We start from the raw sequence: 104,814 nt of genomic DNA, 5'->3' as shown, positions 1-104,814 counted from the left end.
ATGGTAGTGTTATGGTCTGGGGCTGCTTTGCGGCTTCAGGACATGGATTACTTGCCATAATTGATGGAACCATGAATTCTGCTCTCCACAAGAAAATCCTGAAGGACAATGTCCGGCCATCAGTTCGTGAACTCAAGCTCAAGTGCACTTGGTATATACGCAGCAGGACAATGGTCCGAAACACACCAGCAACCTCTGAATGGCAAAAAAATATTTAGTCCGGACCTAAATCCTATTGTAATGCTGTGGCATGAACATAAACAAGCCGTTTATGCTCGAAAACCATCCAATGTGGCTGAATTAAAACAATTCTGCAAAGAAGAGTCGGCCAAAATTCTCCTCCACAGCGATGTGAAAGACTCATTGCCAGTTATCGTATAAGTTTGATTGCAGTTGTTGCCGCCAATGGTGGCACAACCAGTTATTAGGTTTAGGGGGCAATTACTTTTTCACATAGGGCCAGGTAGGTTTGGATAGCTTTTTCCCCTTATTACATTAAATCATCATTTACAAACTGCAATTTGTATTTACGCAAGTTTTATTTGTCAAATATTATAATTTGTTTGATGATCTGAATCATTTAGGTGTGACAAATATGAAAAAAATCAGGAAGGGGCCAAATACTTTTTCACAGCACTGTACATTTGCCTGCTTCCTAAATAAATTTTAGGAAGTGACTTTTTTCTCTTCTGTTTTTAGAAGGTTTGCAAGGCAATGCCAACAGAGGGAGAGGGTTTCCTCTTTAGGCATGGCCCAAAACCTGTTCTGGCCCTGAGGATCGTGGTACAAGTCGTGACGTCAGCATTAATCAATGCACACCTCAGCCAGGTGTCTTCTGCCCTTTAAATGGCTTAGCAACGTTCATGCCTGGTCTCCTGCACTCTCTGTGGGACGAGGTTGGCTCCCTGACTCCTGACTGCAGCATCCTTTTCTGTTTTGTTCTTGGACACATGTTGTCAATTATAATTGATTTTGTTATTAAATATCTGAAAGAGCAATAGTTAACTCGGTCATCTCCCTACTTGTCACAATCTTTGAGCCGGGCTGTGACAATACTGAAGTCACTCATCACTCACTCATCGTCATCCGCTTATCCGGGGTCGGGTCGCGGGGGGAGCAGCTCAAGCAGGGGGCCCCAGACTTCCCTTTCCCAGGCCACATTGACCAGCTCTGACGGGGGGATCCCGAGGCGTTCCCAGGCCAGTGTTGAGATATAATCTCTCCACCTAGTCCTGGGTCTTCCCCGAGGTCTCCTCCCCACTGGACGTGCCTGAAAAACCTCCCTGAACAATACTGAAGTGTCTTTGGGAATTATACTAAACCTCAGTAAATTGCCCCACATAGAGGTTGAGTACACTAATTTGTTAGTCGCTTTGGATAAAAGCTTCCACTAAATGACATGAAAAGGTGATGAAAAGATCTGCATTGGGCTGAAACGAGGAAGAACAGGCTTAAAACGCATTTCGAATTTTGACTGCAGAACCAATTTCAAATGGTTGTTAGTATTAAATATACTCTGTTAAATCCTCCAATTTAAGAAGTAGAGCGAAAAACCAACAAACTGAAAACTACATCTCATTCAAAAAGTAGGAGTAAATAAAGAGTTTCAAATGGTTGCACTTCACAACTTGTGTTGAAAAGTGCATGATGATAATAATTATATTTCATAATATTCTTTTGATGACAGGAAAAAGTAAATGAAACATATTAGAAGATCATTTTAGCTGCCATTCTTCTGCTTAGTTCTAACCCTCTTCTGACTCTACAAAGCAAACACATACCATGTCAAACAAAACAAGTTATTTATCTCCTACAATCATGTGAGGGGCATCCTCACTCAATATAAAGTTAACCACCTTTGGTAAATCATGATGTGCTTTATGGTAGAGGTATCAGGTCAAAGTCTTGGCAGTGAGTAGCTCAAAAGGGCTTAGGAAAGCCTTTTGAGTGTCCAGGCAACACATCTCTTTTCGATGGCTGGGACACGGCAACTATCATGGCTGTTCTACATTCTTCTTTTTCTTCTTGTGGAACTACAAGGAGAGCCAAGGGAGACAGCACATCGACGAAACAAAATGAACCTCAGCAATGAGCAGTGAGTGGGGCTAGCAGAGCACATGTAGGATGTATTAGTATAGAAATGAATCAAAATTACTGTTACTCATCTTAAATATGTGGGTTTGTTATGTTTAAACTTCAGATGTGCTTTGGTTTATAAGCAGCTCTTTAGTATATAAAGTGAGTAACACTGATACCTAAGGCAGGCTCCTTTGACTCTGTAGACCACGCATGCTGTCGGATAACGGTCACCTTGTCTTCATCGCTGGGGACAATAAAGAGATCCGCTTCCAGACAGGCCAGGTTAAAGTGGGTGATGAAGACCTCACCCTACTTTTGAGTCAGGTAAGCTATGACTTTTTACATTATATGACAGAGGACACTCTAATAGCGATAAGCTTAACGCAATAGTGCAGTGGGTCACATGATCAAACACTGCAGCTCCCATTTCCATTAAGGATATTTTAGTAATAATGACTAAATAAATACAGTGTACAGCTTAAACACAGTGTACAGCTTTGTCATAAACAGAAATAGATTTGGATCTAAAGGGAAGTTTGCATAATGAAAAATGGTGTACAACTGGTCACTAACCACTCAATGAAATGAGCATGCGCTTGCGTGGAGAGACAAGAGGAGCGAGGTAAGCAGGAAAAGCTGATATGTTGTATAAATGTAAATATGACAAAAGCAGCACATCACAGCACAAATTTCAGGATATAAGTTTAGTTGTGCGAACAAAGATTGTCATTCTACATGTTTTTTTTATCTTAAAGTACTAAGTATAAAAGATATACAATTTCCTAGGGAATTTCCACTGGCCAATGTTGTTGCTTTGACAATGACCTCATTTGCCGGCGCAGAGAAATGCACAGAGTTGTGTCCCAGAGCGTTGTTTTCTTTTCCTGATGAGCTCACCATATAATTCTCTATATAGAAGTCAGGTGGGGAATAGTTAATGAGAGGCTAATTTCGGACACAGCCGTGTTTCCTTTGTCAGTTTCTCTTGTTCCAATGACTTGTGCTTTCAAGGCTTTTCTTGTTCCCCTCCTGTTTTCCTTTGGCTCAATCTGCAATATAGAACATTTTTGTTATTTTCACCTGAACCTGGTTGTTGTCCTTGGGTCCTCCACCACCACATTGTGACAGAAGCATTAAATCACAGAGGTTTCTTCCTCCATGAATAAAAACACTGAGTGAAATTTAGAACCACTCCTCTAAATTTAGATTGTCCAGACAAACATGTGGTATTTCAGACTTTCTTAATCCTTACTCCTTGTCGGTTTAATGTGTAAATAAAAAAAAAATGCAAATTATAGTTTTGTTTTCCTTCTTGATGCATCTGAGCTTTAACAAGTTATTCATAACATGCTTTCTCAGCCCTGCCACTTAAACAATTTTCTAAGACCTCCAAAAAATGTATGTAAATAATAAAATTTGTATAACATGCATACAAATGATTGCAAGTGGAACTAGGAGACTCTTTGATTGGGACAGGCTATCTCAAATGCTGGGGTCTTGGTATGTTTAGTTATGTTGATGCTCTTATTGTAATCTATACAGTTTAATTTTACTTGTCGAAACACAATCTGGTTGTTCTTCTCAAGATCACCATCATAAAAACTGTAAAACAATTATCTTGTCAAAACAAGCTGGAAATATTCACTACTGGTCACAACTATTTATGAGTTTTTACACAGGTCAGAGCCTGCTGCTCCTCATGTGAGACAATGAATGATTAACATGTGTGGAAGCGGACCCAGCAGTTTGGACAGAAGTGCAATAGATGTCTCGTGTAAAGGAGAGCATCAGAAGGATAAGGTTATTTACAGCATTGGTTAGAATAAAGCCTTTGTAGCATAATGGAAGATCAATTAGTTGATGGATTATTGTCAGTAATGGTTGAGGATCTGAGGAGACATATATTTGATTGTATATCAAGCAGTCTTGTTGTAATCATAGTCCATGGACGGCAGCCACCACAATCGTGATCCACCATCAAAATTGTATGCCACTAAAGTCCAGAGTCATTGTCCACTGCTGCCATCAGGATCCTCCATTATTATCACAATCAGCCAGCACGATACAGAATCCACAATACAGGATCCACTATTACAATCACCACCTCCGGGGAGAGGCGGTGGTCTAGTGGCAGAAATGGGCTATGGGACTATGGGCATAGAAGGTCTCTGGTTCGTCTCTGGTTCGACTCCACAGATAGACAACAAAAGACGAACCTGGATTGATCTGTCCAAAAATCCAAGAGTCTCCATACCCTATCTAGTGGCCCTATCTGGGCCACTCACGCCGCCACGCACCCCTGCCCTGGAGCGGACTGTTGACTGTGCGCCTCGCAGGGGGGCATGGCGGCTTTCTGAGGGACAGCTGGCAGGTCAGGGGTGAGTTGGGCGCCACCTAGTGTCTAAACTGAGAAATGCACTACAGTGGGCCATAGTTTATTACATTACATTACATTTAGCTGACTTTTTTATCCAGAGCGACTTACAATAAGTGCATTCAACCCCGAGGGTACAAACCCAGATCAACAAGAATCAAGAAAGTGAAAAAAAAAAAAAAAAAAATAAAGCTAAACTACAAAGTGCTATAAGTAAGTGCCAAGTGCTACTCAATTTTTTGGGGGGGCTGTAGTTTGGACACCCCTGTTCTAGACCTATAGCAACATAGATAAGAGCAGGTCTAAGTCAAACCTGGACCGGCTCTAACTATACGCTTTATCGTAAAGGAAGGTTTAAGCCTACTCTTATACACATGGTGTCTGCCTCCTGAACTGAAAGTGGGAGATGATTCCACAGCAGAGGATCTTGATGGCTGAAAGCTCTGGCTCCTACTCTACTTTTAGAGACTTTAGAGACGACAAGTAATCCTGAATTCTGGGAGCGCTGTGCTCTATTTGGATGATATGTTACTATCAGGTCTCCCCATATTATTTTGGGCCAAATATACAATTGCTTAATCTGAAACCATTAAAAGCATTGAAACCATTAATCTGAATCAAATTACAATAAAGTTGCACACGATTCACCACGTAAATGACAAAGAGTGGCACATGCATAGCATCAGAAACAGATGTGGATAAAAAAGATGATCCATTTTCAAGAGCAGCGCAGGTGGCTCAGCGCCTGCAGCAGGAGAGACGGAGAGAGGGAGAGGGAGGGGGAGGGAGCACCATTAAATTGTTCCTCTCGCGCACCCCCTAGAGGCAGCTCGCGCACGCACCACACTTTGTGAATCCCTGCATTAAATGAAAGCAATTGGATGGTAATTATAGAGACAGCTGACAACGGGCTTTTTTGGCACAGTAATGATGTGGCAAACTTTTCAGAGAGGATGGGATAGTAGACCTAGACAGGAAGAGTCAAAAGACCTCAGCGAGCTGGTCTGTGCATTCTGTCAGCACTTGTCATGCTACACCATCAATAGATGTATTGTATTTATTGCTTCAGGCACATGCCTCATGCTATTGCACAGTCAAGATGTGTCTGGGAATTTCCGTGGCTGCACTAATTTCTGTGAATGCTTTGATTTCAGATCAAAACTAACAAAGAGGACATTTATAACATTAAGTCTCATGGAGGTGGAGTTCCCCCTTATGTCACCAACAAACTAAACCACCTCAATATTACGGTAAGACATTAATAGCTATATGTATGTATGTATGTATGTATGTATGTATGTATGCATGAATATGTGTCGATTTCCCCTCCATTTCTATAAGTGTGGATTTTATTGATTGACAAAACATTATATATGTTGACAAAGCATTAAAACACATTTTCCGTGCTTCTTTCCATGCTTTCCAGGTGTCCACACTTGAGAACAAAGTAGCTGCACTTGAATCGGTGAGACATTTTGAACTCTTTGTGGTAATGGCTTGAACTGTACCACATATGTCTCATGTTTTCTCTCCTCTTTTCTCACCCAGGCAGTGCAGAGGGTGTCTTGCAACAGTAATCCCTGTCAAAATGGAGGGTCATGTTTGAATCTTTTCAACTCATACCACTGTTTGTGTCCTGAAAACTGGGCAGTGAGTTCCATCCTGTTTTGTTACATTATCGGACTGTTTATTTAAATTGGCTCTCTTTGTGTGACAAATCATGAAGAAAAATCAATGGATGGAGCACAAAGCAAATAAGACACTTCATTCCATCAATCACACATCAATTATAACTACACCCACAATTATGGAATCTTTCTGAGGAGTACAGAGGGAGTCTCCTGCTTGGCCAAACACCCTTGATCAAAACGATTTGAAATTAATGCAGATTAAGAACATTTTGCTGCTTTTTTTTTTCTGGTTTTGTATCGAGCATGTACAAGAAAATATGTGCATTATATAGATATAACTACTTTTTGTTAATTTCATGCTTAACCCACTGTCTGTGTTTTTCTCTCTCTCTCTCTCTCTCTCTCTCTCTCTCTCTCTCTCTCTCTCTGTCTCTCTCTCTCTCCCCTTCACTCTTTGTATATGTGTATCAGGGTCCTAACTGTGCAACAGATCTGAATGAATGTCAGATGCATTCAGGGACATTTCAGGGTTGTCAGAATGGAGCAACATGTGTCAACACCCCTGGATCTTTTACGTATGTATTAAGTTTTTCATTATACTCTAATTTCATTAAAAAAATATATTGTATGTAGCAGCAGGAAAATCAAAAGTATGAGATAATTTCCATCGTTTCAAATACATTTTCTTCTGGCCATTCTGCTTGCGGTGAGTGGATACAATTTTGTGGCGCTTTGTGTCGCTTCCGGGTCCACAAACACGCAAACATCACTAGGATGATTTTAAATTCAACTTCTGCCAATAGATCCCTTTCACCTAAATCTTACACTCTTAAAACTTTTAATAAATTACTGCTGGCTAAATCAACAATTATTGAAATTGATTAATATTTCGGTGTCTTTGCAGTTGTAACTGTTCTCCAGAGTGGTCCGGGGTTCTCTGCTCTGTGCGTTATGATGATTGCAGAAATGCAGGCCAGGACTTATGTGAGCGTGGCATATGTATTGATGCAGACCGGATTATCGCTGGAGAGGTAACTAGACATTATACAAAAGAAATATAAAAAAGAAACCACTATACGAATTGAACAGAGTTTGTTTTATCTCGCAATAATTTCCACTGCAAAAATATGACACAAATAAAACTCAGTAGACGTGCTCACTCAGAATAATGGATGCTATTACAATGGTTAATGAATGCTGGTCTGTAAGGGTATAAGATATATAACTACCAGATTTCTTATGAGCAGAGATCCAAAGAGAAGATATACTGTTCAATGTTTATAGGATTGGAATGGAGCGTTTTTTTTTGCCGTGGACGATGGAGACCTGATATTGAGTTCTCCATCGTCCATGGTTATGAGTACTAACAAGCAGACTGAACAGTATTCCTGTAATTAAATAATTTTAGTCTAGTAGTGTTTTACAGAAAACGAGTGTTTTAAATATTAACATACCTTTTGACACACCTTCTTAGATTGTGATGCCGATTGGGCAATATCAGTCAGCAAAAACTTAGTCATTTGGACATTAGTTCTCATATTGTCATGATTTTACTGTAGATAGATTGATTTAGATTGAGTTTTCTCACTCTGACTGTGTTATCCTGAATAAACAGCCTAGATACCAGTGCATCTGTGAAAGTGGCTGGGAAGCTCCAGCTGGGAACCCAGCCTGTGTAGCTGATGTTAATGAGTGTAACCTACCCATCAAGCCTTGCTCCACCAACCCAGCAGTTACCTGCTACAACACTCAAGGCTCCTTCTACTGCGGATCCTGTCCTGCTGGTAATATGCAATAACACCACTCATTCTGTTCTCTAATTTAAACAGGCCACTGTGTGAACTGCAGGAGTTAACTATTAATTGTGATTAAGCTAATGTCTTAAGACAGTTTGGGGAAATTTGGAAAATCTGGATAGAGCAGGAGCAATTAAGGACTACACCTACTAATCAGGTGTATGGTCACTATTAGACATATTTAATATTAACATTGATTTGAAAGCTAAATATATTTCCATCTTTGACTAAGCCTTTGTCTCTACAATTGAAAAATATCAGTTGCACAGGAAGTGTAAGAGAGTTTAAAATAATTGCAATAATAAATGTTATGAAGATCAACTGACTGAGCAAAAATAATCAGAAAGTGGCCACTGTGCAAATATTTATGGATTAACAACCAGCCACACCCTTTGTTGACCTTATCATGTTGCATAAATCCTTCTCTGAAACATCACATTACTTTTTTGTTTTGGGATATTCAGTTTTTAGGTTCATAGTGGTCCCAGATATATAATCAGACGTTAGTGAAAACTGCTGGTGGGACACTAACATCCTTACATTGCACTTGACCAGCCTGTAACTGTCTTTTCTTCAGTCCATTTTGACTTTGATAACCTGGGACAGGTTAATTTGTAATCAGGGACAGCTGTATTATGCTTTAAAAAAACGTAAAAAATCACCGTGCTTTATGCATACCAAGCTCAATATTACCAATTTCCCAAAAAGCAGTATGGAAGAAGGACAGAGACCTGAATAACAAAATGTATATTTTTCATAAAATGTAATCAATTCATATGAACAGCTCAATTTTTTTCATAAAGAACCCCAGTCTAAATAAAGAAACTATGAGATGTATTTAAAACATTCTATTAAAGGTGTGTCACATAAAAAAAAAGTGAAAAAATCTATTAAATTTCGATCAACAGCCAACTACAACAACAAATTATTAATTCGATAATTCACTATTGTATTGGGACCACTCTGGAAACAAACAGTCCTTGCAGGTGAGAGACAATCATCATCCATCAGCCCATTGTCTTCTCCACATATTTAGTGAAACCAGAGGCTGAAGACCACAGGAGAGTGTGCTTTTTGGATCAGCTAACTCAGGGGTTTTCTACTGGTTTTGTCCCAGGGACCACCATTCTGACTAGAAAGTAATCCGCGACCCACTGGTGTGTGTGTGTGTGTGTGTGTGTTTGTGTGTGTGTGTGTGTGGAAGTTTTAACATTTGGTTTTCCATGTTGGATTTATTTAAAAACCTTAAACAAATCTGAAAAAAATTGTAAAAAACAACAAACATGGTTGATTTTCAGTGCTTAAGAATTGAAAACAAACTTAAAATGCAGTTTGTAGTTGTACTGTGTCTAGAGCTCTCCTAAGAAATTGTTTCTCAACCAGCTAACGTGGTAAAGTTGACTGTTATTGCAATTAATTGTTCTGGCTATTATGCCAATTTATTTTTCTTATTACAAGTATTTGTTTTTCCCTCTTTTGTTTTATTTAATATTTTCATTATTAATTCTTCCCTTTTGGGCCTACTTTTTGGGGGAAAAAAATTTCCCTCATACAAACTACATCTCCAAGACCTCCTCAGAGTTTTTCTACCTAGCTCAACAGCTCTTCTACAGCTACCTTTAACACACATGCACAGGGGAAAACTACTGTTAGTTTGTAGCCCCAAGCCGGTTTTAATTCCAAATACTACGTCATTGACCTTGTCGTGCAATTCCAAGGGGAAGGCCTCTGATCGACATTCCCCCGCCCCCTTCTGTGATATCAACACCATGACGTTATGTGATTGCCTCACCTTTCTTTTAGCCAAATTACAGGTTTCCACCTTAGCAAAATCAATTTCTAATTAACGTATTTTGTATTTTAGTCAGCTAAACCCTTCTCAGCCAAAACAATTACATATTTTTCTGATTCTGAATATGATATATTAAAAAAATTACACCCTACCTCTCTTCTCTCACCATAATTTCTCCTTAAATATTTTTATAGATTTTCATTGAGAGATGTCTTTCCTCCTCACTTCTCACCTTATTACCATCATTATTATTCTTTCATTCATAACCTTTCTTTGGTCTGTCCATGAAGCAGTTAATCAACAGAGTGTTATTATTGCAAATTGCTCTGGATGTGTTTACAATTTAGCAGAGTGCCCATTCCAGGTAGCGACTTTCTGTCCAGCACAAAGTTGTCACGACAACTAAGCAGCAATAGTCACACATAAGAAATGTTTATGTTCTCATGTGTAGCCTGAACAAGTTTTTTTTAAATCTTTTACTATTACTTTTTCTCAGGCTGGCAAGGCAATGGTTACAGCTGTCGGGATGTGGATGAATGTTTGACCAATAATGCCGGCTGCTCCACCACTCCGGTGGTGCAATGCCTGAACACCATGGGATCCTTCCACTGTGGTTCCTGCCCTCAAGGTATTAGGGGCAGAAAACCAGAAAATGTATGCCACTACAATTCTATGAACTGTGGAAAACCGTAGTGCAGTAATACCTTGATATCCATCATGTGCATGCAAAGAAGTTTACATATTAAATCAGCTTGGGTTACAGGGCGCAAGAAACTTAACACACCCATCCCATAGTGATTAATACAATTACATTACTTGACTAGACAATATAAAATACATAAAATATATCTAAGTAAATCGATAAAATCGGAAATTGTGTCGAAGTGCCAACAACCATCTCCACAATCAGCCAAGGGTGAGAGAGGATTCACTGCCATGAACCATGGTTAATGTTTAAAAACTGCTGGATATTTTAACACAATACAACAAATAAAGTTTTCAGAAAGAGTGTTACGAGAATTAATTAACCTAGTGTGATAGCGTGTTTATTGTATAATTTCTGATGATCAACTTCAAAATGCAGGTTACGAGGGGGATGGGAGAACATGCACCCAGACCAGTATCTGTGCCACCAACAATGGCGGATGTTACCCATTAGCTACATGCACCTCCAACCCAGGTAAAACAAAGATTGTATGTCCACCATCAAGAGGAATATTGAAAATAGTATTTGAGATTTTTTTTGTGGAAAACCTGCCTTTCTGTCTCCCATGGTGTAAAGTATATATATATATATATATATATATATTTTTTTTTTTTTTTTTTTTTTTTCATTTTCTATTCAGCCCTAGTTCCATAATGTATTTTTGATAGAATTATTTACCATAACCTCTTTCTACTTATTCTGCTGCAAACTCATAAACTAATATTATATAAAATGTTAAGCAATTTAAATTAGTATGACTTAAATGATAGTAAGTACAATAACTATGAGACACCAAAAACCCAAATTAATGTTCATTCCCATTATGCTAGACCATACATTTGATTGACAATTAAGTGTGCATTTCATTTTGACTAAGGATTCCTTTGGCCGCAGAATTTTGTATGTCAGACCAAATTGGTAATTTTGTTCAGCAGCCGATAGGCAATGCTTCCAATTCTTTATGCTTTTCCTCTGTTCTCTTTCAGTCAAATCCTTTATTTGCTTTATTTTTCTCTACTAACTCTTTGCCTCCATCTCTGTCTATCCCGTCTTAGAAATTTCTCTTTTAATTCTGGCTGTGCACCGATTCTCGATCTCCACTTTTTGGACACTCCCTTTTTCTTCTTCTACATTCCTCCAGTGACAGATGTGGCCTAGCCATGTTAGACCAAACATGTGTTTAGTCCCATGTCTCAAGAATCAGTGAAATAGAGGGGTGAAAACCGAGGGGCAACATCCTGGGCTGAGCGATGAGGCTGATACGGAAGTGTAAAAAGCTGCAGTTCACTGGGTGGCCACAGAGGGCCGGCTCCAAGAAACAGAAAGTCCCATTGACTCACATGTTAAAAAGGCAGACTTTAGAGCGGAATAAAACCTGTTAACAGCATGGTATAAACATTGGTTTTAGTCTCAATCGCGAGGTTCTTCCTTCATGACAACTCTGAGGGGGGTGAATTTGAAGGTGTTCATCAAAATTTTTGGTGATTTCTCAGAAAAATAATTAATGGAAATTTATGAAAAATCTCCTAGCTTTATGGGACTGAGATCTATGAACGAGTGCAATTTGTTGCAGATCCAAATAAAGATTCAGATCAATTGAATTTAAGTGTTTTTTCATAAGAACACTGTGCGGCCTTAGCAGAAGTAGCCTTTTCGAAATCCAAGTGCGGTTTTAGTAATCTGAAGACATGACCTTCAGGTAAAATCTGGAAAATTGGCTTCAGATATATCTGTAGTTTGCCTTTTACACATGCACAACGCATCAGACGGTTTTCTGCGGAGTCAACAGCATCAATCCATGTGTGTGTTTATATATTATTAAACGTCTACCCACCCTCCCGGCCCAATAATATTGTGTGTAAAGTACCTTGTCTCATCAGGATTGATCAGTATTGCACAAATTCATTAGCTCTACTTTGTTCAAGGAGATTTCTTTTAACCCTGATGTCAGATAGTAGTTTCAGAGTTTTTTTTTTGTGATTTTTTTCAAAAGTGAGATTTAAGAATGATTGTTTCAGTGACCATGTATTCTTCTTTTTACCCAACCCTCACACATCCACCAGATTCAAGCTTCCCGATATGTAACTGTCCTTCGGGTTACACAGGCAATGGTTATGGACCAACAGGTTGCACCCAGACCAGCAAAATATGTCAGACCAACAACCCTTGTGTCAATGGACAGTGTGTGGTGAGTGTTTAGTCTATTTATGTCTGTTTAGTCGGGTTTGTTATTGGCCATAATGTCTTTATCTACAATTATCATGTTAATTGATAAGGCAACAATTAATTTAGCCTATGTTGTGTTTATCCAGGAATATAGAAGATACCTTATTTTTTCAATTGTCAATGAGCAACTGCACTGGGTGACTTTCACAATTTTGTTTTGATTCCCACAAACATTGTCCTGCTACCAGGCAGATTTCAAGCAGCTTTTTCTCTTCTTGGATAAAGCTTAGCCTTGTACAAGCCATGAATAAAACATTTTATTTGTGAGGCAGACTATCCAGTAAATTATCATATAGAACAGAAGCGAACAGAACTGAGGCTTAACTTGATAAGACCAAGGAGAGTAAAAACATTTTCTATTACACTCATACAAAATTATGGTTGTAATAAACAGTTGTTAATCAACTGAACAGGAAAAAAAATTACACAAACACTTAAAAAGCATTTTTTTATGGTTTGAAGGAGACTTGGTTTAATTTTTTGTAAAAGATACTCTCCAAATTTGAAAATGCTGAATCAGAGCCCTTAAATACAAGAAGTTCTGACTAGTTAACTGTTGTTCTCAAAGGCCACCACCTCGGCTCCTGGCTACATCTGCAATTGCAACTCGGGCTGGCAAGGAGCTAACTGTGACCAGAACATCAATGAATGCTCAAGCAATCCCTGTCAAAACGGAGGAACCTGCACTGATGGCACAAATGGATTCACATGCACTTGCACTGCCCAATGGACTGGCCCAAACTGCCAGACCTCGCAGCAAGGTATTGGCAGGACAAAAATATCCTGTATGTAGGGGCAGGGAAAATTAAATAATGGTTGGGGGTTGAAGAGGTGGGGCTACAAGAACATGCCACCAGCTTCCTTTGGTCCATTCTGATGAACCTGAAGACCCACACACTGCCAGTGCCATAAATATTCACTTTAGGTTCCAAAAAGTGCAGAAGACTGACTCAAAGGCAGTTTTACGTGGATGAGGAGAAGAACAAGTAAAGAGTCTCTGAATTTCACTGGGGTAACGGAGGGTGAGGGAGAGAGCAGGGCAGGCGATGAGATGAGGATCGAAAAAGGTTAAGAAGCTGAACATGGCAGAGCAGAGACAGAGAACCAGGCACATATGGACCATAGGAAAACTCAAGATTCAAAAACAACTCCAGTACAGACTAGAGATAGTGAAAGCTTTCACCCATTCACACATTCATGCAATGCCTCTATAATTAGCACATATATACATAGTAGAACACAGACGAAAGTGGCAGGCAGATTGTTACTAACCCTAACCCTAACCAATGACAATCAGTGTCTTATACTCTCATAATTTTTTCTTTTATTCTATAAAATTACTTCATAATAGATACCCCTTAGTGAGTAAAAGAAGGAGTGTGCAGGATTTCTGGTTCATTTTAAGTGTTTTTATACTACAAAACTATAGTCAAAGATATATGATACATAATATGAGACACAACAATCTGATGTTCAATTTTGTGTTTGTGATTGTGAGTTTATTCTTTGTGCAATCTCTGTAACAGGTCTTACTTCTCCTAACTTGTTCTGATGTGTTCCAGATTGTGGAGGATACCTGACTGGCCCTGCAGGCTCCTTCAGTTATCCCAACACTCCAGGTCATGAGGAATACGATCACCAAGTCAGTTGTGCCTGGGTGATCCGCACTGACCCAGATCAGGTCCGTTGTTTTCTTTCTTACTATGCAGAACTTGTCTTTGCCTGTCATTTGTTAATGTTGTCTCTCGACAGGTAGTGTACACTTGGCTTTTTTGAGCTCCTCAGATAAAAAAATACTCACCAGCATCAGTTCTCTTAATGGTACAAATGAGTCTTCCTTCAGTCTCACTTTGTATCTCTCTTCAATCATAGGGCCATAAATAATGGTCTAGAAAACAACCTCATATCCTGAGCATTGCTGAGATCACATTACCTTTGTCAATAACTGGAGGTATCTCATCTAGTAGGGAGCAAGATAACCAACCCACTGAACACCTTTTTCTGATCCTCAGATTATACTGGCCTTTTAATTGGTTATTTAACATCTCTGGGGTCGCATTTATAAAAGGTTGGATAGGTAGGATTCATACTAAAAGTGATGTTGCGCACATAAGCCGAAAAAAGGGCAACACTATTTGATAGAAAGAGAGAGAGCAACAACTGAAATACAAATAGAAAACAAACTTCTCAGGATGAAAAACCGGTGGCATACACATAAAACATGCTGACAAGAAATCAAGATAGCTTTAGGTCATAAGGGTTGATGCTTGAGTTGATGTGCTGTAGACTAAACAAACACACGTGAACTCTGCAGCAACTTTATATGATAAAGTTTATCTTAGGTCACCACCTCATATCTGCACTACTTATTACACATGGGTCACAGTTTGCACACTTCCTGTCAAGTTTGTTTGTAAAGATCCAAGCTCTTGCCTGGGAAAGTATGCTTTTTTCAGAGCCCATTTTGTCCTAACGCAATGGTTATAAATGAGGGCCCTAGACAGGTAGTGAATAGGCACTTGTGACTTGCTGAAAATGTCTGCTCCAATACCAAAACAACAAAGAAATAATAATTCCTGGCATGTGATAATTTTCCAAGTATGACTGAGATGCTTATTCTGTGTACTCTCTTTTTATTAGATTCTGCGAATTACCTTTCCTTTCTTTCATCTGGAGAGTAGTGCCAACTGCATCTTTGACTTCCTTCAGATTCATGATGGGGACAGTGCCTCTGCTTACATAATTGGCAAATACTGTGGCCAAAATAATCCACAGGAGGTTTACAGTTCCCACAATTCCTTGTATTTCTGGTTTCGCTCTGACCACTCTGTCAGTGCTGGTGGCTTCACAATTACTTGGCAGTCTCATGAACCAGGTAAGGTTTTACCAATTGTTTTGGGTTGATTAATAAGTAATCCTTGATTTTTGGACTGATAGACACATGAAAGAATGATCAAATCTATAAACATCTTCAGGACGTATTCACACAGTGTTTTGTCTACTTTGGGTTGTAGATTTAATTTTAAATTGGTACATTCACCTAAACTTAGACTTCTCTCACTCACTCATAATGATAACGTTAAATCATGGTTTAAGAAGGTTGAAAATATTGAAAACATGTTTTATCAAATCAATCAAATATTATTTGTACAGCCCATAAAGGCAAATCCAAATTTGTTTCATAAGGCTTAAACAAATATTACATCCTCTGCCTGTAACCAACAGCAAGAGTAAGGAAGAACTACCAAAAGAAAATCCAGAGTAACATGGTAGAAACATGTTAGCAGTAGCAGAGCACATGAACATAATAATAACAATACAACAACATTGATGAGTAAAGTCGGCGTCTAATGTAAATGGAGAGCTTCAGCCATTTGTATGATATGCATATTAGAGAATGTCTGATAGAGATGAATGGAGCAGTAATAATCAGCTGCCACCATGATCCACCATCATTAACCAAAATCGAGATCCACCACTACAATCAGCTGCCACCACGATTAGTGTTATTACATTTTTGTATGTAAGGAGGATAATTAAAAATTATATCCGAAAGTTAAGAAGAAGCCAGTGTAGCGAAGCTTATATTGTTGAAATGTGATCCCTTTTCCAGTTCTTGTCAGTGAATATGCTGCAGCATTTTGGACAAGATGGAGAGTCTTTAAAGACTTACCAGTAGATCCTGATAATAAGGATAACACTAATAAAGTCTGCATATTACAAAGGTGCTGACACATTTTTCCGCATCTTTTTGTGAGAGGACATTTTAAGTAGGTGAAAGAATGCAGTCCTAGAAATTAGTTTTAAATCAGAATCATAGAAGAACTAAGGATTCATGACAACTCCTAGATTCCTAAAGGTTTTACTGGAAACAAGGCCAATGCCATTCAGAGTTGCTACATTTTTGATAATGCATATCTGAGGTTTCTAGGGTCAAGTGAAAAGATTATACAGGTTTGTATGTCCTTGAAATATTTTAGTAAATTGTCTACTCTGTTCTGGTTTTATTAATGAGTATAACCTGATATCATCCGCATAGCAGTAAAAATTGTTTACTGATAATTTTTCCTAATCCTAAAGTAGTAAAATTAGTTCAGGAGATTTGAGGTGGATTTAAAAGGTTGTACATATCAGCATTTTGTTGATTTTGGGAGAAACAGAATCTCAGATTTGGATCAGTTTACGTGGTCAAAGACATGATCAAGTTAGAGAACAACAAGATTAATCAACTGTGCTGTTAAGGCTGTGGAAGAATAGAGCAATGTGTCTGTGCCAGTCATTGCTCAGGAGCTTACTATTGAAATACTCTAATAGTGTTGAAGCTTGACAAGGTTTTTCAAGCTTTAAATGTGAAATAATTGTTCCCTGAAATATCATTCTCATCTTAGTGTGTGGAAGTGAACTAACTTCTCCCTATGGCAACCTTAACTCACCTGGTTACCCTGGAAACTACCCACTGAGCCGGGACTGCTATTGGACGGTGACAGTGGAGCCCAATAAGCTGATTACTTTTGCATTTGGGACTCTCAGTCTAGAACATCACCCTGACTGCAACTATGACTTCTTAGAGGTGAGAAAGACGACCATACCCCAATATCTTTTTAATTCAGTCAAATCAATCATTAAAATCCCCAGGAATAAAATAGATTACAGTAGTTCAAGTTTTTACCATATTTCCTCACCAAATACAACATTTACTTTACAAAATATCCATATCAATGGGAAGGTGGCTTAGTACTGCCTACTGAAACGCTGTCACTGTTGTTTTGTATGACTGCTAGTTCTATTATGTCAGGCTTGTGCACTGTGGTCTACCCAATCCTCTATCAAATCAAATGCCCCCAGTACATACAAAAAGCATAGTGTAGGCTACATCTACAACTCTTTGCAGATGTTCTATTTTTTCTTACTGTTATTATTGTCTATATTATTATGTCTTATTGTGGTTAAACATTATAGATCCGGGACGGTATTCTACCTGAAGACCCAGTTTTGGGGAAATATTGCAGCACTGCATCACCTCAACCCCTGCAGACAACAGGTCCAGCTGCATGGATCCACTTCCACTCCGACTTTAGTGTCTCTGACAGAGGCTTCCACATCACATACACAACATCGCCAAGTAAGAAAGAATGCATCCTAAATATGACAAGGGTAATATGTGTATGAAATATTACTTTATTCTGCTCATAGGTGAAATGGCTGGCTATCAGCTCAACTGTCTGCACATTGTCTGCTATATAGCCAGCTTGGCATTCATTTTCCGTGCATTACATCCCTCAAGGAGCAGGCATTTTGTTTTGTTTGGCAGGATTCAACAAAGGAAAGTATGTAATCTTTTAAGATTTTTTTTTTGTTAATACCAACTAATCAGTACAGAAAAGATCAGCTATATAAACCAATGCGGATAGGTGCTTTAATGGGATAAATGCAGAGAGAACAGTTGCGTTACCATCATATATAAGCTCTGTAAAACTGGTAATAATTGCAATATTCAGAGGTGGTATTTATGATAGCAACACCAGTTAATAATAACAATAATAGTTGACTCATTTCAGATCTGGATCCTGCAGACCGATCAGTAAACAAACCATCTTAAAATGACAGTATTCAAACCCATATAAACATGTTCAGTACTATTCAGTTCCTTTAACAAACATCTTCAAGCCTTTATCCCCGCAGGTGATCTCTCTCTCTCTCTCTCTCTCTCTCTCTCTCTCTCTCTCTCTCTCTCTCTCTCGCTCTCTCTCTCTCTCTCTCACACACACACAGACACACAACCAGTCAGTCACAGTCAGACTCACCTGACCGCAATAAGAGAAATCAGCCCATGTCTGTGTCCATTAATAACCTACAAAAAGTTATCTTTACCTTTAAATACTTAACTTATAGTAGCAAGACACTTTCCTGAGCATAGATGCCCTGCCTAATGGAGTGAGCTGCACAAGTAATAGAACTGCTTATCATGGTGTGTGTTTTTAGGTGACCCCGGATGTGGTGGTACCTTCACCGACAGTGAGGGTATCATCATCTCCCCCAACTGGCCAAACGACTATGCCCATAACCGCCAGTGTATCTATTTGATAAGGTTGCCACTTGGTGAGAGGGTGGCTCTCAACTTCACTCACATGAACCTGGAGAGTCACAGTGGATGTGCTTTTGACTATGTGGAGGTATGCTATGTTTTGGTGTTACAATCAAGGTAAAAATATACATTGAGATAGACAACTATTTTGGTTTATCACAGGGGAAACCTCTGTAAACAACCGTTTTCAAAATCCACTCACCAATTTGTGAGTCACTTCACTTTAAAATTGTTACTTAAAACACTTTAACCCAAAGTTAAAGCAGAGTCGGTTTAACAACTACTCTAGAGCAGACTAATAGTCAGAATAAATGAATGTTATCGTAGTGACCCCAGAAAGAATTAAATCACCTTTGTAGATATAAATACCGTAAAACCTGAATTTACCTCAATTCAGTATGTGATACATTATAGAGAAGGGGATTCTGATGATGATTAGTGGCATCTGCATGTTTTATGTTAGACAATGTGATTCGAGAGGTTTAGTTGGAAATGGTTAAGAATTGAAAACATGTTAAGTCAAAGTGAAAGAAAAGCCAGAAATTAAATGCATTCAGGAGACATGGTTAAAACCAAGATTAAATGTTTAATTTAACTCAATTAGTCTACCTTCCATTACGCTACAATTGTTTATTCTAACCAATGCAATACTCATAGATCTCCATTACACGAGACATCTATTGCAGTTCTGTCCATCCTGGGAGAGGGATCCCTCACATGTGTCTCTCTCTGAGGTTTCTACGTTCTTTTTTCCCCGTTAAAAGTTTATTTTTTCTTTTGTTGAGGGTTAAGGGCAGAGGATGTCACACCTTGTTTAGCCCTCAAATTGGGATTTGTGAAAATGGGCTATACAAATACAATTTGACTTATTAGTTGAAGTTATTATCAGGATAATATGTATATGGTTAGAATATTGGTGGTTTGGGTAGGGAATTTTTTTATGCAAACAATGAAATCCTCTGTTGATATAACAAAACGTCAGCAAACACATCTAAATTATTCACAGTCAGTGTTTCTAGTTTGATCTAACTTCTGTCCTGAATTAGCCAACTCAGATCAGCTTGTAGCCTTGAATTATGTTGTATGGAAGATGTGGTAACTTAGCTGCTGATGAGACGATCCGACATGATCTACCAGTTTAGCTGGCTACAATGGAATGCAAAGTGCATTAGCTGTATAGCCTACAACCTTTTCTCATATCTGGTCTCAAATGCACAGGCCAGGCAACACCCATGTTTCATTGATATTGAATTATTCCCCCTAACAATCCTTCTCCTTCGTCCCTTTTCTTCCCAGGTTCGTGATGGCAGGATGGAGACTGATCCTCTGATAGGGAGGTACTGTGGGAGCACCCTGCCGGCTCCAATGGTCTCATCCTCCAACTTTCTGTGGATTCGCTTAAGGTCTGACAGTTCAGTCAGCCGAGCTGGTTTCAGGGCTGTCTATACCGTTGGTGAGGTTTCACACATTGATAAACCTGATAGGACATTATGTTAAAGTGTTATTTGCTTTGTGATGCATGTTTTTTGTAATGTATTGTACTTTATGTCTAAAATTTAGCCTTCATTAATGTTTTGGTTACTCATGTTTTGTTCAACAATGAATGGGAAATAATATTCAAAAACTAATATCAGAGTACCCCAAATTCCCTTAAGGTTAATCATATCCATGAGTGTACTTCAATGACTTTGCCTAATAGCTCTTTTCTTTTGTAAATTGGCATAACATCTGACAATGCCACTCACTCACTCACTCACTCACTCAAAAACTCATGAGTTGCAACACCCAAAGCATTCACTGTATTACGCTGACATTAGAAAATACATCAAATGCATCAAAAGGATCAGTTGTAAACACCAATGTAGCCACAAAACATTTGCAAAACCAAACATGGTTAATCATGAGTATATTTCACAGTTTATTTCTGTAGTGAACAGTTGACTGGAAACAGGAAGAGCACAAGTAAATCAAAATAAAGGATATATCAAAGACCCAGGGACTGATTTGAATCCACACAGTTTAAGCCTTGTCTATTCCATGAATCCTCCCTCTCCCCAGCTTGTGGTGGTACTTTGTCTGGGACTGGGCAGATACGCTCTCCATACCACCCCAATGCCTATCCCCACAACAGGGTCTGTGAGTGGGTCATCAACCAGGCAGAGGGCTATATGGTCACCCTCAACATCCTGTCATTTGACATTGAGGAAGGGACTTGTCGTTTTGACTTTGTTGAGGTAAATACATGCTGAAGAAAATCATACTGACTGTTGGAATTGCAATTTTTTCTTTCAAATAACAAATAATATCCACACCGTTGTTCTCCTTCCCTTTCTTATGATTATGGTTGATGTTGTTGTGTTTTAAAATGATGGGTATTGTTATGAAACTAGTAAAAAATATGTACTATCTATGAGAGGCCCTATGAAAAACTAATTCATACTTACTATATTCCCTCACACACACTGCTATATACTGATACATACACCATCCTAATGCCTCATACACATTACCATAATCTCATATAAGCACCATCATACTCTCACATGCCTGCCACTATAGTCCTCCCCCCTTCTATACCCTCCTTGTGAGAGTATGATGAGAAAGGAAGTTAGTTTGACCAAACAGTGTCGTCGCCAGGCACTAAATTTGACCTCGCCTCCGGCGATTGGACAAGCGTGTTTGTTGATCCAGGATTTGAGAAGGAATAATTAGACACTTATAATCGAAGTTCTGGAAATTGAACATTTATTGTAAAACAATGAAATACTTACAGAGATTCTCTGGGGTTCTGGCGGACACGTCACCAGGTTCACTGGATCATGTCGAGAAGCAGCTCCCCACATCCTAAGTCCACAGTATTTATACAGACACAGGGGGCAGCACAGAGGCGGTTCTTTTTCTTTGAGAGAATTCAGTTATTGGCCAGATGTATACTGTTTCCTCAAAGTGTAGTTTTTTGCAAGCACATCACTTTCAACTGACCAGATGTCCCACTACTGTGGCCTTGGCCAACAGGGAGCCTGCTACATCGGAGAGAGACAGATTAGACAGAGAGGAGGATTTCATATCTTTTTCTCACCACGTTTCATGAAACACCTCTTTGTATTAATTCTGGCATGACCTCCCTCTTTCCTGAGAACCTGTGCTTGTTGTGCAAACCCTGTGTCTGAGTCAAAAAGATAGACATCATCCCAAGAAAAGAAACATTATTGATTATCTAGATTATGCAGCTAGATTATGCAGCTAATATTTATTCACAGGATATAGGTAAAATATAGTCACAAGATCCAGAGAAACATAGATATCTCAACAACAGGAAGGATTTTCTAACCCTGACTGGCTTACAGTCTTGAATACAAAGCCTGCACTCAGGGCACTGCGCAGTAAGGCTTCTGTGGCTGAACCACAGCTGTACAAGTCGAACACTGTCATCGCAGAATGTAAAGCAAACCGATCCATGGCCGTTAAGTGGCACAACCGCTTCCAGTGAGACCCAGGGGTCAGGTGACCTCCCGAGGAAGTGCCCCGGGTCCTCTCTGATAACTAACAATTGATTAACCAGGTCTGAATAACTAATATACAGTATATAATATTTGTCCTCGGCCGCATCTAAAGAGGTCCCTGAAGAGGGACCTTTCAAATGTGAAGTGCTGAAGGTCTCTGTGGATCCACCATTTCTGACATTGTTGTAATTAGAGTTTTAAATATTCGTAAGGAGGCGTAGTGCTGCTACCGGTCCCCCATCTTTCCTTATGGAGTTAGAGGGCATTCTCTCTCACACACACTACTATTCTCATTCACATATATCATTTTCAGTATGATGGTAACTAAAAGAGAGTATGATTGTGAATATAATAGAGTATAGTTGTGTTTGTGTTAGAGCATAGTGGTTTACGTATGTGTGCGATAATGATGTTAAAGGACCCATCGTATGCCCATTGGACCACAAGTTGGCCATGTAGCGAGACTCCCTACTTGGGCATGGATCGACAATGACGTACCTATCAGTCGTAATCCCATTTGACGCACTCAAGCGTATCGTTTCTGACCTAAAGGAACCACAACAAGCTGCGTTAGTTGTTTTTTTCAAGAGTTTTTGGGTTGGGAGACATTCCAAATACACAAATGAACGTATAGAAGCACTAAAAAAGTGAAATTTTCATACTATGTCCCCTTTAAGTGTAAGAGCAAGTATGAATTATCTTGCAAAGTATAGTGTGTGAGAAAGTATGGTGATGCATGTAAGAGAATATAGTAGTGTTTCTATACTGGTGTTTGTCTGTGATTATGATGCTGTGTGTGAAACAAAGTATGAATTATATCTCATTGACCCTCTCATAGCTATTGTTGCTGTAATCATGCAGAAAACATAATGTACACAACCACAATATACAAACAGCCAATGTCCTTGTCATTTCTCATTATATATTAACCAGTGATGGAAAGAAGGTACATTTGCTACAAGTACTTTATTTGAGCACTCATGGCAGAAGGACACTTTGTTTGTTCATAGGTGTTTTTGTGATATAGCACAACAGTGTCTTCAGGGGATGAGGGTAGTATCAATTAGGAATGCACCGATATGGAAATTCTTGGCCGATACTGATATTTAAAACAACAATCTGGCCGATAGCCGATACTGATTCTGATATTTGTTTATTTGGTTTTTGTTGTTGTTCATTCATCCTTTTGTGCCAGGAAAATAATTAAATCATTATTTAAAAAGCACTATATTAAATTGTTTCAGCCCTTTATCACTCTTATCTTTTAATGTGCACAAATTGAATCAGATTTATGAAACAATCTTTGATATAACTAAACTTTATTTAACAGTGAAATATTATGCCCATTTTATCACAGTTAATGTTGTTCCTTGGGGTCTTAATGAAATGTCTGTAACCCTTTTTACCCTGTCTAAAACAGCCCTCCTCAGATTTACCTGTTTTGAGTGCCAATAGTTACTCCCACCGTTTACTCCCGCTTCATTGAATTTCTTCTCTTTGACATTCAGAGCACTGGGCAGAAATCACATCGCGTTAACACCCACTGTGGGCCTTCGCAATGCTTTGTTTTAATTGAACAGTCGGATTCCCCTGGTCCACACCAGTTCTAAGCATAGACTGGTTCTAAGTCAGCCGCCGACAGCCGTAACCGGCCCCTCCAACGGCCCGCCTTCCGCACCGGTGACGGTCACCGCCCCTGAGATAAAGAAAGGACCTCCCCCTCAAAAAACCTTCAGGCGTGCCGAACACTGAGCCTCAGGCGCCGTGAAGAGAAGGGCGACAGGGCGACAGCTCCCCCAGCCGAGAAGATCAGTTGTAATGATGCATTGTTATTCTTTTTTCCAGGTGAGAGACGGCTCCACATCTAGCTCCCCTCTGCTGGGGACTTTTTGTGGTGTTGAGATTCCCCCCAGGCTCCAGTCGTCTCAGCAATCTATGTATATCAAATTCAAAACTGACTCGTCCGTCAGCAACCATGGCTTTGAGGCAGCATATAGCTCTGGCTTGCAGGGTGAGAGTAATATCAACATTTTTCAACAAATTCAGACTGACTGCCCTAGGTTAGAAAAAAATATTTGAAGAAGGAGAAGGAAATCAAATTGATGGATATCATGCTTTTCTAGTCTTAACCACATGTTCTCGAAACTACAAGCCACATTCATACAGTGCTTCTAAAAATAGTGCTTCTCTATCAATTTTGACACTCGATAAAAAGACACTTGCTTACCCAGACAGTGCCAAGACCACAACAACTGCTTGCTTGTCTTTGGGAAGCTCTATGACTCTGGTCCAAATTAAACAGGCCTGGTAGGTCTTTTTTGTTGCTAAAGCTCCTCTGCGACCAATGTTATGCATTTTTCTTCTCCAACCATAACTGTCTGAGTTGGCTTGGAAACCAGCATTTATCAATGTCTAAACTCAAGTCCTGACAGAATACATGAAGTCACAGTTTCTGTAAACTCATCCAGAATGTTGGTAGCACACCTAAAAAGCATCCTACTCCATACAGTCCTAACATTAGATAGTGGTATAGGAGTTTTCTAGCTGTTGTATAGTAACAACTAGGATAAGAAACCTCTAATTGCCACCAATGTGTAGCTGAGAAAAACAATGTGGCCATAGCTATCTTGCTTATTTTGAAATTCAAGGGGACTGTTGGGCCTTTGAAACTGAAACTCTGGCTTTTAACATGACATAAGAACCAGAACTAATTTCAGCATTAATTTAATTACCTGTCTTCTAAAGCAACAAGCCTCAAATTGTATCAAACTTTAGTGTTTATCATTTGTCCTGCTTTCATTTCTAGGCTGTGGTGATACCCTGACCAGTCCCTCAGGCACCATAACAAGCCCTGGCCACCCCACCAACTACCCCCATGGCGCCAACTGTACCTGGTACATCAGTGTTTCTCCAGGCAACCTGGTTCGGCTGTCGTTTGAGTCCTTCAACTTGGAGTACCACAGTAACTGTAGCTTTGATTACCTGGAGGTCTATGACAATGGCACTGTGCAGAGTGGAACCAAGATTGGCAGGTACAGTATATGGTGTACATATACAAAAAACCTGTGTGTGTGTGTGTGTGATTTTACATTGTTAAATTGCATTTTTTCCCCTAAACTCGATAACAAACGAAACCCTAAATAATAAAATAGGTTTTAAGAAATTGCTTCAACCATCAGACCCTTGTATTACACCTGATTTTGGCAGTTTTTTAAACACTTTTTTGCTTTCTATCATATACTCTCAAGGTTAATCATATTGGATGGAGATAATCTATGACAGTGGTGTGCTGTGACTTTTAGGAAATTGGCCTTCACCTAGACGGGTTGTGGCATTATTGTACCTACAAACAGCCTAAACTGCCCATACATTGTGTTGCTAGTTCAAAAATATACTAGAAGTCCAAAACCAGCTACTCTCTTCTCCGCTGCAGAAGTGTTCGATTTTGTCAAGAGGGACGGTCATATCCACAAAACTGACAGAAACTATGCATCAGCTGGTAGTAAAAATAGCTTTCATAGATCATAGCCTACTGCCAACATGTTAGTGGAGAGTACATAACAAAACATTAGATAAATTATGGGACGGAATGTTGTTCTGAGATCAGATGGAAGGAGAGGTATTAGCTCTGCTTCAGTATTATCTAATTGATGACTATTTTTAGCTTTAACAGGTAAAGCACTTCTTTATTTGCTTGCCTTGACTACATGCCACTGATCTATGAACTGGCATCTTCGGTTCTCTCAACAGATGGTTTATGGCAGTGATTCTCAAATGGGGGTACGCGTACCCCTGGGGGTACTTGAAGGTACTCCAGGGGGTACTTGGGATTTTTTTTCTTTATATTTAAAATTAGCATCCATTCAAAAATCCTTGAAAAATTGTTACTTAACAAATATTCAATATAATATAAGTGTAAGTTTATGAACTAAATTTTATATTCAGTAGGCTTTTCAATTTAATTATCCTAAAAAAACAGAATCTCCCCCATCCCGATGGTTTGACCCAACCTGGCACACGCCACCTGTCATCGCCTGTCATCACCTGCCTTGAAAACTTCAACAATGGAGTCGAGTTGAAGTGCAGCAGCAATACTGCTGAAACACGGAGGGACAAGCGCCAAAGAAGGCGAAACCAGAGCAGAGAGCCTTCCCTAAACAACACCGTGAGAGCTTGTGCCTCTTCGAAGGGGCGCTAAAACGTAAAAGTTTTCCGTTGTGAAGTTAATGATTCATGACAAGAAGTCCGCGTCTCTACCGGTACCCTTTCAAAATAAAAGCATGTAATACAAAAGCCGAAATGAAATTGTATGACCTTAAAGCGAACAAATATTTCACAATAAAATAACAAAGACACTTAACCAATATTAACATTAACATAGATTGGGTTATTTACACTTTTAGTTTTTTTCTGTGGGGAGAGATTTGCCAACAGTGGCATTAAGCCACCACATCTTCAGCGATATCTCCAGACAAAACATGAAAGTCATGTTGCTAAGCCACCTGAGTTTTTTAAGAGGAAACTTTCTGAATTCAGGTCATCTCAAGACACGATGTGAAAAGCCTCCCAGAAGCAAGCGGAAACAAGCAACCTGTCAGTATTCTTTTCGATCCTTAAAGGAGATATTTTAAGATGATAAATATAAAAAAAATATGTTTTGAGCTAATCTTTTATTTAGAACTAAGTTAATGATTAATTTTTTGGGAAGAAGTGTTTAGCTATAATTAAGTTCATGAGTTCAGTTTGAGAACATATCTTTATTATGATCCCAAAAGAGGTCACTTTAATTTGATAATTATTTTGATGTGCACAAATCTTTATTTATATTGAGATAATAATAAAAGTCTAGTTATTTGTATATCTTTTTATTTCCAAATAGTTTAAGAGAGACCACTCCAAATAAGCAATGTTATGGAAATTGATGGAGCTTTAAATTTGAATGTGTCTTGTTACAAGGACTAATAAATCACATTACATCTTTCTTTCAACCAAAAATGCATTGCGCTGGTCAGGGGGTACTCGGCAGAATTTTTTCTTCAAAGGGGGTACGTCACTGAAAAAAGGTTGAGAACCACTGGTTTATGGGAGTATGAGCGTATTAGATGTATGCTTTGGAAAGCGAATTCTAGTCCCTGTCCCGTGCACACTCTCTGAAGATTTCTTTAAGGACCTCTAAGTGTTTTGTTGCACAATTCCTACCTACATACCTGCTTCCCCCACAAAGAATGGTGCTGCCTTCACCATGCGTCATAGTACGAATGGCATAAGTTAAGTCATGAGTGAAGAGGAATTACAAATATGGAATGGGAATTACACATCTGGAACACTTATTTATACGTTTAGCCACTATTATAGAAAAAGTACTCTAAATGAAAACAGATAATTACATTATGTGTCATTTTGCGGACGCTTTTATCCAAAGTGACTGACAATTAGTGCATTCAACATGTATGAGGGGCCATTTAGGGGTTATGTATCTTCCCAAAAGACACTTCGGCATTCAGTTGGGAAAGACTGAGGATAGAACCGCCGACAATCTGGTTCACTCCCATCAGCCATAGTTGCCATTAAAACCTGCCATGCCCGGTACAAGATTAGAAAAGAGACATGGAAAGTACCTTAAACTCCAACTCCGGGAAGCATATCTGCAATAGCATCTTCTCAGTGTCAAATAACCCCAAACTGCAATTTATTTTATTTCATACAAAATTCTACATAGAGTTCACGCTTGACATCAAGTACTATCAGAATACATCTCAACAGAAAGAAAAATGGCATTAAAAACCACCAAATAGATACATTTCATAGTTACTGGGCCAAATGTATACAATGGCACATCCTCATCCTCACATCTGCCTACTGCCAGTGGCACCAGTGCTCCCATCACCAACCCAATACTTCAACCATAGACTAGAATAGACAGCCATGAAGCTCAGACCGGACCCTCCGCACTGTATTAACAATACTTCTAACTATGTCAATTGCAAACTATAAATTTAAAAACTAAATATTCACTTATGTATTATTTTACTTTTATTTATTTATTATTTGTATTAATCCGTCCTTAATACATCTATAGCTACTGTTATTATTATTATTATAATTATTATTAGCTAATTAATTAAAAAATTGCCATGACTTTAATTATTATTTATCTTAAATTGACTTAGTTATTTATCCATCCTTATGTTTAATTGTTATATCTTGTTTGGGTTTTGTCTGTCCTGTGTATTTAATCTCTGTCTCAGTCATTGTTGTATTTGTCAAGTCACTATTGTATTGCTTTGTTTTTCACCACTAAGAATATAAAAGGGAGGAGTTATTGTCTCAGAGTTTGGGGAAGCCTTGGTGGAAATGCTAACCCTCTGGTTAGAGGATGACCGCTTTTTCCACTCAGTCACTGCCACCCAATTATGTTATATATGTTATTTATTTTATTCAATGTATTTGAATTATGATTTATTTGCATTCAGATGTCTCACAGATTATTTACTGAATGACATTCTCCATTTGTTGTAATCGGTCAAAATTAACACTTGGGGTGCTTTGTTCATGCAGGTACTGCGGACGTTCAGTGCCTGGTTCCATCACCAGTACTGACAGCCTGCTGACCCTGCTGTTTGTGACTGATTCAAGTCTAGGCACAGAGGGATTTTCTGCCAGCTATGTCTCTATCAATGCTACCACAGGTACAAAATACTGGAAAAGCCTGTGCATTAAGTATAATTTATCAGCAGTTTTTCACATTTTATATTGAAAAATGCCTTTGAGGGGGGTATGACCTTCGTTCATTGTATTTTGTGCACATATTCAAATGAATGTTGATGGGAGGGATCCTATTTTTGAGAGTGATGTCTAAACACGTTTGCCTGCACTGTTGTTGCATTGAATGAAGATTTAAAATGCAAATCTTTACAACTCAGAGTCAGCTTGTTGGTTTATCTAACTTAGACAATGAAAATTTAACAAGAAAATCAAGAGATAGAAACAGCAAGCTTGTCTTCTAAGTAAAAGTTTTGGATTGTGATATACATTGGCTGCAGTGGTCAATTTAAGGAGAGGTAAACAAAGTACTAAACAAATCTCCCAAACTGTGAATATAATAATTAATTTATAGTTTTATTTCTGACCCTTTTCCCACAATTTATTGTAAATTGTGAAATTATTAAATTACAGGTTGAGAAACAAGTTGACTCAATGTTATGCTGAAATGCATTGTAAATCTTTATTTATTGTGACAACATTTACTAATACCTGTTTGTTAGCAGGATAATAGAAAAAACTATACTGTACAGATTGTCACACAACTTGGTGAAAGAATTTGGCATGTGTCAGGAGAGAACCCATTAAACATAAGGGTGGATCAAGAAATATTGTTGATATTTCAAAGAAAAATAAATGTATATTAATGGGACTGAAATCTATTAGTTTGTGCAATTTTCTTCAGATCTAGTGAATTCAAATGTGGTTTCATAAGGGGACTGTGGGGGTATGTGTTGTCTGAGTGTCCTACTTTTTTAACTTGACAGGTGAATGGATCATCGAAGCGAAGGTGAAGTGCTCACTAAAAAATGTTTTATTTTTTTGGGAGAAATAATGATTTTTTTGTGTTCTGAAGACATCTTAGATCTGCACCTTAACTCGTGAAAATAAAAGGCTTGTGTTTATATTTTTGATGGTGTTTATAACAGATCTATGACCGCAGCCACGTAAATTAGAATGTGGAACATTTCAAAGCCACCAATTCAGATTTAAAATCCTGCTTAATCTAGTGTGTCACCAGTTTGAACACTTGATAAAGGCATTAAACAAAATCTCTGATTTCTACCTGAAGACAAATTCCACCTATGCATAAGCATGTGCACTTTCCTGAGAGCTTTAAATAATCAGTGATGCCAAATTGCTATATGAAGATATCTTGTCTTGTTTGTGAGGAGGTTTCCATTAAGAAAACGGAAAACTTGATTTTAAGTAATTTTTTCCGGTAAGAAATCTGGTCTATGTTTCTGGGTGAAGTTTAAGAGGTTTTCCACGACATCAAATTGATTGAAATTCTTTTTAAATCTTTCCAAAGAAATTTGCTATGAAGTAGATTTATACTTTTATCTGGACAAAATTAAAATGCACTTAATGATTTTAATTAAACATTTTTTATTTCTCTCACATCAGATTGTAGTGACACCTTCACCACAACTATGGGGTCCTTCAGTTCTCTCAATTACCCTAACTACTACCCCAACAATAGAGACTGCATCTTCAAGATCACTGTGCAGGTCAACATGCAGATTTTGATGAACTTCACCAACTTTGAGCTGGAGGGTTCACCTCCTTCTTGCAGCTATGACTTTGTTGAGATCAGGTAAGGAATGAATTTAGGTAGGAGAGCTTGACTGTAAATAGAGAAAAGGGGCCTATTTTCACGTGGCAAAATTGTATCCTGAAGTCGAAAGTTTGCAGAGTGATATATAAGCAGCCTGTACAAGGGATTTACATCTGTTATTCTTTATTCAATATTATGTCTGATGTTTAAAACTGTCCTTTGCAGGGATGGTGGTTATGAGACATCTCCCTTAGTTGGTAAGTTCTGTGCCAGTAAGAGTCCTCCAGTGCTTGTCTCCCATAGCAACCGCCTTTGGATTAGATTCCATTCGGATTCCACTGTCACACGTGGTGGATTCATTGCCCACTGGGATGGCTCACAGACTGGTAAGTGGTAACACTGTTCTGATGTTAGACTTTACTCTTTGGACAGTTTAGGCTGAGGATGTAAAGTGTTGCAGTTTAATACAAATGCATAATTTCCCCAAAATAATGTAAAATTAAGCTGTAGGTAAATGAAAAGTATTGGGAGGTATGACCTCCAATGTTTTCAAAAGGCACATAATCACACCTCCAATAAGGACATCCCATAATAGAAGATAGCAAGATGATCACACTTATTTACATTTAGCTATAACATGTCCATTTATTCCTCCACCCTGATTGATAATGATACAAGCATCTCTTGTAGCACAACACAAGAAGATCGTCATCCTTTGAAAAGCAACACACCATAGCTTTTTGTTACTTTTATATATGATAATGGACACAACTATTATGCCTACGTTCTCTGACTGAGAAACAACAGCTAACATTAACCTGGTAAAGGGAACTGTAAATATGCAATTACACACACACACACATACACACACTCATCCACTCACCTACCTTCCAATTTGACAATCCCTTTTTTCCAAGGCTGTGGAGGGACATTGGCAACTACATCTGGGGCATTTTCCTCCCCTAACTACCCCCTGGCCTATCACCCTAATGCTGAGTGCTACTGGAACATCAGGACCAGCCAAGGCAGCCAGCTCCTTCTATCTTTCTCTGATTTCCACCTGGAGTCCAGCTCCAGCTGCTCTTTCGATTACCTTGCTGTGAGTGCCTTACCTCAAAATGTATGTGTTGCATTATAGTTTCAGGCTTAGCCCTTACCTTTATCAGTTTGAATACTCAAGAGAATGTAAGGATCCCTGCTGAAATGCTAGAGGAGAAGTGAAGTTTTTTATCCGAGTACTCATTTGTGAGTTAGTCTTAAAACGAGGTGTGGTTATCAAGATGGTAATGCATCTGGTTAATTAACAATTAAAAATGAATTCAGACACATCACAAATACACATGTGCTGTAGGCCATCAGCCTAGACTGGTAAAGTAGAGCTCACATTGACAGATCTCAAATTAACAAGAGGTGGTATTTTGTGATTTTTCTTGTTTTTCATTTCTGTTTTCTCATGCAATATCATTAGAGTTGTTTCATTTACATTGTCTCCAATTTGAATGACAATGTATGTCTGTGTGTGTTCAGGTATATGATGGTAACAACAGCAATGCTCTAGAGCTTGCTAAGTTGTGTGGCAATCAGCTGCCCAGCATCATCAACTCTTCGACAAATCAGCTTTTCATCAAACTACGCACTGACAGCAGCATCAGCGGTGGAGGCTTCCTTGCATCCTACACCTCTAGTATGAAAACACACTCGCACACAGGCTGGCAGAATAGCGCTAGATGTCTAAACATGCAATACTGTTAAACTTTGGAAGTTTTGCTTTATAAGGTTTTGTGTTTCTGAACTACGTCGATTAAGAATGTTTTTGTATCATTTAGCTATGTAGAGGAAGGTAGAGTAACCAAAGTTTGCACTCAAGGAAAAGTGCTGTAACTTGATGACATGCAGGAAACATGATTGGCTTTTGAAAGGATTTTCTGCTTTAATGATATACTTTTAAAATAGTTTGCAATACAGATGTGAAATGACTTTGTCCATGTTGATCAAGGTTGGTGCAACTTTGAATATACCTGAGACAGCAATATAAATAAATCCAAGATCATACATTTGTCAGAAAACAACAAAAACCTGGCTCAAATGAAATGCATTGAATAACATCGTGTCCTACTGTTGTATGATTGTGGGTTTATTTTTACAGAATGCCTTGGCATGCTAATTTCAGGCCAACATGCAGGAATGGTGGAGTCACTAAACTTTCCCAACAACTACCCACCCAACTCTCAGTGCAGCTGGACCATCCAGGCCAGCATTGGAAACACCATCAACTACACCTTTACTTCCTTTAAATTGGAGGCCTCTGACATTTGTAACTTTGACTACATCAAGGTACACAGATGCAGGCCATTACCATACCATACTATCCTCACCTGTATATACATATATATATATATATATATGTATATACACACACATATCTACACCCTACCCCTTTCTTGTATCCCGTTTCCAACAATCTTTGGAAAATTCCCCTGCTCTAGAGAATCATTATTTTCCTACTATTAGACAACCCCATATGTACAGTCTCAAAAAGGCAGAAACAATAAAGTCGAAACACAAACAAGAAAGGCCAAAATGGACCATTAAATTCAATTTATTTTATCCATTAGTTTTTTTAATTCATTATTACAATGAAATATGACAAAAATTTATATCTTCAGTGATTTTAGTCTAACTTTGAGCCTAACTTTTTATTTAAAAATAGAGAGAAAACGCACCTACCCGTCTACTTTTATGCTTCTAAGCAAGTCTTGCATAGAACAATGTGGTGGTGATGTAGATGCCGAAACAACCGAAGCTGCCAAAACAGTCAAAGTAGCTTCTATATATATGTGTCTATGGTCTATTCTATTTGAATGAAATCTCACACATTTAAAATCAGAAATGTTTCCAAAATACACAACCATATTATTGTGCCCTGTGCTGGTTATCTCTTTGTATTGATTTAGTTGTACTTTCAGTCCATCTAAATCAATCTTCCCTTTCTAGACTTAAAATCTTCACTTTTTAAAGTCCACAATTTTATATGGTCATAGAAATATGTGCGGTTTTGTGTGATGTTCGCCATTCATACCTCCTCCAAATATTTACTGCTCTAGCTCTATGATGGATCTGATGAGAATGCTCCTCTTATTGGTACATTCTGTGGATACCGCCCTCCCACCGCCAACAGCACCTCAAGCTCAGCCATCACAATGGTGTTCAGAACAGACTCCTCTGTGTCCATGTCTGGCTTCCAGATGATGTGGTACCAGAATGGTAAGTGAGCCAGACCACATCAATAAGACACTACAAGCAGAGATCTATATGATTCAAAATATACAACAAATGGATTAAATATGATACACTGCAAGCAAACCTCAGAGAGGAACATCCCATCGACACTATGTAGCCAATCACATTCCCTAATATCATCCGCTCTGCATATTTTCCATTCCTGTCACGAGGCGTTGACAGTTTGGGAAACAGGAGAGTAAATTGGTTTCTCCTCTGAGTTTTTAACAGTCTGGTACTGGTCCTACAAAATTTGAATTAGCGGATCTAGCTTATTCCAGTTACATTTTCCTGGCTGAGAGAGCTTTACCCCAATTAGACACTGAGTATGGAACAGATACCTGCTGACTAGATGGTTGTAAAAAGAATTACCAGACTAAAGACTTTGTTTTAAGGCTACTTTCAGCCATTGATGGCACTGGCTTGTAAAAATCAATCATTGTTTGTTTTATTTCTTGAGTATTATAGTCAGAATTTAGATAAATTATTAATCTTTGTGACCACGTTCCAACTGGTTGATGAGCACCTGAATCAAACTGATACAGATAACTGAGTAAAAATGGTTTGTAGTATTTCAGAGAGGTTTACATGGTGGGTCTTCATCGAATGAAGTGAAAAATTATTACACTGCCTTTTGAACTTATCTTAGTCATTTTATGTACTAGAAGAGATAGAATGCACTACACCCTCCTCTGCAGCTCTCTTCCCACTTGGGCGCCTGGTTAGTCACCCAAATATCAAATAGACACATGAAAGGAAAAAGCAATGTAAAAGAAAGTTATGTCAATGGCCCAAGGAAAATGTCTCTTTCCTGACGCAGAGCTTCTATGCAATGGCAACAATGCTCTTTTTGTCACGGTTTGGTATTTTCTATTGTTAAGGCTCTCCCTCTGTTTGAAGTGTTTTCTGTTTATTTGGTAAATCTCTTTTGTGTATGTTTGAGTTGTTTCATGTTTTCACATTCTGTGTTTTCTGTCTTCACTTCCTGTCGTTGATTGTCTGCGCCAGTCCTCATGTGTTGAACCTGTGTCTAATTGCCCCTGCCTTCCCTGTGTCTGTATATAAGTCTCTGTGCTCCCCTCTGTCCTGGTTGGTTTGTTGTCTAAATGTTTGTCGTGATCTCCTGTGCTTTGTCTCCCGTGCTTTTTGATTTGTCTTGGCTCCCGAGCTCCCGTCCTCTACATCTTTGTGTAAGCCTCAAGTGTTTTCTCCTGTGTGCTTTTGGTAGTTAAATACTTTTACGTGTTAAAAGGTAACCTTTTGTTTAAAACTCTGCAACCTGGGTCCATCTGCTTCACCACTTCCCTGACACTTTTAGTTTGATGGAATCTTCACCCATGCAATTGTTAGAATTTAAGGTCAAGCAGTTGTATGACTTCTGTTGCTTGTTCCTGTATAACAGTAGTTGTTGAGCCTGAATCATCACTGTATTAAAAATATGGACACTTTGACACTTTTGTGCCCTTCGACCTGCAGGTTGTGGTGGAGAGCTCTCTGGAACCAGTGGCTCCTTTAACAGCCCAGACTACCCCAACCGGTATCCAGGAAACAGAGAATGTATCTGGTATATCACCACATCACCTGGCAGCAGCATTACCCTCACCATCCATGAGTTTGATGTGGAGTTCCACCAAGACTGCAGCTACGATGTGCTGGAAGTAAGATTCAAGATACAATAGTTTATTGTCATGTGCACACCTATTACATTTAGAAGTCGCTGGCAATGAATACTGGGTCACAGGCTCTCTTTTAACAATGTTCAAAATATTACACAAGCAAAAGCATATATGAATACAAATGAATATAGAATGTGGACCTTTCTCACTCAGTTTTAGCTCTGGTTCTAGTGTACCCTAAATAGTTCATAAAAACTGTTAAACTCTTCAATTTTTCTATGGTGAATTCATGTCAACTCAAAAGTGACATGTAGTGTTCAATGTTCAACTGAAGGCTAAACGTAGCAATGGAAGTGTACTTGTTACTTTCTGAGGATGTTGCTGAAAGGAAGCATATAGTACAGTATAAAGTGAAAAGTATCGGTCTAAGGATAGAACCTTTTGGAGCTCCATGACTAACTTTTGTGTGAATGGAGGAGTCATTGTTAACCTTAACAAACTGGAATCGATATCATAAGTACAACTTAACCAGTCTAGTGCCGTTCCTTTAATCCCTACATGTTGTTCAATTCTATGATCTTATGATCTTATGATCTATGGTTTCTTATGATCTATGGTCTTATGATCTATGGTTTCAAATGCGGCTCTAACATCTAGCAGGACAAAAATAATGCCACTAAAAGGTCATTAGTTACAATTGTTAAACACAGTAGCACAATAAATATGTAATGGACTGCTTTTTAAACACTGTTGTAGTTGTAGCCATTTGACCTTCATCTGTGACATTCTCTAAGGTGTATGGTGGCCCAGACCTGTCATCCCCTCAGCTATCCAAACTCTGCAGCACCACATCTAACCCAATACAAGTCTCTAGCACTGGTAACCTGCTCACAGTGCACTTCAAGTCTGATGCCTATGTCAGTGGTCGAGGTTTTAATGCAAGCTGGGCTGAAGTCCCAGGAGGTAGGTGGAAATGATTGTTCGTCTGTGCCACACAATACTACACATTATAGTAGGAGGTATACTTTTGAGAGGGTAGAGTGGTGAACATAACATTTTTATAAGTAAAACCTTCATAACTGTCCGTGAGGAGGCATGCAAACTACAAAGTGCCAAATTGTGTTGTTAGAAAGTCAAAACTGCAAACTAAAAAACGACAAAACAAGTAATAGAAAAAGTTAAAATACTTTTAAAAGCAATATTAACAAACATTAAATGATATGTTAACATTTCATCAAATTTTTATTCATATACCTAGTACTCCAATGCCCTCATTTTAATTTATTTTACACCTATCTATGACTATAAACATTGTCCCTCATCACTGGAACGGGGTTAAAAGGGACCTTTAAGACTATAAACGATTGGAATGTACACATAGGCATGTAAGTGTTGAAAGACAGAATAACGGGCTGCTCAGATCTATGTGAGGGGGAAAGCCAGGTGTGCCACCTTCATATTTTTATCTAATGCACCTGAAGTTTTCTGCTACTGTTGCAACTACTTTTACTAAGCAGCCAATACCAATTTTCCAATTAGTGGTTAGCATGGAGACAAAAAAAGTGGCACTGCACTGATTTCACACAGGTATTGGAGTTGAATGGATTTTTTTGTAAAAAATTATACATAATATTTATTTTCACTATTTACACATGTAGTTTATTGTTAATTATAGTAATTATTAATAATGTATTGCCCTGTTGCCTATTGGTTATGTATTGTGGTCGTGGTAAGACAAGAAACTAGGTATGCGCCAGTGGCCAGTGTTGTGCACATTGTTAATCTCTTGTGAACGCTGAACTGAACGAATCCCTTCCGTGAGAGTGATCGTGAGCTCATCTCATCACGTTTTATGATACCATTCTTGAAAAATCATCATCGTATAGGAAGGCCATCAGGTGAAATTAAGCAAATGAATAATGAAAAATGAGTCTTCAACATCTTGTGTGCGCTCTTTACAACACTTGAGATGTGACACATACAGCCAGGACTAAAGTGACCGAAGAGATCCGGATTCATGATCCGACAACATCGATTAATAACTAAATACATGATTGTAGCTTTGTCATCTCTATCATAACCTTCCCAATAAAATAATTTGAAAAAATGAACTATGAACGTGAACAAGTACAAAAATTTAAATGTCGCTCCTGCCCCTTTAACACTGAGTCCTGTTGTTCACGTCACGTTACATGACGTCATAAACTACAGAGGGAATCAAACAAAGACTTTTGACAGGTCCTAATAACAGTGTTTATTAGTTAAAGTGAAAGCAGGTCATTAGGAGTGTATTGTGATACAAAGTGACACAGATCTGACTGATCGCACTCTCCATAACCTTTAATAAACTGTGTTTTAATACAGGTTGTGGGGGCCCAGTCACTGCTCCATCAGGGGAAATCCATTCGCCGTTGTATCCCGGCAGTTATCCAAATAATGTGGACTGTTCCTGGGTCATCAGTGTAGATTCCCACCATCGTGTACACTTCAATTTCTCCGACCTGGACATTGAACATCATAGCAACTGCTCCTGGGACTATGTGGTTGTAAGTAAATTATTTTGATTCTGTAGATGACAGCAACTGTTTGACCTTCTGGTCAAGGTATGTCAAGGAAGGGGAATGTAGTATGTCTGGCTAAGTGTGTAATTTACAGACTGAACCAGCCTAAATGTATATTAGGATGATGGTCATTACCACGTTTCAGTACATTGAGGCTTTTGTAATTTACAATACAATCTGTATGGATGAGACAGGGATGATGGAAAATGCCATATTCTTCAAAAACCGCCAACTAGTCATCTGTGAAGCAGGTGCTCAATCTGCTAGCTCAATTGAGTTTGGAAAACAAACCACCATTGATATTTCGCTGTTAGATTTAACTTTTTAAGCATCATTATACTTTTCTGCACTTAGATGGTCACCGCTTTACTTGTCAAACCAGTGCTATGACACTGGTTCAGGTGTCTCCCATTTCTCTTGATCATCTTGAGATGTATCTACACCTTGTCAATTCAATGCATATCAGAGCGGAAAAAAAACAAGCCCTTTGGGTCAGAGACATGTTGAGGCTTAGATATGGGAAAGGTTATTAAAATCGCTGTTGCACTAAAGGTGCATTTGAAACAATGTTTGGAACAATCTTGAATCTTCTGAGAGCTGGTGGCCAAACTAAGCAATTGGGGGAGAAGGGTCATGGTAAGAGAGGTAACCAAGAACCTGATGGTTACTATGGCTAAGCTCCAGAGATCCTGTGGAGATTGGAGAAACTAAAGGTATTCACATTATTTTATTTCAAACTGAATGTGCTGAAGAGTGAAAATTTGTAGCAGTCCAAATATTTGTAGTGTCGACTGTTAATGCAGTGAATTTTAAGCCAGGTTTTCCAGAATCATATGTCTGTCCCTCTGTAGGTTCATGATGGTCCAACCATATCATCTCCTCTTCTTGCCTGTGTGTGTGGCACCAGTCTTCCTCCCTCCATTACCAGCACCCAGAATACCATTACTGTTCGCTTTCGGTCTGACTCCAGTCGCAGTCACCGTGGGTTTAGCGCTCACTTCTCCGAGGGTGAGTATTCTTTACATTCAGTTTCAATCACTTGAGCATGGGTGAAATTTCCCCCATCACTTCATCTTTTAATTCATCAGTCCTATATTCAGATTGTAATAATTTCAAAATATAACAAGGCTTGCCTGCAGTAATGTTAACATTAGCGTACACAAAGCACACAACTGATCTCAGACAATAAATATGAAAGAAATACGAGATCACCTTATTTGCACTACACAAATATCCAGAGATCAACTTTGTTAACAAAACTGAATAACCTATTTCTTATGTATTGTAACTAATAGAATATGTTTACAATGAATTTGAAAGAAGAGAGAAGCCAAACTTGAATCTCAATTTTACATTCAAAATGTAAAATTAACGTGTAAAATTAAAAAATTAAATTTTAACGTGTAAAATTAAATAATCATTTCAATTTCAAAAGGAGGCCCTTTTGAAATTGAAATGATTATTATAAGGGCCAGAGCACCTCCAGTGGTAAGCCCTAGTGAAATTGTAAGGATTATTCTGAGGGTAGTGAATGGGCTTTTTGAGGGCTTCAACGTGCTCAGAAAGTTTCTAAAGTTTGCAGTAAATTAGAAAGAAGTGAATGGGCTTTTTGAAATTAGAAAGTGGTACAATTTACGTATTATTTGGAAATGGGCTTGGCAAAATGTTTCAACAGCATCATCTACGGAAAGCCCCCTCAGATGGCTTTCACCAAAAACACAATATATTTATTCAGTGCCCAATTTGGCCATATTCCACATTTTTATATTGATGTACTTGTTGTAGAGCTTTCATCAGATCAACGTATAATTTAGATGAGTGTCATCACAACAATATGGAGATCTAAAGTTATCAAAATCTCAATTTTTCATCATACCGTGTGAACGTAGCGTGGCATCAAAGTTTGATTAAACACCATCAAAACACGGGCGTCTGTAGCTCAGACATATTTGGTCCAACTGAGTCCAAACTAGACATGTAAGACAAAAGTTGCGACTTGATGACATCTACATAGAAATCGTTACTTAAAAATACAGTGCCCCCTGGCATCAACAGAAAATGTTTTTGGAACGTATTACACTTGGAAGTATTCCTCCGCCATTTTGGATTTAGTGGCCATTTTGGTCATATTCTGCATTTTTACTTTGACATACATGTCTTGGGGCTTTCATCAGATCAACTTCAAATTTAGATGTGTGTCTTCACAACAAGATGGGGATCTAAAGTTATTCGAACTTTTACACGCCATCAAAACACGAGCTTCTGTATCTCAGGCTTATTTTGTTCACTCAAGTCCAAACTAGTTTCATCAAAACAAGATCGATATCTAAAGTTATTGAAAGATCGATTTTTTGTCATACCGTGTGGCCGTGGCATGGCAAAGTTTGATTAAACGCCATCGAAACACAAGCTTCTGTATCTTGGACATATTTGGTCCAATCGAGTCCAAACTAGACATGTAAAACAAAAGTCACGACCTGAAGGCATCTATAAAGAAATCGTGACTTAAAATCACAGCGCCCCCTGGTGGCACTAGGAAATGTCTTGTTTTTAATACGTCTTACACTTGGATGTATTTCTGCTCATCCACTTTGCAAAACCATGTCAAACTGTGTCAAATGGGTCTCTAGACATTGATAATGAGGGCATACGATTACTGTGACTTTCCATCATTCAGATTATTAATGGTGTGGCATCAAATTCATCAGCTCGCCATGACACAGGAAATCGCTGTAACTTCTGTGTTCATGGGTCCAGCTCTCTCAAACTACATGTGTGTGTTAACATCCCCCCCTGAAAATATTATATGGTTTTAAGGAATGGGCGTGGCAAGAAAACTGACTAGTTTCCCCTAAAGGGCTGCCCCGGCACTACGATTGGCTGACATGTACAAAAATCGATTGAGGCATGTGTCATTTCATAATAAACAAATAAGGTTCTCGGATAGATATGCTAGACCAAACAGAAAGGCCCGCAATTTTGGCTTTAGTGGCCATTTTTGCCATATTCAAGATGGATATAAAAAACGATTTAGAGATCGGTTTTTCGTCTCACCGTGTGACCGTGGCGTGGGATCAAAGTTTGATTAAACGCCATCAAACACGAGGTTCTGTATCTCGGACCTGCATGGTCCAATCGAGACCAAACTAGACATGTAAGACTAGAGTCCCGGACTGATGACATCTACACAGAAATTATGACTTGAAATCAAAGCGCCCCCTGGTGGCTACAGGAAGTGACATGTTTTATACTTTGATGAACTGCTCCTGGCTGCTTTACAATATACAACTCAAAAGAGCTCAGTCAAGTCGTTGGATCATGGTCAGAATTGTAAAATTTCCTCAAACCATGTTAACATTGATGTGTGGCAAAGGATTTTCCTTCGCCAAAGGACACTATGTTGTCTTAACTCCAATGTGAATTGTCCTATCACTACCAAACTTCTGTCACATGATAAGAGTACAAGCCTGAACAGCTCTATGTGTCAATGTTTCCTCAGTGTCATAGCGCCACCCACTGATTCGCCATGAAACAGGAAGTACTTTGTTAATCCACTCTGCATTATTCATCCGGCTCCAAACTACTGATAGTAGTGACCATAGCGCCACCTACTGATCAGTGTGAACATTTCTTTGTGGTAGCATTGTCCAATTGACACAAAATTGCTCACGCTACATCAGAGCGCCTACAGATCTATATGTCTGTGCGTAATAATAGTGAAGGCGCCACCTACTGGCAACAGGAAGTATGCTTTGTTTTACAACTATCATTCGATTTACTTACCATTTTCACAGTGTGATATGCTATTCGAAAGCGTGGACCGTAATGAGCAATTAGCAGGCAAGGATCGACATCGCATGACGGACGCAGGAAGTGAAGCGTTTAACTTGAGTGCACAAAACGCATGCAACGCGGAGACGTGCGCTTGGTCATCGATCGTTTTCTCCACCGACCGCAACAGGCTTCAACATGCGGGTGCTCAGGCCCGCCAGTGCTACAAAGTAGCCCTAGTTTGTTACTGCATCTACTCAGCATTGTAATGAGACATTAATCAGTTCACATAATATTCTCACCATCATAAATTTGAATTTTTTGAGACAGAGCTAACACTCTGAAATAATGAAACACCAATTATTAAGAAAACAGAAGCGTTTGTCTCATTCAGACCTTCTACAGTAATTCTCCCTCTGTAAGTCTGTTTCGATATATAAAACATAAAACCCACTGTAAGTGGGTCAAACTGTTTGACCTGTTCTGTTGGATGGTTGAGGGTTGGAGGAAGCTAACCATATCATTTTGTATGTTTTCAACAGCCTGTGGTTCAACAATAATTACAGACAATGATGGTGGGGCCATTGCATCACCTCGGTACCCAGCACCATACCCAGCCAATCAGAACTGTAGCTGGATCATCAGAGCACAGGAACCATGTGAGCTGCTTTAATCAAGGTTGACAAAAGCAAAACTATTGTTGTATAACCGATGTTACACATTAAGTGTTGTTTTTTCTTTCTGTGGCCAGTCAACCATGTGACCCTGTCATTCACGGACTTTGAATTAGAAATGATATACTCCAACTGCTCCCATGATGCTGTGGAGATCCTGGATGGAGACAACTACCAGGCACCATCTATAGGTAGTTTTACTTTTAGTGGGTGTATGTGTATGTGCTTGCGCGCTTGTGTGGATGTGCATGTGTGCGCATTTTGCAGTTGAATACAACAGGTTGTTCATTTACATGAAAATCTCAAAGGCGTTTAAATTTAATATAAATTTTTGACAGGGCGCTATTGTGGCCCTGAAATACCTCACCCGGTGACATCCTTCAGTAACTCCTTGGTGGTCAATTTCATCTCAGACCACTCCGTCTCCAGAAAAGGTTTCCGAGCCACCTACTCGGCTTCCACATCTAGTAAGAGATACCAGGATACCATGCTCAGATCTAGAAAAATATATTTATTACTGAAAATTACAAAAATCACACTGTTACCATGCATATACACTAATATTGAAAGGATCTCCAGTAAACACTCTTTTTACCTCCTCTGCTCAGGTTGTGGAGGAGATCTGGTGATGGAGAGTGGTGCATTTAACAGTCCCAACTATCCAGATGCTTATCCCCCTAATGTGGAATGTGTGTGGACCATCAAAAGCTCACCAGGAAACCGTCTTCAGCTCTCATTTATGTTAGTTTGAATGTGGAGGTTGATTCTTGATCTCAGGAGCATATCTCTGATTAAATATTATTAACTGAAGTTACTTTAGTAGGAACATCTGTCAGATGGTGCCCTCCTTGACCTATCTCAGGGTAACTCTAACAGTCACCTGACATCTTCTGCGTATGAAGGAGACAGAGGTTTTAGTCTGCTCATAGAGAGCTGATGCTGTCTGTTTATTTAGTTCAGATTATACACTCATGACACACCTGCACTTTGAAAGCGGCAAACGGAGTCCTCTTATTTCTGGTTATTGTTACTTCTTGGCTATGTTAGGGCTACCCTGTTCAGCGAGAGCTTGTTATGCTGTATTGTGGTCTATATTCATATATATATAAAATAGGTGTTCAGTTAAAAAATATCTCAAACAGATAATGCAGGAAATCGTCAGGATTGATTGGCTGGATCAGATTCAAATCATATAATGTTTTATAATTTATGTTGGTTGAGTAATTTGTGCTTGGTTTTGCACATTTTCATCCCACTTTAGCTTTTGTTTTTCCAGAAACCATCAGTTCTTACCTTTGAAATTATTTCTTGGTCGGGGAGTAATAATGGTTAGATCAATGTCCAGTGTCATCAGGGTTACGACACTGGGTAATATGTATATAATATGTAGAGCTTGTGTGATGCAATCGCCAAGTTGATAATACTGGCTACTATTAACTCGGCAAAGATACAGTATATTTTTTTGGCATAAACAGTATGCTGGGCAGTATCAGCTATCTATTGTTCAGCATTTTCCGATGTCACATTACATAATTCTAAATAGTTTCTGACCAATAGTTTTATTGACTAACAATCCAGCTTAGGTCAGAAACTAAATATATAACTTATTTTTTTATGGCATATTATTGATATGTGAAAGGCAATTTGAGTGTTTTAATTAGTGATTGACCTCATAAACCTCAGCAGAGCCATTGAAAAACAAACTGAGCTGCATAGTGATTGTTGGCAGAGGATGAAGATGAGATGATGCTGCACATTAGTTAAATGGCTTTACTTTTTGACTTTGCAAATAATTAATCCGTGGCTGATATTTTGCTTTTACAAGATACTTAACCACTAACAATCTTTCTTTGTGTTTAGTATCTTTCACCTGCAGGGAGACTCTCACTGTATTAATGACTACCTAGAAATAAGAGAGGGCAACTCCACTGGATCTGTGGTTGGTTCCTTCTGTGGGAACTCGCTGCCTTCCAACTACACCTCTGTGATTGGTCACATCCTGTGGGTGAAGTTTGTCTCAGATGCGTCAATTAGTGGAGAAGGATTCAGAGCGACCTTCTCACACTGTAAGTGTAAACACCATTCATGATCTTGTTTAAATTCAAACTCCTGAGCCACAGCCGCCCCGTCATACCATGCCACCAACACATGTTGGTGTGTATGGTCGGCTGTGACTCAGGAGACAGAGTGGGTCGTCCACTAACTAACTAACCAGATGGTTGGTGGTTCTCCGCCTGCTCCGATCCGGGTTCCAAGTGTCCTTGGGAATACACTGAACCCCAAATTTCCCCTGACGGCTGTGCTGGCAGTGTGCAAATGATGTTTGATTGAAGTACTTCAAATACATGCGCTGTGTGAATGTGTCAGTGTGAATCGATGTATGACAACATTTTACTGTGATGTGTGATGAGTAGTCATCAAGACTAGAAAAGTGCAAAATAATTATAGACTATTTACCATTTAAATGTTCCATTCCAATCTTCCTAATTCTCCCTCTATCCTTTTTCTCATTGTCATTAGTCATCTTACTGAAGTAACAGCAAGATCTGTTGTAAGATGTCTGTTTATTCAGTAATTACATCTGGTCAATAAATAACTTGGTAGGTCAAATTTTATTAGAGAGGGAATAAGAAATCTAACCCTTGACTTCCTCACTTTTTCTCAGTGTATGGTAATGATCTGATGGGGGAGTTTGGCCAGATAGCATCCCCACTGTATCCCAGAACATACCCAAATAATGCAGACTACTACTGGACCATCACTGTAGAGGGAGACAGCTACATTCAGATCCGTTTCTTGGACATGGATATTGAGGACCAGTATGAATGCGTCTATGACCACCTCAAGGTAAGATTCTGCATGCTGTGAAATCGCATTGTAACCTTGATTTAACATATTTATTTTACAGTCAGAATGATGCTTGTGCCAGTGTGTCTCAGGGGTATTAATTGTTTCATGTGTGAGACATTGTGCATTGCAGGTGCTGTCTGACTCATTGCAATCTAACTTTTACAGCAACTGTTTGTAACAGGACAGACTTTTCACTTGAGCACCAGTACTTTGCTGTAGATTCAGAAAATGTTTGAGTAAACAAGCTGATAAATTAAAGTTTAAATGAAATCTACATACAAATCTATAAAAGTGGTCAGCCTTTAATATTCAATTAATATATACTACATATATATCATATTCTTCACCTGTTGGACAAATTTAGGACATTGTGCAACAGGATCACTTAAACTGTTTTACCTGTAAACAGTGTTGACAGTCAAGTTTGCATAATGTATCAGAGAACAGAGCCCCGATGACAGCTCAAAGAGCTGTCCATAAATTTGATACTTTTTTTATTCTGCCCTCAATCCTTGGTTGTTTCCAGATCTTTGATGGCTCCAGTGTTCATTACTATCCGATCGGAACATTCTGTGGTCTGGATTTGCACCCTGCCGTGAGGAGTTCTGGCAGCACTGTCACCCTGCAGTTCAAATCAGATTCAGTGATTGGAGGACGAGGCTTCCTTGTTGAATGGAGTGCAGTCCAGGACTCTGGAGCACCACCCACTATCTCACCAGGTAAAACAATGACATGACAATTAGTTCTTCTCCAGAGAATTGGAGGAAAATTTCAAGGTAGATGGTGGTGACAGAGCTAGACTTGTAGCCTAACACAGGTTTCATAATCACAATTGCCACATTGAAAGGCAACTTATATACTAAACATGTGGCCATGTTCTCCTTTAGTGATATGAAATTTCTTACAAAATTAACAGTAAAATTTGAACAGCCGTAGCCTGGTATCTCCAAAATGCATACAGAAACAGTTCGTGTTTTAGGTCCCATCGGTTTAGGAGCACACAGCATGCTCATAAAACACAAGAATAAAGACTTGCAGCCACGAAATATACTTCAGGTCATGTTTACTAACAAACACAAGCTGTTATGCAGTACCTGTTTAAGATGCATGATACATTTATTTTACTGTATGCCATTATTCAATTTATGTTAGCCTACATACAAAAATGATTCCTACAACTAAAGAAATTAGTTTTGACCCTCATTTTGTGCCCTTCAGAATTCATGCAATTTCTGTGAATGTCTGCATCTGTGTGGACAGCCTGCAAAAGTATACTGCTTCGCACCTTTAACCATGAACATCCCTGTTATCACACTGAATATGTGGCCCCAATAAGAGTAATCAACTGTTTTAAAAATCTGATTTCGGAGTCATAACAGGGTATTTCAGGAAAGTAGAGCTCTTGCAGTGAATGCTTTAGAGCAGAGGTCTTTAGCAAGGGGTCCGCAGAGGTATTGCAGGGGGTCGCAACATTTTTTGTTGATTAGACAATTTTTTATATTTTAATTAAAAAGAAAATCCCCACAATTTAAATGTCTTTAAATTGTAACGAACGGATAAATGGAGGCAGAATACATTATCTTTTAGTCAGCAATGCACACACTGCAACTTTATACCTTGCACATGTTTAACATGTTTCATAAAACATGAATATATGAACCTGGGTATCATTTGAATAGCTTAGTATTGAATGCACAATAACGGTGAAGACCCCTGCTTTAGAGTGTAAGCTATTAACTGTGTGCATATCATCCAGCCTTCCAAGAAATGTTTGTTTGTTGATCATTTGATGTAGTTGACTTAGTAGTTGTGTAACATACATTTGTTTTAAATATTCCCACAACACTCTTTTAAAACCAAAAGAAAGGTTAAACAGCCAATCTGTCCGGGAGAATATTAATAATATGTGTTGGAACTAATGCAGTTAGCAATGTAAAATGTACATATATTCCCATTAAGAACTAAGGTGTTGAGTAAATATCCCCTCTAAAACAATGCAATGTTTGAAAACACCGCCCTCAAACCTTAGAAGACCTGACAAAATTGCCAGTGTTTACAAAAACAGCCCTGAGGCAAAAGGAAACTTAATGGATTTTAAAAATGTTTTAAAAGGCTGGCAAACTCATTGAGATCCCTCTTCCTTTTCCTCCTTAAATGAACATCTCTTACTGACTGAACCTTGTTCAGAGGGTCAGCAGCATCATCTGCACTTTCTGACTACTATACAGTATTGAGTAGAGTAGTTTCCCTGCTAATTGAGTGAAGTGTTGACGTTTGAAGGAGGGTGACATTTTTTCACTCCAAAGTTAAGGTTTAATAAGTCAGTATTGCATGTGTTCCATCTTAGAGAACCATATTTGTGTGTGTTACTGTTTTTCAGGTTCATGTGGTGGAATGCTAATGGCAGGAGATACTCCTGGCTTCTTCTATTCTCCTGGCTGGCCTGAAGATTACCCACTGACCCAGGAGTGTACTTGGTTAATTCGTTCTCCAGACTCGATTGTAGAGTTTAACATCTTGTCCCTGGACATGGAGGACTACCCCAGTTGCTTCTTTGATAGCCTGGTTATTAGAGACGGTAATTTATGAAAGCCTTTTCTGTAGACCTTACCCTGAGCAAATCACGAATGGAGTTGCTGAAATAGATTTATTGAAAGCACCATGCCCCTGTGGTCTCATTTGTGCATGTTTTTGTTTCCAGGTGCAACCAGTATGTCCCCTGTGCTGGCTACTGTGTGTGGTCGCGACCCCCCAGGTCCTCTCCACTCGACAGGAGATTCCATGTTCATTCACTTTTCCTCAGACAGCAGCGTCACTGGCCGTGGCTTTACTGCCTCCTACTCCAGAGGTCAAGCACCAGAAGCAAATTAATAAACGTCATAAACAAGGTTCTATTAGTATTGTAAACAAAAGATATGGTCAATAGGGAGTAATGGCAAAAAAAACTTGACCCTCAATAAGATACAGATAAGATATTTGATTGATCCCAAAATCATGCACACACGACATGCAGAGTAGGGAAATTTGTCTTCTGCTTTTGTCCCATCTGGTGAACATCACAGGACACACAGAGCAGTGGGCTGCCATGCACAGCGCCCGGGGAGCAGATATTGGGGGAGTAAGGTGCCTTGCTCAGGGGCAGTTAGACATTGGAGGTAGGGAGAGTGCTCTTTGGACTTTGGAACAGATCCGGGTGTTGTCCTGGCAGGTATGTTGTATTGTCACCGTGAGGAATCGAACCAGCGACCTTCCAGTTCGATGTCCGTAACTTTCTGCCCATAGTCCAATTATTCTGTCACTAGTCCACCGCCGCGACAGTTACATTTCTTTTCCCACACATTTCCAGTCAAACTACTACTCTACTACTGTTACAACTCTACAAAGGCAATAATTACCTTAATAATAATAATCTTGATTATACTTTTGTGTCTTCAGGTTGTGGTGGTCTTTTGCATGTAGACAGGGGTGTGGTGAGCAGTCCTCACCACCCCCAGAACTACACGCCTGGTCTGAACTGTAGCTGGAATGTGATGGTGACACCTGGCTTCAGGGTTTCTGTCACCTTCCAGAACCCCTTCCAGATTCAAGGCTATGGAAATGGGTGCAGCTCAGGAGACTTCCTTGAGGTAAACAACATATTGAGAGCATGTGTGTATGGTTACAGGAAGGCCACTTACTGGGCCCATGAACGTTTAACCCTCAGAGCCTTAAAATTTGTTTCTGCTTTCTTCACCCTCATGGACAAAAATTGTATTCCTAAAACGTCTATAAAATGAAATGTATTAACAGCATCATCAGTCCTGATCATAAATACAATATATTTATACAATTTCTGTATTTTAAACTACACATTTGTTTACATAATACCACATTTTTTAAGTAATGTAGTAATACATTGATAATTTCCATGAACTGTATGATAACAAGTTTTATTTTGGATGGTTGTTACAGCTTTGCATATGACACTGGTATGCAGCAACATTAATGTTTTTGAATTATTAGCTTTTGTGTGGTATCACATTTAAAATAAATATTCCTCTCATAACAGTGCTTCTTCCCGAAACTGCTATAAAAATTGTTCTTTGGGTGGCTTAATTCTTTTAACCAACTTCAGCCCTGTTCGAGAATATAAAATTGGGCATTCAACTGTATTTGTCAGTCCTGTCACCTGTATTTGTTTGGCAGTGTATTTTATACCTTTTTATGTAGAAGGTATACTGTAAATTCTTTCGGATTTGCGGCGGTGTATGTCAGCTCCTCTGTAACCTTTGGATATAACATGATCTGTATTGAGTTAAATTGCGGTGAGTTCTTAAGGTGTGGTGAGTGTTATTACACTATGTCTTCCCCTCCCCACTAAAAAGGAAACTAAAAAAGTCAATTGATACAACTACATAGTCATTTTCCGACATAATGCGCTTCCTGCAAGTCACTGTTTCTTGTTAACATGGTCCAATTGCAGTCTCGTGTGGTGATCCTGCAAAAAAAATCTGGTTATGGTGGTGTCGGGAGTGTTTCCTACATTTAAAGTAACTCATTGACTCATTCAGTACTGACGCCGGAGTCCTAGTTGGATGTCTCAGTCACCCCAAGTATAGGTCATGAACCATGCCTCCTCCATGTTAGTGTATGAGACATGGTTCCAACCAAAAAGGCTTAAAATACAAAAAAAAAAAATATTCACACTGATGTTATACTAATGTTGTTAATCATCCTGATTGAAACCTGAGACTTCCTTGTGATTGTGCAGGGGCATGTGTTGGTGGAACCGCAATACCTTGATTCCATTCATTGATATTTACTGTGCACAGTCTGGCTACAACTGGCACAAAATGCCAGTGTTTTTTACACATAATGTTTTGGCTACATTTCTGGATAGTGGGAGGAAGTGGATATCCTTCATATACTGTACATATGCTCTTGGTACATTGTTTGTCTGTTTTTAAATAATTTGTGTTTCTAAGATCAGCTGTAGACCGGTTTTGGTCTACGAACAATTTGTTAATAAGACTGGTCTCATGAACAAATTGTTCTTTCTCCTTATCAAACAACTCTTCCCATTTATTTGATGTACATGCAACTTTCTTTTCTGTCATGCTTTTTTATTTGTCTGAAGTCTTCGATTCACTATTCACGATCAGCAATTAAATTGTTTATTTAGAGTTATTATTCACTTGCTGGTGTCTCCAAAGCTTAGGAATGGTCCAGATGGCTCTTCTCCATTACTGGGCCAACGTCGCTGTGGTACAAGTCCCCCATCCCTTCTCCAGACAACTGACAACCACCTCTTCATTCACTTCATGTCGGATGGCAGTAATGAGGCCAGTGGCTTTGAGCTGATCTTTGAGGCCCACAGTCAGGGTACAGCCATCTCACTTATACTTTTTCTCCACTCACCAGTATTTTATTGATGTTCTGGGTTGATTGTATAAACAGGTTGTTTTAGGTGGACTGTTCAAAATTTCCAGATCGATTTTAGTTCCATCCACTCCTGAAATATAAAAGGAGAGATCCTCGAGCCACCAGCCTACACCAGCACTAATTGGGCCCCAACTAACTTGAGTTTTAGAATACTGTTTTCACCTGATGTCCATACTGGGCTTTCAAGCTCCAAAAACTGAGACTCTGGTGCTGATTTAGTTAGAAAACTCAGCATTTTGGGTAGAAAGTGAGACTTCTGGAAATTATGATGGAGATGCCCACATTCTCCTTGTGATTTTGATCTTATCAGTCAAACTAACCCAAGTGACATAGTGCAGGAAGAGATGTATGGGGTGAGGAGTGAATTTGAAATTACCACAATTTTCCATAAAATAAATCAGCCTACCATGATGAAATAATTTAAAAGAGAAAATGTATGTATTTGTTTTTGAGGAAACGTACAAATCTGCTCTGTCTCCCTTTCTGCAGCATGTGGAGGCTTCATTAAGCTGAATGACAATGACCCTCCAGGGTACATAAGTTCACCTAACTATCCTCAAAACTACCCCCAGAACATTGACTGTATCTGGGTCATCACTGTCCCCAATGGAGAAGCTGTCCAAATCGACTTTGAGGATGAATTCTACATTGAGCCCACAGCCCAGTAAAGCTGCTACTTTCTCTACTTTGTTATTTTAAAATGTATGCCTGCTTAGATTTAGTGTTTTCAAAGTATACTATTGTGGTGGACATATGTGATAGACAGAATTCACCAAAAGATGTGGTTTACACTATTTGATTTGCACTACGTGGTTTGTATGATTACACACTCTATAAGGAGCTGTGGGGTTACCATGGTAACAAGTGCACGGGGGGGGGGGGTTGAGAGTGGATGTTTTGGTGACAGCCGGAAGTTCTCTATAGCTGTAAAATAAATAAAAAATTAAATAATAAAACGGACACCCCCACTACAAAATCATGAGATTTTGTTGCACTGAAGGATCTGTCTTAAAGGTTCACCCAGGAATTTCACTCATTATCTACTCAGCCCCATGTGGAGGGGGGGATGAGGATGTCAATAATTGTATTGGATTCTGCTTTAACAAAGTTTCTTCACCAAACCCTTGATCGGCATAGGGGTGAGTAGAAAATGAGTGAATTTTCATTTTTTGGGATGAACTATCCCTTTAAAAACCTTCTTTGGATAAAATGCAGTTTTCTCAGTTATAACAAAGAATACCAGGGGCTGAAACTGTTGGGTAGAGATAATAGAAAGGTTGATAAACCAAATTAAAATATAATTTTATGACAATTAATGTAAAATATCATTTACCAAACCCCTTAAATTACAATCCCTAAAATTTATAAAAAAATGCCACTTGACCGAGAAACAGACTAACTGGTGTTCCTTCATGCATTTCACAGATGTATGTATGACTACTTGGAGGTGCGTGATGGTTCTATAATCAATGCTGACTTTATTTCCCGACTGTGTGGCAACACCCGACCATCTACCCAGCATTCAACAGGTTCCTCCATGCTACTCAGGTTTCGAACTGACACCAGTGTCACACATAATGGATTCAAGGCAAAGTACTCAAAAGGTAAGGTAATCACTGTTATCTCACGCTGTACTAACTACGACTCAATAATTTATATAATATTAAAATAATAATAATAATATTTCTTCCTGTCTTAATGTCTTAACTACATTCATATGTTTCTACATTTTTATATATTTGTTTTATATTCCTTACTCTTGCTGCCTTTTACACTTAAACACTTTTTATTTACATTGGGACCTCACTATGGAGCCCGCCATGACAGAGGCTTTTAAGATTTAATGAAGACTACCACAGGTTCTCTTTCATGTTTGGAAGGGGAGGGTGAGGTGAGGGGTATTCAGCTGCAGTTACTGAGTGCGTCTTGATCTTCCTAATGTTGGCCACATCAAGTCTTTCACATTGCAATGATGGTACACATTATTTTGCACCGTAAACATGAGTTTGACTCTTTATTATTCATAATCTCTCTCTCTCTCTCCTCTCTCGATAGATAGATAGTAAGACATAGATGATATATACATATTAAATTGCCTGCATATCTCTGTTAGATGGTAGCACTGGGAAGAAAACAGGAAAAAGAAAGAAAAGAGATTAAATCAAATCCTACATATGTTTGTCTTCATATGTTAGGCTGTACTAATGCTCTGTTTAAATAATAGATATGTTAAATTATTATACATGACTTTAAAGGTTTTCTTTATTAAGAATTAAAAACAAAGTCAAATACCAATGGCCCTACTCTCATTTGATATCTCTAATCCCCAACAGCAACATGCGGGGGTACCTACTTAAGTCAGAATGGTATGGTCTACAGCCCTGGCTTCCCAGGGTCCAGTTATCCTGACATCTCCAACTGTGAGTGGTATCTGGAGGGACCAACAGGGCACTACCTCACCCTTAGCTATGGAAACTTCAGCCTGCAGACCAGTCAAGGATGCTCTGCTGACTATGTTGAGATCAGAGAGTACAATGCCTCAGGTGCAAACAATTTTTTTTTAGCAAAGATAATGTGCTTTTTTAGAATCTATATGATTCCTTGAATGTACACATAAAACGGACTGCATTTATATCACACTTTTCTTATTGAGGTTTGACAGCGCATAACAGGTAACAGTGCATACAGTAATAGAACTGCTGTTTTTTGACACGTGTGAGATGCAAATCAAAGACCCACTATCAGATTCATTTCCTGTTCTGTTCTATGGCTGTAGGGCGCCTACTGGGCCGACACTGTGGCAGTGACCTTCCAGCCTCTGTGGACACATCTGACAGTTTTGCTTACATCAGGTTTGTCAGTGACACCAGTGGAAACGCAGCCGGCTTTAGTCTGTCATTTGAAGCCAGCGTTGAAGGTATGTTTTTTTTTTTTCAAAGAATTACTTGTTGCATGATCACATTACATGTCATTTAGCTGACGCTTTTTTCCAAAGCGACTTACAGTTTTAGAACACTCAGCATTTATGAGGGGCCATTTTAGGGGTTCAGTATCTTGCCAAGGACACTTAGGGAAAGAATGGGATTCGAAACTGCAACCTTCTTGTTGCAGAACACCCGCTCTATCCCCTAGGCCACGCTCTCCCCATTAAATTTACATCTCTATACATAGAGTACATGTATATTTTAGCAAGCAGGACCCAAATGCAGGCATACACAAGTGATGGTTAAGAAGGTAAAATCTGAAACACAAAATAGAGAAACACTTATAGATAATACATTTAAAGCAACACAAACTAATTAAGGAGCAACTGAGAAGAACAAACAAACTGACAAAAACAAAAGGAACCACACAGACTACTGTATTTACTCAGGGGGAGGCAGGGACAATTAAAGAATGTCAAAAAAAATTGGGTACCAAGAAAACATACATAAGGAATCACAGGAAAGAAGCTTAACTGGGACAGAATCCGAAGGAAAGGTACTGTTAAACAAACGTACAAGGTATAAAAGGAAATGATAAACCACAAACAAAAACCAAAAGAGTCTTTCACTTTTTGTTTTCCTTTTCCTCACCATCCTCTTGCAGCCTGTGGAGGCGAGCTGAATGCACCCTCAGGAACTATCTCCTCTCCCAATTATCCCAACCTATACCCACACAGCCGGGTGTGTCACTGGGAGATGATGGTACCACCAGGCCGTCGGATCACACTCACGATTAATGACCTACGGCTCGAAGATTCTGGTTCTTCCTGTGAATTTGACTATGTTGATGTGAGTTCCTTTCTGCCAGTGTTTCCTTATGTTTCCTCACGTCATATTCAAATTACACAAGATGTAGTTTGTCACCACAAGATTATATGTTTTATTAAGCTTTTCATGTCACAAATCAGTTCCATTCATCTCAAATGCATTTAAGTGGTGGATGAGGGTTCAGCAGTAGTGTAAGCTCAAACCTCAGTCTACAATTATGGTTAGACGTGAATAAAGATGATTCTTATTGTGTGATATATATGAGCTGAGCTAAAGAAACCTTAGATTTTATATTGACAAACTGTAATTTAGGCAGAAAGGACTATTTCATAAGGTTACGTTTGATGTCGCACTGTGGAAAGCAAGGCTCCCTGTGACCCTCAGAAGCACTGGGGGACATGTCCTTTCACAACAGGTGGGGACACCTGCTATGATTAGTGGCAATCAAAAACGTCTTCTTACATGGAGCAACTCTCGTGTCAGAGCTTAACTGTTCTGTTGCTACGCACTAGCTCACAAGGGGAAAAAACGGCTCGGGAGAGTCAGCTCACATTTCGCAGGAAGAAATGTTTTTAACACAGAGCGCTCTGGCTAGAATTAAATACTGAACCCTGAATTTCCCCTCACAGAAAAAGTGCTGCACATAGGTGCACTGTATGAATTTGTGTGAATGGTTGAATGGCAATAACCTGTATTGTAAAGCACTTGGTAGTGTAGTGGTCAAGACTACACAAGCACTAAATGCAGACCTAATCATGGAATTATGGGCTCTGAGTGAATTTCTCAGGAAATACAGATTCAGGATGCTTACAGATGCATACTTTGTACTCAAGGCACCTTGGTGTTGGAAATGGTTGGTTTATTATCCCCTTTAGACTAGGTGGCTTTTTTGTCTTACCTGGTCATGGATAGGATGGGGGATTCGATGTAGCGCTGATAGCGCTACATGGAATTGCTAAACCTCACATAGGAAAGCCAACCACGAAGCAACGTTTCTCCCGCTGGGTGGTTTATGTTGTTGCTTTGGTTTATATAAATCAGGATCTGCAACCCTCTTGGGCCCGCCTGCACAGTCGACTCATGGTCTGGCCTTGTCCAGGGGAGTCTCTATACAAGACATATATGCTGCAGGAAGTGCTGACGATGTATGTCAGATAGAAATCAGCCTCAGCTTTGTTGCTTTACGCCGGGTTCACACAATACGCTGAAGCGCCACGCAGTGCTAAGAATATCACATACTATTGCTGTTTATTATTACTTATTATCTATTTATAAGGAGCTAAATAAAAAGATTTTTATATATTTTAGATATATGTAGCCCTGGTCCGAGAAATGCTGCTGTCATGCTACAGACCCAGTTACACTGTCTGTATCTGATGACCTATGTATCTTCTAGGTACTGAATGGGTTGACAGACAATGCACCTTGCCTGCAGCGATTATGTGGTACAGTACCAGCAGGCACCCAGGTGCGCTCTTCCGGCAATACCATGACTGTCGTGTTCCGCACGGACGCGTCCGAGTCTAATGGTGGCTTCACGGCTTCTTACTCCTCTGAGGAGCCTGCAGGTTAGATGCACCGCAGTGATAGCAGCAGCCCCCCCGGCCACACACCCTCCTCCAACCACTGAACATTTGAACACTTGCACTACACTGTCACTTTTCTTTACTACTGTATTATCCTACCTATAGTATATTCATATCTATATATTTTTATATATTTATCTTGCTTAAAGTTATTATATCATACAATACCTGTTAATACTGTACGACTTCATATATATTACTTCTTGCTCATAGTTCTTTTATCATACAAAAGCTGTTAATACTGTACTATTTCCTTTTTTACTGCTCATAGTTATTATATCATACAATACCGGTCAATACTGTATTATTCCATATATATTTGCTACTGTACATATCTTATTTATTTACATTTCATATACGCACAATACTCTGCACTTTAACTCCTTTTTTTGCACTTCTGGTTAGACGCTAAACTGCATTTCGTTGTATAAGTACTTGTACTGTGCAATGACAATAAAGTTGAATCTAATCTAATCTAATCTAAATCTAGATGCTACCTTGGATATGACTAAAATTTAACCACTATCTACATAATGACATAATACATATGCTAAGAGTCTACATTTTAAATGGTAGAGATAATTGACATATGTCAATAACTCATACTTCATAGATTGAATAAAAGGTTGTGCCAAATTTAGCACCTTAGCAGATTTAGCAAAATCCACAATATCTTTGAAGCCATTTGCTCCAACATCATGGGAAAAGGAATGTCTGGGTTCATTAAATCTGCAGATATCCCAAATACACAAATGCATATTATGTAGTCCAATACAGCAGCTCCGCAATAAACCCTTGATAGGTTCTAATATTAAGATTGTGTTGAAACTTAATTTTGTTGTTGTTAGAGTGTGGTGGAGTCCTGGACAACCCAGCGGGCGGAAACTTCACTTCCCCTGGGTACCTGGTGTCCAACTACAGTAACAACCTCAACTGTGAATGGCTGATCCGGAACACTCAGCACATTAATTCCTCTATTGTGGTGCTCATAGAAGACCTGCACCTGGAGACTCATCAGACTTGTGAGTCAGACTACCTCAAGTTCCGTTTAGGTGAGTACCACACATACAACATCGGCACCAGATTGCACTGAAGGAAATTATTGCACTTGTTATCATTAGATCCTGTTCCCTTTGTCCCATCTCCAGCCTTAGTTTCTCCCATCATCTCCTCAGAAGTGCCATTCCCTACTCACAATCTTGGTCTTTTCAGACTTTACTCCTTATTCTCATCCCTAACCCACTTATCCAAAAAATAGAAAAAATTAATAAATCTACCAAACTTATTAATCCGAAGTATTTCAATAATCAAGATGACAAAATAACAAAAAATATATTACCGGAAACCTTAAAATGATTCTGGCACAGCCACCAATGGTTCAAATCTTTGCAATAAAAATAAAAATGTAGTTTGTTTCTGTAGATATCAAACAAGGACAATGCAAATAACTGGTTATCTCAATTCTGCTGTTTACCAGCAACTCCATGAAGTGTCATAACTGTTTCAAGATTCTAACCATCGCTACAGGTCTGAAAACAGATGGTAAGCTAATAAAATCATAAAATTCACCATATTAGACTTCTCCTGTTTATTTTTCCCCTTGTCTTATCATTATTGTTACAATTATCAATTTATTTATTGTTTCTTTGTTAATATGCAATGTCGGCTCAAAGTCTGCATTCTATCTGTGTGTGCATGTGTATTTGCTTGTGTTTATGATTTATCCCTCTTAAAAACTACATTTACACTCTACATTAACACTCTTACGGAATAAGTCACTTGATTAATGTGACTTATTACTCACTCCCAGCCAAGACCAAGACCTTTCCTACTCTTGACTTGGTTTTTAAGAGCATTCCTAAAAGTAAGATGAATATGTTTTGAATAAAGGTATAGCCTAAATGTCGAGTGTAGATTTACACAAAGCAGATTATGCAGAGCCCCAAGATGCAGTGTTAAGTTTAATAACGATTTCCAATACCCAATAAAATGGGAGAGTGTGAAATAGGCAATTTCAGTAATATGGGTTTAACTTAAAATTCCAGTATTAATCAGCAGTTTATCAGGCCAGTGCAATATGGAGATTAGCTCATGTGGTACTAAATTATAAACAGCAGCTAGAAATATAATGTTAATTTGAATTAGCAAGTGGTAACACTGAGGTTTCTCTCCACTGTTTCTAACCCTGAAGACGTTTTTTACATTTACAAATTCTGAATTTGACCACTTGTGACATTTCAAACTACAACTACAACCATGCTGTAAATATCATTAATCAGCAACATTATATTAAAAAATTGGAGTTATCAATCTCCTTGCTGTTAGTGTAGTTAAATTACTTTCCTACCTGGGGAGTCCTACCATATTATCTATTATCCATCATAATTAAACTATGATTTGAGTTGTGAGGTGCTAATACCATCAAGGATCTTCAGTCCAGTGCTAGCTTTGCATAGATGCAGAAGTACAGCCTTTACTATCACTCTGCATTGCTACCATATGCTATTTTATGCACAGCCTAGGTGGTAACATGAACAGTTGATACCTCTGTATAGACGCTGGATGAGTAATAGGCACAGAGTGAAAAGGATTTTAGTAACTGGTTGGTTACTCTTTAAGAAGGAATCATCAATCCCAGTCCAGATCATATTTCTGAACATTCTAAACTGTTTAGTGACTCATTGGTTGAACAGGTTGGAAGTAATGGATGGCTTCTACAAAACACAGTCCTTGTATTGTATATTTGTATAACCTTCTACACCTTCCCTCAGGTAACGCAGACGGGGAGCTGTTGGCCACGTTTTGTGGGCAGACCACCCCCATTATTCCAATTGTGGTCTTTACACCAGAACTCTGGGTCCAATTCCAGACTGACACCTCCCAGGGAGACTTGGGCTTCAAGGCCAAATACTTGTTCTCTGGTAAACAAAATGCTAATCATTGATTTACTTCATCTTAAAAAGGGTATATCTACTTATTTTCAATGTACAGTTGTAATTATAATGTTACCATTGCCATCCTAATATGCAGGGTAGGATATGCCAAATCGGATGGGGGGATTGCCCCCCTCTGGTCTCTTTTTTATCTATCTTTACCTGATTCTGATCAAGTAAAGAGCTACAACTAGATGGTCATACAAAAAACAATAAAATCAAGAATGTTGTCAAAGAAGATAATCTGTGCAAGGTGCTCTACACTCCCATTTGGCCAAAAATATTGACTGATACATTTGATAAATTGGTAAAATCTTTCTTTATTGATTCAAGTATTCATTCATTCAGCACCAGCACTCAGAGACACACTACGACACAACACAATTTAGTCTTCACGATCGCAAATGATAGTCATGACTATTTGCATACAGAGCAGGGAAGTGCTCTATATGCCTGTAGATTTGCGGAGATGTGGAGGAGGGGTGACAAGCCGCAGATGTCTTCTCCACAGGAAAACAGAAAAAGAATATATTTATATTCCTGAAAATGCATTGTTAAGTTTAAGTTCCAACATAGTTTTATTGATGATCAATATATAAATACAATTCATTGAAGCCATTTGCCCACTGTGGCTAATGATTTATGAATCCATCTCTCTGCAGAATGTGGAGGATGGCAGTCAGGTGAGGGAGGGGTGTTATCCAGTCCTAACTACCCAGATATCTACCCCAACCCCAGTCGCTGTGCTTGGCTGCTAGAGGCTCCAGTGGGCCACACCATTACAGTAAGTTTGTACCACCCATCAAAAAGAATAAATGGATTGTGCACTGACATACTGACTGTTCTTTGTTTAAACATATCATTCTCATATTTGCTTTTATCATGAAACATATGTAACAACTGAGGATACCAATATCAACAATAATTATATTAATAATCCCTTCTCCACTGTATCAGAATCAGAATCAGAAGTATTTTATTGCCAAGTAGGTTTACACCTACAAGGAATTTGCTCTGGTTATTGGTGCATACAATGAACATAGAAACATAAAACGCAATAAATACAACATTCATAGGAATTGTATATTACTGCAGCTAATCTTCAGCTACTTCAACTTGGAGCCCCACTCTACATGTGGCTGGGACTCTGTCACCATCTTCAATGGAGGATCCCCTGGCTCCCCCATTATCGGCCAGTACTGTGGGAACACCTCCCCAGGAACCATCCAGTCAGGATCCAACAAACTTGCTGTCGTCTTCCTAGCAGACCACAGCGTTTCCTTAGGAGGATTTACAGCCTCCTGGTCGGCTGATTTGTCAGGTGAGTTGACAATGACTAAATGAACATGCTCGTACCTGTTCTCTCCCTGACATACAGTACACACATACTTTAGAACATTGTTTTAGTTAGCTCAATGCTTTCATCAACCCAGCCTGTGTTGGACATTTTACTCAAAAACAAATTTAGACTTTGCATGTGTGCTGTTATGATAATGTCAGGGTTATCACTGGTAAGTGCAGCTTAGGCTTCAAAATAGCAAGATCGAAGTGACGAAAAGGCACATCTTTTGAATAAATTCTTTTATTGAGTAAAGCCATTAAGACCAAAGAAAAATCTGCAACACGTCTAAAAAGGTAAACTTAAACAGAATGTTAGCAAGTCAAAAAGGAAATAAATCAGTCATTACAGAAGTAGTTAGTTAACTTAAATGTTTTAAAAACTGCTGGGCCCGTACCTTGCCACTTAGTGCACATTTTCTGAGACAATCATTATTAATAAGGAAATAGAGAGGGGACCAGTAGGATGACCTAAGTTTAACTGGTAAAAAAGTAGGGCATGCTGTATAACGAGCCTTTAAAACTGACGATACAAGACAGAAAAAAAACAAATCAAAACGGTTGGCATACAGCTACCATACATTTTGATTAAATTAAATATATGCCATTGCTTCACTGGGATGTGCTTTGGTGGATGTCGGTGACTTGAAAAAATGCTATGCTTAGTTTATTTTTTTAAGTGGTACCTATCATAATACTACTAGAATTGTATTTATAATATTTTACCGGTAAAAGTATTACTGTAACACAGGGACCATGTTATCTATAGACTGTATTTTAACATTGACTGCTACATCAGTAGGAAAAGGTTTAGGAACTATTTAGGCACACCCTTTGTTTTGTTTTCAAAAAGGCTTGGCATTAAAAAAAGACTTTGTTACTGACAGAATATTTTGAAAGGGGTAACCAAGACAAAGTAGTGCACTAATCCCATGTTTATGATTGCATTACATTGTTGCACAGTGGAGATCCATTAACATTTCAGTAAGACATAGGCTTATACAAGCTCTGTTGGGAAAATAGTCCACACTTGTTGGTAGGTAAAAATGCTATGATAGGAGATAACTGCTTTTCAAGCTTTTTTGATGGTACTTGTGATCACTTTATTCACGAATTATACAATCACATGTATTTGTTTTTGGCCAGGGTGTGGAGGGGTGATCCATGCTGATTCTGGAACAATCAAGTCTCCAAACTATCCTCAGAACTTCCCTGCCTATGTTGAGTGTTCTTGGCAGATCATTGCCCATGAGGGAAACCATCTGCAGATGAGCTTTAACAGTGATTTCCAGATTCCAGACAACACTGGGACCTGTCAGAACAGTTATATTAAGGTACGAGTTTCAAGCTACACTAAAACAGGTGGTCAGTAGTTTGACCTTTATTTAATGATGATGCTAGATTCTAAAAGCTTGTCATAACAGTTACTTTAGTGATAACAGCACAAGGTTATAGTAACAGCTTTTGACCAGAGCTTGAGAAAGAAAAAGTGAAGGATATTAAACCTTATTGACATCTTTGTGAAAACAGTGTTATGACTCATTTTGCATTAAAGTGTGTACTGCCCAGTGCACCAGGTGTTTACCCAGCACACAGTGAAACTATCATTCCCCAGCTGGCAGGGTACACATGCAGTGCAGCTGGAAATTGGGTGGAATCATATAATGTATTATCATAGATGAGCATATTTAAAGCTTTGAACATCAATGGTCCATTTGCCATTTCCTTTAACTAATTTCATCTGTTTTACATACATGGCTCTCCATGTCATGATGCACTAGTTTAAGATTCATTTCTGAATCTCTTGGACGTGCTGATGATCCTACCATGTTATTTTTTGACAAACATGGTTGCGAGACTTATACGAGAAAAAAGTTTAAATTGCTAGACAATTATTTTATGCCACTGTGTAGACTGTTTTTTATGTTTCATTACCCAGCACGCTTGGTAATATACAAAATAATCTGTTTGACATTAAATCTATATGAGTTGTTATGCAGTCAAGCACAGAGTTGCATAGCTACATTACATTACATTTCATTTAGCTGATGCTTTTATCAAAAGCGACTTACAATAAGTGCATTCAACCATGAGGGTACAAACCCAGAACAACAAGAATCAATTATAGTTGTGGTTGACAGTGTGTAACATCACTCCTTAGAGACAGTAGAAGAAACTCAAGCTACCTTGAGATAATCTATGGTTACAGAGCAGAGAGTGATAAAAAGGATTTCGGCATAAGTTTTATGTAACTGATGATACAGTAGATTACAGGGCTGGAAAGAATTACTCATTTAAGTAATCCATTTTATTCTCCATCACATGGAACAATACTTAGAAATCACATGTCAGCTGCTTGAAAGATTAACAGTAATTAATTATTTCATAATTAGTTATACAATCACCGAAATTGCAGTGTAGTTGGAAGACAAAATGGTGGTAAAGCCTGCACGTGCTATGGATGGGTAGAGCAAACAGCACAGTGAATAATAGATTGGACTTCACTGGATTTATTATTGCGTTGTTTTCAATCATCACAGGGTTTACTTTTATTAGCGAAGATTAATTTCAAGATAGGCACTGGGAAAAAATTTTTTTTGATAATTACCTCTTTTCTTTTTAGTTGCAATGACTTCTTTAGTGAATTTGATAACGGATCTGGCTGATGTTACCCAAAAAAGAGAGAGAACTGAAACAGTGAGAGATGTATGCAACCATCCGGAGGTTATACAGCATTTAACCAACGGCCATGTCAAGTCATTGTTTATGCAAAAACATCTTCATTAACAGTTTTGATAACTATTAGTAAAGTGCTGAATTATGGCTTCATCAGAGATTAAGGCTAAAAGCAGAAATTACAAGTTAATATCAGAGGTCAAGCTGAAAAACATTTTGTTAGTTGTTGTTTGGTTAGTTAGTTTGTATTTTCCCACAAATTAGGATAGTTCAACTTTGTAGTATATATATCACGAAAAAAATGTTCTATTGGTCAACAATTTCTCAATCATGTGTGCGTTTTCCTACAGGTCTGGTCAGGTCAGACCCAAAATCCTGAGGCTCTGCTGTCAACAGGCTGTGACTCGGTGGCCCCGGGCCCTATCATTACTCCATATAACATCATTACAAGCCGATTCCAGGCGACTGAAGCAACCGGCAGAGGCTTCTCTACCACCTTCAGCACCAGTAAGAACCAGGCAGCCCAGACAGTTCATGTTGAGGTCATGGTGTGGCATTGAATGTTAGGGTGTCTGGGTTTCTTTAGATTTATTATTTTATCACACAAGAGTGCAGAAGATGAGACGTGTAGTGAAGGCCCCTTTATAGTATGTCTATGTACAGGCTGAACTTTGATTAATGTCACTAAGTTGTTTGAAGGAGGCATGAGGCTGCCAGCCCAACAACATGCAAAGAAAGTCTGATTCCCTCTGTTCATCAGGATGTGGCGCAAACTTCACTGCTCCCAACGGACGTGTGGTTTCTCCAAATTATCCAGCTGACTACCCTGAAAGGTCCAACTGCAACTACACCATAGATGCTGGACAACAGACAGTGGTCGTTGTCATTTTTCAGGTCTTCCAAGTTGAAGGCAAGTGTTTTGGATTAACAATATATATACACAGAATCACCTTCAGATGTGAGATTTAGGACAAAAAATAAGACGGTATGCATAAATCAAGATTTGTCTCTTTGCCTTGGGACACTGGACCAACCTTGGGACATTGAACCAAAAGTAGATGTTTTTACTCACTGATGTTGACAACCAAACAGGCAGTTGTTTGACTATTTAGCCTGTCTGTCTGTTATTTAGCACACTCTACCTGTCAGTATGATGGGCTGAAGATCTACAGCCCGGCTACAAGTGGCCCACCTATTGCTACGTTGTGTGGTACAAACATCCCAGGGCCCTTCTCCACCTTTGGTCCCATGTTACTCCATTTCTACTCTGACTCTGTGATTAACTACAGTGGCTTCATGGCAGAATACAGAACCATTCGTGAGTAAAATAGAAACATACTGTTAGATTTATTGTTACATTATACCTGTATAAAAGATTCAAATCCTGGGTTTCAGCTCCTCAACATTGCAACAATAAGTGTGTGTTAAGGGCTAATGTTGCTATCATGTTGTTTACAGTTGTACAGTGTAATGTTACAATTTAACTAAAACTTTTCTCTGTCAGGCAAGAGCAATATGACATTTAATAATAATGAAATTAAATATGATATCTGTTAAAACATATATGTTATTAGCAGGCAGCAATACTTTCTTCTATAAGTTCAACTTATGTTTGTTTATATATTTTGCATTCACTTTCTCTAATGATGATTTTACCCAAAAAAGTTAATAAAACCGTAAAAGTTTTAACAATTTAATTTGCATTACTAATGAAATATTAAACATTAAACATTTTAATTATGCAACAAAAATCATGTCCCTCTCACACATTTAAATGTTCGTCTGTGTGTTTGTGTCATTGTGTCTACAGCATGTGGTGGTCTCTTCAACAGCACTATGGGAACAGTGAGCAGTCCAGCACTCTCCATGACCAACTACCACCACAACATCAACTGTACTTACCATATAATGGTCCCGACAGACAGAGTGGTGGATCTCAAGTAAGACTATAGTGACTACTGAAATCACACCACAATCACTACCTTGCAGACTGTGGCCCATCAGCACAATGGCAGTGACCTTAACCAGGATATTATTTTGTAATTTTTGTGGAAGAATGTAGGGATGTGTAGTCCATCTATATCCATCACAATAATATGTTGAGGTCTTATCCTCTTAGAGGCCAATATAAACTCCAGACTACACTAATATTGATGAATCTATGAGCCATGTTAAGAGAAAGGAAGAGGGCAGAGAGAGACGGAGGGGAAAAAGAGAACAGAAGTGACCATAGAAAAAAAATTCAGTAGCACTAGGGTCAGTTTAGTAATTTGTCACTCTTTGAATCTGAATCAGGATTTTGGAGCTTTTAATACCCTTAAATAGCTCTAAAGCCTAGCAGTGTTTCCTCCAAGTGCTTCATGCTTTCCTTTTCCAATCTCCATAGGTTTAACACCTTCCATCTGGAGGCATCTTCTTCCTGTCGCTATGACTTTCTGGCAGTTTTTGATGGAGAGGACACCCTGTCGCCATTGCTGGGGAAATTCTGTGGTGCGGTGCTCCCACCCAATCTGCGCTCCTCTACCAACCAGTTATTTATTGTCTTCAGGACAGATGCCTCAGTGAATGGGATTGGCTGGAGAGCCACCTACAGTGAGACACTTGGTATGTGTATGTATTGTTTTTGTGATGCCATTTGAGAATAGAGTTTTTTTTTATGGTTCTGCAGCTATTCTTTCTTACAATAAACTAATAACTAAGGAAATATAATGTAGAAAATGTGGTACTTAGATTTTGACTTTTGTGGTTATATGTATTTTTATTCAATTATTTGAGCCTCTCAGACAGTTTCAGTACAGCAGAATTGACTTGCCACTTGTAGATGATATAGCAGGTATTAAGAATAGAGTTAAGTGTTTGTTACTCAATGGCCTGCAGGTGCAGCACAGGGATGTGGTGGCTACCTGTCCATGCCACTGGGCATGTTTGGTTCTCCAGATCCAAACCTGGATGGACGCTATGAGCCAAGGATGGACTGCCTGTGGACCATTGAGATGCCGGTCAACAGGGCTATCAACCTGACCTTCAATTCTTTCCAGCTGGAGAACTCCTCTCCTTGCCGTCATGATTATGTCAAAGTGTGTAACTCTCAGCCATTGTGATATTATTTCATTGGAACATATTTTAAATGAGTTCTGGCTATCACACAACATATGCCATGCTATGTCTTTAACCTTTACTCTCATTAACATTTGTTTATCTCTACCAGGTGTATGATGGTGACAATATTAACTTCCCTTTGGTTGGGACCTTTTGCGGGAACTCCATTCCTGCCTTTTTTATTTCGAGTGCAAACTTCCTGACCATTCATTTTTTCACGGATAGCTCTGTGCAGCTTCAAGGCTTCAATGCTACCTACAGAGCTGTTCCATGTGAGATACTTCTTCTTCTGTCCCTCTACTGTAAACTGAAGCATGTTGTCATAATTGTTCTCCCCTTCTATGTCCTGCATGTTCAAATCGGCTTTGCTGTGGTAAATAAGAATCAGAATCAGGTTTTATTAGCCAAGTAAGTTTCACAAACAAGGAATATGACATTGTGAAGTGGCTCTCAGTGTGCTTACATAGAATACACATAACAACACAAAACAAAACATACAGTGTGATGGTCTAAGAAAAAGAAAGAAAAGAAGTGCAGGGATAAATATTGAACGTTATGAGTATTACAGTTGTACAGTGAGGGTGAAATAGATAATATAATTAAATATGATTAAAATATAATTACAATATAATATAACTTCTGGAGTATTTGTACAGTTGTTATTATAAAGATCCAGAGTTATTGCATAGTGACACAGTGGATTGGCTGTTCAGAAGTGAGACGGCGAGGGGGAAGAAACTGTTTTTGTGTCAGGAGGTTTTGGTGAACAAGGATCTGTAGCGCCTCCCAGAGGGGAGGAGATAGAATAGGTCCTAAGCTGGTGCAGGAAGTACAACCTCTGCTGGGCCTTCTTGATGTTTTTATTGATGTTGGGTTCCCACTTCAGGTTCCGGGAGATTGTGGATCCCAGAAACCTGAACGATTCCACAGCCAACACAGTACTGTTCAGTATGGTGAGGGGGTGCAGTGCTGGGGGCTCCTCCTGAAGTCCACTGTCATCTCCACGGTCTAGAGCGTGTTCAGCTCTAGGTTGTTGCGACCGCACCACAGGGCCAGCTGTTCAACCCCCGCCTATATGCAGACTCATCATTATCCCAGATGAGGCCGATGACTGATGTGTCGTCTGCAAATTTTAGGATTTTAACAGATGGGTCTCCTGAGGTGCAGTGGTTTGTGTAGAGGGAGAAGAGCAGTGGGGAAAGCACGCATCCCTGGGGTGCACCAGTGCTGACTGACCGGGTGCTGGATGTTATTTCACCCAGCCTCGCCTGCTTCTTCCTGTCTATCAGGAAGTTTGTGATCCACTGACGGGTGGAGGCAGGCACAGTGAGCTGGATGAATTTGGTGAGGAGGACTTCTGGGTTGATGGTGTTGAACGCCAAGCCACAAACTGCATCCTTGCATAAGTCCCTGGGGAGTCGAGGTGTTGCAGGATATAGTGCAGCCCCATGTTGACAGCATCATCCACTGACCTGTTTGGCCGGTAGGCAAACTGCAGGGGGTCCAGCAGGGGGCCTGTGATGTCCTTCAGATGGATCAAAACCAGTCTTTCAAAGGATTTCATGACCACGGACGTCAGGGCGACGTGCCTGTAGTCATTCAGTCCGGTGTTGTTATGTTTCTTAGGGACTGGGATGATGGTGGAGCGTTTGAAGCAGGAGGGGACTCCAGAGATCTGTTGAATATCCGTGTGAAGATGGGGGCCAGCTGATCTGCGCCTGCTTTCAGACAGGAGGCTGACACACCGTCTGGGTCTGATGCCTTCATTGTCTTCTGTCTCTGAAAGAGCTGGCACACATCCTCTTCAAGGACCGTCAGTACCGGTGGGGAGTCAGGGGGGAGGGGGAGGTGATAACAGGGGGTGCAGATGAATGTGTGAAGTCTGAGTTGGAGCGGGTGAGAGGTGTAAATGTGATGTGATCAAACCTGCAGTAAAAACACATTCAGATCCTCAGCCAGTTGAGGGTTCTCCATGGGGCGGGGGGAGGTTTTCCTGTAGTTAGTGATGTCCTGCAGGCCTCTCCACACTGATGCAGGGTCGTTAGCTGAAAACCTGTTTTTCAGTTTATCAGAGTAGTTTCTCAGAGTAGTCAGTGTGTTCCTGGCCTGGTTGTACAGGATCCTGTCCCCACTCCTGAAGGCCTCCTCTTTGGCTTGACAAAGCCGCTTGAGCTATGCTGTGAACCAAGGTTTATTGTTATTAAATATGCAGTACGTTTTGTTGGAAACACACATGCCTACACAAAAACTGAAATATGACTTCATAGTGTCAGCAAGTTCGTCCACTGATTTAATAGCAGCCTGACAAACACTCCAGTCAGTAGAGTCAAAGCAGGCCTGCAGCTCCAGCTTTGACTTGTTGGTCCATTTCCTCACAGTTTTCACCACAGGCTTTGCAGATTTTAGTTTCTGCCTTTAACCCCTTGACAAGAACTTAGAATATATATATCTATGTATTAATAGAAAAAAACATAGAAACCTTAGAGAGAGCCAAATGCGAGGGAAATAGAGGAACCACAACAAATCGCAGGAGTTTTTTTTTTCCAGAGTAATTGGGACGGTTGACATGCCAGATACTGTCAGGTGTGTTGGTTTATCCTAAATATGAGAAGATGAGCCGAACTCGGTTTGTTCAATCAAGTATTTATTTAGAAAGCAATGAAAGGTAACAATCAGCAAAGCAATGGGCATCCAACAAGTCGCATCAGAACACGAGACCCATCAGAACGCATCAAACAGCCGGCGCCTGTCTATTTTATAACAGTAGATCTTGGATCTTCCTCCTCAAAAGTGCGCAGGCGTAGTTCCTCCCCTTGGTTTTGGAATAAGGAAGTGACAAGGAGCCACTCCCTAGGCTTTGACACATTTGATGGCATGTGGGCCAATGGTGTTGACAATTGGAGAAAAGATTATTGTGTTCTTGCTATATCAAAACAATGTTCTGTTTGTACAGACATTCAAAACAATTTAACCAAACAATGAAACAGAACTGTGACGCTCACACATTCTGATTTCAGGATTACACACTAGGAAGGAAAAGGTTATTTATTAATCATTTGTATAGAAGGCATTATATCTGGCTCAAACTGCTTCTATCTTTATTCATTTAGAGTTCAGTCAGACAGAGACTATAGGTAAAATATTGAAATCCTAACTATACCCAAATTAACGTATAGAAGCACTACAAAAGTGGAATTTTCTTTATATGTCCCCTTTAAGATTGACACAGTTGTGAATTTCCCATTTGGCACACATCAATCTTGAGAGAGTGGAAGGCAATTCTGCTTTTGACCAACTAAAACATGGTCTAAAGTCAGTGATGCAATATTTACATATATAGATTTATAAACCACACCGTTTACCAAACCTCTCATGTGTCTGCATTGCACCAGTGCTCTGTGGCGGTACTCTGAATGCATCAACCACCATGGAGACCCTGACCTCACCCTCCTTCCCCAACGCCTATCCTCCTTACACCTCCTGCCGCTGGATCCTGGATGCTCCAGCCCAGGAAAAGATCCAGCTATCATTCCAGAACTTTGCATTCCAACCCAGCCAGAGCTGCTCCACAAACTTCCTGGAGATGAAGAACTGGCCTATGGTGAGTAAAGACAGTGACTTTACTAGTAGGCGTTTAATCGAAACAACCGCAGTTTTGTAATTTGGTCAATAACCTTTAAAAAACACTGCTCTCTTTATGTAGATCCTCTAGATAAAGCTGAGTTGGAAATTGTAACTCTTTTTTGCTATTTTGCATGAGCATGATATACAATTCAATTTATTGGGGGAGAGAGGCGCAGTTGCAAAATCCCCCTTAAAAAAACAACAAAACACACAATTTGCCAATCCTGTAGCCTTCATCGAGCTGCTGAACAGTGATAAGCCCGTCAGCAAAATGTAGCGTGGTTTAGCCTCATTTACTACCTTGTGCGCAGATATGTTCTTACTCTCCATGGATAATAAGTACGTACGCGAATCGCCGTCGGATTCCTGACGTGTGATTTTTTTCTCACCACCTTGGGTATGTATGTGAATCAGAAGCTTTCTAAATGGATAGGCGCATCTCTTCTTTCTGCAATTAGCAGACTGCCATGCTTCTTTTTTTCCATATCAGGACATCCGTTTGTCATGAAGGAAGGTGTGCTGAACAGTTGAAGTTATAGAATGTCTTAACAGCAGAAATTGAAGGCGTAACCCTAACCCTAACACACTTTTCTGGAGCGTGACTATGTTTAAAAAACCAAAAACCTAGGCTGGAATAACAATCAGTCAGAAGTGTCCGTTTCACTTATTGTAACAGTCGTGTGGGGAGATGCTTCGTAGTATCCGTAGCTTGTAGCAGGAGCTAACTCACAACCCAGTGCTGCCGTGGAGAGCGGCAGAGTTCACACCGGAGGAGACACAAGGGTAGAGGGAAAAAGAGCGTGGAGAGCGCCACACAATTGAACCTGCCTTGCGAACACCGCCCATTGTGACTCCGACGCCGTCCCCTTGTCCAGACTCGCCAGCCGTCCTCCGGTTCCTCGCGACCAACAGCTCCTCAGCGTGTCCTTTTTTAACTTTTTCACCGGCTCCCACACTGTGCCGCCGTCTTCCCTCTGCCACCTTGCTCTGCTGGAAGTCCTGCCCCCCTCACACTCTCCTTCTGTGTTGTCTGCTCCCATTGGTCCAAGTCTGTCAGTCATAGGCTCGTCACACAACAACCAATAATAAGCAGCATCAGGTCCAATGGTCGTTCTGCAAGTGCCCGACACCAGAAAGTAAATGTACTTAGACAGAACTTAACCAAATACAATTTCTATGGAATGCTCACAGGCCCTTGAAAGGTTCAATTTGTAGAATTTAGTGACCTCTAGTGGTGAATGTGCATTTTGCAACTGAATACCCCTCGCCTCACCCTTCCCTTCCAAACATGAAAGAGAACCTGTGGTAGCATTCAATTGTCATTAAAAACTCAAAAGTTGTTTAGATTGTCCTGTTTGCACTACCGTAAAAAACATGGCGGCGACTGTAGAGTGGACTCGCTCCCAATGTAGATTGAAGTATTTTAATATAAAGGGCCGATTTTAGGGTTAACAAAACATAAAGTTAGATGATTACACAAAAACATCACTAGGGTTATTTTATATTACATTTTTGCCTATAGTTCCCTTTGACCTAAATCTTACACACTGAACCTTTAAGGTCTACCAGGAGCATTGTACAAGTAAACTATTATTATCTTAATAATGTCTAAATTTTTTGTAAAAGATTTTTTGTCTCATGATGTTGGAGGGGGCAGAGCGGTAACATTGCTGCCAATTATTATTTTCAAAAAACACAAACCAGCCATTAGATATAGATTTATGTTTACTGAAATCATGATTATTTTGTTTTTTGTTTTTTGATTGGTGATTTTTATAGTGGAGCCAAACTCAGTTTTAAAGTCATCCACAGTTTTTTTCAACACAATGGTATTCTAGGTCTGAACACTGTATGAAAGATACATGTGGATGCTATTCCGACACAAGCACAGATTGCAAAGCTGCCCAGGAGTGAGAAGAGTGGTAGCCAGTCTTCTCACTGAGCGAGGATTGTGAGGATTGTTTTAAGCATTTCCTTTAAAGTTGACGATTGAAAAACGGTGACAACATTGGTCCAGTGGGAAGACCGTATTTAAAGATTAAACAGATACAGGTTACACAATACCAAGTCCTTTTCTTCCAACACAAAGTCAGAACAACTTGACCATATTAGTCTTCTGAGGGCGAACAAAACAGATAGATACAGACCTGACTGCTTAGAGGGATGGTCTCTCGACACCATAGCAATCTAATTTACCTCATTCAACACATTCATTGTCTAATTGTTTGTTTCCTCTTTTTCCAGGGAGACTATGGCCAGTCACTCAAGTTCTGTGCATCTGATGGTCATCCACCAGACTTCTACAGTAACACCAGAACGCTCCATGTGTATTTCAAATCAGACAGCTTCATGTCAGGAAATGGCCTGCGTTTCACCTATCAGATCGCCAGTACGTACACATAGTCTACCTGGTTCTGACAAACAGAACCAAAACTCCCTGACAAATTAAAACTACTTCTTAGGCATTGCTGTACATCTTTTTTTTTTTCATTTCATGAAACAATGAAAGGCTTCAGCTGCAGTCAGTATGCAAGTCAATCAATCAATTACTCACATTTTGCCTAATATGCTAATCAAGTATAATTTAAAAAAGAAAATGTTTCATTAATCTATACTTAGTTTTATGTTTACCAGTACGTGGTTGTCAGTGGGTGTATGGGGTGTATCTACACCAGGGGTGTTCAAACTACGGCCGCGGGCCATTTCCGGCCCGACATCCATTTTAAATTTGCCCGCCTAAAAAAAATTAAATAGAAAAAAAGTTTTAATTAAAAAATATTTAGATATATATCATTTTTTTTTAAACTAACAATTTAGTAGCACTTAAATGGTACTTAATTATAGCACTTTGTAGTTTTGCTTTATTTTTGAAGAAATTGTACTTTCTTGATTCTTGTTGTTCTGGGTTTGTACCCTTGAATGCACTTATTGTAAGTCGCTTTGGGTTAAAAGCGTTACCTAAATGAAATGTTATGTTATGGATTATGGCCCACTGTATTGCAGCTGTTCCTCAGAACGCCGCCACGCACCCCCACTCTCAACAATCCGCTCCAGGGCAGGGGGGCGTGGCGGCATGAGTGGCCCAGAACTTCGTATATTTCTGCCCATAAGGTTTTAAAACAGTGACGCATGTTGTGAAAGTCAAAGTTCCTGATAGGAGCTCTGATTGTGGTGTTGTCTTTTAGGCTGTAGTCGAACCTATGAACAAGAATATGGCTACCTAAAGAGTCCAGGCTGGCCGGACATCTATCCCCACAACATGGACTGCACCATCATCCTGAAAGCACCACAGAACAACTCCATCTCACTCTTCTTTAACAGTTTTGATGTGGAGAGCCACAGCAACTGTGGATTTGACTTTCTGGAGGTAAAACTATCAGCAAATGGACAGACACACACATATTAACTACATTCAACTTTTAGGATCTGCATGTTGTCCATACTTTCCTCACTTGAGAGGAGTTTGTTTATCTCAACAACACACAAACATTTATCTGCTCTAAATGAGGGTTACTGACTACAGGGGGTAGAAAGAGGGAAAAAGAGAAGTGCTCAACGCATAATATGTGTCTGTGTCCGAAACCGTCTCCCGAAACCCAAACTGGGAGATGGTTACACAGAAGAGGAGCCTTTGGTTGAAGATATACCTCACATTGTACTCTTACAGAGTATGGGAACCACACACTTGTGGTTGGAATGATTGTTGTAGGCTGTATTCAGGGGGTGAAGCAATTGTTTGGGATAATCAGGAGCCAGGACCTCTTAAATAATAAAATGGGGTTTGCTTATTAAGGGTTTTATATCTGATGTGACGGTTATTCAGTAAATCACAAATCCTTGTGTCCCAGATCCGTAACGGCAGTACAGCAGACTCGTCACTTATTGGTCGGTTCTGTGGCAGCACCCTGCCCAGCCCCATCTTTACACAATCCAATCTGCTCTACTTGCGCTTCAAGAGTGACTTCTCCAGCGCACGAGATGGCTTTGAGGTCGCATGGACATCCTCCCCTCATGGTCAGAATCTACTGTTTGTACAAATGATTTCACATGTTCCATGAAAAAAACATACATTGAGAGCTGTAATTTCAAACGAAAAGGAAAACTGTCTCTGTTACCAGTTAAATATCTGAAACTTAAAAAAATAATGAGCACAAATATGACCCAGGTTAAAAATAAAACAATAGGTTAAGGGTTAGGAGGCACTCCAACTACAGATGGAAAAGATTTGCCTTGAATGAATTTTCAAAATCAAAGCAAAAAAGTACTAAAACGTCCTTACAAGACTACAACACTAGTTGCTAAACCCTTGCATCTTTCAAATTCTGCAGTTTAATACATACTCTTTATACTGTGTTTACTTGTATTTATATGTATTTATTTATTATTTAACAGCTTTAGATCTATAGATAGAAAAAAAAACATAATTTATCTCTACTGGTCTACCAGTGGATTGCAGATTGTTTATTTCCTAAGATTGTATTTTATATGCCTTATGTGTTTAGATATTTATTACATAAGATCATTTTTGTTATTAATGCTTGTAATATTATTGCCCTGAAACAGTAGAGCTGGTTAATGTCTTCCTGTTAACTTACCCTACCACTTCTTTAGCTTGAGCATCTTTGTCTAATTTGTATTAGGTTGTGGTGGCAATCTGTCTGGAGACCACGGCTCATTCTCAAGTCCTAATTACCCTGGCACCTATCCAAACAATACCCACTGTGAATGGAGTATTAAGGCACCCAGAGGCCGCGTAGTGACCGTCACCTTTGCCCAGATCAGTATTGATGACATTGGAAATTGCCAGAGTAACTTCTTGAAGTTGTATGATGGGCCAGATACCTCCTCGCTGCCTGTTGGACCTTACTGTGGAGTGGTATGTAACCTAACCAAGCAGTCACAACCTCAGCTGTAATGGAGCAGACTTGAGAAGGATATTTACATTAGTGATTAACAGCCATAAAAAGAGGATGTCTTAAAATTAAGGGCACTGTCATACTTGTGAATGTGAAGCAAATATCATGGGTCAAAGTTCACCAACGTTGAATTCCGCACTGCAATTGGCCGTGCCACGGAAAGAAAATGTTTATTCTGCCAACTCGTTCGCACTAATTGCAAGTGAATGGAGGCAAAGGTAAGGATTTGAATGAGCTGAGCCTCACTTCAATTCAATTCAATACACTTTAATGGCCACACTTAAGGGTATTTTTTGTTGACTAACATGTGTAACAGAACCGTTCCATCAACATTTGATATGCAATAATTACCCAAAAAGCCAAAGCAAAACAGCTTGTAGTCAGCTAAAAGGAGGGTGAAATCATACTTATATACATGTTTTTTTTAAAAGCTTAACAGGATTCTGAGTTCCATTGGTATTCATTGAATCACCCTTTAAAATCACTCATATTTATATATTAATAAGTGGTAAGTTTGTTAGTATCATATTATCGCTCTTTTAATATATTAACTTTACATATAAACATGTAAGAATAAAAAAATAACACTAAATGAATAAACATTTTAACTTACAAAGTTTCTCTGTTAAACCCTTATTTGTAAAATACTTAATATCAGAATTTAGCCTGGATTCTGATCATGACAAGACAAGAGTTGACTGACGAGGATTAGATTTCAAAGGACAGTAGCAACTTTAAAGTTGTTTTGACGATTCACAGGCTAATTGACATCAGTATCTTTCGAAGATAGCAAGCAAAAGTGAAGAGCTCAGCCCACAGCTTTACAAAGAAGCAACAAACAGTTAGACATATTTTAAGTTATTATGAGTTGCGTTAAAACAATGTAGATCATATTAGACTATGACAGGCCTCTGCAATGAAAGCAATTAATGAGAAACACTGCACACTTTTAAATGCACCGCAAGAGTGAGGCTACCCAAAACTTTCATTAAAGATCTCAATAGGCGCTTTACAGTTATTGAGCCAAAACACATCTTTTCTTTCCACATGTGGACATCCCTAAATAGGAGATGGCCCTCTGAAAGGTTTCTTGCATGTTACACCAAAAACATACCAATGAATAATGAAGAGAGTAAAAGTGGATGTACATGTGGACTTCTATGCTAAAAAATTTAGTTTTGAAACCCTTGTCTGTTTGAAGATTATGGAGTATAAATTACAGTAACAGTGTGAGGTTATATAGATTTGTATAAGGTTTAGAGATACTTTTCTACAATATCTGTGATTGATAGTATGTAGCATGTTACTAGTTACTACTTGTCTCTCTCTTGTTTCCTAAGGAAACCAACATCGCACCATTCACAGCCTCCTCCCATCAAGTCTACATCGTTTTCCAAGCCGCGTATTCCACTCTGCCTTCAGGGTTCAAACTCAACTGGAGCAGCTGAAAGAGTTCACACACTCACTCACACACTCACTCACACACAAACTCACTCACTCACTCACTCACACACTCACTCACACACTCACTCACACACTCACTCACACACACTCTCACACACACTCTCTCTCACTCTCACTCACACTCTCACTCACACTCTCTCTCACACTCTCTCTCTCTCACACACACACACACACACACACACACACACACACACACACACACACACACACACACACACACACACTTAACTAATCATACTGTGCATTTATAATTAATATATTCTGTTATAATAAATACATGATTCGGTATAATAATGTGGTTACTTCATCATTTGAACGAACCTGGATTGATCTGTCCAAAAATCCAAGAGTCTCCCTACCCTGTCTAGTGCCCCTGAGCAAGGCACCTTACTCCCCCAACATCTGCTCCCCGAGCGCCGTACATGGTCGCTCACTGCTCTGTGTGTCCTGCACCAGATGGGTAAAAAGCTGAGATTAAATTTCCCTACCTGCATGAGTGTGCCTTTGCATGTCTGTGCATGTGTTTGGGATGAATAAATGGATCTTAATCTTAATCTCAATCTTAATCTTAATTTGCAATTTCAATTCTTTTAAATGTTGTTATTTTACTAACAACGGCAACTGTGGCTGAGGGGTAGGGGGGTCGTCCTCCAACCTGAAGGTCGGCAATTCGATCCCCAGTCTTCCCAATCTGCATGCCGAAGTGTCCTTGGGCAAGATGCTGAACTCTGAATTGCCCCCCATAGAACAAAAGCACTATATAAATAAAAAAACATTTACCAGTACTATATATAGTGGACGCTACAGCAACTCCACTGACCTGCTGCAGAGACCAGACTGGTATCACACAAGGGTGAGTAAGAAGAAAGAAAGTCGGGCCATTAAATAAAATTATTTAATGGCCCGACTTTCTCCTAACCTTAACTCTAACCAGTATGACACACAGACAGCTCAATATGCACACACAACTTATGAAGCATTGTAGCAAGTGGAATGGTATCATTTGCATGGGTTCTAGGCATCATGATAATTTGTAGTGAAGTCGATATATCTATTTTGTGAGGTTAAATCAGGGTCAAAGGCAGTTTGTTTGGAAGAACAGCCACCCTTTTTTTCTATTTTATGTCAAAAACCGAGACTTTATGGAATGGAGAGTTCAAGGTCATTGGCTCGCTCTCCACACCTTGGCTCAGTCCGGCCTGAAGCCAGGCCAGGACAGTCCAGGGAATTGGGGAGGTATGAACCATTTATAGCTCTTCTGTTGCTTCTCAATTTTGAAAGTGTTTCTGGAGGTCGCCCATGGAAATTTACCATTTAGTCTTGCATGCTGATCTCATAGCAAGTTGACTTTCATCCACTCTTTCGAAATGATAGAACAAATGATAATTTTTTAAATAGAAATGATTTTCACTGGAGCAATGCCCAAGAGAATTATTATATGTGCTATTTTAAGCTGATTCGACTTGAATCAATACAATCTGCATAGTCTACTACCATTGTGGAATTTCTCACCATGGTGTTCACTTCAAATGATTTAACATTCCCTGAAACTATTAACTTAATGACATTTCAGGCTCAAAAATATTTGGTCACCAGGAACTAATTTGAAATTCAAGAGACATCATTTAATAATGAGCCACATAATGATCATGATAGCACAGTCACTTTAAATATGCCAAATGTTCCTTATAACCTTTATTCCAGGGGTGTCCAAAGTCTGGCCCGCGGGCCAACTGCGTCCCGGGAACCATTTTGTATTGGCCTGTGGCATATTCTAAAAATATAATGGAATGTGGCCCGCTGTACGAAAAAATAAATCATACTTTTTTTAAGTGTAATTCTTCTTTTCACCACATTGGGGCAGCATCACATCTTTGCAGTTTGCAATCAGGCTGGGTCTCTACTTCATTGCCGGGCGCTCCCTTCTCCGCTCATTTCCACCATGGCTAACGCAATGAAAAAGAGGAAAGTTGACACAGAGGGACGCCGATTTCAAGAGAGATGGGAGTTCGAGTACTTTTTCACTCTTTGAAAGAGATTGACAGTTTTCCACAGGACAACATCGGTGTGCAAATGAAGAGTTAGGCAACAGCTATCACATCTCTTTCTGTGGAATTCAACAAACGCTTTCAGGCTTTGCAGTTATTGAAAAGGACATGTTGCTTCTTTCTTCGCCCTTCTCTGTGGACCCTGATGATGCTCCTCCACAGCTGCAGCTGGAACTCATTGAACTGCACTGTGACGATGAGTGGCGCGCCAAAAACCTGCAGCTTTCTCTCGCTGAATTTTACGGGCAGCTAAAAAAACAGCAGATTTCGAGAAATGCGAACATTTGCCAAGAAAATGTTGAGTTTATTCGGCTCAACATATTTGTGTGAGCAGACATTCGAACTTGAACAAGAACCGATTGAGGTCAAGGCTGAGTGACTCCCACTTACATGACATTTTATGGATCTCAACCACTGCCCTCAAACCAGACCTGCCCTCTTTAGTGAAATCCAGATCTCAACATCAACCTTCACATTAGTGTTAGCAAGTTATAGGTTTCTTGATCAACGTGAAATTGAGTGTTTTGAACTCCTTATTTAAAATAACCATGAGGCAAAGATTTTGATCTAACTCATGGAAATTCAATGTATGTAGTTCCATGTTATCTGAGTCTCCAGATATAAATGTTTTGGGCAATAAAGCGAGCTGCAGCCAATGTCTGCAGTACCTGTCATGTCAGCAAGTTATAGGTTTCTTGATCAGTCGGAAATTGAGTGTTTTGAACTCCTGTTTAAAATGACCATGAGGCAAAGATATTGATCTAACTTATTGAAATCGAATGTATATAGTTCAATGTTATCTGAGTCTCCAGATATACATTTTTTGGGCAATAAAGCGAGCTGCATTCATTGTCTGCAGTACCTGTCATGTCGTGTCCTTCCCGTCATTAGAGTACACAAGGTACAGCACAGTGAGTCTGTATAGAGTACAGTATAACATTACCATTTGAAAAATAAAGATAATTGTGACCATTTATTTGTATATATTTATTTATTGTTCTATGGCAGTGTATATTTGCATGCAACTTTTGTGGTTAAAAAACATCAGAAGGAACTATTGGCCCCCGGGGCTCTTCCCTTTATCAAATTTGGACCTCTTTGCAAAGAGTTTGGACACCCCTGCTCTAATCCATTCAGTATGGATGGCGCCCAAAACCCCAGTTCAAAAACAATAGAAATGTTGTAGTACAATGTTTTTGATGTATCATGGTTCTTCCTATGACATCCCAATTCCCACCAACAGTGCCACAAGAAAGGCACAGTTTCCCAGACAGAATAGGACCATCAGCAGGATGACTGTTATCTGTTAAAACAATGCAATTTATATTAGAAATCAGTAGGGTGGTCTGTATATTTTTTGGATTTGTTGGCATTTTATCTTACCTTTTTCGATTTCAAACTATCTGTAATCCAAAGAAAATGCCAAAGTTAAAGCTACTACAAGGTACCTAAAACCCACATTTTCAGCATTAAATAATTTACATTTAATTTTGTGTGCATTGTCAACACAAAGAGGACCCTTTAATATATTACTGACATATTATCTACTCCCATGCTCCCCCCACCAAAAACTACAAGTCAAGAAAAGTGTTTACCTGTATTGCAGACTGTGCAGTTTGAATGCACCTCCAGGAGGATGTAGCACAAAGATTCCCATCCAACAAAACCACCCATTACTTTCATCAGCCAATGGTCCAGTGTGCTATCAATCAACTTCAGACCGGTAAATATGGCTGCAACTGTGTGAAGTCACATACAATAAGTTACTTCAAGTGGTCAGTTTGTAAATAGTTTAATAAATTAATATCATTTGACAGCTTGTACCAAAGCAGAACATAAAATGTCTGTCAATGCAAAATGAAAGACAAAAGCTTACCAGCCAAAGTTTTTATAACCACCGCATTTAAAGAATGGGACCAGTCGAACAGAAATCTCCTGTCAAGTAAAGAAGAAACATATTAAATGAGTGTATATTTGACTATACAATTCAATCAGCATAGCACATACTTCTAAATCGTCTGTGGGGAGTATCATACATTTGTGTCTTGCAAACCAAATCACCTGCCTTACACAGATTGGTTAGTTAGGAGAGTATACCCTTATCTTCCCACGGGATTAATAAAGTATCCATCTATCTATCTATCTCCAGGCACCACTACAGCACTGCCCAAAAGTTTGAACAATCCTCTGCACACAGGCAGAATTATGTATACTTTTTTTTATAAACACAGGCATTCAACTCAGCAGGCAGACAGACCTGCTCTTATTACTTATTATTACATTTCATTTAGCTGAAACTTTTATCCAAAGCTACTTTCATTAAGTTCATTCAACCGTGAGGGTTCAAACCCAAAACCATGTATGTTAAGACAGAACCATCCAACCAGGCATGGTGAGGTTGAAGTGTGCTTAGCTTGAATAAAGTGTGTGAATCTTTTTCTCTCTCCCTCTCTCTCTCTATCTCTCACACACAACATGGTACGTACAGTGGATGTTGCTGTCCGCAACGCATCAGTGCCAGTACGGGCTGGAGGAATGAGAGGATCATAACCAAGCAGCCCAACACTGGATGGGCTCCCTGCAAACAAACAGAGCAACACTGACAGTCACTGACATGCTATACCACACATACATCTAACAGTATTTCCAGTGCTTGGTTCAGATCGCTACTGAAAGTTCCTGTTCAGTCCGCAACAATAATATTGAGTGAAGGAAATTCCTTGTGATGGCAATGCCCTTCAATGATAAGCAGATTCAATTATTTGATGCTGAGGGAACAAAAAAAAATTATGAATCCCAGTAGAGCTGGTACACTGACTTTAGACCAGGCCTTGACATGTGAAAATGAGAGGATGAAGGCAATGATTGTGGCTGCTACCGTAACACACATCACTGCTACATGGACCTGGAGAAACACAAACGGTCAAAGTCAAGTAAAACATATGCTACTGTAGAGAACTCAGTAGACGTCTAGGCTCAATTGTGATTTATGATTTAGGGGTGGTTCGTCGGTTTGTTAATCTCGTAGAAAAATTACATGATAATTTGATTAGTAAAAACAAGATTTTTTTTTAAATCACAGTATAATATAAAATCAGATGGTTTAGTTTGTTGTTTGAATTAAGGTTGTCCTACTTTATTATAATTTTTTTGTTTAGGTCCACCTACAGCAAACTGAAATGTTATTTTATAATTCTAAGTGTCCATGTTTTTTTTCTCATGCTGAAAAGGCAAGCTGATCATGGCGTACGTCTATAATAGACCCTTTTCATGCAAATTTCCCCTTTGAGGGACTAATAAAGAACGTAAGTCTCACCAGAAACCAGACATCTTTGCCCCACAGGTTGTGTCCTTTGGTCACTCCTTTCAAAAATCGGGCTACCATCATTCCTAGTGATCCTGTGGTCATCCAGGCTATCAGCATTAGTGCTCCTGAAACCAAAGAGTTGTATAAATATCTATTACTTCCATTTCCAATATTCCACTCTCCAATAAAGTTTGTCTTCAGTTTTGGATAAAACAATTGGGCCCCTGTTTATGTAAGTCCCTCCATCCCAAACTGTTTCAACCACAGCACTCCACATCCTAGTGCTTTAGCTTATTTTATTCCTATGCGCCAACGACAGCCAGTGGCTTATGTTTTCTGGTTGTTTGTCCGTCTGTCAGATCAGATTCACCCATCTATTGTATACAAACTGGTGCATACACAGCCATAAACTGTACAACATGTTTTTATCTCATTGTTTTTATGCAGTCACTTGTGCGCCTGTGGCTGAGGGGTAGAGTGGTCGTCCTCCAACCTGAGGGTCTGCAGTTCAATCCCCAGTCTGACCCATCTGCATGCCGAAGTGTCCTTGGGTAAGATGCTGAACCCCGAATGGCCCCCCATAGAATAACAAAGTGCTGTGAATAGATGCACTGTGTGAATGGGTGAATGTAAAACTGTACTGTAAAGCGCCTTGAGTGGTCATCAAGACTAGAAAAGCGCTATATAAATACAAAACCATTTACCATTTACTTGTCTAAGGTCTGTCTAAAAGATGAAATTAACTTCTATCTAAAATAACTAAACAGTCAATGCAATGTAACAGGGGCGGCTCCTGGCATAGGCGGTTGCCGAGAAGGTGCCACAAAAGGCTGATTTATCATGACAGTTCAGTTACAGTCAAATATGAGTCAAAAAAAGTGTACCTTTAATAGGTGTAAATGCTCTTACAGTCCTTGGTACTTACTATCGGGTTCCCTTTTCCTAATAATACTGTCCACTGGGATTACGACATCTATCATTACTCATTACCTTGTCTGTTCTTTGTCCTCCACCACTTTGTTTGGTTGTTTAAGTAGCGGCTGTTTATCTGGAATCTGAACTCCAAGTCTCAACCGCATTTGTAATAATACACAATATAAATTAAAATATGAACTGTCACAATTTCCCTGACACATATTACTTAGGTCATGTTGCTGACAGGACACAGAACAAAGGGTATGTTTATAGTTATTATTCATCCATCTGGGCAAGATCTCACCATGTGCTTTGATGACAGGAGACAATCCAGCCTTTCCTACAATCTGCGGTCTGGAGATGTCTATCTTGTCAGTGCTGATAAAGGTAGCTACATGGAGCTGGATTTGTCCTGCAAAAGAAACATAAAAGAGAATATTGAGTATTCTTTTCTACTTTTTGTTAAAATTGAGAATTATAAGTATTTTACTTAGGAGGTGTCAATGGTTATGTTTTTCTCTTATTTGTCATTGGATTGTGTTTAAATGGAACTAAGATTGATGAAATTGTAGTGAAATTTTTTAATGCAGTGATCACCAACCTTTTCGAGCCCAAGATCACTTTTCAATACCTAACGTAAGCAGAGATCTACCATCCTGATGTCTTCGAAAAAAGCAACTTATTAGGGTTATATATATTTTTTTTTTTTGCAATTTCTGTTAAAGTCTGAATCTACAGGCATAATTATATGCAAACAGTGGAAGGTATGCAACTTTATAAATTCAATGCACAATATTCACAATAATATAAATTCATATTTACAGATTCTGTCCAATGTACAATATTTAGCTTCTCAGTTCAACAGTATGTTCTGCAGAGGAGCTGCTACTGTAGCACAATGTTTTGACATTGGCTTTGCCTTGAATATGGACATAAATATGACTATTTCCTTGTATAAAATACCAGTACTAAACAGTATATAGCCGTGTATCTTCCGCTCCTGAAAATATTTCACAATAGAAAAAAACTTTTTAAACAAAAGAATGGATTCAGTCCACAGAGACACTGGCGTGCTTTTATTTTGAAACACATACAGAAAGTGTTGCAACCATTCGGGTTTGTGACATAAATTCAACAGATATCTATAGATAACAGATATATTCTCTGTTTATTCTGCTGTGAACCACTATATGTATCTGTCTATGTCACAAACGTATATAAAACATTTTCTGAACCCATTTCAAAGTAAAAACACTCCAGCATTTACTTTTTCTGAACTCTCTGGCTTTGACTGTTGTTGTGAGACCGGAATATGCACGTCTTCAGAACCGCTGAGACCTGGTATTTAGTTTAGTACATAATCTGACTTGTTTTAAAGGAAATGCAGTAGATCTTCCAGCAGCTCTGCCGCCAAGACCGGAAAAACTGCCTGTGTGATCAACCGACACCCATTGTTGTGATTGTGATCATGATCGTGGATTCTGAATCATGGATCGTGGTGGTAGCAGATTGATTATGGATTATGGTTTCAACTAGATTGAATATTTAATATGTTTACTCTCATATACCATTATTGTCAGTACCCCTATCATTAAAACTGTCAGGCATTATTTTCTGTATAAATAATTAAAATATTGCTACATCTCTGCATTTATGTAAGATGATGATGATGATGAGGAATATGCTGGTTTCTTAACAGACCTCTGAAATGGCCAACATGGAATGTTCTGTAATAACAGCAGTTCAGTACATCATACTTACTTTTATATGAGCAACACATATGAAAATGCTAAATCTGTTTCATTTCATTGACTATAAAGTTTTTGCCCAAAACTGAATCCATTTGATCATAGCTCACTTTGACAGTTTTGAAAGAAAGCAGCAAGTAGCATTACCATAGGCTGACAACTCACTCCAAACAGGCAGGTTTAGAGCTGGCAATGCAATAGTTTAAAATAATCTCTTAAATTAAAGGCTGCCCTGTTATGAACATACAGACATCCTTGTTTTTTATAGTTATTAATATTTTTTCCCCGATCACATATAGAGTCCTCCTTCACCTTACAGATTGTCTACATTACCATAACTGCTGGGTCCATGAGCAAACATGAGATGGTAAGTTTTGTTGAAGCCTTTGGTCCTCTGTATAGAAACTGTGTTCATGGATGTGAAGGAACAGCTGATTACTCTGTCCTGCGCTGAAGCTCTTACATCAGTCACATTCCCCTGATGGACAGTTTAAAAATGATCTCAGTGTCAAGTTCAATCCACACAGTTACAATTCACACATAGTATTAGCAAGTAAAGATCATTCAATACTGTATGTCACAGTCTTGCAAGAAAAATTCAGATACAAATCTTTGGTCTTCAGTACCAGAGGAACAGCCTGTGGAGTTGTCCAACCTATTGAGAAGGCATGCTGCATCCCCACTTGACCGTCACTGCCTTTGGAACAAATATAGATGTCATCATTTCCCTGAGGACAGACAGAAGTATATATGAAAATTTACAATTTTTTGTATATTTACTGATGTGTGTTCTTCTGACAATTTTACATGTGTCTTCGGAGAAGCACAATACCCCTGTTAAATCTCCAGGTACAGACAAATTATGTAGGCATACTTTAGAATAATACTGCACACAATGTGGTATATCATAAGCCTTTTTCTTAGAATTGTAACAAACATTGCTTATTTCATAGATTCAAGCATTTTGTTGTGACATTACCATCATCTGATCATCTGAGAATCCAAAAGAGATGTATCCATTCGAAGGACCTGTCATCTCATATCGGATGGTTTTGTCAGTGGGAGACGACATCATGGCTGACATGAAAAAACAGTCGACACTAACTGCAGGGTCACAGTCTGAAGGCTGACTGAAACACATCTTGTTGATACCACAGTCTGCACTTGAGATAATCTGCAGGAAAGAGTCTAAAGATGTATTAATCTGTTCATATAACAACAAGAATACAATTAGATCCTAGTGTTCATGATAGATAGTACAATCAGCAGTCACCCTGCACCCTGCAGGGCGGCTGTGGCTGAGTGGTCGTCCTCCAACCTGAAGGTCGGCGGTTCGATCCCCAGTCTGACCCATCTGCATGCCGAAGTGTCCTTGGGCAAGATGCTGAACCCTGAATGGCCCCCCATACAATAACAAAGTGCTGCGAATAGATGCACTGCATGAATGTGTTTGTGAATGGGTGAATGTAAAACTTTACTGTTAAGCGCTTTGAGTAGTCATCAAGACTAGAAAAGCGCTATATTTACCATTTACCCTGGAAAACTGTCATCTATAATGTTTGAAACTTTTTTGAAACTTGGCTTCCCAGTTTATTAAGATGTATATATAGGTTAATAAAGCCAAGAGTTTTTTTCCTATGGCGTGCCTCTTGGGGCATTAAGAGGACAGGCCGAGGGCTGTATATATGAGAAAATATACAAATCTAAACCCACAATGAATTTGGCTCCTCCAAAGGATCTGGGTGTGGCGATTGGCCAAGACACCCAATGCTTAACTGTCATCTCAATTGGATTCCCCATATTTTGTTGTTTCTAGTAAAATCACAAAGCAATGGAGGGAATTGTGGATATTGATTGGCATCTAAAGTAGTCGACTGAGCAGAAGTTCATGTTGAAAAGTCATGACGACAGCTCACACTCTGATGTCAAAGACTTCTCACCACCGCAGATGGAACCAGTTAATTGGAAAGCATCCTTCCCTGTGGACCAGTGGCTAACTGACATAATTTATAGTCACAGCCAAGGAGGGAGTTCAAATTCCTGAAGGCATTACCATTGGAGGCGAGTTACAAAACGTTTGAAGCTGTTTTTCAAGAAAAGGAAAAATCCTTAAGACATATTTAGATGCAAAAATTATATGATATGAACAGTTAACACAGGGACACAGGACGGCACCTGGGGAAATGTGTGTTTCATTTCATGGGGTCTCGGTAAGATTCATAAGATATTGCAATTGCTATACTCCCACATCCAACCCAAAGGAGGCCAGTAAGAATGAACTTCTCAACTACCACCTGGTTATTTTCTACTATGTTAAGTATGGTATAACTTTTACATACCGTTTATGGCTGGTGGATGTATCATCTGTCTATGTTTGTTGTTTGGTAGTTAGAGAGCTAGTTTCACCCTGTTCCATCATCATCATTATTATTATTATTATTATTATTATTATTATTATTATTATTATTATTATTATTATATTTCATTTGGCTGATGCTTTTGTCCAAAGCGACTTACAATTTGTACACTCAACATTTATGAGGGGCCATTTAGGGGTTCAGTATCTTGCCCAGGACACTTCGGTATTACTTACACCCAGTGACGCATGTTGAAGATCTATTGTTGATGTGGTGGAGGAACTGGATATTGTTGGTGGAGGCAGACTGGTGGATCCTCCACTACCGTCATCACTGAAGGTCAGAACAAGACTCGTAACATCAACCCAGAATGTCTCATAATTCTGCACAAAGGAGGCACTGCAGAGAAACCAAACCCAGGTTTCATTCATCACAGTAAACACGTTGGTATTATTATGTCATGAGCCAGAAATTAAAACTCAATGTGCTATCTCACTAGAGCATGGTGTTGAAAAGAATAGAGAAGAGAAGACTAGTTGAATTCATCCTTACTGGAACTGAATGGGTTTGCCGTCTGTGGATGCTTCTGATCTCCACGTCACGAAAATAGAGGTCTTAATAGAGTCTGATCGGTGAGATACTGCAGAGTTCTGGACACATATACACACAAAAACAGACATACGCATGCACACGCATGCACACAAACATTGACTTTCAATATCATACTGTATTTTTTTTTTTTAAGGTTTGACAGCATGTTGTCCTTTAAGTTATTCCATATTTTTTATTTTCCTAATTTAGTTAAATTGATTGTACACCCTCAGTGCTGGCGCTGACATACTCTGCTAACAGTATATTTTCACTTACTGATGACACGTGTAGGGAAGTTTTAAAATTGTAATTTTGAAGTGAAATTATTCTGTTGAAACAGGTAGTTTCCGTTTGTTGTTTTATTGCTTTAATTTTAGTTTTTCTTAAGCATAAAATGTATTCATACTGTGGTAATGGAAAATAAATTGATTTAACCTTAGTTTTGTATTGGTCAACTTAAACTCCTTCAGTTAAAGTAATTTGTGTATTTTAATTAATTAATTAATTACCTTAATTCATTCAGGCATTCACAGACTGAACAAATGTTCGCTCTTATTTTGAAATACACCCTTGTAACTTAAAGGTGAGATTATGCTGGTTGTTGGGGTTCATAATTTTTTATTTGGGGCACTAAATTAAAAGGTTTACAGGCTTTTTATAAAATGCTTTAGTTTGTTTATTCTCTATAAATTGCTGCAGCAGCAGAGACTCGCATCCGGGTTCAGCTCCTGCCACCATAGATATATATATATAAAGGCTAGGTGTCTCATCCGTGTTTCCGGTCAACGGAGTCGAACGTCCGCACATGGCGGCCATCTTGCCAAAGGCAGCTCGCCCATCCATAACATTGTGTTGGTAGTGGTATATGTACTTTTTAAATTAAAAAAATTAAAAAAAATTCTTGATGTATATTTGTAAAGGGAAATCTTGTACCTATATAGAACATTATTCTAATTTTTTTCAAAATAACATAATTATTCATAAGTATGCAGTGTCATAACTACATCTCTGACATTTGTAACAAACCGAACAGTTTAAAAATTCGGTTGAGAATTTAGCAAGTTATGGTGATTTTAAAAGTACGTACCACTACAACACAATGTTATAGATGGGCGAGCTGCCTGTTGCAAGATGGCCGCCATGTGCAGACGTTCAACTCCGTTGGCCGAGACATCTAGACTTTATATATTTATATAAGGAAATAATCCCAATTACATTTAAACCCGTATTAGCAGTAGATATAAACAACAAATTCTTTAAAACCCTGAGCACCATTGAGAACGACCACCTCGTCGATAGCTCTGCAGACTCATTACGATTAACATTAGACTCAATAGCGCCTCTAAAAAAGAAAAATGTCAAACATAGTAAATTAGCTCCGTGGTATAATTCCCAGACAAATGAGTTATGACAATTATCAGAAAACTAGAAAGGAAGCGGCGCTCCAGCAACAATGTTGAAAATCGAATAGACTGGAAGAATAGTGTTAAAGAATATAAAAAGGCTCTCCACAAAGCAAGAGCCGCCTACTATTCAAAACTAATAGAAGAGAATAAAAACAACCCCAGGTTTCTCTTCAGCACTGTAGCCAGGCTGACAGAGAGTCACACCTCCACCGAACCCAGTATTCCTCGATCCCTAAATAGCAATATCTTAATGACCTTTTTTAACGATAAAATTCAAACTATTAGAAATAAAATCAACCATCTCCTGCCCTCAATTGGCACTAATACCCTCCCAACAACAGAGATCTCAGAAACGTCTGAGAATCCTACCCATTACTTAAACAGCTTCTCTCTGATCACCCGTGATCAGTTTACCAAATTAATCTCAGGTTCTAAACCAACAACCTGTATCTTAGATCCCATTCCTACCAAATTACTTAAAGAAATTCTGCCCTAATTGATAGTTCATTACTTAACATTATTAATCTGTCATTATCATCAGGTTATGTACCACAGTCTTTTAAAATAGCTGTGTTCAAACCCCTACTCAAAAAACCCGCCCTAGACCCAGAGGTTTTAGCCAATTACAGGCCAATATCTAATCTCCCCTTCATTTCTAAAATCTTACAAAAAGTTGTTGCCAATCAGCCGTGTGAGTTTCTCCAGGAAAATAATATATATGAAGACTTTCAATTGGGGTTTAGAGCCAATCACAGTACAGAGACAGCCTTGGCAAAAGTCACTAATGACCTTTTAATAGCCTCAGATCAGGGACTTGTGTCTGTCCTCGTGCTGTTAGATCTCAGTGCAGCATTCGACACAATTGACCATCAAATTTTATTACAAAGACTCAAACAGTTAATTAACATTAATGGAACCGCCCTTAACTGGTTTAAATCGTATTTTTCTGATCGCTCCCAATTTGTGCAAATTAATGATGAGTCATCTGTGTGCACCAAAGTTAACCATGGTGTTCCACAGGGCTCTGTGCTCGGCCCAATTTTATTCTCATTATATATGCTTCCACTAGGAAACATTATCAGGACACACTCTGTAAATTTCCACTGCTATGCGGATGACACCCAGTTATATTTGTCAATAAAACCTGAACAAAGTAATCAATTAACTAAACTTCGAACATGTCTCAAGGACATAAAAACCTGGATGACCCGCAATTTTCTCTTATTAAACTCAGACAAAACAGAGGTTATAATACTTGGCCCCAAACACCTTAGAGATGCATTATCTAATTATATAGCTGCGCTAGACAACAGTGCCCTTGCTTCCAATGAAACAGTCAGGAACTTGGGAGTGATCTTCGATCCTGATTTATCCTTTAATAGTCACTTAAAACTAATTTCTAGGACCGCTTTTTTCCACTTGCGTAATATTTCAAAAATTAGACATGTCCTTTCACAAAAAGATGCAGAAAAACTAGTCCACGCCTTTGTTACATCGAGACTGGACTATTGTAATTCATTATTATCAGGCTCCAGCAGTAAGTCGTTAAAGACTCTACAGCTTGTCCAAAATGCTGCAGCACGTGTCCTGACGAGAACAAAGAGAAGAGAGCACATTTCTCCAATATTAGCATCGCTACACTGGCTTCCAGTTAAATCTAGAATAGAATTTAAAATTCTCCTCCTCACCTTCAAGGCCCTTAATAATGTAGCGGGTCAGTTCTTAATAAAGTTTTATACTTTAAGCAGTGTCATTTTCCCCGCTCTGGATGTGTTAATTAACCTGACAGGACGGCAACTCCTATAGGCTGCGGGGAGGCGGAGGAGTTTATTTAGGGACACCTTAGCACTCTCCCTCGTCCTCTCTCTCTCTCTCCCCACTGCCGGTCCTGTGGGTGTGTGCGGACGTTTAGCGTGAGCGCAGCACGTGTGGTCGCAATTGTTTGTCACGGTAAGTTGCTGGAAGTTATATAATATTAACGGAGATCACAGAGAAAGTGTCCGCAAATTGTAACGGAAGTTTGTCTTGAGAGCCCAGCGTGAAGCTGTGTCTGTGTGCGAGTGTGTGCGACGGTGTCGGCGTCACTGTAGATGCACGCTGTCCCTGCTTTATTTTAATGAATTAAAGGTATGAGATAAGGATGTGTTTTTATGTTTGTAAATGTTTTTAAATATTATAAATGTGCTTTTTAATTGTGTGACCTAACTATTACATGTTTGTTTTATAGGGCTGCCTCCAGCAAAATAGTTATGGTCACTGTTTTTTCCCACTTTAGATTTCATTTAGATTATTTGGTTTGATCATTTGTTTCTTTGTGTTATTTTGATTTGTTCTATGGCAAGGTGCAATATATATGGTTGACTGGGACTGTGCAATTCAGTGGTAGTGACTTGAATGGTGGTGAATTATTGGCTCCATAAAGTAGAGGCCCTCTTTTGTCATTTTGTTGTATATCGTTTGCAGTGATTTTCTTAAAGTGTGTTATGTTTGGTTTTTAATGCATGATATTTTAGCATTGTACAATTGGGTCTGGAGCCTCTAATTTCTCTTTTTTTTAAGCTGTCATTTAGTCCAGGCCAGCTTTTCCAACCTTTGCACATGTCACTTTACTGTTTGAGCAGTCTGTTTTAAATCATTTGCATCTATTAAATAAATTGTATTTTGTTCTGATATCTCAGCCTCCCGTCACGTCTTATTCTGGATACTTGTTGAACCGAATTGACATTTACTGTCATCTCTGAACCATTTTTAATCACTACAATAATATAGCGCCTTTTTACCTTTAAAGAGCTGTTAGTACCTTATAAACCCACTAGAGCACTCCGCTCCCAGAATTCAAGCCTACTTGTCGTCCCTAAATTCTCTTAAAGTAGAGTAGGAGCCAGAGCTTTTAGCCATCAAGCCCCTCGGCTGTGGAGTAATCTACCACTTTCAGTTCGGGAGGCAGTCACCATCTTTTCGTTTAAAAGTAGGCTCAAAACCTTCCTTTTTGATAAAGCTTATAGTTGGAGCTAATTAGTGCGCCAGAACGTTACTTGTTCTATTTTATGACACATGACACACAGAGCTTCTCTTTCCAGCTTCTCCTTCCTCTTCTTCATCCCTATCCCCCTTCCCCGGAATCACTTTGCTTTATCACCCGCAGATCCGCACCATGGATTGCGGTCTGTGGATCGCGCACCGGGGGTCGCGGTGTTGGATCCAGTGTGGCGGATTCTGAGTCATGTGGGCTGATCGTTGTGTCACGTTGGCATTGGGCACAGGCGGTGATGGGTCCTGGTGGGCGGCGGTGGACGGTGACTGAGGACTGGAGTGGCATCTGGTCTGGATGGTGGATCGTGGTCTAGATGGTTGCTGAGCATGGACTGTGCTTGCAGCGGGACTGCTTGGTATGTCATGTTGGGGTTGTCCTTCGGGTTGATTATTGATGTTTTCCTGCACGTGGCATCTATTGCACTTCTGTCCGTCCTGGGAGAGGGATCCCTCACATGTGGCTCTCTCTGAGGTTTCTACATATTTTTACCCTGTTAAAAGGGTTTTTTGTAGTTTTTCCTTACTCTTGCTGAAGGTTAAGGACAGAGGATGTCACACCCTGTTAAAGCCCTATGAGATGAATTGTAATTTATATGGGCTATACAAATAAAATTTGATTGATTGATTGATATATATCTATGCCTGCCACCCCTCGTCAGAAAGCCCAGTCTCCTGTGATTGGCCAGCTGGGAGCCATTTCATCACCCCTGTTTACTGTGGGAGAGAATAGCTCCCTCTGCTGTGGACTGCTATCAATGCATACTGTATACATTAACACAAAGTCATATATAACAACTAGAGGACAGGGAAAGACTGAAAAAGCATAATAGGTGAAGCTTGAAAACAATGTTCATTGTGAAATGATAGTTTGACCTTATGTTTTGGAGTAGAGGCTGGCTTGACTGAAATCCTTTGCAGCTGCACAGTGTGAGTGTCACTTGACGAGCAGTTCCCTAACATTCTGACAGTGTGAAGCTATTTTTTTTTTTTTTTTACCTCCACCTTTGAATGGTTGCAGCAGCAGCAGTGCATCATTGTCTTTTCTTTTATTAGTGACATCTCTCCTGTGGCCACCAAACAATATGTCTATCCTCACCTCTACCTAACAGACAAACACCCCGATGTGGGAGTCTGACAGTTGCGCTTCTTCTTTTCACAGTTTAATTCCATGATTCACACATTAAACCCATTGGTCATCAGGACAATTTGAAATCATGGATGATGCAGCTTATTTTGCTGCATCAGAGACAAGAGCTTCTCTCTTCCTAATTCTCACCCTCTCTGCTCCAGCTTTCCTTTTTGCAGAGCTGCAATATAATTTGACTGCTATGTGGCGAAGAGGGCTTCATAGAGGAAGTGAGTAAACACCTTGAAAATGTATTAATTTATGATATTGTTAATTGGGCAATGGATGATGGTCCAGCGGACCCAAATGCTGTAAATAAATAAGTAAGCATGGGGCATTATATACAGTTTTGGTAGCTATCGGCCGGCATGTTGTTCACATGGGTGTAAACTCACAGGTCTCTGGTTGCAGATGAGCAGCTGAGCAGCCCCTGGCGTCAGCTCAAAGGAGCCCACTGGAGACTGCCCCCCCACTTCTCTTGCTTGTAACAGGAAACCAATGAATGGTGCTGCGCCCAGAGCCAGGAGCTGAACTGAAAAAGAATTAGATCAGTACTTGGAGCCATGAAACTCGTACCGATTACGAATCCTGATATTTAATTTCACAAAGCATTACATTTGGCATCTATCTAAATAATGATTTTTTTATTCCTTTAAATATGACCATCAATAGTTCAATGGTTCAACAGATCAGATACACAATCATTGTGTTTCAATAAGGACCATATTCACCAAATGTGTATATGTAAAACATAGATCTAAGGAATACAATCCCTATTTTATTGTGGTAGACACAAAGTCCCAGTAACTGATATCATAAAACCTGGACAAAATCTAATCCCAAACTATGTGCAATGAGAGCTAGAGGGAAGAAAGACGCTCTGTTATTCTTTACATGATTAGTACACTTCGCTCAAGGTTTAGATAAGTCTGTTGCTTACCTTTGACCTCCTCTCCCAGTCTGTAACTGCTGTGGTCTGTAGTGATGGTGAAGGGCGCTGGTTCTGTCTGTGGGCTCAACCCAGAGTGGTGGGGTTGCATGTCTTTACAGCTGTCCATAATTTGACCTGAGCTGTAGCAACAAACAACCGGAGCAATACAAACCAGAAACAACACATTATAGTCCATTGCAAAAAAATTGTTGGACTCCACTCTGCTCATGAATAGAGCTGGTGGAAAACATTAGCTCATACAAGGCTTCTATTCCGGTGAGGGGAGCTCAGGTGGAGTCTGTGAGAAAACAATGACTGAGAGGAGGGGTGAATGAAGGACGGCTCTCTGGAATAAATGGGAGGAGGCAACTAACAAACCATCATAACTATTCCTTGTTCATAAAAACAGGATAGACGGACCGTGCTTGTGTGAGCAGGAGAAAGGGAGAAAGCTGTGTAAATGTGGCTTCTGTTGTTGTCAGGCTATGGATTTTACTGCTTGTTACATTAGCAAACTTTATTTAAATTTACATTTAAAGAGCAATACAGCCTTTACCACCAATATTGCATTCCGAGCCTGCCTGCCTGCCTGCCTGCCTGCCTGCCTGCCTTTTTTGGACATTCCAAATAAACCTTTTTTCTGCCATCAATCTGCTGTGTTCCTGGTCTGCACTCTTTTTGAGTCCGCTTAAAATAAGATCTTATCACTAAAGTAACACTTTAACTTCTTAATATGATACTATTTGCTTCCTGTCCACAATTTTAACTACTCGATAAAAAAAAATTGTATTTTTTTTAAATCATAATATACACGATCTCACAGTACTTAAAAAGGTGGAGACTAACATTTTTAGTGAATCCTAAAAGTTCCCACACTTTGGCGACTGTGGAGAGAAAAAACTCCCCCATTAACTGGAATTTGAATTATAAAGGGAGACAATGCAGAGGGGCTAAGAAAACAGTAATATGATCTCTCCTGTTAGTTCCTGACAGCAGATTGTTCACCGACTACCTGGGACATTCTGATAATGAAGAATTACAATAGTCCAGTTTAGAGGTAATGCAGCATCCTTCTGAGACAGGTTGTTTCTTATTTTCCTGACCTTGCACAGTTGGAAACCACCGTCCTAGAGACCTGTTTTATATGAGGGTCAAATGATATGTCATTCTTAAACAAAACTCCACCGTTGCTCACAGTAGAGCTGTGAGCCAAACTTATACCATCCAAGGTAAGTAGTTTTCCTTTGACACGGGCAAAAATAGTTTTGTTGCTGTTCTGACTGATTAAAGATAAAGACAAAGCATTGGACCACTGGAGTTGCCCAAGAAAAAAAATATATACTGATGCCAAGGTTTACTAGTATGAGGGCTAAAAATGCAATTGTATGTGCATGAGATACAATGTGTTCCGATGTTCAGGAGACTGCTTAACTAATATTTGTGAAGATGAGATTAATATATATATATGAGCTGTGTAGGATTAGTATTCTCTTTTTCTTCTCAGTGATGCTTTGGAATACAGTAATGAACAGTGTATTGTGGAATAAGATTGGAGTAACATAACTAGGATTGGAGGATTGAAGTGCACAAAAAGAGCAGAAACACTGTATTGCACAAACCACTTCTTATCACATGCAATTGATTTTAGTGATGATGTTATACAGGCACTGAAATCATGTATTCAGTGAAAATGTCTACTTTGTGTCATGTATAGTAGCAGCGCTGCCAACTTTTCAAAAAACCTTGGAGTGAGATTTTGTCGGGGGTGACCAACATTTTGTAGCGCAGGCAGCCACACACGTTGGTGGCTCAAATATCAGTGAATAGGAATTTGGCGTTGTATCCATGTTGTGCATTCTGGTGGTTTTTGGGGCCCGAAGTCGTTGATAGGGGCGGCCTACTGGAGATGGACAACATTGGTTACATTCTAAAAAGCCAAGACATAGCTGAAGGTCCACCCTCAGGACATTTTGGTTTAAGTAGATGTTATTTCCTGCATTCTAGTGGATTTTTGGGTGGTATGCTAAAGATGTGCAATACCTGAACTTTTTCAGATCCATGTTCCTCTGATCATGACTTGTAGGGCCTTCTAGACTTGAGCTGAACATTCAACCAGAAAATTATTGTTGTGCCTCAATGACTTTCTATGTACCACAATATAGCTGAATTAATAGACCTTTGTTTAAGATTTGACCAAGGTAGATTGATTGACATTTTGATTACAATGGTATTCAACTAATTCTTAACTGAAACCTAAGCTATATTGTTAATAATTGTATTCTTAAGAGCAGTTCATGATTTATGTTCAGCAAAAAATTACACAAGATTAGTTAGGGAGAAATATTTTCATTAATCAAAGCCTCCCACCACACGTTCAAACAAAAAGGTGCAACAAATAAAGTGCTTAAATGCTTAAACAGTAGCCTTTTTAAGCAATACAATGGACCCTCTTCCCCCAAATAAAATTTGTCTGGAGCCGCAAAACATATTTGATAACAAAGCTAAGAAAGTTTTATATAAAGTTATACTATACTTAACTATAGTTTGTTGCATTTATGTTATTATAGAACAACAATAAAGAAAACTGTTGACATTTTATTGATATGTTTACCTGTTACAACAAAGGAAATCAACAAACGCAATACACAGCGAAGTGTAACACCACTTTGAAATAAAATAAACGCAGAGCTATGTAGGGCTATTTGAGTCCTCCCCATATTTATGGAAAATGTATGAAATAAGAAGTACCCTATTTTTAAATAAATAAAAACATATAGCTGCAGCCTAATAGCTTAAAAATATGTTTTAGTTGGCGAAATATAAAAAAAAAAGCGAGAGCAGGTCAGACTGGAGGCGAACACAGAAACTGAGGCTCGATAGTAACCAACTGCAGCCTCTGCTCTGATTAAGAAGCTTTCCATAGTTAAGAAGCAGTGAGTCACTGAGAGGCTGCTCCACGAGAACGCGCTCTGCTTTCACTGTGTCTATCTGAGCGAGTGTGCGGGGCGGGGGGTGGAGCCTATGAGGGGCCGTGAGGGACATTATTCAGAATATCCTCTCACACACACTACTAAAAAGCTCTCACAAACACATATGAAATGCTCTCACACACAGTACTGAAAAACTATACGCTCACACACACAACTGAAATGCTCTAACACACACTACTGAAAAACTATACTCTCTCACACACACTACTGAAATGCTCTCACACACACACTACTGAAATGCTCACACACACTACTGAAAAACTATACGCTCTCACACACACTACTGAAATGCTCTCACACACACTACTGAAATGCTCTCGCACACACTACTGAAAAACTATACGCTCACACACACAACTGAAATGCTCTAACACACACTACTGAAAAACTATACTCTCTCACACACACTACTGAAATGCTCTCACACACACACTACTGAAATGCTCACACACTACTGAAAAACTATACGCTCTCACACACACTACTGAAATGCTCTCACACACACTACTGAAATGCTCTCACACACACTACTGAAATGCTCTCGCACACACTACTGAAAAACTATACTCTCTCACACACACTACTGAAATGCTCTCGCACACACTACTGAAATGCTCTCGCACACACTACTGAAATGCTCTCGCACACACTACTGAAATGCTCTCGCACACACTACTGAAATGCTCTCGCACACACTACTGAAATGCTCTCGCACACACTACTGAAAAACTATACTCTCTCACACACACTACTGAAATGCTCTCGCACACACTACTGAAATGCTCTCACACACACTACTGAAATGCTCTCACACACACTACTGAAATGCTCTCGCACACCATACTGAAATGCTCTCGCACACACTACTGAAATGCTCTCGCACACCATACTGAAATGCTCTCGCACACACTACTGAAAAGCTCTCACACACACTACTGAAATGCTCTCGCACACCATACTGAAATGCTCTCGCACACACTACTGAAATGCTCTCGCACACCATACTGAAATGCTCTCGCACACACTACTGAAAAGCTCTCACACACACTACTGAAAAGCTCTCATACACAATAGTGAAATGTGCTCATATACCCAACTGAAATGCTCTTGCATAGTATTGTGGAATATAACTGTGAATGATATTCGTTCACAAGTAATAATTACAGGTTTTGTTATTTTAACTTTCTTGTACTTTACTTACAGTTCAGTGAAGCGTAATTGTTTGCAGTGATAATTAAATGCTAGTGTGATAATAAATGACCATTTCAAATCATCCAAACTGATGGGCATTTAATTGAGTTCTTGTGATAATGTCGCCCGACATGCTCCGCGGCAGGCACATGCACAGATACACCCCTAGTGATGCTCAAGCACTGGCCCTATTGCCCTGGATGAGAAAAGTGCCCTTCTGCTGGAGCCCATTTTTTTCTTCATTCATCAATATTTAAGAATAAAAATGATTCTCTCTGTCATCAATTCCCCCTAAATGTGTTCTGATATCTGACGGGGCATTTATTTGAGTTCTTGTGAGAATGTCACCCCGACATGCTCCGCGGCACTCACAAGCCCCCAAAGCACATCACGAACTCTAACCCTAACATATTATTTGGTTATTCAGGCCTTGTTTTGTCTGTTTTTGCCTGTTATTCATTCAATTTGATAATTTGAGTTAGTTTGTTAACAAAAATAAATATATCAGTTGAAAATATCCTACTGTGTTTTTTATTTATTATTATTATTATTTTTAATTTCATAAATAATTTTGAGCGATGGGTGCCCCTTTTGGGGGGTTTGAGCCGCTGCCCCCCAAAATGTCTGTGCACGTTCCTTCGGGTGCGGAGAGGAGGGACACACGGTGAGAGCCTGTCCGAGGCGGAGTGACCCTGCTCCGCCCGGTCCTGATAAAGCTACGAGTGCTGGGGCCCCCGCTGGTCCTCCGGCTGGTCCTCCGGCACCGGAGCGACGCGACCGGCCAGCACCGCGTGGGGGTCGACCGGCTCCCAGAGGGTCCCACCCCCACGCGGTCCTGGCCGGTCGCGTCGCTCGTAGCGATCCGCCCCAGCGCTCGTAGCCTCATCAGGACCGGGCAGAGCCGGGTCACTCTGCTTCGGACCGTGTGTTCTTCCTCACCGCAACCGAAATGGAAACACTGCTACGCGGCGCTCACAAGCCCCCCCCTCCTCACATAACTATCCTTGATCACCTTCCGTTTCAACTGAAATACCTTCCGTTTCAACTGAAATACCTTCCGTTTCAACTGAAATTTTCACATGTGTGTATGAGAGCTTTTCATATGTGTGTGTGAGAGCATTTCATATGTGCGTGTGAGAGCATTTCATATGTGTGTGTGAGAGCTTTTCACTAGTGTGTGTGAGAGCTTTTCACTAGTGTGTATGAGAGCTTTTCAGTAGTGTGTGTGAGAGCATTTCAGATGTGTGTGTGAGAGGATAATCTGAATAATGTCCCTCACGGCCCCTCATAGGAGCCAGCCAACGGAACCAGTGTGCTATCTGGGAGCATACACACACAAACACAGACACACACACTCGCCCGCTCCTGGTACTTAATGACGGCCTGATAGGATGTTTAAAAAAATTATCGTGAGTCAACCACCATTATTTTCGTCTCGTCTCGTCAACAAGTTAAAATAGATTTAGTCATAGTTTTTATTTTCAAAGATCCGTTTTAATTTGGCGTGAGAAATTGGATGTGTGGCGTGAGTGCGTGTGAAAACATGCAAAAGCTTGTGTCACACGGCGAAAGCGTGAGAGTTGGCAGCTCTGATAGTAGGCCTATACAGACACAAAACAACCCACAATTTTTCTCTTCAGGATTTGTTTCAACTGACTGAAAAGGTATAACAACAATATTCAAATAATGTATAATTTTACAAATTTTGAACCCCAGATTCTGAGGTTCAAAAAGTAATGGACCAGTGCATCTGAACATCTAGAGACAACAAAGAACCAACACAACAGAATAAACAAGTGCCTCTTGTGTCTACCTAAGAATACTACAAACCACAGTATAACTACTAAACATTCTGTAAATATCAATAAACATGGACATTTCACCAGTAACAGGAGTGATACACAATGTTACTTCTGTTAACAACCTGCACAGTGCTAGTACAGAGAAGACAAAATCACTGGACACAGTCTGGTTTTAATGCAAAATTTCAGACAGAATACTAAAGACTGAACTGAACCGAGCTTCTGCAAGAGCAGCTGGCTAATTCTCAAGGGAATAAATGGATTGGGAATGTGCTGGTGTTGATTAAGTCCCTGCCCTTTGTACACACATCGTTACTACCCATTGGATGGTTTAGGGAGGTCCTCGGATCGGCCCCGCCAGAGATGGTCACAGCCCTGGCGGAGCCCAGAGAAGACGATCAAACTGGACTATCTAGAGCAGTGGTTTCCAAACTTTTTAAAGTCTCGTACCCCTTCAGACATTCAATCTCCAGCTACGTACCCCCCCCCCCCCCCCCCCCCCCGGACGCACGTATACAGCATATAACACTTGAAATTTTGAAATTGTCAGGGATTTCAGGACTCGGATGGAAGTTTAGATCAAACGGAGTTTATCTATCGATTTTTGATTAATCGTTAATATTTTATATTAAAATGCAGTGAAAATATTGATCTTTATTACAAGGTGAACAACTCTTGTGGCAGTTAAACGGTAACCGCTCACTGGTTACACTTGAAAATATGCACCGCTGTTCTCTTAAGCCCTGATGAGAGTGCAGCTAGCCACTGTGAGCTAGCTGGATTTGACGGTTCTCGACCTCTCAGTCCGGTGGTTGTCACCCCTCACCCAGAGCCGGCTCTGTCTGGGTCCGAAGGGGCTAGCTTTGGAGCTAGACCTCCTACTTGAAGAGAGCAGTGGACTCCTCAGGCGCTCATGGAGACGTATAGCTTTGCAGTGTTGGCAGTGAACGCAACAGAATTACGTCTATGACAAAATGTCATCTAGGAAATTCTTAAGGATCAATTAATCGATTGTCGATTAATTATGCCCATCCCTCGTTTTTACTAACGGTCACTAACCTACCTGTAACTTTTATTGGCAGTGTAATTATTTTGCTGAATATGGGCATACATGAGTATTTTTGGCAATGCAACTTGGCTATTTAGACTATTTAATAATGCATGATTATTTATAGCTCAGTTTGAAAATGTAATGGGCTTTTTCACTTTGAAAACGCAAATAAAATGTTCTCCCCATGTACCCCCTGAACCACTTCGCGTACCCCTGGGGGTACATGTACCCCAGTTTGGGAACCGAGGATCTAGAGGCAGTAAAACTCGTAACAAATTTTCTGAAGGTGAACCTGCGGAGGGATCCTCACCGGTAAAGCCTGCTCGAACCTGGTCGACCAAGGCAGCCTGACCAACCTCCTGACGCTTAGGGTCTCGCGCTGCCACTGATAGCATGCACGCCGCTGGACCTGCACCCCTCCCTCGGGAGGGGGCACGTGAGTGAGCGAGAGATAAGTGCGCCGTGCATAGAGGCGCGCATTGCGCCAACCTCCGCTGTTCAAGTAATGAGGCAGTTTTGAGAATGTAAGAAGTACAGATATTTGTATTCAAATGTAGCGGGTAAAAGTAAAAAGTCATCAGGAAAATAAATACTCAAGTTAAGAACAGGCATGTGAAAAATCTACTTAAGTACACTAACAAAGTATTTCTACTTCGTTACATCCCACCACTGCATATCAGTCTGATGAAACCCAGCGACAGGAAGAAACCTGCAGTCATCAGAGCATCAGCACCCCATGGGATGTGGAAGAAGCTTCAGACACAAGCAAAAGTCCAAGACACAATCAGGCACATAAAAAATAGCAGAACATGCAAGGACATAAGCCATTTGTGAAATGGCCAAAGTTTAACAGTGTTGGGAAATAAATTGGAGAAGATAGGTGACCTATTCTACAGCTATGAAAAAGTATGGAGTAAAGGAACATGTCAACAAGAAAGGTATGCCTCCTACTTCGAAATCCCGTCGTCTACAGGATGTTATGTCTAATGACTTGCGGACCGCGACTTCATTTCACATGGTTAACTTTATTGTGGCTGCACATAACTTAAACAGCACTCTCACAACAACAAAACCTTTTACGGCAGCCTTTCGTAAAACTGCTGTGCCTGCCATAAAACTGACATGCGTACTGCAGCAAATTAAGCCACGACTGGTGTGGGTCAAACACAACACAGGAGATCCAACAACCTGTCAAAGAAAGAAGGAGCCTGAGGAAGTTGTGCCTAGCATCAATAGAAAGAGAAAAGGCATCTACCTCCTCCAAGAGGACCTAAATTAGAGGCTCTCAAAACTGTGCAGAGCAGAGAATTATAGAAAACCCTGTATTTATCTCACTTCCCTTGTTTGTCTTCCCTCCGCAGGTGTATACCATCTTTCTGATGACTCTGCTGGCCAAGGACAGCTCACTACCTCATCTGAAGCTCATTCCCTGATCACCAGCAGATATCTACCCTGGTCGGGCTCCTAGTCATCGCCAGTTTGTGCTTGATACCACAGTGTTAGTAACTTGTTCTTGGCTGCTCTAGATCTTGTGTTTAGAATTTATTTCAAGTGTCTTGTTTCCTGCTTCATTAACTATATGTCTCCTTGTGTCTACAGGATCCATTCCCTGGTTCTCCTGGCTTCCTTACTTGAGGACTGGATTCTGTGAGCGAACCGTTCGCTCTCCACCACCTTATTTCATCCTCATGCCATATTCTGTTCAAACAATAAATTACTGTTTACTTTCCAGTAAACAGTACTATGTGTCTCTGTCTCTGCGCTGGGGTCCAAAGATACTCTGAATGTAACAGGAAACAACACAAAAAAAATCATTAAGCATGTCAAAGGAAGAGGTTGAAGATCTTCTGAGAACCATCTACACTGATAGTGGAAAGATGTACTGATACTTGTCCCTGCTGACATTCAACCAATCTCCCCCCCCTCCAACATCAATTTGACATCAGACCTCCCAAGCTGAGTGTGGTAAAAAAGGTAGTGAGGAAGGCAAGATCGGCATTCGGGCCAGACCCTTGTGGTAGCCTATTGTATTTGAGATTCCGTTGGAGAAACATGTGTGGGAGAGCAAGTTATCCCCAAAACCTGGCTAAGAGCTGGAGGAATGCTGTTCCCATAATAATGAATCCATCATCATTAATGACAAGTCATCATTAGCCATGTAAAGGTCATAGACTCAACAATGAAGGGAGAACAAGAGAAGGGTGGAGCAGTCAGGAAAAAGAGACAGATCCAGTAGATGGCGGTAATGCACCTTAAATATGTGTTGCCATTGCCACCCACCAATAAACCAACCAGAAGAAGAAGCCTCAACAATACACCATGTGTCATAGCCCGGCTCATGACTGTGGCATGGAGGGAGACGACACGGGTGAACTGTGGCTCTTTTAGAACATTTATTTAACAGAACAAACTACAAACAAAGTCTCCAAAGACAAAACAGAAAAGGATGGTAGCGTCCGGGAGAGCCAACCTCGCCCCATAGGCAGTGCGAAAGAGAGAGCGCGAGACAAATCTGCCAGCCCTTTTAAAGGGCAGAGCACACGTGGCCGAGGTATGCTCTGATTCACCCTGACGCCCACTCCACCTGTGAATGGAAGAAGAGGGACACCTAGTGTCCAGGTGAGGGTGGAAGGGGTCGTCACACATGCCACAGCAGACACATAAAAACAGGGAAAATATCATCTAACATTGAGTGCAAACCATAGTGCAAATCATCATCCATGATCTTTCACAATGGATTTTGTGAATGTGTCAGGGATTTTAAAGATTACAACTTAAATAATTTAAAAAAAGTGTTTTTCTGTAGATCTGCCAAATCACAGGGAATACAGGTGAGCAGCATGGCCAAAGACATGGAAACAAAAAAGTGTGGAGAACACTAATGGCTCCCCATTAAGTTTAATATCAGCACAAACTACAACCTTGTAGGAGTCGAGGGAATAACACAGTCCGGAGATCTTCTCGTTTTGTGCGCCTCTCGGCGTGTGTTTATTTTGACAAACAATTCACCCACAGAGAACTCCGGGCGCCACCAAAACATCAGCTTTTAACAACCCCCAGTGCACTTGTTACCTTGGTAACCCCACAGCTCCTTGCCGGGTGTGTAAGTATGCGAACCACATTAGTGTAAACCGTCTTTGGTGAATTCTGTATTCTCACCTGTCCCCTACAACTTTGTGTTTATGTGTAAACTGAATTAAAAACATCTTTGTCTCCCTGTTGCTCCCACAGCTATGTTGTTATCAAAAGGGGTTGGGGAAAGCAAGTGCGTTCTCCAGATGAACTATTCGATTTGGAGCAGAGATTTCTTTATTCCCTGACCCCTTGGCTATTAGCTATTGCTTTGGTGAGTACAATATTAGGATCCCCAAAAAACTGAAATACTAAGGTCAAGACTACGTTTCATATGTAGTGATAGCAGTCATTGGACTGTTGCTGTGCTACTTACAGTGTTCTTGTTTGTAGATGATGCAAAAGTAGCTGAATTTGTGTAGAGTGTATAAATCTATGTCTTAGAATATATATTTATTTGTTTAGGAGGATGGAAGCAATTAAAGTGTAAGTTAAATTTTCAAACCTCTCCAGACCTTTTACATAAATGTGTCACTTATATCTCTATGTGTCTGTGGTGGGAAATTCCACTGACCAGTGTCTAAGGTGATGGAAAATTCCACTAACTAGGTGTCTCAGTGCTGTGACCTTGACGAAATGGGTGATGTTTTCCTCCAGCTGCTACAGCGGACGTACACAGCAGATAGACACAGATGATGATTTCATGTCTTTTTTTCATATTATGTTTTATGAAACGCCTCTTTGTGTAAGTTCTGGCTTTTGTGAACTTGGGGCCAGTTCCACTTTGAGCACCTGTGCTTGTTGTGTAACATCTGCAGAGATTACTATTAAAAAGACTCAAAGACTCAAGATGAAGTTCCACCTGTTTCTTCCACCTGCGCAATATTATAAAATAAGGAACATCCTGTCTCAGAAGGATGCTGAGAAACGAGTCCATGTTTTTGTTAACTCTAGTATAGATTTGAGTAATTTTTTATATCAGGATGTCCTAGTAAGTCTACGAAAAGTTAACTTATAAATATTAAAAATACAAATATTCAATATAACTTTAATTGATTAAAGTTACCTATGGAAACCACCCTTCAAAGGAATGGAAAAGATAGCCAATTAATTGATTAAGTCTCATGAAAGTACTAACTACAAATTAGGAACTCTGATTAGTAATTAAATTAAT

The 104,814-nt window shown here is 39.5% G+C and overlaps 2 protein-coding genes and 1 long non-coding RNA gene across 5 annotated transcripts; 2 read left to right on the top strand and 1 right to left on the bottom strand.

Annotated features, from left to right (window-relative positions):
* The first annotated feature begins 1,640 nt into the window (after nucleotides 1–1,640).
* On the top strand, nucleotides 1,641–76,296 carry cubn (cubilin (intrinsic factor-cobalamin receptor)). The gene is made up of 67 exons (XM_062379719.1): nucleotides 1,641–2,095; nucleotides 2,283–2,403; nucleotides 5,608–5,703; nucleotides 5,880–5,918; nucleotides 6,002–6,103; nucleotides 6,556–6,659; nucleotides 6,989–7,115; nucleotides 7,700–7,868; nucleotides 10,169–10,300; nucleotides 10,757–10,852; nucleotides 12,442–12,566; nucleotides 13,173–13,365; nucleotides 14,167–14,285; nucleotides 15,245–15,479; nucleotides 16,993–17,174; nucleotides 17,564–17,726; nucleotides 18,587–18,777; nucleotides 19,986–20,142; nucleotides 20,748–20,923; nucleotides 24,038–24,203; nucleotides 24,999–25,224; nucleotides 28,751–28,881; nucleotides 30,362–30,551; nucleotides 30,738–30,898; nucleotides 31,430–31,611; nucleotides 32,040–32,196; nucleotides 32,659–32,846; nucleotides 33,617–33,776; nucleotides 35,268–35,449; nucleotides 36,202–36,370; nucleotides 37,772–37,953; nucleotides 38,820–38,976; nucleotides 42,282–42,398; nucleotides 42,491–42,604; nucleotides 42,752–42,880; nucleotides 43,022–43,154; nucleotides 44,274–44,479; nucleotides 45,079–45,260; nucleotides 45,790–45,982; nucleotides 47,644–47,841; nucleotides 47,965–48,111; nucleotides 48,699–48,889; nucleotides 50,456–50,624; nucleotides 51,174–51,348; nucleotides 52,110–52,288; nucleotides 53,018–53,227; nucleotides 53,461–53,601; nucleotides 54,273–54,457; nucleotides 55,833–56,004; nucleotides 56,871–57,074; nucleotides 58,794–58,943; nucleotides 59,618–59,739; nucleotides 60,051–60,276; nucleotides 61,440–61,627; nucleotides 63,320–63,476; nucleotides 63,730–63,879; nucleotides 64,102–64,287; nucleotides 64,780–64,909; nucleotides 65,356–65,573; nucleotides 65,847–66,046; nucleotides 66,178–66,340; nucleotides 69,461–69,669; nucleotides 71,937–72,081; nucleotides 72,878–73,059; nucleotides 73,541–73,706; nucleotides 74,333–74,568; nucleotides 75,949–76,296. Exons 1-67 carry the CDS (start codon nucleotides 1,974–1,976, stop codon nucleotides 76,054–76,056), a joined length of 10,881 nt encoding a protein of 3,626 aa, XP_062235703.1. The 5' UTR covers nucleotides 1,641–1,973; the 3' UTR covers nucleotides 76,057–76,296.
* A 2,826-nt stretch (nucleotides 76,297–79,122) lies between these two features.
* zgc:163022 (putative ferric-chelate reductase 1) lies at nucleotides 79,123–94,043 on the bottom strand. Of its 2 annotated transcripts, XM_062379718.1 has the most exons (15): nucleotides 93,544–94,032; nucleotides 92,999–93,135; nucleotides 87,000–87,097; nucleotides 86,684–86,846; nucleotides 85,070–85,264; nucleotides 84,717–84,818; nucleotides 84,424–84,568; nucleotides 82,647–82,754; nucleotides 81,437–81,552; nucleotides 80,939–81,025; nucleotides 80,607–80,698; nucleotides 79,997–80,055; nucleotides 79,716–79,859; nucleotides 79,504–79,523; nucleotides 79,123–79,423 (listed from the first exon to the last, which is right to left on the bottom strand). In XM_062379718.1, the coding sequence occupies exons 1-15, from the start codon at nucleotides 93,761–93,763 to the stop codon at nucleotides 79,337–79,339; spliced, it is 1,773 nt and encodes a 590-aa protein (XP_062235702.1). In that variant the 5' UTR covers nucleotides 93,764–94,032; the 3' UTR covers nucleotides 79,123–79,336. The 2 variants fall into 2 exon arrangements, 1 of the variants encoding a protein (XP_062235702.1); XR_009911990.1 differs by lacking the exons at nucleotides 79,123–79,423; nucleotides 79,504–79,523; nucleotides 79,716–79,859 and adding an exon at nucleotides 81,921–82,023 and having other exon boundaries at nucleotides 80,007–80,055; nucleotides 93,544–94,043.
* LOC133932846 (uncharacterized) lies at nucleotides 90,011–104,454 on the top strand. 2 transcript variants are annotated; one of them, XR_009911992.1, is made up of 4 exons: nucleotides 90,011–90,394; nucleotides 91,590–91,833; nucleotides 101,930–102,066; nucleotides 102,168–104,454. It is a non-coding gene; the product is annotated as an uncharacterized LOC133932846 (long non-coding RNA). The 2 variants fall into 2 exon arrangements; XR_009911991.1 differs by lacking the exon at nucleotides 91,590–91,833.
* The last annotated feature ends 360 nt before the right edge of the window (nucleotides 104,455–104,814 follow it).

Source organism: Platichthys flesus, chromosome 21 (assembly GCF_949316205.1).
Source record: "Platichthys flesus chromosome 21, fPlaFle2.1, whole genome shotgun sequence".
Lineage (NCBI taxonomy): Eukaryota > Metazoa > Chordata > Actinopteri > Pleuronectiformes > Pleuronectidae > Platichthys > Platichthys flesus.
The sequence above is the reverse complement of the archived record's forward strand: the minus strand, read 5'-3'. Positions and strand labels throughout refer to the sequence as shown.

Coding starts and splice junctions, on each gene's coding strand:
- cubn (XM_062379719.1), top strand. CDS start 1,974: ATGGCTGGGACACGGCAACTATCATGGCTGTTCTACATTCTTCTTTTT. Junction 52,289..53,017: donor CAAGGCAAAGTACTCAAAAG/GTAAGGTAATCA, acceptor AATCCCCAACAG/CAACATGCGGGGGTACCTAC. Junction 66,341..69,460: donor TACCTACAGAGCTGTTCCAT/GTGAGATACTTC, acceptor GCATTGCACCAG/TGCTCTGTGGCGGTACTCTG.
- zgc:163022 (XM_062379718.1), bottom strand. CDS start 93,763: ATGAGCAGAGTGGAGTCCAACAATTTTTTTGCAATGGACTATAATGTG. Junction 86,847..86,999: donor GGCAAACCCATTCAGTTCCA/GTAAGGATGAAT, acceptor GTTTCTCTGCAG/TGCCTCCTTTGTGCAGAATT. Junction 84,569..84,716: donor CTCCACAGGCTGTTCCTCTG/GTACTGAAGACC, acceptor ACTGTCCATCAG/GGGAATGTGACTGATGTAAG.